Source organism: Patiria miniata, unplaced genomic scaffold (genome assembly GCF_015706575.1).
Source record: "Patiria miniata isolate m_02_andy unplaced genomic scaffold, ASM1570657v1 HiC_scaffold_7, whole genome shotgun sequence".
Taxonomy (NCBI): domain Eukaryota; kingdom Metazoa; phylum Echinodermata; class Asteroidea; order Valvatida; family Asterinidae; genus Patiria; species Patiria miniata.
Genome location: NW_024037074.1, coordinates 17,255,626 through 17,377,521, shown reverse-complemented (window position 1 = coordinate 17,377,521; position 121,896 = coordinate 17,255,626). Strand labels below are relative to the sequence as shown.

The 121,896-nt window shown below is 40.2% G+C and overlaps 7 protein-coding genes and 1 long non-coding RNA gene across 13 annotated transcripts; 5 read left to right on the top strand and 3 right to left on the bottom strand.

Annotated features, from left to right (window-relative positions):
* Nucleotides 1–722: 722 nt before the first annotated feature.
* Nucleotides 723–2,930, top strand: LOC119744692. The gene is made up of 2 exons (XR_005273586.1): nucleotides 723–833; nucleotides 1,361–2,930. It is a non-coding gene; the product is annotated as an uncharacterized LOC119744692 (long non-coding RNA).
* Nucleotides 2,931–6,443: 3,513 nt separating this feature from the next.
* On the top strand, nucleotides 6,444–9,452 carry LOC119746498 (F-box/WD repeat-containing protein 7-like). 3 transcript variants are annotated; one of them, XM_038223469.1, is made up of 2 exons: nucleotides 6,444–6,524; nucleotides 7,886–9,452. In XM_038223469.1, exon 2 carries the CDS (start codon nucleotides 7,958–7,960, stop codon nucleotides 9,344–9,346), a length of 1,389 nt encoding a protein of 462 aa, XP_038079397.1. In that variant the 5' UTR covers nucleotides 6,444–6,524; nucleotides 7,886–7,957; the 3' UTR covers nucleotides 9,347–9,452. The 3 variants fall into 3 exon arrangements, with proteins under 3 accessions (XP_038079397.1, XP_038079398.1, XP_038079396.1); XM_038223470.1 differs by having other exon boundaries at nucleotides 6,484–6,576; XM_038223468.1 differs by having other exon boundaries at nucleotides 6,487–6,617.
* A 529-nt stretch (nucleotides 9,453–9,981) lies between these two features.
* On the top strand, nucleotides 9,982–11,165 carry LOC119745001 (extensin-like). The gene is made up of 2 exons (XM_038221226.1): nucleotides 9,982–9,987; nucleotides 10,404–11,165. Exons 1-2 carry the CDS (start codon nucleotides 9,982–9,984, stop codon nucleotides 11,163–11,165), a joined length of 768 nt encoding a protein of 255 aa, XP_038077154.1.
* A 3,567-nt stretch (nucleotides 11,166–14,732) lies between these two features.
* LOC119744569 (mothers against decapentaplegic homolog 2-like) lies at nucleotides 14,733–32,570 on the bottom strand. The gene is made up of 5 exons (XM_038220554.1): nucleotides 32,206–32,570; nucleotides 27,095–27,169; nucleotides 25,165–25,383; nucleotides 21,429–21,566; nucleotides 14,733–15,849 (listed from the first exon to the last, which is right to left on the bottom strand). The coding sequence occupies exons 1-5, from the start codon at nucleotides 32,252–32,254 to the stop codon at nucleotides 15,581–15,583; spliced, it is 750 nt and encodes a 249-aa protein (XP_038076482.1). The 5' UTR covers nucleotides 32,255–32,570; the 3' UTR covers nucleotides 14,733–15,580.
* Nucleotides 32,571–40,520: 7,950 nt separating this feature from the next.
* Nucleotides 40,521–65,496, bottom strand: LOC119744568 (mothers against decapentaplegic homolog 3-like). Of its 2 annotated transcripts, XM_038220551.1 has the most exons (9): nucleotides 65,076–65,496; nucleotides 59,003–59,065; nucleotides 53,210–53,403; nucleotides 51,010–51,144; nucleotides 46,633–46,707; nucleotides 45,819–45,848; nucleotides 43,320–43,532; nucleotides 42,953–43,090; nucleotides 40,521–41,325 (listed from the first exon to the last, which is right to left on the bottom strand). In XM_038220551.1, the coding sequence occupies exons 1-9, from the start codon at nucleotides 65,270–65,272 to the stop codon at nucleotides 41,057–41,059; spliced, it is 1,314 nt and encodes a 437-aa protein (XP_038076479.1). In that variant the 5' UTR covers nucleotides 65,273–65,496; the 3' UTR covers nucleotides 40,521–41,056. The 2 variants fall into 2 exon arrangements, with proteins under 2 accessions (XP_038076479.1, XP_038076481.1); XM_038220553.1 differs by lacking the exon at nucleotides 59,003–59,065 and having other exon boundaries at nucleotides 65,076–65,495.
* Nucleotides 65,497–67,026: 1,530 nt separating this feature from the next.
* LOC119745617 lies at nucleotides 67,027–71,278 on the top strand. 3 transcript variants are annotated; one of them, XM_038222105.1, is made up of 3 exons: nucleotides 67,030–67,231; nucleotides 68,494–68,577; nucleotides 69,010–71,278. In XM_038222105.1, the coding sequence occupies exons 1-3, from the start codon at nucleotides 67,142–67,144 to the stop codon at nucleotides 69,259–69,261; spliced, it is 426 nt and encodes a 141-aa protein (XP_038078033.1). In that variant the 5' UTR covers nucleotides 67,030–67,141; the 3' UTR covers nucleotides 69,262–71,278. The 3 variants fall into 3 exon arrangements, with proteins under 3 accessions (XP_038078035.1, XP_038078033.1, XP_038078034.1); XM_038222106.1 differs by lacking the exon at nucleotides 67,030–67,231 and adding an exon at nucleotides 67,502–67,740; XM_038222107.1 differs by lacking the exon at nucleotides 68,494–68,577 and having other exon boundaries at nucleotides 67,027–67,231.
* Nucleotides 70,135–74,804, bottom strand: LOC119745618 (transcription initiation factor IIA subunit 2-like). The gene is made up of 3 exons (XM_038222108.1): nucleotides 74,672–74,804; nucleotides 73,620–73,724; nucleotides 70,135–72,629 (listed from the first exon to the last, which is right to left on the bottom strand). The coding sequence occupies exons 1-3, from the start codon at nucleotides 74,798–74,800 to the stop codon at nucleotides 72,486–72,488; spliced, it is 378 nt and encodes a 125-aa protein (XP_038078036.1). The 5' UTR covers nucleotides 74,801–74,804; the 3' UTR covers nucleotides 70,135–72,485.
* Nucleotides 74,805–80,597: 5,793 nt separating this feature from the next.
* LOC119745554 (mothers against decapentaplegic homolog 6-like) lies at nucleotides 80,598–110,885 on the top strand. Its single transcript, XM_038221947.1, has 4 exons — nucleotides 80,598–81,628; nucleotides 82,526–82,579; nucleotides 83,213–83,341; nucleotides 110,007–110,885. The coding sequence occupies exons 1-4, from the start codon at nucleotides 81,184–81,186 to the stop codon at nucleotides 110,543–110,545; spliced, it is 1,167 nt and encodes a 388-aa protein (XP_038077875.1). The 5' UTR covers nucleotides 80,598–81,183; the 3' UTR covers nucleotides 110,546–110,885.
* Nucleotides 110,886–121,896: the final 11,011 nt, after the last annotated feature.

The following is a 121,896-nucleotide window of genomic DNA, read 5'->3' as shown; positions in this document are numbered from 1 at the left end:
CACACACGCACACCCAGACGCAAGTGTGTATTTGCCTGCAATCGGGGACCCCGTATTGTCCCTCTTTTGTTTGTACTTTTTAGGAAGACATCCCTTATGTTTTATACACGATCGCCAACTGGGGACCTTCGGGAATTGGGGACCCTAATTGTCCTCTATTGTTCAACGTCCCCTATTTGAATGCAGAAACAAAATGATTCACGAAGTCATATTGCTGTTAATTTAATGGGTTGGGGGGGGGGGGCAATGTCCCTGCCCACCCTCGAAAAATGATAAATCGAGAATGTGCTGGAAAAGTACCTGGATTTCGGGAGAAATGAGCTTTGCCCCCCCCCCCCCAAAAAAAAAACGAGGAAAAAAGATCTGCACCCACCTGACTGGTTCATCTATACTTTATGGAATCATTATAGATTCAATTGCTTTTCAAAATTGCATTTTGGTCTTTTTCAATAACGACACTACTAAGTGGATGATAACACTTTTCGAGAAAAAAAGTGAGAAAAAAAAACCCGCGCAACATTTTGATCACAAAACACTATTTCGTCCAAAACACTTTTTCAATTCCAAAACCAATCAGAATAGGCTGAGCGTGGGAGGAATATGACAAAATTATCATAACCATTCCGGGACTAATGGGGGTTGGAGCCAGCTAATAAAAATAGATCGGTCTGCCTATAAAAACCAGACACGATTTGAGAGAGAGGCCAGAATGAGAAGAGGATTTCACTGTGGTGTTTTTAGCTTCCAGAATACCGACGTTTTGTACTTTGTGCGCTCTTCATCTCCGAAGAGGTTTTTGTGCGTATTGACTGTTGCTACACTGCATCATCAGGGTGAGTATACTGCTATATAACTAGAGATAGTTCAGCTGCGCTGTGAAATATGGATTCCACACTCCTTGACCGTATTGCATATTGCATGAAACTACATGTATGTCAAAAATACAGGTTGAGTCAAAAAAAATGGAAACCCAATATGTCATGCAGGACCATTGTTAATGAAGTTTTGCATGTAGCACTTTCAAAATCCAGGATATGAAAGCCCAATTAATACGCTTTCTTTTAGTACAAGAATGATTCAAATCACCTAAGTATTTTTTCAAGTTACGGAATTTTAAACACTAACTTCTGTCCAAGGATCACAAAAAGGAATGAAATTAGTATAGGGATGTACATGAGTGATTTTAGTGATTCGTGTACTGAAAGAAAGTTTATTAATTGGGCTTTCATATCCTGGATTTTGAAAGTGCTACATGCAGAACTTCATTAAATAATTGGTCCTGCCATTTGGGTTTCCTTTTTTTTTTACTCACCTCGTATATACCATTACATATATCGTATATATGTTTTTTTCTCGGTAGTGTCCCCCGAACCAGTTCGACGACTATGGCCGGCAGAGCAACATCTCATCGACGGTTGAGTGGGCGTGGTTCCCTGTGGCCGATTCACCCACTCTTGGTGTGTCTAGTTGCCTGTGTTCTCGCCTACCAGATAGCACCATCTATGGGCGTGTGCACCAGTAACCACCAGCCCACTATTACACACATATGGCGTAAGCATCTTGACAGGTTGACCGACATCGCCCGCGATATCCTGGATAACGACACTGTGGTCATTCCGAACTCTTACAGCGACGAAGAGCTGAGGCAGACTATGGCCGATATGCGCCAGTTGGCCCCGGGTACGATGGCAAACTTCGACATGATGTGCGAGGGTGAGCTCGCATTTGCTACGGACGAATGGACATGGATGTGCCGCAACCAGCAGACGTTAGGAAGACGCTAAAAAGGGACATGTTATGAACACCGACGAGTCGGCGTGACGTAATGATGACGTCGGCTGTACTTTCAATCAGGTTTGCTTATAAAATGAATACGTATGGATTTGGTTTTGCTGGCGTTTATTGTAAGTTTGTTTCTGACACACTAATCGTAAATTCTAGCTAGGGTTGTATTCAAGTTATTCTCTATTTCATCAACACTGGTAGAACTACACGTTAATGTCGAGTCGTCAGCATACATGAACAAATTACACCCTTCTTATATAAATATTAAAGAACAGTGGACCTACAATAATCCCTGTGGTACGCCGGTGTTAAGTGGTAGGGCATTAGAAATTGTGCCCTCAGTATTCACAGACTGACTACGTTTACTGACCGAATTGTTTACATACATCACTTCATCCGAAGCTAATTCGCCGGGGATATTATAGCCGTATTATATTCAATTCGCTTGCTTTCTAGAATCAAGTGGCTGCGTCGTGTTCAAATCAGTAGTCAGTAATAGTGTTGTACACTGAAAACACATTGAACATAACTATATAGTATATACTTTTTATGTTGTACGGTTGATCCCTTAGATATTATGTAGGCACATTCGTTCTGATTATGACGGTTAAAAAGGGTTAGGCTATACATTTTTAATATCTTTGTGTGGTTCGAGACTAGCAAGATGGAACGAGTCTTATTAAGTTAAATGATGATTGGCATTGACATGCTTGTATAAAACTGCATGTCGGTGGCATCTGTCATCTTTTGGCGTCAGTTTGGTTTTTGTTATTATTGCGGGTTATCGTCAGGGCATGTGATCTGTTACAGTGAAATGGTACTATATATTTATTCATAATAATATTGTGCAATTGTAAATGTGCGTGTACTGAACCACTCATTGTAATAGATTGAGACATAGAAACAGCAAACTCACGGTGGTTTAATTATAAACATTGTAGATAGATAAAGAGTATAGTACTATTTTCAAATGCATTGTTAACTTGATGTTTTGAGTATAAAGATAAAGTGCAATTTCGTGTTTTTGGTGTTTTTTTAAATTATTCATAAAGAGTATTGAACTGAACAACCTAGGAGATTACTTATCATTAAAGGCATTTCAAAATGGAATTGGGATGAAATGGAGTAAGAATAAGAAAAAGCTACGCTTAAGACAATTCGGTCGTACATTATTTACTGTCGTTTGTTTTTCTGTCAAGATTGACATGTCAATAGGAGAGGTCGGTGATGTTAGCCATACACAATCACACAGAGCTCAGACGCATGCATGAATTCGAACGGCAATTTGGGAACTTTCAAGTACTTTACCAAATATTTGGACAGCTCATCTCACTGCTTAGAAGAAGCCCGATGTGGCAAAAGATAGATTTTACCTTCGTATCCATGAATGTAGGATTGTAACTATCAATGAAAATCTGATAACTCGCCTATCGTGTAGTCTTTTAGCCCGCTATTTTGGATTGCCTTTTGATGCAACCTGTCTTGAACATTGAATTGTTTCAAAACAATTAATCGTTATCACCGTTTCCTTTTCTCGATTCTCACTTTATGAACATTCCGTGGACAGAGTGTTTTGTTCGGAAAATAATCGCCCCTCTCCGGAAAAATTAGATAACCCGTGACTGCGTTTCTCTTCGCTCCATGCACGGATCAAACCAACGACGATGTTGCTGACGGAAATCCTGGAGCCAATGTGATTTATAGTGCGGGAAAACCATCGGCTAGTGGGAGATAATTAAATAACTCTTGATGTTAGTGTAGGAGGCGGTGTCCATGGCCGTTTTGGTGTTGTCTTTCGACACCAAATACTCGGAGGATACGGTCGGAGAAGTAATCGAAATCTGCATTCGGATCCCAAAAAGCTGACAAGGCTGGCGCTTGGTACAATCGTGTATTCTTGGGTTCTGTAAAATGAAGGTTGATTTTTTTCTCTTTCCCATAAGTGCCGGTGTAAATTGAAATTTCCTTAAATCAAATACGTTGAGGAGCATGCTCGAGTGGAGCAGCTTTAAAGTAATGCGTCTTTTGTTTAGTTTATACAACATGCAGATATTGCAGTCTTTTGTTCCTCTGTCAGCACTATAGAGAGTATAAAACTGTCGAAAAACACCTCTCCTGATCCGGGGTCTTTCACAAACACTCGCTCCACGGATCCGAGAGAAGGCGGCCATGTTGATTCATGCAATGCAGCTAACGACCAGTCAACAATTACGGAACACTTATTTGCCCGAGATTTCGTCATAGTTTCTAAGACAGAATGGGTTTTGTTCTAGTAGCTTACACGCGTTATTAACCCTCTCATTTTCATCAGAATAGGACTGAATACCTGTAAAAAATGTTGAGGGCACATTCCGTGACGTGTACATCTACACAATATATTTTCCGCTAAATTGCGGGACTTATATTGTGCATCTACAATCCAAAATTTTCCGGAGCAGCCACGTGGCCGTAAGGGCTTCGCGCTCCGCGCTCGCAATAACACAATTTGCCTCCCTTGTTTTAAATTCCCGGCTGCGCCTGAATTAATTCAAGAGTTCATTTGCCTCTGAAGAAGGCCTTTGCTTTAAGGCTAAAATATCAGGCCATTTTATTTTTGATTTAAATATATGTTTTCTTTAATTAAGGGAATGTATGACTTAAGGCAATGTGCTCCGTCTTAACAGCACTCATTTCGTTGGACTCCATAATTAGTGCCCCCATCATTTATGTTATATATTAAGTCCTACGATGAATTCCTGTGCGCGTACATACTCTCTGTATACGTAAACTCCTGTACGAGTAACTTGTCTTTCAACATACCGTTACGATAATTGTCATGACATCATGGCAGCTGTGTCGTCACGCGTTACGATTTTAATTACGTCATCAGAGCGGAAGCTGACGTTATGCCTCTGACTAAAAATGATGCAACACACGGCCTACGGACGCGAAATTTCCACGAATGTTATTTTGACTTTTCCGTAGAAAAAACATACAGTGACGGATCATTTTCTGAATTATAGTTCAATTATACTTTGTGGAATAATTAGTAGAATCAATTGCTTTTCATGCATTTTTTTTTCAATAACAACACCACTCAGTTGATGTGACACTTTTCGAGAAAACAGTGCGAGAGCCCGCGCAACCTTTCACGAAACACAATTTCGTCCATGGCACTATTTCGATTCCAAAAACAAACAGAATAGTGACTAGACTGAGTATGGGAGGAATGCTACGAAATTATAATAATTACTCCAGGACTCGTAAAAGTTTGAGCCAGCTAAAAGTAGACATTATAGGTATGCCTATAAAAACCAGACACGATTTGAGAGAGTTGGTAGAATGAGAGGAGGATTACACGCTGGTTTCCATGGAACCCACATTTCCTATCCCCTGATTGTGTGTGCTCTTGGAGGTTTTCGTACGTATTGCAGGGGCGGATCCAGGAATTTTCGCAGGTTCATCAGCAAAAAAATCTGAAAATGTACACAGGTTTTTTTCTCCAGACACTTGGCCTCCGTAAAATCCAAAACCATATTTCAATAGGGGGCGCTGTTCAAATTCGACAATTATTAACACTAGATTACAGAATGGTGTACCGTATTTTGAACAGACGGACATTATACCAGTATACTTTGGGGGGGGGCTGTCACGGAGGGGGGTTCGACTTATTTTTTAGGAATTTGTATGATAATTTTTTTTTTTTGACAGAGCTGGGGGTGACCCCCCCCCCCCCCTTCCCCTCTGGATCCGCGCCTGTATTGACTGTTGCTATACTTCATCATTAGGGTGAGTGCACGCGGCTGCTATAACTAGAGACGGTTCAGGTGTGCTATGAATCTGGACCCGACACTCCTTGACCGTACTGCGTATAGGCCCTATTGCAATAATGTCACAGTAGACACAAAATAGGTCTTACTCGAGAGGTACATTTTAATTCATAACCTAATGTGCAAAAAACCTTGGGTGATGATTCAATTCTTTTTCAGACGGAGGGAAGATATTGGGTTTAGTGCTGGTAATCAAACGGTTAACAATCCTAGTTACTTTACGGCTCAGATATTATTGTCTATAAACATCATCCGCGATAAAACCTTAGTCAAGTTAAAAACAATTAAACAAAGTCCTTTTAAAAGGACCGTCTCTAAAAAAAAAAGTGGATTTTATAAATCATATTGTTTGCCTAACCAGTGTTGTTAATAAAGATATTGTGTACCACAGTTGTTGACACTGGAGTTGTTGAAACATGTATTCTGTGTCGTTTTCTTTTTGTTCCAAACAGTCAGAATACACACTAAACTTCGAGCTCCTACTTCATTGAAATTTTGATGAAAGTAGAAACTAAAATGGCTCTATTGCAATTGAGCGTAGGCGTCAATTTTCGAAATGGCGACGGGCTTCAGAAGGCCTGCTTTTAGGGGATATCATCATTTGGATGGAATTTTCTCCAAAAAGGAATTGGTTAACAATAACACCCCCCCCCCCCCCTTCAAAAAAAATGAACGGGAAATGCAAGATGATGAAATATGCTGTAATTTGATGTGTGTCTCAAACGCCTTGTAGAGTTGTGAGTAATTTGTTAATTTTGGGAAGTGCGCGAAGTAATCACTGCGGTATGGCAGTCTATTTATACTGGTACCCAAAGTTTCTTAGCTGAAGTGCTAGCGCCCTCTGTCTTGGTCTCGAGTTGGAATATTTTCAAAGGAAACTCGAGAGGGCGTCTTGATTATGAAACGATCTTGATCGATCGTGCGAAGAAGGTACAGTTGCGATTTAGTGCATAATATTAAATCTGCTAAAAACTTTAAGAAAGTACATAGCTCTCGGAACTTTTATAACTTAAGCCTTATGAGGTAATGACTGACTTTGAACAATAATTTTGCTGCTTTGTTGTAAATTAGCTTTTGAAATTGGCAGTAACAACGTCGACAGTGCACTAAAATCTCACACTGACTGCAGCATTAGAACTTAGGCAAGCATGTCCAACCATAGCCCCACTAGTGTGGCCGTCGGTATGCTGCGCTGAACCTAAGGCTGTTTCCTGTGCCGTAGATCCTGAATAGAGATCAGTGCACGTGGCCCCCAGACGATAAATGCATGGTACAGGAAACAGCCGTCGCATTTGCAACTCGCGCCCTCGCTCGACAAGCAATTTGCATAAACGCGACGTCACAGCTTGAGGTCATCTCTTGTCACATTCAAAATGGCTGCCATCACCGGACGTTTCACGAGTGCATATGGGCTCCAGAAAGATTCAAGAATATCTCGGAAAATTGAACATCATTACACCTAAGCATCGCAGAAGTGATAGATGGGACATCGTAGAATACAACCATATGTAGTCCGAGTAACTTGGACCCAACTTATCGCCTTTTTAACATTTGGACATGGTCTGGCGATATCGCCAGACCATGTCCAAATGTTAAAAAAGGCGATAAGTTGGGTCCAAGTTACTCGGACTAAACCATATGTAAGAAATTCCCTGCAAATTTTATGAAAACGTCCTCAGTAGTGCGCGGACCACGGTGTGTGGCCTTAGGTTCAGCGCAGCATACCGACGGCCACACTAGTGGGGCTAGTCCAACCATGGAGCAAGGAATGTTCAAGCATGGAGGTAGAATGGGCCGATAGTATCGCCGGACCATGTCCAAATGTTAAAAAGGCGATTCGTAGAGTCCTACTCGGACATTGCATGCAGTAGTACAGTCAGTGGATGATGAAGCCGTTTAGCGGATACCGCCATCATGGCCATCTTGCTTGAAATTCAAATTGTGATTGCACAAATTGAAATCGTGAATGCACACAATTTGACAAATGCACATTAAGAGTGGCAAATTAAGAGACAAATTTAACCAAAAGGAACCCTTGGACAGTGCTAATTTTGGTGAAAAAAGAACTCCCATGAACTACTAGGCTGAAATATATTCATGAAAAAAATGCCATAATTTTACAAACTTTTAGTGCTCTCATTTGCAAGGCCTGCAGAGTTTAAATTTCCAGTGTGTGACTTTAGAATAGGGCTAACATAACAGTGGATAAAGTAAAACTGACATACTCTTGTTTGTTTTGAAGAATTTGTTAATTTTTGTTACTAATGAAAAGAATATTTCCTTACTTTCAGAGTGACGGACAATGCAATAAAGGGCTACAAAGTACAGGCAACATCCCTGTTGAATTACGGACAGTGAATACGATGAATGAAACGGAAGATAAAATTGTCTTGTCAGCATCGTTGATTGACGATGTGAAAGCTTTCCTGACCCTGGACATCCCAGGATTGCTTCCAGAAGAGCTAACGGAAAGGATATTTAGATTTCTGTCTGCTGAGGACCTGTGTCGTGCTGCAGCGTGCTCTCGAGCGTGGAGAGAGAGGACAAACAATGATGTACTGTGGCATTGGTTATGTAAACGGAGAAGATGGGAACGTTACAGCAAAGTTGTCGACCTGAGTCGAGAAACTCCATTCAGTCCATCCTTCACAGACATCTCGCACACCACCCCGACATTTCACTTCGAGAACATTTTAACCGAGCCCGCATTCTTGTCCGCCACCTGCAACTGGAAGCAGGTTTACATGAGGGCGTGGCACCTGGAACGCAACTGGTGCAGAGGACGATACCGCGTGGCACCAGTGATGCGCGGGCACCGGGAGAAAGTGACGTGTTTGGACTGCAACGGAACCGTTCTGGTCAGCGGGAGTGTGGACAAGACAGTCAGAATGTGGAATCTCATAAGCGGCAAGTGTACTCGCGTGTTAGATGGACACACTGATGCGGTGACATGCTTGAGACTGAAGGATGACGTCGTCGTGACAGGATGCTCGGATGGCTTTGTCCGAGTCTACGACACACGGACTGGTCGGTGTCAGATGGTGTTTACCGGCCATGAGAGAGGTGTTGAATGCCTCTGTATTGAGGGAGACAATGTCATCAGTGCCTCCAGCGACAGATCTATCAGGGTGTGGTCCCTGTCTCGAGGAATCTGTACTCAGATACTTCGAGGACACAGTGATGACATTGAGGCATTGAGTTGCATGGGCAGCCTTGTCGTCAGTACATCTTGGGACATGACATTGAAGTTATGGGACATTGGTCATGTCGGGGAGTGCCTGCATACCTTACAGGGGCACACTGAAGTCGTGTTCTGTTGTCAGTTCGACGAGAGAATTGTGGTGAGCGGTAGTGGCGATGGTCTGGTCAAAGTTTGGAGCACAAAGTCCGGCGAATGTTTGAGGACGTTAGAGGGTCACGACGGAGACGTGTACTGCCTTTGCTTTAATGATGACGTCATTGCATCGGGATCAGCAGATAGTTCAATACGATTGTGGTCCCACGCGGGGGAACTACTTAGAGTAATGCGGGAGCACATCGGAGTGGTACGCTGCATGTGTCTCCTTGGTGACAGACTGGTATCCGGCGGCGATCGGAAGAAAATCGTTGTCTGGAATGCCAAAAATGGTGACCTATTGAATGTCGTTCACCGGAATCCGAGTCTGCTGCACATCATGTGGATGAATGATACACGTCTGGTTACGGCCTCTCCTGAATCACCGGGCACTTTAACTGTGATGAGCTACTGGTGATAGACATTTCGGAACTTCGATGTCAAAGTATATTCTTGCCAACGAGTAGTTTTCTGTGGTCTTGACTGTGTGGACTTTTTATTAATAAAGGCCATTCCTGAACTTCCTTGCTTTTTTACCAAATGCGGTTTTTTTCTCTGCAAAACCAATCAAAGTTGTTCAAACTTGGGTGTGTTGGGGTGGGGGTATGTGTCTGTGGGTGTGTTTATGGTGTAAATCGAGGACACACATGTGAAGCACCATCGAGTAATTGAGGACAGGAGTCAAATCAAGGAAGACCTCGATTAGAAAACGTGTACAAAAGCAATGGGATCATGTTGCCAAAAAAAAAGCCGAAGAGGAACAACAGAAAATCCTCGATTCACACCATAAACAAACCTGCTGGTTTGTGTGTGTTGTGCTGTGCTGGAAAATGGTGAAAATTCAATTATTTTATGCATACTGGGTGCACTGTACTTTTTTAATTTTCGAGACAACATAAAATTATATAAGTTTTGATGAAATGTTTGACTGTGAATGTCAATTTCAATGAACAATTTGCCTTTGACAATGATTGTGTCTTTGTAAAAAGTTTTCATATTTCAAAACAAATTTTACTTTTTTTTTTTTAATAATTCATGTATAGTGAATTATACATGAATGTATAGTGCTTGCATATATGCAGTTATAAAATAAGTCGTCATTGAAGTTTCAATTCCATAATGTGGATAAGCTAAAGTTCATTTCCCAATTTATCTCCACATTCCCTGATGGCGTTTGCTTCATAATTTTATGACTCGCAAACAAACAATTGCCAATTCTCCAAAAATATCCAGTGTGTGTATTAATTAAGCAAACTGAAAGCCACTCTCACTAATTATTGTCAGTTGTGGGACTGCAGATCGTTGCAATAAAGGCGAGTGTTCTTTTTCGTTAAGATGAAATGGGTTACTTACATGTAGTAATAACAATTCACACTTAATACTTTCATATAACCTGTGGTAGTTTGACGAATATATAATTTAAATTTCAAAGTCGTCCAGTCACAAGAGTCCCAACTGAAAACCTGCTTTCCCAGTCCCACCAACCCCCCACCCCACCCCCCTCTCTACCCCACACCCCTATCTACCCAACACCCCTACCCCCTCCCTACCCAACACCTCTACCCAACACCCCTACCCCCTCTCTACCCAAAACCCCTACTCCCTCCCTACCCAACACCCCTACCCCCTCCCTACCCAAAACCCCTACTCCCTCCCTACCCAACACCCCTACCCTCTCTACCCAACACCCCTACCTACCCTACACCCCTACCCTCTCTACCCAACACCCCTACCCCTCTCTACCAACACCCCTACCCCCTCCCTACCCAACATCCCTACCCTCTCTACCCAAAACCCCTACTCCCTCCCTACCCAACACCCCTACCCCCTCCCTACCCAAAACCCCTACTCCCTCCCTACCCAACACCCCTACCCTCTCTACCCAACATCCCTCCCTACCCAACACCCCTACCCTCTCTACCCAACACCCCTACCTACCCTACACCCCTACCAACTGTACCCACACCCCTACCCCCTCTCTACCCAACACACCTACCCCTTTTCTACCCAAAACCCTACTCCCTCCCTACCCAACACCCCTACCCTCTCTACCCGACACCCCTACCTACCCTTCACCCCTACCCTCTGTACCCAACACCCCTACCCCCTCTCTACCCAACACCCCTACCCCCTCTGCCCAACACCCCTATTCCCCTCTGTACCATTCGCCACACCCCTACCCCCTATACCCCACCCCCCTACCCACCCTCTGTGACTCCCCAGCCTCATCCTCATGATCACATTTTAAAGAAAAGTCTCATTGGGAGTCATCGACCAACTTGGCCTAATTACAAATGTAAAACTCGAATCTCCAACAAAGACAACCAAGCGACAGGCAACGAGCGCGACTTTTACAAAAAGCATGCATATTACCATGATAGGCATAATGCATGCACTTTTATTGACCATCAGTATAAGCAGTACAGGTATAAACAGGTTAACAAAATAAATGTCTGCTTTTTTTTTGGCTGCCTGCTTCTCGTAAAACACTGCTTTACAATAAATTGGAAAAGTATGGTGTGATAAGAATTATAGCAAAAGGGTGCGAAACGTCTCGTTTTAGTTCAGTGTCATTCGTTTTGACGACAGCTTGTTCCACTTATTTTTGACATAATTTATGAAATAAGTGTGTAGGTAATGAAGACCCTTCACTGGAAGGACCTCGTTCATTTTTATACTATAATCAAGCTTCACATCTAGGCATCACAACGTGCAGAAAAGCATTACATAGACGTATAATAATAAAACCACATCTTTGGAACTTTTTTTCGCAAGCAAACATAAAATTCAAATATTGTCATTGTGCACCAACAAAATTAGTTCTTTATTATGCTCTCTTGAAAACTCCAGAAGAACAAAGCATTTTTTTAACTCTGATTTTCAAAGGTGATTTTAATTCAACTAAATTGAAATATGTATCTTTTAAATACAGAAGCAGCAAACCATTTTGAAAGTTAAATTCTATCTCAGTTACTCTTCTGAGAATCACTTTATATAGGCAGTGAACCGAGCAAGTGTCTGACCAAGTTCCTTTCTGAGCCCCAATTCAATTTACTTTCATCTTAAACACGGTCCTCGTTACTTCTGACTGAAAAGTTTTAAAATATTCATAAAACTAAGTGTTACCCCTTAACAGGCTTAGTCTTAGACGATCATGACACCTTGCATTCACAATCGAAGACTTTCTAATTGTATTCCAGATAAAGTGTCTTCTCAGGACACACAGTAAAAATAAACAAACGTAAAATGTGCACATGTAAAGCTGCTACTGAAAAAAAAATCTGAAAGAATGTTGCATACTGACGCCACTGTTTCAATCATATATTATCTCAATGAAGGTCAGTCATTGCAGTCATGTTCCAATTCCAAAACACTTCCAATTTTCAAGCATGAAAGTTCGTTTCCTGTCCAATTTTGTTAGAAAATACGTTGAAAATGCACTTGACTCCCCATAGACTTTGTATACTGCGATCAAAGGAAGTGGCGTCTGGATACTACATTCTTTCCAAAAATTCAAGCGTTTGAGTATTCAGAGAAAGTCTGTCAACTTCCAAACTTTTTTCCTGCGCCGTTAATGGAACAACACTGAACAATTGTTCGTTTGGATCAATTTATTTGCCTTTTTGAAGTATGGCAGGCACCACAGGAGGCCGCTATTTGAAGCGGGTAAATTTGAATAAATACAAGAGTTTACAAAGTCCAAACAGCGCCCTCTTATTGGGTCGGCCATACTTCAAAAAAGCTTAATTTGAATGTTCTCATATCAACAACCCCATGGAGAAACCCAATTCACAACTTGCACGACGCTGTATAGGTAAACAACTCCTAGAAAAACATGAATACAGATTTAAAGAATACATTGGCAGTTTGTGATTCTGATACGTACCACCCTTAAGCAAACAATGTAAGACACTCCCCCCAATTTGAAATGATTCATTGATGTTAACGGGTATAAAAATAAAGTACCCACAGACTTTGTGGACTGTTTGCCTAAATTACTCAAAATATAAGGGTCACATGATAAAAGCCTGGTTCCAACTGTTTGTCGCCTATTTAACAGACAGGGAACTATCGCTATTAACTCTCCTTACGGCTGCACATCAGCGCCCTCTGTTGTTCACACTGGGAGCTGATAATAAAAGCAAAGCTGTATTTAATCAACACAATCAACCTTGCAAACGAACAATACATAAAAGAATAATTTATACATAAAACTAAAATGAGATGTAGAGGTTTTTTTTATTAGGATTGATAAAAATACATATATTTACGCTATCAAATCAACAAATTATAAACACTTTCTGTGGAGAACTAGTTCTTTTTGTTGGTTTCACTTTTCTTATAAAAAGCTGCAGCTTGGAAAAAAAAGACAAGAAAGAAGAAATACCATGTGACACCTTATCTACAAGTGTAGAAATAGTATAAATGGCTCCATATAATTAAACAAAATTGTTACAGATGGCAAGATTTACAATTAAAGAAAAGCACAGCATTGTCCATGTTTAAGAATTGTCAAAAGTTTTCAAAAATCGAAAGGTTCAAAAAACAAAGCAAGTAAATACAGGCAACGCTATGAAATGTGCTGTGTAATTAATTTCCAACTTGACTAAAAAAAACTTGAACTTTTGCCCTTGTAAACGAAAACAAGATGTCTCCTGTTATTACAATAATCAATTGATTTATAAGTGCGTTGTACAAAATTTTGTTTACAAAACAAGCAGAGAATGGATTCATTTGTTTACATGGCAAACATACCCGACTGTAATGTATTTGCTGCGGCACAACAGCAACCGTGAACAATGCATCCATATGTATTCGCTCGTACCCCCGCCCTGCACACAGGGAGCTGGGAAAGGCTGATGCCACTTCACAGAATCTTGTGAAGGAAGTACGGATGGCATTATGGGTAACTTATAATGACCTTCGCATGCAGCTAGCGCGCGCTACGTGTAATAACAGCAGCAGTGCTGCATGGACGTCACAGGTCACGCAAAATCTATCCAATGAGAGCTCGAAGAGATCAGCCCTTCCCAGCGTCCTGTTTGCGGGGCGGGGGGTACGAGCGAATCAAATGTACACTTGTTTCTCTTTCAACAATCTGCCTGTTAGGTGGGCACATTAAAAAAATATTTCCCTTTTGAATTATATATGCAGATTATATTTCAAAGCATTTTTAATTTGTCAAGCTTTTTTTTTTTCAAGAGTGTACATGCACACGATTTTGTGTGGTCTTCTGCAAACACTCCTAGTGCTGTCATATTATTCCGTCAGTAAACAAAAAAATTAATTTAAATTGTCAAATAAATGACATCATCAACTCTTGCATAAAAAAGCAAGGTTATCCAAAACTTACATTTAGCAAAATACTTCTATTTTTTTCAATCTATCTTTATTTACATTTGTTGATCGCAATTAAATGTAAACAAACGAACAAAAGGCCAGGCAGTATTTGTGACTTTTATTTTTTGGCTGGCCATATATTAGATTTCATCGATTCGGCATGCACTTTGTACAATATAAACACTTTTTTTTTTAGCTAAGATAAACTTTTACATCAAAATGGTGTTGGCTTTTAGTGTGGCCCGCACTGTTTATTGATCAGTGAGTGGTCTATTTACACTTTCATAAATCTGTACACAGGTGCAACAAACAAAACGATCATTTGAACCATCGGTAAGGTGCAGTCACGGTGTTTGAATACTTCACAGGATTTAACATCAGTTTTCAATTACATGTAACACCTGTTTTAAAACTGGCATTCCAGAGTCTAACTGGCTCAGTTTCACCAAAAACTGAGTTTTTGGTACTTTGTTTCAGACAGAAGATTTTAATGCATTAATTTCAATTTTACTACAACTTTCCATCTTTCGACATCATGTGCGGAAAGTCCCTCCTAACTGTTTCAAAGTGAATTCAAAATCTATGAAATAATTGAATCCTAACCCCCTTGGGTGGGTGATAAATCGTATGAAAATTGGAGGATTTTTGGAGTCGTGGTAGAGTTAATGTCAAGAAGAAAAAAAACTCAGTAGACACAATCATTTCTTCTGGTTTTTTTTATAATGAAAATAAAAATGAGTGGGTTTTCTTTGGATAACCCGCTGACTTAAAAAATTCCTCATCGAGAGTGCGAGACTCTGGTCCAGTGAGACATGTCATCATGACTCCCCTTTCAAACCATTTACATGAGACACGGAAAAAGTTTCAACAGACTGGCATTCCACAGTCGCGCCGAGCCAAAAGTAAACGGCCGACCAAATAGATTGTGATTGCAGCCAGATGAACTTTGCAACAGGGAATTTTGAAGAAAAAAACCCAGGAAATTCCAAACCACACAAAACTGGCATTCATGAGAAGTAAAAAACGAGGAAATCAGTGGATCCAAGGAAAAGTTGCATGCCTGGTTAAGTAGATTTTGGAGTCGCTCCAAGTGAGTGCAGCGGTCAAACTTGTCATGTCTGTGATTCCAATCTTTGGAACAATTAGACTCTGGAATGCTAATCTGAAACGGGTACTGAGTGCCAATGACAATGGATTTATTCCACTTGTCAGCACTAAGTCATGCCATCTGACTCGACCGAGACTTTTAGCACTATACCTGCAAAGTACTCAAACACGTGATAGTCTCTTACCAACGGCAGTACCGTTGTTTTCAGGAGCTACTGGAACACTTTTCATTGGGCGAGGACATTTGCCGCAAGACCCTGTCTAGCCACTGCAGGGGACCGTTGAGATGCACCTCGATCCAACACGGGGTGCTGGTAACCGTCTGCCGCCGGTAGTCCACCCCCCAGCCTTTAACGAAGCTCATGCGGATGGTGCAGACGTGGGTTAGCTGGTAGACCGCCTCAAAGCCCTGGCTGACGGACTGAGAGAGCTGGGCCGCAAATTCTCTGTTGTCGAAAATCTTCAGGTTGCAGCCTAAAGACAAGAAAAGGAAACAAAAAAAACCAGAAACCTGATGTCAAGCCCATGACCTTCAGACTTCACCAATCACTATGTACATGTACATGTACAGATGCCCCTTTTCTTGGAGTTGTCTGCCACATTGCTTTTGCTTTTGATGGAAAGGGACTATATTTTTCCTCGTGGGTAATTCCAGCGCTATGTGATGTCTGTAACAGAGTTTTTAAGAGCTCAATGAATAAACCTGAAAATGCATTTTTCTAATCTTTTTCATCCATCATCTAGTTAGGCAAAAAAAAATAAGTCTCCGGTTTCTGGTATGGAGCTTGCCCAAAAAGTGGTGCGGCGACGCGGCTTTTCTTTTTTTACCTGATTTTTTTGCCTCAAAATGTAGGCTGATGACTGCAAACGGTGCCCAACTAGACTTAGTGCAAATATATGGGAGTCCAGAGAGGCCACATAAAGCTTATTCTCGATCATAACCAAATCTAAAAACACGTTAAAATTGTGCAGCAGCAGGATTCCAGTCAAACCAGTGAGTTTGGCGGTTTTGAGACATCATCTTTCATTGAAAATTTTTTTTTTTTCATTTTGCCGACGCGCATGGCTACGGCGACGCGCGCGCATACCAGAAACCGGAGACTTTTTTGGGGGGCCTTATGGTCAAGAAGATTACAGACTAGGAGTTTTGGATCATTTCTCTAAATCATTAATTAGATATCATGGTTAACTGGCTCTGTTACGGACATTACACTTCATTTCACAACCTGGAATTGCCCCCCCCCCCCTTTATTTACTGATTTTGTCTAGTTAGGTCTAGCATGTGGACAATTGGAGTACGCTGTTTATGTTGTGTTATTTTCAGACATGTGTACGTGTACCACTACCACACGGCGGGATATGTCAAATGAAATTAGCCAGGAATACCTCCTCGCAAGCAATAGGCAAAACATTTCCTTTATCTGACATCCCACAAGTTCGGTTAGATTTGTTAACGCGTATGCACCTGTTACTGAGCATCATCCATTTGGTGGTTTTCCACTTACAGGAAAAAAAGGTTGTTCAAACCAAATCCGGAGAGAGAAAAATAAATAAACTAAAAGTTAAAAAATAAAAAATAGTCAGCCTAGCCAGCACCACCTGTTCATGAGCTTATTGGATAACCTTGCAACAAAAGCCATGGATAAATGTTCCAGTGTGTAACGAGAATCGTGATCAAGTGATATGAATAGAAACCAGACTTGTAATGACTCGACTCGAGTCCGACTCCAGTCACAATTTTTGGTGACTCAACTCGACTCAATTTACCAAACTTATTCATTCCACATATTGTTTGCAATTGGTTACACATCCGTGAACGGGTGCAATCCAGCTAGACTGGTTCCCTGACCTAAAAATTTCCCGACGTCTATAAATTGCTCCGTTTCATCTAATAAGTGGGGTCAGGGAACCAGACTACAGGTATGTAATTTTTCCTGGTTTTTCGAGCATCTACGAACACAAAACTTCAAACAAGACGGTGTAACAATATTTGCTATAAATACTAACCCCAATACAAAGCTATCCGTTTCTGAAAATTACAGCAAAAGCAAATGTTGTATATTCCTTGTTAAAAAAGTATAGCAAGGGAAGTCGATGGACATTTTGACTGTCTGTGACTGTTTAAATAGCAGGAGGGTTAATACATGCAGGTTCATATGCATGTCAGTGTCTTCCGTGGAGACCATTTACACTGCTACACTGTCATTGAGGAAACGGCACACGAGGGGGTGATAATTGATCTCAGCGCAGCGTGGCCCGTGTCACGTACTTTCACTCCAATGTATCCAATTACTGCATCCGAGGGAAGAGACATGACCAATCACCCGGAGTCTGCTACTAACATCCTGAGCCACACAAAAGTGCCTGGGCAGAACTTTGTTGCTTGCTAAATAGGAAACAATTCAAGCAGGGACAAAACGGCCAAATATTCCACTCAAAATGCACACACAGAAGATGTTGGGTTTTAACCCCTGAAACCCCCCCCCCCAAAAAAAAATTGGGAGCCTGTTGCGAACATGCACATTTGAACTTTTGATGAAACAATATAAATATTGTCTGTTCAGGACAACTTTTCTTGCGTCAAACCTATAACACAGTCCTCTACTGAAAAAATTGTGAACATTCAAAGACAACCTCGATTTGACAATCAAAGGCTGAAATCAATTCACATTCATTTGTCATTGTTTTCACAAGTTTGCTTCAATCATTTTCAAGGCTTTTTTTTTTGGCAGGTGTTTTGTATTTTCCTGGCACGGTCAACAGAACTGAAAAAAAATATTAAAACCACAGCTTGTACTTTTTTCCATTAATTCCACTCTTTGGCCATTCTGTTGAAGAAAGGTTTTAGTGGTGTAGCCTTCAATGAATCCACTTTTTTCCATTAATTCCACTCTACAAAATAACCAGGCACGGTTAACAAGACCAGGATATCCAAATTAAAGCAACGGAAAGGTGTATACCACTTAGCATTAAAGTGCCATGACTGCTGGCAGGGGTGGCTAGGCTTTCATAGCCGGTCTAAATTGCGTTTTATTTTGTTTTCGCTTTTCAAAAGAAACAACTTGGATTTATAGGATATGTTTTCCTGAGCAGTTTGTGAAGTGATGGTCTCGTAAAAATAAAATGGTCCTCAGAAATTAATTCAAAGGTGTTAACTCAACATTTTGGACAGAATGCTGTGCCTGTTATCAGGAGAATTTTGTATGGACTGTAGTGTTAGTACTGCCATTTGCCGCGGCTTGTAGTCTAGAGAGTTTTTAGCCTTTCCAAACCGAAAAAAAGCATGGTCCTCCATTTGCTGTGCATAAAAATACATCGCACCGTTTCCTTTAAAAGTCAGTCACTTTTGGAACTACGTGCATGTGTACTTCAGTTTAATACAGCGTGTCAAATAATTCGGCCGATTCACAATGCAGTGCGCCACCAAGAGTTTGCCACGGAGAGTTCATTTTTCCCAGTGCATTGTGGGAGATGGTCGACAAATTTGCAGCGCGGGACATTTGATATTATTAGTTTTTCCGGTCAGAAGTTTCGCAAGCGTATGATTCGAGTATGTGTTTGCCCTTTTCTTTTCTTTTTATGAACATGGTGTTTTTTGTAAGGCGGCAGAACGCTATTTCCCCAATCTATAACAAATTAGCTCAAGTTGTATACTGACACTCATTCAAATAGGGCATGTTTTGTCGACCGTAAACTTGAAAAATGGACTCTCCTCGGCAAACCCTTGGTGGCGCACTGCATCGTGAATCACCCGATTTGCAGTGTATTGGTTCATTTCATCTCAAAATGCAGCAATTACAGTGTACATGTACATGTACATGTAGTATTCACAAAAGTAAGATCAGAAAGATGGAGACGAGGTGTTTTATTTAAAAAATGAAAAAATAAAAAAACAAATTAGGAACTCCGTCCCCCCCCCCACAAAAATATTGTCTAATTGTCATGGTAACAAGACAGGAAAGCACGAAGGTCTCCCCAATTCCCAGAGGGTATCCTGAAGACAAGGAACTCCCCATCAAGAATCGAATCTCTCCCTCTCTGTCTGTCTCTCTCGCTGTGTTTCTCCGGATGTCCCCACTCCTACGACAGGGATCCTGCCTCGGATGTATGCATGCGAAAGGCGTCAGCCTAGGCAGAGAGGATGCGGCAAATCACCATCAAAAGACCCGACTTAATCAGTGAAGGAGGAAGTGAGGGGGAAGGGGGGGGGGGGGATTCTAACCAAATCTCAAAGTCTTTGTTCAGATCTAGGAAAGTACTTTCAAATAGTTTTCCCCTTTTTGGCATAACCAGGAGAAAAGTTGGATATGTGTGTGCTGACCCAAGGGCCATCTAATGTCCTCTGACTGACTATAACTTTATAAGTCACAAACTGATAAACTGATTGAGTACAAACGTCCCAAACGGAAAATTCACAAATCTAGTCATGTTTTTTTTTCACGCAATCAAGGATTACTTAGCCCCTGCACACATGTTTTGTTCTCAGCTTGTATCTGGACAACACTGTTGCTTTCATTAGTTGTCTACACTAGGATTGTGCCCCCATTTTCCCCTTGGAATGTGTGATTATCCCCTTGTACATTCTTTGTACTTCAACAAAGGTAGCTCCGTTGTCCAGTCGATTTCACAAAGTTTGCGTGGCTTACGCCATGTGTAGGACTTGTGCAACAAATTTGTTGTGCAGCTGCGCAATAAACGTACGATCGCTTTTTAATAATTAATCATTTTCAATAATTCAAACATCTGGGACGAGGATAATAACAGCATTTACGACGGCTCTGTTTGTGTGCCATTTTGTTTGATCACGAAACAGTCTTTGCGAGTAATTGCTTTACGAGTATTGGAGTAAAAAAAATCCACTACTCGCCCAGGCCTAGCTAGCAGCACTGTGGAATTAGCCCCTGGTGCTTGATTTCAAAAGGATTTGGATGCAGTCAGAGTTAAGGATGTCTGCACTCGGCCGAGACTCCAAAATGTTAATGAATTCAACATTTCTGCTTTGAACTGCCTCTACATTACATGAGGTCGGGTTGGCAAAGCAAAGGAAAAGGATTTCCACATGCCAACGGGTACACCTACGTAGATGGGTCAAAGTGTGTCTGTGTGTTCTTTTTTCTTTATTTTTTTTTCATCTTAGGGTCAACGGAACGAGGTTACTTCCAGTTCAATTACATAGTCTAGAAAGACAATGTGTCGTCATTGAGAGAGTCGGGGAAACAATTTTGTGACCTTTTTTTCCAGACTTCAAGACGTTCTCATACAAACACCTCATGCATATTTAAGGAGACTACATGCTGGAATGCAGCAGTTAAATAAGGGAAATCCTTGTCAAGTTGGCAACAGTCCCGGCCGGCATTCTTGCAAACAAACTCACACTTGTTACACAACAAGTCTTCCAGCCGAGACACTAAACTCACGCAACGATTTTCCAAATTAGGGAAATTTCTCATATTCCCACCTTATGGTGACACCGTGACGCTACTCGTTTGTCAACTCTCCTCGATTCAATCGTTTCCATTTAGCTTGGAAACGATTTAAAATGTACAAAATGTTCTTTTTATTAAAGGCATGTCTATTGTCTGTTTGTAATCCCAATGGGAACACAAGTCAGATGAAGTTTTTAGAGCCAAAAGTTTTTACAGACAAACATATGATCATCCCACCATTATTCAAACCCACCTTTTTTTAATATGTGTGTTCACGACGACTTTATTTTTGTACCAATACCAAAGGTGTCTGCTGTTTACAAAATGATAGTTTTTAACAAAAATGACATTTTGAATGTTTAATATCACCGGATATACAGGGAAAAGCTCTTTCAAATTGCACAAAACCTTGAAAACAGAATTAGGACTTAGGGTCAATCATAGAAGATAACTGAGAACAAAACCTGACTTCACTCTCGGTTCTTAGAAGTCACCAACTGTCAAAATAAATGTCACAAAAAGGTTTCGATGATTTACACAAATTGAAACTCGATCATTGCCAGGAAGTTGTCCGAGTGTTGTATGACAGCCTGAACATTAGTTTATTTTGTCCGATGATGGACTTACCAGGTGGGATTTTACAAACGGTAGCAGGATGCCAGCCGTAGCGGACGTTGCAGATCGGACTCTGTACAAAGATACTGCTGTCGCTCAGGCACTCTGCGAAAACCTCGCCTCCTATGTAGTACAGCCGCACTCCTTTGCCTGTTTGAAATGCAGACAACAGAGAAAGATAGAAAATATTGTTTAAACAAAGTTATGACAGACAGCTTTGAAACAATTTTTTTCAGACTGAGCAATGGATCTGTGTTAACTTCCATTTATACTGCAGAAAAACTTCTGTATTAAGAGGGAAAGTGTTATTCTTGAGCCAGAATATGAAACAATGTCCGAGAATCCAAAAAAAAAACAAATGAAAATGAAATGCACAAGATCTGTACGATATGACATACATGTACGGGTGGGGACAATTGTAAGTTTTATTGTAGTGTCAAGTGGATGTGAAGAAAAATGTAAATACTTATATTTTCAATTCTACAGTTAGGAAGATTTATGTGAACCAAATTTACCAAATATCCTTGCTAAGTGCATAGGATCAGTAATGAGCCAAGAGTCAAGAAAGAAATTTATGAAGAGCTGTTTTGGTTGGGTTTTTTAACGTTTCCTTTTTTTCTTTCTATTTTGGAAGTCCCCAAACCACACATTAAACTTTGTAATGACAAATTTCTGTCACATGACAGCTACATTTGTACCCTTGGAAAAACATGAGTGCGATCAAGTCGGTGTTAAGCTGTTGATTTGTGATGAACTTGAACGGACAGCTGAACTAATCCATTTTGATTTGTGCCCTCTTCTGGAAAAAAAAGTTCTTCCAATTTTTCCAAGGTCACACAATATTGCTGTCTGGGGCAACGGTGGGACAAGAGCAGACCACAGCTTCTCTTCAAAATCAAATTAAATGTGATGGAATTTCCTGTTTTCAAGACGTTTCCTCCTGCCCCCTCCCCCCCCCCCCCCCCCAAATAAAAACCTCAACTGACCCTGACTAGACGGAACAGATGTAGAAAGTAGTCGATATTGCACCGATCGGATTTCACCAATTTCTTATTCTTATTTGGTATAGGAAGAGGAATTAATGGGGAGACATGGATCTTGGTCTTAAGCACAAGCAGACCAAAGGAGGGATCAACTCTTAAGGCCCGAGACTTGTTCCGAGTAGATGATAAGGGTTTACTCGGGGTTCACACGGGGGGCAGGAGTGAGGAGGGGGTAAGGAAAGAGAGGGGGGACTTTGAAAACCTCCGGAAAACAGGATAAAGCTTGATACTGGATGAAGGACTGATTAGATGGAGCTGACTTTTGGTACACACATGTACAGGGAATTACGGACTGGTACTTTTAATGCTTGTAACATGCCCTACTTTTTTGTTTTTGGAAGGAATGGTATGGCAGTCTTGTTCCCTCTTTCTTGACAAATGTTTTTGACATATGTGAAGTGCTCAGCAAAGTGAGACGGCAGTGGGCACAGGCCATTGCAGAGAAAATTGAAAAAAAACGAATGGGGATGATCTATTTTCAATTTTCAGATTTTTTTGATATTTGTAATCTTTGATATATCCACTACACATATTTTATGTAAGGTACATTGTAATAATATAAAAACATGGAATAAAAAGTGTTTTCAGAACAAAACAGTTGGCATCTTTCATTTTCATGACCACAAAACTCAAAACTTTAAAGGTCTTTTTCTCCGTATTTTACTTTTTTGACCTGTCGATAAATGCAAAATTTAAACAGCCATAACTTGTCAACGGAACGTCCAATTGAAGTGCAACTAACAGTACTGTAAGGAGAATTTATTCTCTTTCTTAATACCTGCAAACCCTCATCTTGACCTCGGCCCAGTTCTGTCTCATTTTGCCAGAACGCATCACATATCATCGTTTCAGAGATGTGAGATTGATGTTACAGGTTTTTTTAATACCCTCAGATGATCCTCGTTCAAATCCCGTCCTTATGATCCTGGTTCAGTATGATCCTGGTTCAGTACCTACAGGTCCACACTACTGCATTTTTTTTCCCTTTCTCAATTTTAAAAAGTCAACCAGATACATGCCTAATGTACCGTACCCTACCAGATTGAAAGCTGTTCCGTCCTTGCCGTAATGAGCCAATTAGCGGACTTGACTGATCAAATTTAATTGCTTCCCCACCATGTTTTCAGGAAGCGTGCCAGGCTCGGCCTACTTGGACATGCATAATCACGTGAAGTAACATTTCTCCCAACTGCAAGATGTTGCACAATTAGTATCTCTCTGTCTGTGTCATAATATTTTTGAAAAATTTCTCAAGGTCTTAGGCGAGGAATTGAAATCTAGGACAGGGGATAACGAGCGCGCCGCACAATCACCTCCCAAACGGTAAGAAAGAAAGAGTTTGGTGGACCACTGCCTGGAGAGACATTCGAACGCATTGCCAATGGCCACAGACACAATGTCTTTGTGCACATTCGTAATAAAAATTACTCATGAGTACTTCGCGCTATACATGCGTGAACCAGTACGCGAGCGCAGCGTGTCCCGTCCAGTGAGCTCTCCAAAGTGGTAAAAAAGCACCCTCGGTTGTTTGCGCACGGAGCACAAACGCAGGAAATACCGCTAAGCTAAGTTCCGCCAACAAATGGCATTTCAGCTGGTAACATGCTCTTCAACTGCACGTAATTGGTCCCAGTATCTTCCTCCACACAATGTACTAACTTGTAAATCAGTTTACGACAAGTTATCCAAAGGTGCAGTGTCACATTTTCACTGGCTCACTGAAGATTTCATGATTTAGAAAGTGCCAGCAAAATGACAACCTTTGAATACTGGTAAGCCATAACTTTAATGATCACACTCAAATAGGCACGGTTGTCCCAAACAGGCTAGAGCTAGAGACTACAGGAAACACATCAAAACAGGCAAACAATATATACGTAGACAAAGCTGGTGGAGTGTTATGTACTGCTTTGATGAACCACCAACTCAAAAACACAGACAGAAACACAGGCAGCATTTCATCAGAGGAAATGTGTAAACCTTTTGTTCACTCCATGCGCAAACAAGAGAGGGCGCTTTTTTTACCACTTTCGAGAGCCCAATTGACTGGACACACCGCATGCGCACACTGGCGAGCATGTATAGCGCGAAGTACGTGCAACTTATTTGATTCTGAATGCGCACAAAGCAATGGCGTCTTCGCTTGAGCGTCAGGCGCTGTGTTCGAATGTCTCTCCCAGTGGTGTCCCCCAACTCTCCCTTTCTTACCGTTGAGGGGGTACTTGTGCACGGAGCTTACACATACAAACATGTGTTCACCGTCGATCGTGGACGTCCTATTGTCCCTCTTTTGTTTGTACTTCAACTTTTTAGGAAGACTCCCATAGGTTTTGTACACGACCCCAATCGCGGACGTATGCTGGGAATCGTGGACGATATTGTTCTCTTTTGTTCTCTGGTATTTTTCCTCCACGGTTTGAAAAGATGAACACGTACAAAATGTACACATGTAATCAATGGCATGCAGTGGTCCTAATGTTAGAAGCCAAAGGGCAGGTTCGTTTGCCCATCTCCACCTGACCTCAGCAAGCTCAGTGGTCGAGTGGGTTAGGCATCTGCACTAATAAGCAGCAGGTAGTGGGTTCAAATCCTTGCTGGGAAAACTTGTGAATTTTTATAGCAAGCTCTCAGACAACGCTGACTATACAATGCTTATGAAAGTGCACAAGTTGCAGGGCAAATTCGATTTTGTTACAATTTCATACCTATGTGTCTCCGCGTCATTTCAATGGAGTGGTCCCGTTTGATGTTTGACAGGAGACCGAGACAGAACCTCTCCGAGCTAGAAGGGTCCGTGAACCCGTCAATGGTCAGCGAGGGTTGGGAGGCGTGGAACATCTCCCCAACGCGGAGGTTCTTCTCGTAGTAGGCTATGGAGCACCAGAACGCTGGCTGTGTGTAGGAAAGCTTCTGACCAGCTTCAGCTGGGAATAACGGAGAAAAAAAATCACTGCGGTGAAGACAAAGTAAATGAAGGAATTGACATGTCAAACTAAAGCAGTGTCGTGATTAGTCATAGTTATCAGTCACAATTCATCCTTTCCAAATCCAACTCACAAGCTATTCAAAGCAGCTGTGACTAAGGCATTCTTATGTACATGTAGGCTTCATTAGTGCTCACCGTCCTTGTGATGTATTCCTGATCCAACACAAGTTCCTCGACTACACTACTGCGATAAAGTCCGTAAAGTATCTTCATTTATCAAATGGAAATCTGCATTCTCTTACTTTTCTTTATATACTGTCAATTTAAAAAAAAACAGGACTTTTATAGATTAGTCCGGCGACAACAACTGGCGGACATTTATGAACAAGCACCTTACTCACGCCCATTTTGAACAACTCTGAAATTCATGATTTTTAAATTTGGCATGCGCATTTCAGCAAACCTATCCGAGGATGCACTGAATGCATCTGTACAAACGAACAAGTAAAAGTATTAAAAGTCTGTCACGAGCCAATGTGGCCCATCAGGCCTGCGTTTATATCCAGTTTCAGTAGCATGCAACCACCAAGAATATTTCTATCCCCCCTGGATGGGATGCTAGTCCATGGCAGGTTACTCCCCAGCTAATGCCGGTACCCGTTTATACTCCTGGGTGGAGAGAGGCAAGTGGGGATGAAGTGGCTTGCCCAAGGACACAACATATGAACAGCAGCTAGATTCGAACCCCTGACCCTCTGAGCATGAGTCACAAACCCTAACCACTAGGCCACACTCCCCCACTCCACCATGAACAAGTACCGTCCCAAAAATTGCTTCTACATGTAATTATGGTTGCCTAGTAAGTCTAATCACTGGATTAGTTTAAGTTTAACATTTAAAAAAAAGTACTTTTTTATTTCTTTGTATTCTTGTATTTCTTAGTAATTTAGTTTTTTATTATCCATACTGGGGGTGGGTGGGAGGGGGTGTGAGCGGAAACCCCTCAGTCACTAGCCCATAAAATATGGCGCAGCAGACATCAAGCAGGGCCATAGGTATAAATAAAACCCCAGTGGTTTCCCCTCTGTGATACAGTACACAGCCCTCTGAGAGGAAGGGCGACCGACACATTTGGCCCACAGGTCTTTTCCCTTTTCCATCCCTTGACGTCTTTCACAAATAAACCCTCATCTTGTTTATTGAGTCTGAACCAAATATGATTGATTGTGGACTCAAATTTTGTTGGGGAAGGGGCTGGGAAGGGGTCACCGAGGGCAAAATTGAGAACTAAAACTTATCATGGAATCAACAGACAATGTACAAATTGGATAGTTAAAAAAAGAAATACAGGTATTAGTGAGAAAAAAAAATTGACAGTGAGAATTGGAAACTATGGGGGAGCATTTAAAGAGAACATGTATGACCTAATTATATAAAAGTTTGTCACTATTTTTGTTTTCTTTAATGAGTGGAAAATTTGGGGAAAATGCAGCAAAAATATGTCTAGCTACATGTACATGTACCAAATTTTGTGAGAATTTAAATGTTCTCGACAAAAAAGGTTGATGTTTTGCAAAAGTGTGCAATTCTTTGCAAAAGATGACCACCTTTTTTGGATTTTTTTTTACTCAACCGTTTTTGATATGTAGTTGCATTCTTTATTTATGGATCGTATGTATACATCTTTTAAAGATGGCAATTTTGCTCACTTGGTGATGTTGATGTGTCGATGCTGGCTTCACTGGTATCCATCTCGTCATTCTGGTGACTCGGAGAATGGTTTTCTGCAAGGGAACCAGGAAACAAAAAGATACCCCCAAAAATCATTACATACATATGTAAAGAACAGTGTAAATAAATATCACTGAAGGTAATTAGTCACAATCAACAGGAATATGTACATTTACTATTTTTACTATATGCATACATGTACATGCACATGTGTACTCAACTGAACTAAATTATGTTGGATTGGGCGTCTTCACATGAACTCTGGAGTCACCTCAAGACGTGAGTTCATAATGGGGTCATATCATGAAGCTTATCTCACAACACACACACTGACGTGACACAACAAAGATAAATGCAGCCTCCAGAAAGCATGCTGACCCAAATTCTGTGAAACTTACATTAGTAGATACATGATACATGTATCTTCTGAAAGAACATTTTTCACTTATTTCTTTTCTATACATTGCATCGAGCATACTCAGCCGTTAATTTGGATATGTCACATTGTTTTACATTCTGGTGATCAAAGACATTATATTATGAGGGTGAAAATATTGACAGTTCCTAGGTATTGTTTCCGTTGTGCAAGATTTGGTTAAGGGCCTGTAATTTAGAAGCTCAGGCGACGTCCGGCTCATGTTGTATGGTTGAGTCACAAATGTCACTTCTTAGAATCAACACATCCTAAGATGAGCCCTAATAATGCACTTTCAGTACACACCAGGGTGTTGGAATATAACCTTAATCCTTCCCAATCCCTGAAGACTCCGGAGGACATGGTTTTGGGATAATTATTATTTAGGATTGAGGCAGTGAGACATGGGGAGCCAGGTTGGCGTAGCGGCCCTATAGATCCTCGCCATCCACCGCTGTGACATGGGTTCGATTCCTACCCTGGCCACATGTGGATTGGGTTTTCAGTCCCTACCTGATTCTGTGTGTTTTCCCCAGAATATTCTTCTTGGGTTTTCCTCCCACCTCTACTAAACTGTAATTTCTTCTCAATGTCTTCCTGCTTTAGGTTTCTTCAGGCTTGCGAGCTACAGTGCCTGGGGCGCTTTTGAGGAATCCTTGGTTTCATTATCAGAAAAAAATGAATTTAAAAAAATTATATATATCTTAACGAAAACAAGAGCTGTTTCGAAGCAATGTACTCCGAAACAGCTAATAAGACCCCAGCTTTCAATTGCTTTGCATTTACATGGGGTTGGTGGCCCTAAAAGTACAAAGCATGTCATTGGTTTCATATGAAACGGCACATGATTGGGAGGAATAGTCCTTGCAGAGCTGTCCTGGACTCCTGGGAAGTGCGGCCGGGCGTTATCAAATTACACACAGCTGGTTCCAACATTCAGACAAGGATCATGTTTTGCAACATGAGTCAGTGTCATGTGACCTGGGTAAGAATGGTTCTTGTCAACATCGTTTCACTTCGTTTTCTTTACTAGCGTACGCCCAGTGAGCCTGACAATTATTAGTCTAGTGGTAAATTGCAGTGAAATTGACCAGCCTTCACCTTCAGAGTGAAGGAGTTGTTAAGCACACTTAACACGACAACAAATGTATTGCTAATTTGAAGGGAAAAATCTACAAAAATAAAATACTTTTGTGAATGATTTTTCTTGGAATTACATGTATCCTTGGTACAGGTCAGGGCTGTAAATGCTACAAATTTGCACTCGAGTGCATTTTTCTGCGCTTGTCATAGCTATAATTGTGTACAGTTGTATCCAAACACTCATATCTGATACACCGTGCCCTCTGGAGACATGCACACAATAGGGAACAAAACAGGGCAATTTCTATAGATGAATACGTCTCCACAAGGATGTGGATTTTACTAAAAAACTAGGAATTTCCAAGGTATGTTGATCCGTCGCAAATGATAGAGTTTTAGAAAAGGGATATTAATTCCGAATTTCGGCCAAGGAAATTAATTGTGCTTAAAATAAGAGCATTTTGAAACTGTACTTTCAAACTCGAAAACTTTAGTACACGAGAACAAAGAAATGTCTCCACAAGGATACACATAAAAAAACAGTATGGTTGTACATGTATAGTATACATTTGTACATGTACATGCTTTTGCCCACATGTAAATGTACAATGTAAGTAAATAGCAGCTGCAATTTCAAATAACATTGGTTCAATACGGGCGATTCACAAGTACAGTGCACCACCGAGAAGAGTCCATTTTTCGCAGTGCGTTGTTGGAGACGGTCGACACATTCGCCATGGTACGACTATAAGACACTTAAATTTGTTAGTTTGTCCGGTCAGTAGTTTCGTAAGCACATGATTCAAGTATCTACGGGGGTTTTTTCTTTTCTATTTCTCAAGATGATTTTTTTTGTGAGGCAGCAGAATGGTATGCCCCGACCTATAAAAAAAAGTCCTTAAGTTGTCTACTGACATTTTGTTCAAACTGCGGCAAGTCAGCCATGTTTTTGTCGACAGTAAACTTGAAAAATGGACTCTCCGTGGCAACGTCTTGGTGCCGGACTGTATTGTGAATCGCCCATATTCCAAACATGGTGTCATTTTTTGCTACTATTTCACCCCAAACGTGAATTCTGCATTAAAAAAAATTACTCGTGCAATCAGCATTGTTCCAAAATGTACAAGCAGAGAAACTGAAATATATGAGCGTCCTGGTATGAGTATGCTATTTTCAGGAGAAAAATAAAAACCACTTGATTTTCTGACACAGTATTACAAAGAGGTCAAGGCAAGATTGGCCCGTCTTTAATCATGCCTATTGTCTAGACAGTCAAGTGCACTTAGTCATAATATCACTCCAGCATCCTTGTCTGGTGACCCTCATGTAGATTCCCATCAAGGAATTACAAAAAAAAGAAGTGTTTTCTTGGGGTGCCAAAACAGGAAGAAAAAAAAAAGAAACAAAGTTTGTGCCAGCTTTGAAAACAGTGCAGTTTTGTTAGGGGAGTTTTTTTTTTTTTAAACACACACTGCTTTAGGGCACAAATTTAAAAACAAAATTTTCAACAATTTCATTAGATTTCTTCAGCTGTTTTGTCTGTTTGTCTAGCAAAATTTGGTTTTACCTATCTCCAACTGATTTCTCTTTTTTTTTTCTTGTGGAATGCCAAGATAAAATTCCAATGCTTCTTCTTGGGGTGATTACAGTTAGAAATTATTCTGTCACAAATTTTATTAAGAGAAAGGGCAACCCCGTGTAAAATGCCCATAGAAGGGTTCGTGGAGGGGTCCGGAAACTCAAAGACAAAATGGCGTACTAAATTCAGGCTCTATTGTCCACCGTATCTCAGATAGGCTGACAGACCCTTCGCCTGATTCATTTGATTCTGATTATTCATCAGGTTTAGCACGTGTACTCAGTCTGCGATAAGACCCGTACCAAGGTGTTCATCACACCAATCACGGGGCGGGGTGGGGGGGGGGAGAGAGACAACCTTCCTGACCACTAAAATCTTCCCACCTGGTCAGGATGTGCACGTGCGAAGGTTTTGTGAGCACCATTTTACTGAGACATCACGGCAGACACTAACCCACAAGTGAATTTCAAGTTAAACAAAAAACAAGTAAATTTTAATGCCCTGCGGCCATCACACGTTGGATACAAAGTCACGTACATATTTGACCTGCAATTGTACTTCATTTTTCCCCATGACTACATCGATGAGCAATTTCCCTCAAATCCCATCAGAAAAATGTGACAATTTTTTTTTTGCTTTTTGTACAGAGTTTCTGAGATTTATACAACAATGTGCTTTTGATGTGCACAATTTTTTAAAGGCCTAACGGTTTGCCATACACCTTTATTTTTTAAGAAATAAATCACCAAAACGTACATTATCATATGTCCGTTTTTTGATTGAAAACTCACTATATCATTTTTTTCCTTTGATTATTCACAAAGCATATTTTCTTTTCATTTTTTACAAAGCACTTTTCCAGAACGTTTCCTCCCAAATATTGAATTCACAAAGAAATCTTTGACATTCAAAATGACAAAGCAGCCGTGAAAAAAAATGACCTTTGTTAAAAAAAGAATTCCATAAAATATCTTTGCTCAAGCTTTACAAATATTTTTCTAATAAAATGTTAAGTAGGGCATAACTGGGTACTGTGCATTGGAACCGGGTAATGCAGGGGCGCATAGCACCCTCAGCTTCGTCTTGGGCGCTATGCATCCCTCAGGTGTAAAAAAACACCATATCCCACATCATGTCACAGCAGTCAACAATTGATAAATAGTTGGCAATATTCTGTAACGTGTAAAAAAAAAAATAACATGGTAACTGATTTGTAGCTATTTGCTCCACACACAAAAAAACGAACAGAAGGATGGAAAGGAGCTGAATAAAAAATGGCACCAGCACATGCATTGTACTTAGTTATATTCAATTCTGTGTACATATGCTAGTAAGACTAACAATGCAAGAGACACCCTGCATTTCCTTTTGTTCAGTCACTATCTGTTCCGCCATGCATAGCACTAGGGCTGTGCATCGAAACCGGGTACCCGAGTACCCGACCGTTAATGTCAGGAACCGGTTCTAGATTATGGGTTCGAGTACCCGTAACCAACCCGTAGCCATTGACTTGTTGTAGGGTATTCTGCAATTACTCCACACAAAATAAATGTAGCAAATTTTAAAAACCGCATTGGGTCAAAATTACTTGACTCAAAAATAAAGAGTCCACATGGATTCATGACCATTTCTGACAATATTAACTTAATTTGGGAAGTATCCAGACGCCACTTCAGCGGTTGTGTACAAAGTCTATGGAGAGTCAAGAACATTTTTGAAGTATTTCTTAACAAAATTGGAAATGGTTCGCAGTCCCAGAGTGCGAGTCATGTCTTTTCAACATTTTTGCAATGATTGATTTTACTAATACATTGTAATACTAGTCATGCTAGTGAGATGATATGAAGAAAAAAGTGGCGTCAGGTTGCAACATTCTTTCCAAAAGGCATGTAAGGACAGCAGTGTTAATTCGTTCCCATTTATGTCTGGTTATTATGTAAAATAATGTAGATCATTGTCATGATTGTAAGCCGAGTGAATCCATGTTAATGTTGATTTTACCATGATTTTACCTTGCGTCATGTCACTGGTCGGTTTCCGCTTCTTGAACCCAAATGGCATCCTGCACCGACAACACTCCCCCCAAATCCCCAGTGTTGTTCCTTCGTCCGCGTCCGGAAAACGCTGGAAGAAGACGGCAAATATCACCCCAACAATCTCGATCACCTCTGGTGTCCGGGACGCACGTGGAAAGCCATCAAAACTACGTGGAAGTCGTGGCAAATGAGGGAATTCTCGGGCAAAAACGGCAACTCGTCTGCGACATCACATGTTGGCTAGCACCACCATATCCACAACGTGCACGATACGGCCGGCTGTCTAGTCTGGTTTTCTGTGGTGTGTGCTATTATTATTTTGCGATGAGGTATAAACTGTCTAGACTGTTGAGGTCACATGATCAATTATACATACCAGACTTCTATTTTGATCAGAACGCGTAGATGGTGTAAATTTCTAAAACAATTATTTTATTCATTCAGCAACTTTCTCTTGGCAAAAAGTGAAATACATTACACAAAATATTCTTTTGGTCCAGCCTATTCCAGAAAAACGATGGGGACACGAAGGTATTACTGGTGGGATCATCTTACATTTTCTACATGATGGAACAAAATCCGGCTGCCATGTTGGAATTATGCAAATAATGTAAATAAAGACTGATGACCTCAAAATGTGACCTTAAAATCAGTCACGTGTTTCTTATAAACGCACACATTTTATCAAAACAATTAAATCTCTTATTTTCGGTGGAAAAGATGTGGTTTTTTTTATCTATTTTCTCCGTGAGAAAGTCAAAATTAAAATTTGATAAGATTAAGAAATTTTAGAAAATTCTAGGACCATGAACCTGTGTAGGGAAAAAAGGAATTTAACTTTAAAACGAAACATAGCAGTGAATAGGTATACAAATATAACTGTAATTTGCACCAAAAATGAAATCAGCTGTACTGCGAAAATTCAAAGTTTTGGCGTGGGCCCCTGCTTTGTGCGGAGAGAGCGCCCCCATGTGGCCACGATAGAACAGCCTAGGTAGATTTATTGGTTCTAAAACCTGGAATTTTCTATAATGTTCTCCTATCCCATTTCAAGCAAGGGCGGATCCGGGGGGCAAAAGGGGGCCATGCCCCCGCCCCCCTCCCCCCCCCCCCCCAAAAAAAAAACGTCACAATAAAGGCAGGCAATGAGTACACCACCATCTTTTCCTCAAACAAATTGGTTAAAGTGGTGAGAAATTGCCTCAGATCGCACCACAGAGCATCTAGAATTCAACCTCACGCCGTAATTTTTTTGGACACACTTTTTGGGGACCAAATTTTTTTTGCCCCCCCCCCCTAAAAAAAAAATTGTGTTCTGGATCCGCCCTTGATTTCAAGCGGTTTACTCGGAGAAAAGATTTAGTGGAAAACAATCTGGTTATTATTTCCATTTCTTCAAGTTTAGTTTGTTTCACGGAATGCATTCTTTTTGTCCATTACATGCCGAGTCTTCAAACTGACTACGCCCGCCCCACTCAAACATTCAACGGCCATTAATTTTGTCAACATATATAAACGCCCCAAAACAGCGCAGGCTGCGGCCACACCCATCGCACAGGTTGCTTTTAACCCGATAAACTTTCCGCCCCTCCAAAGTCAAACCCGATGTCCGCGAATGATTTATCATTCGTTGATTTCAATTAATCATAATGGGTGGTGTTTCAAATTAACGTCACTGTGACCGTGCATGCTGATATGGTTACAGATGAAAGTTAGCCCGTGCTGTTATTTTCGAGTTTCACATCAAAAAAATAGATTTTTTCAATTCCGTTTTTCCTAGTATTAGTTATTCACTTTTGAATGAGACTTTTGAACCCCCCCCCCAAAAAAAAAACCAACGACGTTAAGTTATTGAATTATTTCTTCACAAAATTCGAATCATTGGCTGCCAGACAATCATTCGGCTCTCGCATAAGAGCGCCGGGGTTATTGGGCACCGAAAATGAAAGCCCTTCTTCAGAGGGTTGCATGACGCCCAAAATCGGAATAAAGTAGTTATTGGTGAAAACAAAAGATACAAACGGGAGAGTTCGTTAGGAGAAGAAAATTCTATTGTTTTAAGAGCTATGAGGTGTACATCTTTAAGACGGTTCCAGCGCATAAGGCTAGTACCATTTAGATCAGTAAGTTTATTGGAGCATTTTTGTGCGTTCTGTGATCGGACCTGCAGCTAGCTGAATTCAGGGTAACAGGTCATCTCGTACCTTGGGCAACTCGTACCTTGGACAACTCGTACCTTCAACTCGACGTCATTATACCGAGTCGTACCTTGGACAACTCGTACCTTCGGCAAGTCGTACCTTCAGTTAAGACGACTCGTACCATCATGCGCAAGTCAAGTCGTACCGTCAATCAGGATAATGATCCGAGGCTGAATAAAGTGGACCGTAACTCATTGAAAGTGGACTGCTTATTTAAAAAAAGGTGAATCTCTTTTTGGTATGGGCTCTCTTTCCCCCCCAAAAAGAGGAATTTATTTAGCGCGAAGCCGGCCGCGGCAGCTTACTGTGTGCGCGGCATGCACAGGCCCACGCGGCATCCGTGCAAAGTGACACGGTTCTTGCGCCGCGCTGACCGGTCAATATGGACGTCTGTGCACGGTGACATTGATGCAGTCTGCCGTTACGTTTTTTTCTTCAGATGATCTTGCGGGTTTCTGATGAACCATTGCGCTGCTCAAGAGACGATTGCTTGTCTGCTGTTCATCATTTCATTTCAACAAGTCGGACTATGACGAAACATCTGGCCAAACCCCCGCCCCCACAATTTGTAAATGTTTCGAATAAACCAGTTGATGAATAAACCAACTGTGATTTTTTTTTTACATTTTAGACTTTCAGACTTATAGCTAGGAAAGGACTGAATCATTTAAAAGTACTGACTGCTCTTGTATACTTTGGTTATTAGACTTCACAAGAAAACGCAGAAATTACTTTATTTAGACAAATTAAATGTTTAAATTTGCTTTCTAATATTTTGTCGTTTAATAGAGTTTAATAAAGCTCGCTCTGGAAACAGGATGTTACGGTGGTTAGGCTGTATTGCATAATTAAACCACACCAAATCCGCATCTGAAGTTTCTCCACTGTAAAATTCAATCTATCTTAACTTATCCATTAAAAACAGAATGGCACTGCCGCGCGCGCCGCGCAGCTCGCAGGCCGGCCGCTTCCGAGTCACCGGCATCGGTACCGCGCACGACCGACCGCTGCTCGCGCCCTCGGAGGCCGGCCCGCCAGGCCCAATGCGGAAAATCATGCTGCCTGGCAAAGCCATTAGATCTTGAATGTGGTTCTGTGAGATAGAAATTAACTTTGACTTGAAAAGAATCATATCGTTTCGGAGTCAAGGAACCACACACTAAGTCACGCACGTACAGTGTACTCTACTTTTTATTCTGATGGTACGAGTCGTCTTAATTGAAGGTACGAGTTGTCCAAGGTACGAGTTATCCAAGGTACGAGATGTCCAAGGTACGAGTTGTCCAAGGTACGAGTCGCCCAAGGTACGAGTTGACTCGAAAGCGAATTCAGCACCCCGTTTTCTTCTGTCGCTGGACCCCTTTGGATTATGATGGTGACCTCTCAGTAAAAATGTTATCAGACGGGCTATTTTCCCCTCCCTGGCGATTAGAAAGACGGTGAAAGACCTGTTGAGTATTGTTCTGCTTACACAGTAATAGACCATGGCGAAAGCCATGAGACTTGGCTCCGTGGATAACGGGTGATACTCAGACTAACCCCCCCCCCCCCCCCCCCATCAGATCACAGATCACAGACACCAGTGATACAAATACAACTCTCCACAAGGTGTTTGACACATACATCAAATTAAAGCTTATTACATCATCTTTCATGTACAATTTTTTTCTTAATTATCTGAGGGGTAATCCGATGACTTTGGTAAGAAATTTCCACCCAAAAAAATCACCCCTAAAAGTAGTCCTGAAACCATCACCTTTTTTACAAATGATCATGCCTGGTCTCTGTTGCAAAAATAGACCAATTTTAGGGCCCAATTTCATCCAAATTTCCAATTTCATCCAAATTTCCAATTTCATCCAATAAGTAAGTACGCAGTTCTGTTTACGGCTCCCACCCTACTTTTTTGAAGTTCATTGCCCACAAAATGCTCTAATACCAGAGGATTGCTGGACTAGTGTCAGTCACTGATCTCTATCAGTCAGCAACCATAAATAGTCGACAAAACACGCCCTCTATCGGTGATTAACGACCAACATACCAAAGATAATATCCGTGACACGTCCGTCATTAATCCAAAACTGGCATATCTTAATTTTATTTGACAGACAACATAATAATGAAGCTGAGAGCTCGCGTGTGGACTTCTGGTTCGATTGGATGTTTATCGCACGCGCAGGAAGGATTAGGACAGTACTTTTATGATGGGCTTGATTTTATTTGGGCAGGAAAGTGCACGGGCCTAAGGTATCACATAAACGAATATCCACCCACAAAAAATTACGAGGAATAGGAGCCTTAGAAGGAGCCTTTATGGATAGTGAACTTTTTGGATTTAGAAATCTCTGTAAAATCTTTGTGTTAACGATAAGTGGGCGCGAAAATCCGGGAATTTTTTACATTGGCTCATCTAGCTCCCAGACCTATGTTGTTGAAACTCAATGGTCTCGAGTCTGGAGTGCTGAATGGAAAGCAAGCGATAAAAACTGGTGTGCAAATGAAAATGAACTCATGTTTTCATCAGGTGACGTCAGCCCTCCCCACCTGTACCTATAATCATAAAATATTAATATTCTGCACACAAGACAAAGCAAGTAACAAATGTCATTTTCAAATCATGTATTCATTTTTTACAATTTGTAGATATTTATTGAGATAATTCTGTCTATTGTTAACAATGCAAGCACCAACACAGAGATAGCATTCAGGTCTGCTTTCTAGCCAGAAGACATTTTGACTACACTATCAATACCACACTGAAACAGCCGTCTGTCTCCAAGACAAAACATTAGAGCATACGGCTGTGTTATGTCAAGTCCTGAAGAAAGAAAAAAAAAACATTGGGTTTATTTTCTACACGAGCGAGACATCCGATTATGCAAAACGTTGTACAAAAGGTATGACCCGTAGCATGAAGCATGCTAGAACAAAGATGGAAAAACAAGCATTCACAAAGTAAAAAAAAAAACATCCATGGGAAATGAAAGTCTGATAAATAAGTATTTAGTAAAGTTAAGTGGCCTGTTTGTGATGAATTTCTTTCGTGACTCCCTTTGATATAAGTTCCTCCAGTTGATCGAAACAGACGACTTATGCGTTTTACAATGGATTGAACATGGACTACTATTGTAAAACAGACCAAAGGATAATGGGTTGGGGTACAATGCAACCTTCTTTTTTTTCGAAGGGAAGACTAAAAAAACGGTACAGGTGTTTTAGATAATGAATTGTGCTTAGGCTGTGTGTGATTCAATGAGCAAAATAACATGCCTACACCTGACGTAGCCCAACTGAACGGTGTTTTGCATTTCACATCAGCACTTGCTGACATTTGTTTTTCTGGTGCCCACTATTTCAAGGATTCTATCACCATCTGTCATAAACTTCATTTAAAACTTATAAATGTTGGGGAAAATCTCATTTTGTAAAATTAAAAATGATAGGGTGCACATCCTGTGAGTTCCTCGACTAATTATTTAACTTTAAAAGGATGAGATAAGACATACTGAGAAGACAAAATTATAAAAGGAAAAAAGGAAGAGATGAAGCGAAAAAGAGAAAATGGCTGTCTTTAAAAGGAAGGAAATTCTACAGAAAAGTGCTATGAGCAATAGTTACATATTTACAACAATGTACAGCATACGTTTTTCATCTTATATTACATGGCATGTAGTTTACATTTATATCACAGTTTTTCTGTTTTTCAATTGTCGTCAATCTGTTGTTTCCTTAAGAGTGACCATTTAACTTAATGATGTTTAGAGATCTTGGCATTCCTCTCCAACAAAACACCAGAGCTTGGCACATACATGTACCTACACAAGTTCTAAGATCAGAACAACTGAAGAAAAAATAAATGTTTGGAAATTAAATTCATTTCCATTTCATTATTACCATTCCATTATTTTACCATCTCTTTCACTCTGGAAAATAAAAAAAAATATTAAAATTCTCAACAAAACGTGTCGTTATAATCACTCTTGCTCTGAACCGAGTCAAGTAATAAAAAAAAATTGATAAAAATATTGAGTTGAAAAAATACATCTTTATTTTACAAAAAAAAATCTTGAGTGAAATTCAAAGATTGTTTCTCAAACATGGTTCTCAAGATAAAAAAAAATAATAAAATGAAACGATAAAAATGAATGTTGGTGAGCAACATTTTATAGTTTTATCAAAAGTACAAATGCATGCTTTGTCAAATTTGTCAGGGAAAAATTATTTCGACTTGAAATGATGAAAAGAAAATGATCTGGTGATTCCGATGCCAAATCCATAAATTTCAACAATGCTTTTCAAGAAAACAACATTTTAATTAACGCTGGAGACTCCAGACGTCTTCGGGGTTTTTTTTCTCCACAACCTTGAAAGCCCATTTATAGAGCCCCTCTTTGGCTTTGTAGTTAAATCAGCTGAATCAAAACACAAGAGTCGCTTTAAATCTCAAGATTTAGGTCATGAGGTGGATATGTGTTTCAAAACAATGAAGATCAAGCTACCAGGAATCTTGGACAACTCTAGTGTAACTTTGTTGTTTTGTCGGGCAGGCATACAAAACGAAAATAGAGCAAAACCAATTTAGAATTAACAACAGATTTAGCTCAGCACAGACATTTCATTTTTTTTCCAATTCAATGACATAAAGGTTTTTTTTATAATAGAAGCAAGATAATCAATCACTACTCATTAATAATCTTCATAAAAATATTCTTAATCTTTTAAAAGTTTTTACAAGCTGCTTTCGTTTTAATTTGTTTGTTTTTCTCCTACGGTGATTAAAAATAAAATATTTAAGGTTTTCACGGAAAGGGGTCATCCTTTTCATTTCAATTCAAAACAAGACGGTTCTCTGTACAGATACATTGGGTAATAATGAATAATCGGGCCCCAATTTCTTGGCTCTACTTACCGTCAGTGAAAAAATCCCCGCTTACTGTAGCAGAAAATTCCATACTTACGCGGTAAGCATATTTCACGGGTTAGCAAGAAATTTTGGCTTCTGCACATGCGCACATCCCATAACTAACGATTCTGTGCTTACAAGCTTAGCGCAGAAATTTTCTGCTAGCCCAAAATGGTGATCGTAAGCGCGGAATGCTGTGGTAAGCAGAGCCATAAATTTGGACCCAGCACATGGACAACGCACACGACTTAATACCTCAATGGGTAGAGGCTGGGACCGATTCTCATGGAGAACACAAGTTTGCTCAGCACGAATATTATCTGCTTAGCAAAAATGGGTTACCAGGCAAAGTGTCATGCGTTGTACACTGCCTGTGACTGGTTCCCAGCTGATTCTTGCCAAGTGCATAAACTTGCTAAGCAGTACTTTCTACTTCTGAAATGGACCCTGGACCTAATTTTATAGAGCTCAAATAAGCAGAAAATGCTGCTCAGAAAATTCATGTGCTTTAGAATCCGCGGAGAACCAGTCAAAAGCAATGTACACTGCATGACACTTGGCCGGTGACCTGTTTTTGCTAAGTAAGTTATTCTGCGCTTAGCAGATATCACCGTGAAATCGGATCACTGGTCATACAGTTCCCTCTAGTTTTTGTCCGCATTAAGGCTGATTGGTTCCAAATCACCATAACCTCCGAAATCCACATTCTTTGTACTTTCAAGGAACATCAAAGTAAAGCCAGGTCGGCTTTTATCTCCGGATTCAGTAGCATGAAACAACTGAGAATATTTCTATTCCCCCTGGACGGGATGCTAGTCCATGGCATGTTACTCCCCAGCTAATGCCAGTACCCATTTATACTCCGTGGTGGAGAGAGACAAGTGGGGGTGAAGTGGCTTGCCCAAGGACACAACATATGGCCAGAAGCTGGATTCGAACCCCTGACCCTCTGATCATGAGTCACAAACCCTAAACACTAGGCCACACTCCCCCAAGGAACATCAAGCCCCATGTAAAAATAATACTGGCTGGCATCTACCTTCCTCAATGCTCGCAAAATCCTTCAAAATCTTCTGGTGGATTTTAAAACATTTGAGAGGGTGAGAGTTTAAAGGAAACAAATTTAACGGTAAAAGAAAATCATTTACAATCAATTCATCCAGACAAAATACATGTTTGCATTTTTCTTCTCCGAAGTTAGTATTTTTTCCTGCAGGGCAACAGACATTGCAGTCAATAATGCAAAGGCAGCACACATTTAAGGTACCCGTGCCATCAGTTTGTTGGGTTTTTTCGGTTTTTTTTTCAGTTCATGGATTCCTTGTTCAGTGATACGGGACCAAAAAGCCTAAAATCTGTTTTTGGGTTTTTTTTAATTTCATTTTTTTACAGATGGCGTGTAGAATCTTCTGCACTTCACATATTTATGTGAAAGTTGTGAAATAATTCTGTCAATGTGATTTTCTTTTTTCCATCATAAAAATAAAAAGAATATTCAAAGTGAAATTAAGGTATGTATTCTCGTAAGATTTTAAAACAAATTTCCAGGGACACCCTTCCCCAGACAAAAAAAAAACCTTCCACATACTCAAAGTCACCCGACTACTGCATCTTCAATTCACACTTCACAAGTGGATTTTTTATACAGGGCAGTCCTGTAGGAATTTTTCGAGAAACCGACGGACATCGTAGCAGCCTGACGCGAGGCGTACCACCAAGGGAATCATGACATGCTGGAGCACTTGTCTACTGGCGACCCCATCTGTGTCAAGACCCTATCTAGCCACTGCAACGGCCCGTTCAGGTGGAGTTCAATCCAGCAAGGGGTGCTGGTGACCGTCTGGCGCCGGTAGTCGGCGCCCCAGCCCTTGACGAAGCTCATGCGGATGGTGCACATGCGCGTTAGCTGGTAGACGGCCTCGAAGCCTCGGTTGACGGACTGGGAGAGCTGAGCGGCGAACTCTTGGTTGTTGAAAATCTTCAGGTTGCAGCCTGGGCATGGAGAATTACAATAATTTTTTAAAAAAGTGAAAAATCTGAAGCCAAAGACCTTCCTTTTAGTTTCAAACACTGAGGATCTCTCTGTATGGTGAACCATTAACCCTAACCCCTAGGCCCTAATGGCTTAGAACCATCCTCAATCCTGCAAAATTCTCCAACTGCCACCATGTAAAAATTGGATTCAGCCTCAATCCTCCAAAATTATGTTATTTCTTGAATTTGTTCAGTGGAGGGGTGACCATTGCCTCAATCCTTCAAAATCCTCCGTGCCGATGATGTAGCAAAAAGAAATGTCTTGACAATAAGCTTTAATACTGCCCTCTTGTGAGCAATACTGTCCCATGCAATGCTCCACCACAAGAGGGCGGTATTTATGATTTTCATGATGGTACCAGCACAGAATTCTACCTGTCATCATAAAAATTTATTTTCCACTCAAAAGGTTACAAAGAGAAAGTTGGTGGGGAATTCTTGCATGTATTGCCGACAACACCTGACACTCACGCAAAGATGCTGCAGGTTTGCATAAATTCAGAATAATATTAGTCATCAGCGCCGAGCGCCATACGCGTACGACTCGTGTATGTATGAACACAGACTCAAAATGGTGGGCCTTAGCGGGCCATGTAAGTCCGATACCGGCCTGTGCGCCGATTTGTCATGTTGACCTATGACGTAGGGGTCAACCTAATTTAAATATCTACGCGTCTGCCAATAGGGTGCTGCGTTAAGCGTGGCATTGAATATGCAGGAGAAGTAGGCCAATCAATACTATAGGGGAGGTGGCACAGCCAAGATGCATAGCAACCTATGAGGCATCAGAAGCAGGAGGCCGTTGCCTGTCCTCGTATACAAATGTGTTATGAGGTTATGGCTCCGGTCTAATCCCGCTGGAGCTCTCATGAATGGTGAAGAAGCACCATGTACTGTTTACGGAGTCCTAACAGTGGGACCAACCTTCTTCGATCCCCCCCCCAAAAAAAATTCCTTCCAGACCTTCAGATGGATACTGATGGATTCAGGGCTAGGAATAACGTTAAAGGTATAGTCCATCATTTGTTATTTGTGCATTTTGTTCGTTTGAAGCAACAAACGTTCTCAAAATCTAAAGAAGGGTGATAAACAACTAAGCTGATGAAGTTTCAGCGCAGCTTCAGCTGTATTTTTCAAGAAAAACAACATTCTAGGATATCGATTTCAAATCAAAAGTTGCTGAATCATGTTTTGAATTGGGCCTGAATTCAGCGTCCGAGACACGTTCGCACTGAGCCGATTGCAGCTACACCCTATCGCGCACTGACTAATTATAGAGGGCGCGCGCGCGTGTGCGTCGTGTCAATACTTGTGCGCGTTTCGCCGGATTAAAAAAACAGAACTACTAACGGAAATTTCCAACGGTGCATCTTAAGACGCACCGTTGGAAAGGCCTTCTTTCATTGATTTCTTCAAAACGACAGCTTGTCAGAAAGAATAGTTTCACGGGAGTTTAGTCCCATTGCTATCGTTCAACCAAGTATGTTTTTCAACAATGATTACGTCAGTCACTTTTTGGAGAGCTGCAAATGATGGACTATAGCTTTAAAGATGGGGGAGGAAATCTTCACGAATGAACACCCACCTGGTGGAATCTTGCAGACTGTGGCAGGATGCCATCCGTATCTTTGGTTGCAATTGGGGCTTTGTACAAACACGCTGCTGTCACTTAAGCACTCCGCAAAGACTTCCCCGCCAATGTAGTATAACCGGACTCCTTTACCTGTGGGCAGCGAAAGGAAATGAAGAATCGTAATCAGGGCTCCATTTTGTGGGGCTGCGTAGCAGAAAATACTGCTGAGCAAATTGATCTGCAAAGCGAAAACCTGCTGGGAACCAGGCAAGAGCAGTACACGTTGCACGACGTTTGGGCAGGTAACCTGCTTTTCCCAAGCAAATATAACAAGCACTGAAAAACATTAGACTCAAAATAGTTCCAGGGTTGAATTTACCAATATGTCTTCTTGTGACTTCCACCGTGGGGTCTCTGTTGACGTTGGACAGGAGTCCCAAGCAGAAACGTTCCGAGCTGGAGGGATCGACGAAGCCGTCGATGGTGAGAGAGGGTTGGGAGGCGTGGAAAGTCTCACCGACCCTCTGGTTCATCTCGTAGTAGGCTATGGCGCACCAGAAGGGAGGCTCACAGTAGGAGACGGGCTGCAGATCTGGGGAGGAACAATGATTGAAACACTGGTGATTGGAATGTTGTATGGGCTCCGTGCACAAGTACCCCCCTCAACGGTAAGAAAGGGAGAGTCCGGGGAGACCACTGGGAGAGACATTCAAACACATTGCCGACGGCGCCTGAATGCTCACGCAAAGACACCGTGGCTTAGTGCTCATTCACAAAAATGTGCGTACTTTGTGCTTCACGCGGGCGAACCAGTACGCACACGCAGTGAGATCTTGAAAGGGGTCCAAAACGCCCTCTCTAGTTTGCGCGCAGAGCCTGCAACACCTCATCGACTGATTCTATCTGTTGATTGGCCCAGAGAATGTCAAACAGTTTTTACTATTTTACTGCGCATGGCCCAAAATACTTAACCACAGCAGCCTCCCTCTGAAACAAAATATTATACTCGTAGCGCCCAATGTAAATGGTGAACAGTAAATGTAGTAAATGGCGTTCTGGTGTACATGTAGTTTTTTCACAGTTCATCAAGTTTATCATGAAATGATGAATGGATGTCAAGAACTGGGCCTATAAGACCGTAGAAAATAGAAAATGTCATGGTGCATATATGAAGAAGGTACGTCCACCAATTTTGTGAGCAATTTGCAACAGCTCAGAATTTTGAACTCAGTTTTCTTTTTGGGGGTGGTGTTTGTTTCGAGTTTTTGTTTTATTTGTTGCAGCAGGGTTTTTTTTCACAACCTACATGTCAGTGTTGGAGCAAAGGCTTTGACCCTCAAGGCCAAGGCCAAGGCCAAGGCTTTGACCCTCAAGGCCAAGGCCAAGGCCAAGGCTTTGACCCTCAAGCCTCGAGGCCAAGGCCAAGGCTTAACCCTCAAGGCTAAGGCCAAGGCCAAGGCCCTGTTTTATGAAATGACCACTGATATAGATACTAATTATAGTCACATGAGTAATACGTCATCACGCAAGGGCGGATCCAGAACACAATTCGGGGGGGGGGGGGGGCAAAGAAATTTTGGTCCCCCCCCCCCAAAAAAAAAGTGGGTCAAAAAATTACGGCTTGGGCTTCGGGGCCCACTGAAGGGCCCCAAAAAAATTTTGTCCTCGAGATATGCTCTGTGGTGCGATTTGAGGCAATTTCTGACCATTTTTACCAATGCTTTTTTGAGGAAAAGATGGTGGTGTACTCATTGCCTGCCTTTATTACGACGTCACATAAAAAAAAAACGGTTTCAAATTTTGTTTGGGGGGGGGGGGGGGCATGGCCCCTTTTGGCCCCCCTGGATCCGCCCATTTCATCACGAATTGCTCGTTACGAAGAACAACATTTCGTTTGCAATCAACAAGAGTGACACATCATCACGCAAGGGCGGATCCAGAACACAATTTGGGGGGGGGGGGGACAAAGAAATTTTGGTCCCCCCAAAAAAGTGGGTCAAAAAATTACGGCTTGGGCTTCGGGGCCCGCTTAAGGCCTGCTTAAGGGCCCCGAAAAATTTTTGGATTTGAGATGCTCTGTGGTGCGATTTGAGGCAATTTCTGACCATTTTAACCGATGTTTTTTTGAGGAAAAGATGGTGGTGTACTCATTGCCTGCCTTAATTTCGACGTCACATAAACAAAAATTGGTTTCGTTTTTTTTTGGGGGGGGGGGCATCATCACGAATTGCTCGTTACGAAGAACAACATTTCTTTAATTGCAATCAACATGCTCGCATAGGCCTACACCGTTTTATGACTGCACTGTATCTATTAAAGTATAAGTTCAGGTCTTTTTTAGACGGATTTTGGCGCTATAAAAATGTTCTCTATTATTATTATTATATTCAATTAAAGTGATCATCTCAATAGCCCCACAAGTGTACGGAATATTTTTGCAGCAAATCTACTACAATGGTAACAAAATGTGATGCTACAAAAGTGGAAGTGTGCCCAACACACAAATCTATAGGGTGCTTCCATCCTCCATGGTAATACGATTAAAATGGTAACAGCAAAATTTCGAACAGATTTATCTGGAAAATGCAAAAATCTATGGGCCTTGAAGAGCCTTGACTCAAAATTGCAAGGCCCTGAACCCTCAAGGCCAAGGCCAAGGCCAAGGCTTTTGCCCTCAAGCCTCGAGGCCAAGGCCAAGGCCCTAAAATCCAGCCTTAAGGCAGCCTTAAGGCCAAGGCCCAGCATCAAGGCACTACATCACTGCTACATGTATTGATCAAAAAACTATTCACAATTTTACAGTAAACAATTAACACAGTCATTTGAACTCCATGGTTCACAAGCCACAGAAAATAAAAAGGTAGCCCAAAAAATTTACCTAGTGAATCTGTGGAGCCGGGTGACATTGCTGTAAGGGAGATATGAGAAAAGAAGGAAAACTTTACATTAACAAAATTGTGAAACATACAAATTATACTACTATATGCAATTTCAATGGTGACATTCTTTTGCAGACACTGACTTCAAACACAGTCATTAAGCCTATGTTTGTACGAATGGTGATGGGTTTTTGTCTTCGTGGCACCCCAAAACACATGCATTTGCATGGTGGACATGTGAACAACGAAGGATGGAATGTTGCTCTGCAGCAAAACATATGTAGAAAGTCAACCATGATTCTGAAAGATGCTCTGCAAATCCTTTGTATTGTATACACAGGTAAAGACAAACAGTTGTGAATTTTTATACGCCCGAGGACAATGCTTTGTGTTTCCCTTTGTCCCTGTAATAAAACACTCTCCCATATACTAAGGCCAAAAAAAATAATAGTTCTGCTTCCGGTTACCCTACCTACCCTATTTTGACAGCCCCTACCCTAATTTTTTGGGGGCAAAAATGAGGGGGGAAAAAACAAAAATCATCAATTAATTTACCCTTGACTACACGCAGACACCTCTATATCGTACACACAAAAAATTGCCAAAAACAAATTGCCCTACTTACGGTACCTACCCTTTTTTCAAATGCCATGTAATCGGAAGCAAAACTACTTCTTTTTTTTTGGCCTAAGCACATAACCGTACGATAAGGACCGTTAAAAGACCCAACGCTCGAGGACTGAAAGGATCTTTTGTTCTCCCTTTGTGTGTCCTCTATCGTAAAGCCGTACACTTACATATACACAGACTTACTTCCATTCTGTGATGTGTCCATACTCTGTTCTGTGTTATCGCCATCTTCACTCATGTAACCTGGTGGTGGGGTTTCTGTCAAAAAAAGTAACAATTGTTTCATTATTTCTGGTGTTATATTAAAGTGCTTTCTAGTTAAAGATGTGTTCTCTGTGCTCTTAATAAAAAAAAATGCCTTTCAAACGATTTTGAGATTTGTATGTTTTTCTGACCAAAAAGACAAAAATTATATTTCGGTTAGCTGCAACCCTCTGATAAAGGGTTTTCATTTTGCGCAGTGCCAAATTATTTTTAGGCCGCAAAAAAATTAGAATTTTGTAAGGAAACAATTTAAAAACTCAATGTCAGTGATAATTTTTCGTTCAATGTCTCATTCAACAGTGAATATATTATATTTTGCTTGGAAAATATCAATGGAAAAAAAGTCAATTTTTCGGGGTGAAACTCAAAATAGCACAGAGAATGCATCGTTCACTTTGAACTTGGGTGTCCTTTTTTTTTCTTTTCTTTTTTACATTTACATCAGAGAAAGGAAAATACATAAACAAAATTGCCATCAACCCAATGCAATATTAAACACAAAGTCACGCTCTTCAGTTGCTGATAGTTTGGCCTTTGTTGTGGGGAGGGTTTGCTACAATTTGAGACGATTTCTGGACAATAAGTTTGTTTCTCTTCCCTGCGAACAGTCCAGGCAAGGAAAATTAACATTTTCACCTCTGATATTTCAAAATGTATCAATAAACTCCCAGTTGAAATCTGCATTATTATATATGCAACACACAAAAAGTGCAAAGCACTTAGTCAACAACCCATTAACAAATAATCCTTTGACAATCTAAATGGATTTTTCCTCTGCATCAACTTTGTAAAATGCGTACGTACACTTTTATGTAGTACCCGTACACAAGCTAGTTCACCATGTTCACAGGAAGTGATACCCCACAAACAAACAAGAAAACAGCTCTTTCTCAAGAGGTCCTTCCAAAACAGATGACCGCACAAGACAAGCCACATGTACACCAAAACCTCCGCTAGTCGAGTTTTTCAATCCAGTTGCACTGACCGTGAAATCTCATGATCTACTAACCCCACCCCCCCCCCTTTCAACTGCTACCCCCACCCTTAATTAATGCCCAGGGCTTCCTCTGCTTCCTGACAGGCATATGACCTTGTGACCTGAATACCAGGAGGCTAAATGTAGGGCAGGAGAGCTACGAGAGCCCTTGAAGGGACCCCGAGTTCGAGTTCGGGTTTCTAGGTCTTGAGGGAGATGATCGTGACCGCCGGGTCCTTGGAATCAGTCAAAAACAAGCGGTTTGGTCATTTTTTTTTTTTAATTCTTGACCAGCATGCACAGAGACAAGATGAGACTTGGTTTACATTGAAATATGACGAGACAAGATTGATTTACATGATCTGCCAGGATGCGCACTGAAAAATCACGAATTAAATCGAAAACTTGGTCTTACAGGAATTCAGGCAGTGTTTACGTGTGATGAAAAATTTCACAGCATCGCTGAAAGCAGCATTTCTACTTAAGAGAAAAAAATCCTTATATCTATTAAAAAAAGAAATTCTGTGCATCTGTTTGAATTGGAATGTAGAAAGGTGTCTTCTACAAAAAAAGCATAAATGGGACACTTTCCTGCTGCATAAGATGTTTTCAATTCGAGAAAAAAAATTATACAGTAGACTGGCAAAAAGAGCCTTCTGGGGTCCCCAACTCAAATGCGCCCATCGTCAGAATTTCCAATACCATCAGTGATGCTTGACAGTTGTAGCATTTCTGTACCTTCTCTTTCCATTTCACACTAATTGAAACCACTTAAGAAACTGTTCCTCTGCACTTTATAAGCATTAATGTAACAGTTCTTTTGTCACGAAACATTACTTCTTTTCTGATAACAATCCCAGATTTTTCTCTTTCGAGACGGTGGGTGAGTGCACCCAAGGCACATGCATCTGGTTTCAAGCTTTCTTGTGATCTCCATTCCACATCGAGGACAGGAAGGAAGCCAGTCCATGCACATCCTTCGCTCGTAACTGTAAACTCCACAAAATCCTTACTGAACAATCCCAAGACAACCCTGAATGGTGTTTTGTTAAACACATCGATACTTGTCCACAGGAACCGTAGCCCATTTCCAAACCGCGGATTCTTTTCTTTCTTTTTTTCGTTCCGATGACACAAATGGAAACCATGTGACCCCGCTGACTGCCAACTTCCTGAGCTGGGTTTGGCCCTGGTTCATTACCGAACGCAGGAAGAACCAGATTATTTGCTGGTACCTCAGGTTCTGCTGGCTAATTAGTCAATGTGCCGTGATCAGACATGCTGGCTACACATGGTCTTGGCAACTAACAAAAAAAAAGAGCGAGAGAGTCCATTCAACTGGGTGTGGTCTGAACAAATGAACCCCTCCAGATTTGGTCATAAACCCCGCCCACCGTTGGTTTGTGTTAACATTTCTCACAGTGCCTGTGACCCCTAATTGTCCCTAATCCTCATTCCTTTGTTTGTACTATAACTTTTAGGAAGGCCTCCCATATGTTTTGCACACGGATTTCAATCGTGGACGTTCGGTCAATCGTGGAACCCTTTGTTTATGCCCTAACCTTTTTGTCCCTAGTCCACAATTGTCGGTGTTTACAGACCCACACACGCGTCTGTGCGAGGTATTTGTGGGGACCAAAAACGCTGTGGAGACAGCAGAAAGTCCCCATAACTCAGTCCTAATTTGCCTAATAATAAAAAACTTCACCATAACGAGGTGTACGCCTACCTGCCCACGTTTGTTCATGGTGTAATTCGAGGATTTTCTATTGTTCCTCTTCCCTGTTCCTTTGTTTACAATACACTTACTTTTGTGCAACAGCTCTCATTTCATCATAATGTTGCACGTGTGCCTCCTCGATTTACACCATAAACAAACACCAACAAAGTTGCACCACTCCCGTAAGTTTTAACTTCCCTCACATTTCACTTTGTCTAAATTTCCCCGTCCTTGGATGCAAGTCATTTTGCGATCACGGTGACAGCAATCCCTTCAGTGGTTTTATTTGGCAACAATCAAGTTAGAATCTATAGATTACACCGGGCGGCAGAGGGATTATATTTCACAATCCACCCCTGACAGCCTCTTGAGTGGTTTATATATAGGTCATTAACCCAACACAGGAAGGCCGCTAACGAGGCTTCAGTTTAGAGAAGAAATCTGGGCAGGGATTGGAAGAAACTTACTCTGGCGTCAAACAAACTGGCTCCAGGAAGGAGGGAGGGGGATCTAGGGGCGCCAAATATACCAGGTGGGGGTGCAGGGGGGGGGGTGGGAGGGGGGAACACAGCACCATTAATTTGCTGATTCACCAAGAGCTTATTAGTGATTCAACTTTGCATGGCACCTTGATTTTTAGTTTTTTTTTAAAAGCCAAGGAAAAAAAACAGTGCTACTAGCTTTTAATGGGGTGTGAAAAACTTTGTTTTCAGTTCTGTCAGTTTCCAACTAAACATGCTATTTCCAAAAAAATTATCACAAAATATATGTAATATTCCCTTTCGGTCGTGATTAAACTCATTCAGCAGAATTTAAGACTCCCTTTTTTTCTTTTCCTTTCCAAACAAATAAACGAGTCAACACTATCATAAGCCCCTCGTTTTCTATGTAAATCTCTGTGCGTGTCTACCAGTACACAGGCACGCACACCCAATGGCACACCATGACTTGTATAAGCTTCGTGTGTTGAACCACATTCAGGGCATGCATTACTTAACATTCATTTGACGCGAAGTACACATGACTTATTTTATTCTCCATGTATACAAACCGGTACTGATTTTGCCTGAGCATCAAGTGTACGGCCACAGTGCATTCAAGAGTCCCTTCTAACTCGCTCTGTTTGTACCCTAACCCCCATCGGGTATTCTTGGGATGCCCTGCTAAACGCAACAATATCCAACACAACTGAAGTGAGAACCCTACTAAATGCAACAAACTGCAAGAGTAGATTCTGTTGCATTGTGCAGTGAACCCAGTGCATACCAGCCTTGGCACCACGTAGTTACCCTGCTAAATGCAATCAAATGCAAGATGGATTCCGTTGTATCGACTTGGCACCATAGAGCAGTTACCCTGCTAAATGCAACAAGATGCAACAAAGCACGGGGACTTACTTGATTTGGCTGCTAAATGCAACAGTATGCAACCATATTTTACCATAGTTGCTTTCTGTTGCATTTAGCATGGTTAGGGTTACAGAGATTTTTGTACACAGAGTCCACAAACTTGTATCTACATCTAGCTCAACAACTAAATTCCCAATTTTGCAACATCACTCTTCTGTAGTCTTTTCGATTTCTTGTTTAAATTTCTTTACCTGGTGGGAGAAGATTCTGGGGCTCCATACCAACTGGATAATTAGCATTGTCCGGAACCGTACTACTCAAGTCGTCCAGTGCCGGCAGCTCTGTAGGGACATCTGTTTGCCTGGGTACCAGTACAGGTGGCAACACTATGAAATCAGAAAGCAAATTAGTGGACACGTGAGAAGAATTGGGTTTGTTTTTTTACACTTAAACGTCAATCTTGTATACAATTTGATTGCTGTACCCGCTGCTACCTGTACATCGGATTCAAACCAGACCTGTACGGTAGCTGACCCCTGCAAGCTCGGTTGTCAAGTGGTTAGACTTCTGGACTTGCAAACAGGAGGTTGTGGGTTCGAGTCCCACCTGAATAAGATTGTGATATATTCTTTGCAAAAGCCATTGGACGACACTGAGTACACAGTGCTTATGAACTAATGTATGTCGGTGATGGGCAGGACCAAATATTTAATGTCAATCTTCTTTTTTTTTCATGTTATTTTTCCATCAAAAATAAAAAAAGGAAAATGTACTTTAAGCAGAACAAGAACAAATTTGAAAAACCGAACCAACAGAAAACAATTCTTTGCAGCAACAAGCTAAATTGCTTTGCTACCGTATGTTAATCATGACTGCTGACAATCATCCTTGGAACATCTTGTCAGCTCTTGCTGCAACAGTCCGATGTTATCATACAAAACAGCCAAATCAAGCCACCAGTGGGGATCGTTATAACGGTCGGGACACTGGCACCAAGCGCATGTATGTCAGCGATCTCGGGCTCTGGCTTTCAACAACTACGCAGCGGTTTCCAATGTCTCTAATTAAAGACCCCAAAAGCAGAACAGTACATTCACAGTCCCCCGGCATGGAGACCTTTCCAGAGGAGATGTCTGCGGCTAAAGGTCCGAGATGGCAGGCATTGTTGACCTTTGACCTTCTGCTTGTCATTCCACAGGCACCCTGGCCTGAATGTTCGGTCTTCTTCGACATCTCTCTTTTCCTCCCTCTTGGGAAATGAAGACTAATCTCAGCGCCGACTACTTCGTGGATTAATGCTCTCTTCTTTCCTTTGATGACTCTTTTTTTTTCTTTCACTGGCATACCTTTGGAAATTGTTTTTCAGATTTGATAGTCGGTGACAGTTAGGGAGGTTGAGTTGCTTGTTCAACTGCATCAGGGGCTGTAGTACCGTACATGTACATGATCATTTCTGCTGTTGTCAATTACGGTGAAATCTCGATAAGTCAAAATCTGTTAACCCAAAAACCCTTGTAACTCTAAAGTAAAACTGTATTCCTGTTGATTGTTGTCGTATAGAAAATTCATCGGATAACTCAAAACTCTGTTTGGCTCAAAATTTGAGCCAATTCCACTGAGGTTTGACTAATCCAGATTCCACTGTACGTGCCTTGGTTTTATTGTCATTGTCCTTAAAGTAACCCAACTTGTTAAAAAAAAACATTTCAGGTCTGTCAATGGAAATCCAACGTTAACAAAGGTAATCAAACACAACGAAAGCTTGGGTAAAGATATTAATACGAAAAAAAGGTTACTGCTTTCCAAATAGAAGTGAAATCAGTGCAAAAACGACATCCAAATATTTCACTTGCCAATTTTAATTAGTTTCACAGGAGAACGGTAATTTCATAAATCAGTTTTCTGCAAGACAAGTCACTCACTCACATCACTTCTTTAAATTTTGGGGGGTTTTTGGTGTGGTGTTTTTTTTTTCAAATCAAAATTATGAAAAAAAAATTGATTATGCTGTCTATACGCATCATAATTCAATTTCTGAAATTTAACAAAAATTGAATGAGTCGCTTCACATCATATCCAATAATATATTCCATCCATCCTGTTACGCTAAGATACTCAAATATCTCGTGAATATGATTTGCTCCAAAACAACTTGTTACTTGGCAGAAAAACTGATACTTAATTTTTTTTAAATGATTTGAAAATTACCCTGGTCCAATGTGAACACAGAAGTTAGTTTATACTCTAATGGGACTGGACATCGATGTCACCAAAAAGTTTGCAGCAAAATTTGCCAGAGTTAAAACAGTGTCCAACTTTTGCAGATTGCAGCAAGATTGCTTGTTGTGCCATCACAATGTTCACACTCCCATTCATTTTTGGCACTGAGTATGAACCGACCTTACAAGTAATATCTTTCAGATTTACTACTGGTTGCATTTTTTCAGTTACCTGGTGTCTCGACCCTTGTGTAGTGATAGGGATTGACGCAGACCTCATCTCGCTTGAGTCGGAAGGCAAACTCACAATGCTCGATGGGCTTGAGCTCATGGTGGCTCTGTAGATCCGGCCATCTCCACAGCCGACAGTACATGACGTGGGGCAGGCCCTTCTTGTGTGAGACTTGTAGGCGTCCATCTAGGGACCTGATTGGACGAGACAAGGGAAGATGAACAGGAGGATGCGTTAATACGAGGATGTTCAATCAAATGTCTTGGGGCAGGAGGAGCAAAGAAACAGTTCTAAAAAAGGACATTCTGAGAAAAATCTTCTATTTTTTCAGTTCAACTAGATATTTGGATCAGAAATGCTGATGTTGGTAACACAGATACACATTTATGTACATGTTTACCAGTATACATCAATGATTTTTACATGTCTGCCAACACAACATTGTGTACCATGTACAAGTACACTTATGCACACGAAAGCAATTATGAGTGCAGAGTTGACAGAACAAGTCAAACTATAACTTCTATGAATCGTTTTGTTCCAATTGTGTCCACGATCTGTCCAAATTGTAGTCTATGGAATATCCCCTTGCACAGCAAGGGTCTATGACATGTGAGCAGATTCGGCGATGAATTATGCAAAACAAGACTGCATCTTGACCATGAGATTCAACCATTCAGCGGACGCCTTCTATCTAGGGTCTTCGGTAACCCGTTGTCACAGACATCTAATTAAACCTAGACCTGACATATATTATGCTTTTACGTTGTGAATTTGAATTGTGTTAGTAAAAACAGGCTGCGTCACCATCTCGTGGCCTATAACGATAATAATGTTACGAGATGCACGAATGTCCTGTGGCTTCCAATGATCACCACATATTTTAAATAATGCGCATAAAATGCGAAAGCCTTCTTACGCATTCACGTCACGCCCAAGATGAGCGTTCGCGTATTCTATATCCAATACAGGCAGCGTTTTACAAACAGTTTTGAGAGCCAATGTCGTGTTGCCTCTATACCCGTTGTTGTATTACAAAAACATGGCATCCAAATTGACCAATCAACTGCTTAGTCCACATTTCGGAATGAAATGACGTCACCATTTTGTAAAGTCGACTCCAATTCGCTGGCGCGCAGGGTCGCATACATTTGCATGCTTAGATATATCAGACGTTGGACCGGAGACAGAGAGATCTCTGTTGGACAACAGGTGACACCATGCTCAGACTTTCCAAATTGGTGAAGAGTTAAATTTTAGAAAGATAATTTATTGGGGGGGGATATATGCTTGAATTCAGTAAAGGAACCAAACTTGGAGGAATAAATACTCAAATTACAGATATTTCATGAACTTACAAAGAACTGACAAAATTAAATTGATAACCAACAATACAGGGGAAACAGACAAATACACAACGCTTAAACTGTATCTACAGTGTGTAGTTTGGAATACAATTGTGATTTATGGAATTTCAAAATTGTCCCTCAACACATACCTCTGTATTTCATGAGTTTTTCATGAGGAAACCTTACTTGTACGAAAACCAAAAACCCAATTTCATGGGCTGTGAGAATACAATACACTATCAGACTATGGGCCTACTTCTAGCGTCAAAAACAAAAAGAAAGTGAATCATTTGAAACGGATCTCTCTTACAGAAAATAAAGCCCGATGTCTTTTTTTTTGTACACGTATACATTGCTATACTTTCAGCAGCACTGAAGCAATGTTGCAGACTACAAATGTTCATGGAAAAAAATGTCACATAAGTCTTGCCAATGTTCGTCTACATATGTACATGTACTCTGAATTTTGCATTTCACGGAAGCGAAAACGTAAACTCCCTAGGAGTCCACAGGAACTGAAACTTCATGTTGGCAGATTCTCTCATATAAAAAAAATACAAGTTCAAAACAAAGCATTCCAATGCAACCTTGGAAACTGGATATTTCGATTTCGCAGCAGGTGCCAAACGCCAACCCGCAGAGACACGGCTATGTTCATGGAAATGTTTGGGTGTTTATAGTCATGATAGTTTTGGTTGTTTGGTTGTGTTTTTGGCATTGTTCCCAGTGTCGTATTTTCTTTTGTTGTGCTGCCAACTGCTTCCAAAGTTGGTCACAGCATTCCCGAATTACAAGGTGTCACAAACTCTGCATTCTTTCATGATTCACAAAACACTCATTATAACATTCTCATTAATTGCAAACGAGGCTTGGGGGGGGGGGGTGGGTAGGGGGAGGCAACTTCACCGTCTGTCGCCTGCTTCGTGGTCGAGTATTAACTCGTGAACACGTCGTGAACACACACACACGCACAAGTGTGTATTTGCCTGCAATCAGGGACCCTCTATTGTCCTTCTTTTGTTTGTTCTCTAACTTTTTAGGAAGACTCCCATATGTTTTGTACACGATCGGAGATTGGGGACCTCTTGGGAATTGGGGACCCTATTGTCCTCTATTGTTCAACGTCCCCTATTTGAATGCAGAAACAAACTCACACTCACTTGTGTACACCCACACCTATATGACCGAGGACTTGGGACAATGGGGCGTGTGCGATAACAATGGGCCCGGCGTTGCCTGAGGACCTGGGCACTAGTCCTCGGGAGAATTTCGTGTACAAACCTTATCGGAGCTGTCTAGAAAAAGTACAAACAAAAGGGAACCTAAAGAAGGAACAGGGTAGGTCCTCATGAGTATAGTACAACACGACTGGGTGTGTGTGTTTGCCTGCAATCGGGGACCCGCAATTGTCCCTCTTTTGTTTGTACTAACTTTTTAGGACGACCTCCCATATGTTTTGTACACGATCGCCAAATTGGGGACCTTCAGGAATTGGGGACCCTATTGTCCTCTACTGTTCAAAGTGCCCTATTGAATGCAGAAACAGACTCATACACACCCACCCGTACTTATGGGGAAGACCTTTGCTTCCCTTCTTTTGTTTTCCTTTGTTCCTATTGAAATCTCAAAGTCCATAGCGTTTCCCTTATGGGGTAGATTGATTTCTAATATAGGGTCTATTGTTCTATTGTGTTTTCTACCCCATAAGAAACCCTGTACATGTACTTTTGTTTATGTTGTAAATCAAGGATTTCCTTTTGTTCCTCATCATTGATCTTTTGTTCATACTACCGGTTTATCTTTTTTGTATAGCTGCAAATGATGGACTCTTGCCTTTAAGCTCCTGCGCAACAGGAATACTGGCTAGCGTTTTAGTGGGTAGCATTTTGGCCAGAAAGCAGCTCACTAAAAATAGCCAGTCCTACGTAAGCACACCCACACCATGTCTGGCTAAAGCACTTCAAGGCAAATTCATCTGTAACCATGGCAACTGGGCAAGTGTCAACACAATGAGTATTACAAGAAGCCAAATCAAAAATATATATTACGAGTAATGACCAATTGCGCCGGAGGCATATAAAATTAACAGGCATAATGCATTTATCGGATACAAATGGCTGTGTAATAAACATCCGATGTACGTGTATTGTGTGCCAATATACATGGTTGGTCGAATTCACTTCAATGAGCTTCCTGATATAACTGACAAAGATTTACTTGTATGACATGTTTCTCCAAAGGCATTGTATCAGTATATTACATACAGTATGTACACGATAAATGTAAAAAGAAACCTCATGGTTTTCAAATGGAGAAGTGTACATCCTAACCAAAATCTTATAAATTAATGTATTTATTTTTTTACAATTCTCAAACTTTCTTTGTAAACAAGCGTTCTCCATTCGTCACCTTTTTTTTTAATTATGAATTTGCATAGGCTTGACACAAAGTAAACTGTAAACTCTTTTAAAGCTTAGTTTTAATATTGTGTATAACTTAGCCTACAAAGAAATTGGCAAATAAAACAAACAAAACAAAACCAAAATAACAATCACACAATAAGCTCTAATTTTGTCAGAAGATCGGGAAATATTTAGGCAATTTGTTTTTCAAGGAAAGCATTTTTCTCAATGGAAAAAAAACAGCTACTCTGAAGTTGAGCTACATTTTTTTTTTAAAGAGTAAACTCACCAAGAAATTACATATGTACATGAGGAGATGGTGACACAGAATACGGCCTGTAGTACCGGTAGGCATGCACAGTATATATTTTGAAAACACTCTAACAGCCAGGAAAATAATTTGAGGAAAATAATTTGATGAAAACAAAATCTTTACGAGGCCATGATTATACATGTAGGTGATGATGACTTATAAGGTCGAGGTAATAACAAGAAGAGCATAGTCATTTTTTCCAGGGTAGGGAGGGGGGGGGGGTAGGGAACTTGGCACTGGCTTCCACATTAACTGGAAAAAAGGAGGATAAGAAGCATGTTGCAAACAGGGTTGTTAGAAAGTTTTTTTTAAATCATTGAAGATAGGTGCCTACGTGCAGTTCTTTGTAGTCTGGGGTAGTGACTCGAACCATTTTTGCAATTTTGGAAATGTACATTTTTGTACTTTTAAAATACTTGATGCAGACTTTTTAATGTGCTCCAATTAAAACATACATGTAGATAACTACATGTACGTTCTTTTTTGTTTAAATTGTTCTCCCTTTCAGTGTCCACCTAAACATGCAGAATCTAAGCACTGTGGAAATCGGAAGTTTCAATAATCGATATATCGGAAATCCAATATCGGGAGTATTCGATATATTGATTATAATAAAACATAAAGATGACACTTTGATTAAAAAAAACAACATGAAGTCCCAATTCTCCACAGCTTTCTCTGGAGCATAAGACTCAAACTTTTTAAAACAAATATCGGCACTGAGAGTTTGTCCAGAACGGGTAGTTTCTTTTGAAGTTTTACATGATTCCAGCAAACGCGGAGCACAAAGTGACGCCGCTTGGCATTTCACGATGTTATCATTTTGAGTAACAAGCACTTAAGTTGTCGCCGAGTTTTATAACATTATACAGCAAACGTTAAACACAAAGCAAAAACACAAACGGGAGATTTGTTTTGACGATAATCTGATGCATTTTCGATATTTTTGATATCATTTCTCAATATTGAAAATTTTAATATTTCAATATAATTTTAAAAATTGCTTTTGGCGATATCGATAACAAAATAATATAAAATAATCGAGTAATTTCAATATATCGACGGTGCTTAGCAGAATCCAGTTGTTTGTTTTTTTATTTGTTTTACTGTTTTGTGGAGGGAGGCTGTTCTTTTTTAACCTTTTAACAGAAAATCAACACTGCCGATATTCCTTGCAGCACAGTACATAAGACATTATTAAATACTATTATTGATCATTATTTTTAAATCAATGTAAACAAATTCGGAACTTTCAACACCTTTGAGCCACATTCAACAAACTACAAAACTGAATCAACAAACTGACTTTCACCAACATTAAAATAAAAATTACATGCAATGCAGGCAAGACTTCTACAGAGAAACTTTATTTAACAAAAAAACACAATCATACGTTAGTACTAGTTTAGCTGAATGAAACACTTCAAAATAGTATTTTAAAAAATTTATGAGCAGAAAAACCTTTCATATAAACGTATTAGACACTGTACATGAACAAACTTATGGCATTAGGGTAAAACTTTTTTCCATTTGTGGGCAAAAAGATGATTGAATGTGAACTAAACAAAACTATTTGGAACTTCTAAAGTTCACTACTCTTTGGCAGAAGAAAGGACAATTTTTTTTCACAGCATGAAAAAAAGCAAACACATCACTACGTTTTCTGTTCTACTTTTTTTTTTGGTAAAAAGCAAGAAAAAAGAGCAAGCAAGGGTCAATTGTGACTTACGATTGGGCTTTGGTATTGGTAGGGTGCGCCAAAACGTTAGTCCCACTGACCACATGCTCTGATCTGGAGAAATACAACAAGAGACCATATACACGTATATAAACAATTTAGAGGGTCCATGAGACGAATGTTTCTTAGGAACACATTTTGTGCAACTTTCTACTCCTCTTAAATGTATGAAAACTATTTGACATCCCTTTTTGGTTAATTTTATTGAAAAGTGCACTTCTTTAAACATTTTTTTAAAAATCCATGCTATTCTGGACAACTGAGGGCGCTGTTGCTGTGATGTCATTTCAGGAAGGCACTGGTCAGTTAAGGGGTGTTGTGTTCAAATTGTGAACCCAAAAATGTGCTTATTGAAAGCATTTGTGAGAAAGGTTTGCTCATTGGCTTACTTCCAACGAATCACAAAAGAATTTAGAAAATTTACGTCAGCAAAAATATCCGAAATCCTGGCAACTTCTGGTGCTGAAATAGCTGTTACCAAATGGTTTCTGCCTGGAATGACATCACACTTTTGCTCATGAATATGGAAATTTTTATTGGCACAAAAACCAGAAACGCACTAAAGTACCCTTGAAAATGGCAAAACGAAAATTGAAAATAAGGTTAAATGGGACACAAAGGTGGCTTCTCAAGGATTGCATAAAAAAAATACATTGCATGGGCCCTTTAACCCTAACTCCCTAGGCCTTTTTGCTAGGATGTAGCCTCAATCCTGCAAAATCCTCCAATTGGCCTCATGGAAAAATAGCATATAGCCTCAATCCTGCAAATTCCTCCGCCGTTTCTTGAATATGGTCCATGGAGGGGTGACCACTGCCTGAATCCTGCAAAATCCTCCGGCTATGACTGTCAATAGGCTGAGGCATAGGCAGTGACATCCTGGAGCAGTGCGGAGGATGTCAAGTATAATCAAGGACTAAATTTATGCACGGCTGAGCATAAACAACACAAGGTCCGGCCCAAGACCTTGACACAGTGCGTACTCCGAAATCAGCAACCCACTTTTGCCATGTAACCTCAATCATGCAAATTCCTCCAATTTGCAAAAAGGATTTTGGAGGATTCAGGGCGGTTAGGGTTAATGTCGATTTGGTATGTACAATTTGGTATTGTGTACAAATTCAAGAAATTTGTGTAAAAGGTGTTTTTCCCCTGGATCTAAATACAAATAAGTAGGAGTTGCATGAAAAAAACGAATATTTACTTGTGCACCATTACCTAACAGTAACAGTCTAACTTTTTTTATAAAAAAAATTAACATTGTGAGCAATAATTTTACACATCTTTGCTATGTATGGCAAATATGTTCAGCACTTCTTGTAAATTTACATAAAAGAATGGTACGAGTACGGAAAATGTACATCACAGCTAATGATGGCTGTTGATACAGCACACACGTTCACTGGTAAATTACATGATATTCAACACTGAATCAACATTTATCAAAAACCTGAAGATTTACCGACTATGACATTTCCATTGTTAGGGACATCTTAATATTAATTTACACTGTAACCCTAACCGCCTGGACCATTTTGGCTAGAATCCATCCTCAATCCTTCAAAATCCTCCAATTGCCACCATGTAAAAATTGGATACAGCCTCAATCCTCCAAAATCATCCGTTGTTTCTTGCATTTGTTCAGTGGAGGGGTGACCACTACCTCAATCCCTTTAAGATCCTCCAACAATCATTATTACACAATAAGGAAATTGCCGATGATATCCAGAAGCAGTGCGGTTGACATCTAGTACAATCTAGGCATAATTTGTTCATGGCTAAGCAACAACACAAGGTGCAGCTTGAGACCTTGACACAATGCACGATCCTCCAAAATCAACTGGCACAAACATGGAATACAGCCTCGACCCTCCAAAAACCATCAAAAACCGCCTGGTGGATTTTGGAGGATTGTGGAGGATTAGGGTTAACCACTGTTTGACTGCTGTGTTTTGTGGTCAATGGTGTTGACACATGACTGTTCTAAACCAATCAAATTACAGTATCGCAAGACACAATGTAGCAATTCATGCACGTCCTGAACGTAAATGTCCCTGTCAAAAAAATTTAACATTGGTTTAACCATGACCAATTGTGAACTTGAAGTTCTAAATTAATGAGTTTAAAAATACTGTGCTTGTTTACATTAACGGCCCTGGTTGCCATGGTTGTTGTTTGGGATTGAGCACATGATATTTGTTTCCTTTTACGTGCTTACACTTTGTCTAATGACCCAGCTATTGTTGTAAACATGTTCCACTTTGAGAGTGCTTGTGGCACACAAACACACAGAGTTCAATGTCACAGGAACTTCTCCAAGACTGGTACAACCAAAACACATTTGACCTCTGACCCACAAGGCAACAACTCAACAATTGCTACTGTACCTTAGGGGGAATCTGAAGGCTACAGGTACCAGTATGTATTTGGGCACTGAGGATCACAGGCTGTAAGCACCTACATTTTTTTGTACACTGTGGTTACACATCCTTCTACTACCGCGAGTGTGTGTGTTAACAATTCATCTAAAGCATACCATTGTTTCTAAACTTAACCCTAACTCTCTAGGCCTTTTTGCTAGGATGTAGCCTCAATCCTGCAAAATCCTCCAATTGGCCTTATGGAAAAATAGCATATAGCCTCAATCCTGCAAATTCCTCCGTTATTTGTTGAATATGGTCCATGGAGGGGTGACCACTGCCTGAATCCTGCAAAATCCTCCGGCTATGACTCACGCTGAGGCAGAGGCAGTGACATCTTGGAGCAGTGCGGAGGATGTCAAGTATAATCAAGGACTAAATTTATGCACCTCTGAGCATAAACAACACAAGGTCCGGCCCAAGACCTTGACACAGTGCGTACTTCGAAATCAGCAACGCACTTTTGCCATGTAACCTCAATCCTGCAAATTCCTCCAGTTTGCAAAAAGGATTTTGGAGGATTCAGGGCGGTTAGGGTTAATGACCGCCCATGACACTGTTCAAAGAGTGAATACAATGGAGATTTTCCTTGACAAGTTTCCTGAATTACAAAATCTGGCGTGAACACAGCATACATGTAAGCATTCCCTTGGACTTCGATCAAGCATCGTCTTTTTCTCTTAATGATTCCTTGAAGCGCTGTAACATGTTTAAATCGAGACTCGAGTAAATCACCGCAGAAATAGCGCAAAAGGGACCCAACACCTGCGCACTGGGAAAACCTAAAATAAAAACAACGCTTGAGTCATGACAATCGGTTTTGAAGTACCTGCTTGATTTATTTTTGTCCGTGGTTACCGGGGGAATGGGGCATGGTCCTTATTATAGCGAGTTGCCTAACAACCTCATTGAATGCTTCCTTCCTGCTAGGTTGTGACTTCGGTTGTGACTTCCTTAGTTGTCAGGGGCATTGCGGACCCAACCCAGTGAAAACAAGTCCCATCGTGGAGGAAGTTGGTCAACCATTACATGTAGCCATCAGGCCAGGTTTCCCTCTAGTAGCTGACAGTACTTGACCCCTATCTACTGAATCTTTTTTTTTCAGTTTGCAACCACAAAATTCACAAAATCCTGTCTTTTTTAGTCTTAGTCTGCAGGAATGCTCTTTCCTTAAAGGGAAAATACAACATTTGCAAACATCAAAAAATAAAACTACCAAATCATTTTGAAATACCTTGCTGGACTGTTAGTGAATAACAGTGTAAAGCATCCTGTAAAATCATGCCACCTGGTATACTGTCATTTTCAAGAAGTGGTATTTTTGTATCAATTTCCAACGCTGGTCGGCCGACCAGCGTTGGAAAAACTCTGGCTATTTTTTCAAATACTGGCCCCAATTGACCATCGCACTTGTTTGCAATCGATTACACCCCTATGAACGGGTACAAGCCAGCTAGACTGGTTCCCTGACCTTACAATTCCCCAATGTATGTAAACTGCTCTGTTTCTTCTTATATGCAGTCAGGGAACCAGACTACAGGAAAATGATTGTTTTTCTTGGTTTTTATAGCATTTTCGAACCCAAAACCTCAAAAAAGTCAGTGTAACCATATTTGCTATATATTTCCAACCCCCAATTCCATCCATTTCTGAAAATTACAGCAAAAGCAAATGATGTATATTCCCTTTAACATAACACCATGGAGAAATCCAGGGTGATTCACTAGTCTCTTGAAAGCTCATGAACATTACATGATGCAGGAATTGCCCACAGTTAAATCATAATGCAAAAATGGAAGATGCATGCTACGGTACAACACTGTCACATGACATACATGTGACATACAGTTTAAGGGCACAGCAAAACATGTCCATGTTCTTCTTTTTGACCAAGTGTCAAAAGATGCATCCTGATCATGACACTAATTCAGCCCAAAGCAGGGGTCATTGTTTTTACTTTTACAAAACAGGTGCTACTATTCTTTTAATATATGCTTGTCCATATTCTCACAGAAAAAGGGTATCAAATACGAATAGACTGTACACCATGTGCTTGATATGCAACTCAACATAAATTGCAGATCTCTCGGTAATCGTTATCTTTAGGGCCCCATTCATAACGTGACAAAGAGTCACCAAAACAGCTGACTAAATGACACTCAAAAGAGACACTCTGATACGGTATTTCTTGACACATCTGAACAGCTGGTAATGACACCTTCTTGAATATCAGCAGGTTTAATTTTGTGGAAATAGGGCAGGGCTTTGAATTATGAAGGAAATTATGAGGTAAAAGACGTCGACCACAACCAGAAAACACGCTCGAAAACCAAGATGACGACTGTGCCAAACACTGCCAAAACTGGTACGAATTTTACATTTTCTCCCCATGTCCGTTACAAAATGATATTTACATCCAGTGCCAAAGTAACATAGTAAGATTCTCAAGGCTGCAAACCCTAACTTTGGAATAATACACATTCCGTAAGAAGTCTCATAATAGAGCGGGGAAAAAAGTATCTATAGGTGTCCATAAAGTAACGATTACAGATTTCTCAACCAAATTTTGAACTCAACTCAGCAGAACAGTTTTTCTACCTTTTGACAAACAAACCTGCCACATTTCTCAAGAAGAACAACGGCTAAACATTCAACACGTCAATTTTATTTTTAAGATATCTGGATCTCATAACAAATAAATACAAAATTCCATGCACGCATTGCTGTATTAATTACAACGCAATTGAATGCATGTACATGTTGTTTCATCCATACTGTACAATTCCCTAGTTGGTCACTATTTTCAAACCACACCTTGAAATACAGTTGTAGAATTAAGTTATTATGATCTCAACAGATGTTCACCATGTTCACACAGCCAACATTTAGGTGTGTATGTTTGTAGTGGCTCACACTCATATCATATCATTTTGCATAATGACATTTGATTGAGTGCCAACAATATCATAACTCTGCACTAAGCCATATGCTGCATATTGTTGGGCGTGTTTGGTTGATCTGCGCGATCAGTCGATCGCACTGCCCTATTTTTTGGTCGATCATTATGGATATCTCAGACTTTACTTAGGCCTACCTTTTTTTTTAAAAATCGTCCAGAGCCGTGAATTAGAAAGAAAAGGTGTTCAACTGGTGGCAGCGCGATCAACAGATCTGTATAGCATCACGATCGACCGATAGCGCAGCGCAATCGACCGCTCACGCAGATCAACCAATCCCGCCCAATATGCATTTAAACAACTGCATTCTTAAGTTCAACTACTATTGTGTATCCCATATTAAAAATGAACATGGACCGTAATCAACACAATTGAAACCATCAAATTATATGACCATTATCATTTAAATTCTACATCATGTATGATAATGTAATGTGTATACATGGTAAATGTTACAAGAATAGAATTATGCATTTATGTTTATCACTTTTTCACATTTCTCCATGATTAGATTATTGTTTTACAATAGTACAAGTGAATGATACATCATGGAGGTAGGACTCAGTTTGAGCCCCTGCAGCTGCAGCATGTAGCCCCTACACCGTGTACACGGTTTTTAAACATAAACAAAATTTTCTCGATCTAGGCTAGAAAAAATAACAATTGTCATACTTCCAAAACACCTACCTCGGTATTGTAACACATTTTGTGTGAATATCTTGAGACGAGATGGCTTTTTCAAGCTCGTCCAGTCCCCCTGTTTTCTTGAGCTTCTTCACCAAGCTTTTGACAGCCTTCTCCGACCAGCGATCTTCCGTATCGTCCTTCTTCCATCCCAGCAACCGCTTGACGATAGGCGGCGTGAACGGGAGGAATTGGCTCATTTTTCTCAACTGAAAATCGGACGATCCGGGAGGGAATTTGCTCTTGCGACTCTAGCCTCTTTAGCCCCGAGGAGATTCTGAGGCTTTGTGATCCAGAGGAAATTGGAAAGGAAATATCTTGACACCTGATTTCACCAGCCGAGAACACTGCAATAACCAAAATACACAATCATCTACCTGTACACTTGCTGTACTTGTATGTATTGAGGTCGACCTATTCACACATTATTATTTAGTGGAACCCATCCGCATCAAAACTATGGCGGCATAAAGTAGTTCGTGTGAGCGGGGGAAAAAACAAAGAAATGACACTTGAAACATTCCATACGCTTACATTTTAGAGAAAGATTCCCATATTTTGATTTTTACCATGAGAGTCTGTTTGAGACGAGCGCCAATTTTGGAGAAATTACAACTTGTTGTGTATCACTCCGCCATTTCAGCTCGGTACTTCGGCACCCTGCCGAAAACCGGAAATATGACCTCAGCGCGGCGCTAGCTACACGATCTTTGGTGTGTACTTTGCTGGGTTTGGGTCCGGGTATTGTAAAACCTTTCAGTTTGGCATCGAATGCCTATCTTTTATCATTATCGTTTAAGAACAGAATTAGATAATCAATTCGTGCGACTAAAGCAACTCTCCACTGTTTATTACCGAATTTTCCATGAGGAAAATGGTACAAAACTACCATGACCATGGAGGAATTAAAAAAACTCCTCCATGCCATGACCACGTAAAACAAAAAGTGCTTATTTTCTTTCCCCTTTTTTGAAGGAGGGGGTGAACAGGGGCGGATCCAGGAATTTTCGCAGGGGGGGGGGTTTCATCAGCAAAAACAATTGAAATGTAGACAGCTTTTTGCTCCGGACACTTGGCCTCCGAAAATCAAAAGGTGAAGGGGGGGTGGCTCGTACCATACTTTCAATGGGGGCGCTGTTCAAATCCGACGATTATTAACACTATTACGGAATAGTGTACAACCAAGCACTCTGTCGTATTTTGTGCACAGGCGGTCATTGTTACCAGTATAATGTTTTGGGTGTCATAGCACGGGGGGGGGGGTCGGACTATTTTTAAGATACTTCTGTGAAAACAAAAAAAAATTGACAGAGCTTTTTTTTTTCTTTGACCCGCCCCCCCCCCCCCCCCCGATCATATCCGGGCCTGGAGGAAGCATTATCATCATCATCCCCATCATAATCATCATCAACAACAACAACAGCAACAATTTCCTTATATTTATCACTAGATTACACTGCCTGGAGGAAAGTACCCACAACTTTCACAGTATATAGGCCAAAACAAAATTTACAAACAACTTTGGAAAGTATTTCTTTCAACAATGATTGTTTTTACATTGCACACTATATTAATTGTGAAGAGCATGTGAATGATTTAAATGATATGTACATTTATGTTTTAACTGCCTCTGGATGTATTCCAAAATCTAACCCTTCTGGTAAAGACACTTCACAGTTGGATAAGGTTGAGCATTTAGGGAAGCAAGTTGATGTGGCATTGGAAGGCAACAACATCATGGTTTTGTTGCAGAAATGCATCGTATCTGTACTCGGAGCTAGTAAAAAGAAGAGTCAGATGGGGTTTTAATATAATGAGAGACTTTCCTTTATCTGCGTGATATGCATGAGCATATTAGGGGACCGTGGACTTAATGTTGCCGGTTGGTGGCGCTAGGCAGAGCGTGCAGTCATGAAATTAATTGGTTCCCGTATCCCCCATAATTATATCCACGCTTATTGCAATTGTAGTAGTACCAGCTGCTCAAGATGGCGACTTCCAGTGTGCAGTAAAAAAGACTGAACAACGTGCGAGTTACAACGTTTCTCAATCATCAATGTTCATCGATCATGTTAGCGAAACTGAAATACTTGAAAGAAGAAGAGAAGGCTTTGAAAGACATAGAAAATATGGTCAAAGAGCAGGTTAATCGGCTACAGGTATTTATTGCGATTAAATAGAAGAAAGTTTGCTAGGTTTTTTTTGTTTGTTTACAAAGTAAGGAAGTCGTACGCGTTGTCTAATGCAGCGTTTGCATACAGCGCCCTCAATGCGGACAGGTTATTGTTCGTACATAGAAAATAATGTTGCAACCTGGCGCCACTTCAGCGGTTGTGTACAAAGTCTATGGAGAGTCAAGAACATTTTCTAAGTAATTCCTAACAATTGGAAATGTTTCTCAATCTCAGTCCCACAGATTCATGTCATCATGGTCATCATCAGTTTTGCAATGACTGACCTTCATAGTTCATTGAAAATGAGATCATATTGAGATGATGAAGACAAAAGTAGCGTCATGTTGCAACATTTTTTCCTGAACATCATCTAATTTTAGTAACTCTACCTCCATGGCTCCACTTAGGGAGCGCTATGCTATTCAAGCCCTCAATCTTTATGTTGCGTATTAGAAATTGTGTGACTAGTTTAAATTATCATGTCATGGGAAGTGGTGACAACGCCCTTAAAAAAAAAAAAAAAATTCCATCAAACAATGTAAAAACAATATAAAAAAGTAAAAACCGTATTTGAAAAGGTTTTAAAATCTGTTAGCCTATCCAGAGGTGTATTTCTAACAAGTAACATGTAGGCCTATCAATTGTCTAAACATGTCGTGTTTATTAAAGGGAATATACATCATTTGCTTTTGCTGTAATTTTCAGAAATGGATGGAATTGGGGGGTTGGAAATATATAGCAAATATAGTTACACTGACTTTTTTGATGTTTTGGGTTCAAAAATGCAATAAAAACCAAGAAAAACAATCATTTTCCTGTAGTCTGGTTCCCTGACTCCATATAAGAAGAAACGGAGCAGTTTACATACATTGGGGAATTGTAAGGTCAGGGAACCAGTCTAGCTGGCTTGTACCCGTTCATAGGTGTGTAATCGATTGCAAACAAGTCCGATGGTCAATTGGGGCCAGTATTTCAAAAAAGCCAGTTTGGAAATTGATACAAAAATACCACTTTTCTTGAAAATGACAGTATACCAGGTGCCATGTTTTTACAGGATGCTTTACACTGTCATTCACTAACAGTCCAGCAAGGTATTTCAAAATGATTTGGTAGTTTTATTTTTTGATGTTTGCAAATGTTGTATTTTCCCTTTAAACTTTATTTTTATCAACACATGTATTTACTATATATATTAACATGAAATAATAATATATTTCTTCATCTGTTCTGTTCTTTTTGGCGGGCAGCAAGAGGAGCTGTATCTGAAAAGCCTCTTGAGAAATACCACTGGGAAGGAGGACCCAGTTCCAGTATCATTAAGCTATGCAAAGGTAATCTGAAGTAATACATGAAGCACCATTTGGAAAGAATGTTGCGTCCTGACGCAACTTTTTTCTATCATATATCAATGAAGATCAGAAATGTTGAAAATGACATGAATCTGGGACTGAGAAACCTTTCCCATGTTGTTTGGAAATACTTTAAAAATGTTCTTGATTCCCATAGACTTTGTACACAACTGCAGAAGTGGCGTCTGGATACATTCTTTCCCACCATTTTAAACACATTTGTTATGATTCATTGTAAACCCAGAGTCTGCTTTTCTGAAAATGTCCTGAAAACCCTGTTGATGAAAACCCCTTGTGACTAAATTTAGAAAATATATAATGCGCTGAGCTGGTTTCTTTTAATTATTTGTTATTTTAAAGTATGTTTCTGGATTTTAAATGCATGAGCAATTTCTGTGTTACTTTGCACAACAGACAGAACTTTTTGATATTGACAAGACTGTGAACGCGGTACCTCTGGATGATCTACAGTCGACTTCACATCAGCAACTTCATCCCAATAATGTTGAAGATGCTGAAGAAGATGATGAAGATGAAGAAGAAATGGACTCTGAAGATTGCCAGGGGAACCAGGAGGAGGATGGAATCAACAAAGATCTCATGGCATTGATGAGACAGATGCAAGGGGAAGACTCGTACGAAGAGGATTTTGGAGATGAAATTTGAAGCCAGGAGGTTGATAGAAATAAGTATCAAACAGTTGCAAGGAGCAGACTGGATGTCAAAGATGACTTTCTCGTGTTGCCGTGGAACTTTGGCAAATGGGGGAGGATAGGCGAGCTATACGAGGTGTTGCCAGAAGAGGACGAGGGATAGGGGAGGAAATAATGAAAACGATACATGTAAAATGTCATCGCATGCAGTAGACGCAAGGATCAGATGTACAGTGTCTACTAGAGTGAGTTTTGGATTCAGAATAAGGCCAGAGAGAGGAAAATGGCAGAGGAGGATAAGATTGCATTGCGAGAACCATCTGATAGAAATCTAAGATGAGATTAGAATGAAGAACAAGTTGAGAAGTCCCAAGTATTTCGAAAGGACTTCCTGTGAAGATATCGAAAAGTAGTGTGATCGCAGACTTGTGCACGGAGATGTTGCCATAGAAACCACATGTTGCCAAGACACTAATGGAGGGGGGGGGTAAGATGAAATAACTTTGTCACTCCGGTGTTGGGATCAGACGCATGCCAAGTTTCAGAAATGCTGCTATAGAGCTTTGAGAAGATGCAGAAATCAAGCCATCGGAATTTACAGGGCTTCAATAAGATTTTAACAAAGATGAGTTTTGATGTTACGGGGATGATGCGAGGACATGTATTTTTGATTGATGTCGGATCGTTTTTGTTTACGCCACCAAAGAACTAGAAGTTGGAATTGTGTTAATGGTGTAACAAAAAATAAACGTTGACAAATAAACGTTATGGCATAATCTGAGAAAAGTTGGCATTCCCGTGTTTGCTATTGTGCTTTGCTTTACTGTTATGATCCAAAGAAATTTAGTCACAACATTAAGGAAGTACAGAAACTACAAATGGAATTTTAGTGCTCTCAATTTTGGTTTATTAGATTTATATCGCTCTATTCACGTGTACAAAGCTGTAATGATGGCCACTTTGTACAAAAATGCTCCATGTGCCAAACTTTTGTTACAATAATCTCTTGACTCAGTAAAATTATCTTTCCAACTTGCAGTAAACTTCTAACCACATTTATATAATATGATGGTAATGATCTGTACCTCTCTAAAAATCGTTCTCTCACAGCTGATGACATTACGCTAGGAACCTTTTCAGAAATCTTAAATTCAAACACTGGCCAGCCAGTCCAGCCAGTCCCCAACAGTACATTTGTAACACGTACCTTCATAAACCAATGGTGTCGATATCAAGCCAACACACAGGGTTGGACTTTGGGGAAATCTGGGGTTGTTTTCCCCAACGGTTTAATGACTCATGACTGGTGGTCTTTTCGCCTAACAACGTTTAAAGGGCCCATGCAATGTAATTTTGTTTAATGCAATCCTTGCAAATGCACCTTTGTGTCCCATTTAACCCGACTTTCAATTTTCTTTTTGCCATTTTCAAAGGTATTTTGGTGCCTTTTTGGTTTTTATGCTAATGCAAATTTCCATATTCATGAGCAAAAGTGTGATGTCATACCAGGCAGAAACCTCAATGTTGCAGTTGTTTCAGCACCGCAAGTTGCATGTTGGAGATTTGCTGTTGTAAATGTTCTTTTCTTTGGTGATTCGTCGTTCTGTCGGTACATGGCAGTAAGCCAAAGAGCAAACTTTTCTCTTTTGTCTTCAACGAGCAAGTTTTTGGGTCCACAATTTGAACACAAAATCCCTAAGCTGAACAGTGTCTTCCTGAAATGACATCACAGCAACACTGCCCTCAGTTGTCCAGAAAAAGCATGGAAAATGTTGAATGTTTAAAGAAGTACACTTTTCAATAAAAGTAACCAAAAAATGGATGTCAAATAGTTTTCATGCATTTAACAGGGGGAGAAAGTAGCACAGAATATGTTCCTAAGAAAAATTCACTGCATGGCCCTTTAAACAGGTCTGATTAATTTCAAAGAACTACTTTAGAGCATTAACACAAGTGACTTAATACTGGTATACATGACTAATACAAATGTGTCTTAATAAGAAGCATGTGGTCAACATAACCGTTTAAAATAAAAATAAAAAGTATTCTGTAATTACAAACAAAACTCTTGTGAGCAACTCATTCTAATAGCCTAATCACTGATCATGACAAAACTGTTTAAGAGAGGACAACCAAAAGAACATTGTAGATAGTTGGAACAAAAGGTACAGGCAAATTAACCGAATGATAAAGGTTATGATATGAATAACATGAAAATAGTTTTCAATACCATATAAGATCCGCCAAACCCCTGACAACACAAGATGTCTCAATTTACTTGTCAAGCTTGGGGAGTGAGTATTTACATACTTTGCACTGCTTGTAAACGTCAGTAAATTCCTATAAAATGAAATCAATTTTCCACTTGGAATAATCTTGAACATCATTTCATTTCATCACTATTGTGGTTTGCATGCTGTCGAGGTCAAGTTGTCAACTGATAATTTGGCAGTGCATGTAATTGACAATCGGTGTGAAAAAAAGGTTTGATAGCTGATATTTTGCAACTCTGCAGAGGTGGAAGGGTTCTTTTTAAAAGCTGAATTTCACTACTGAAAAAAAGAAAACTTCTGTTGGTTCTAAAGCAAGAAATCATATGGCCCAACAGCCTAGTTGATGAATCCCAGGTCACCAAAAGGTTTGAAGTCATTTTTGGCAATGAATTCAAGATCAAGTTTTCTTGTCTTACTGAAGCAGAAATATTGAGAACCTATAGCACGTCAAATTAAACAGGACACACAAAAACATTAACCCAAATATCTGTACAGTTACTCTACACTTTTTTTTAGTCCACGCCCCCTCATAAAAAAAACCCAAAGAAACACAAGCAGGCTCTTTCCTGTTCCGTTTCCTTGAGCCAAAGAAAGTTTTGATGATGAGATTGCCCCTTTAAGCAATATTTAAACCCAACTCCCAAGGTGTTATTGTTAGAAACCGTCCCGAATCCTCCACTGTGCAGTAAACCCATGGCACATTATTTGTACTTGAAACTTCGAAGGTGCATCGATCCACATGTAAATTAATAGTGGCTAGGCTCTACCTTCCTAAATCCTTCAAAATCCTCCAAAACCTCTGGAGAATTGTGAAGGATCTGGTAGGGCTTGGGTTAATGTTAATTATGCATGCATAAAACTATGGAAGTGTGAAATAATTCCGATCTCTAGCCAGTTACGGTTTCCTGAATGTCATCCATGTTGAACCAACCACACGAATTGGACCATGGTAGAGAGGGTCAGTTTAGTCCGCTGCGGCAGTGTTCTTGCCGTCAGCAGCCACAATTTTGATTTTCTTCACGGTGATCGAGTCGCCATTGCGGAACTCGACGTCATTCAGCACAAAGGTCCAGACGTTGTCGCAGAAACGATATGTGTTCAGGTGACCCTGTAAACAATACAAACAAAATCAGATACATGTCGTCCTAGTGGTGTCGGGTTGTAACAGGCATGAGTTACGTTATCCATATCGCCTCATTACCTCTCACAGAACTTTTTTTAAGATTCAAGTTCCTGGGCTTGCAGAGAAAAGAATCTTTAAGAAACTTGTCAGAAAGGTGTATCAAGTTTTGCAACTTGCTTTAACATTTTGGTCAAAATTCAACCAAAACATAAACCCGGGTGCAAATTTTCCAATTTCACATCATTTTTTTCTGTTTAAAAAGGTTTATCATATAAAATTTGATGGATGAACTAATTACATGTAATCCAATTATGGAATAGTTTAAGCTGCATTGGTTGAACCTGATTATCTTTTCTTAAAAAAAAAAAAAGTCAAGTCACTAGGTTTAAAGGGAATATACATCATTTGCTTTCGCTGTAATTTTCAGAAATGGATGGAATTGGGGGGTTGGAAATATATAGCAAATATAGTTACACTGACTTTTTTGAGGTTTTGGGTTCGAAAATGCTATAAAAACCAAGAAAAGCAATCATTTTCCTGTAGTCTGGTTCCCTGACTCCATATAAGAAGAAACAGAGCAGTTTACATACATTGGGGAATCGTAAGATCAGGGAACCAGTCTAGCTGGCTTGTACCCGTTCATAGGTGTGTAATCGATAGCAAACAAGTGCGATGGTCAATTGGGGCCAGTATTTGAAAAAAAGCCAGTTTTTTCCAACACTGATCGGCCGATCAGCGTTGGAAATTGATACAAAAATACCACTTTTCTTGAAAATGACAGTATACCAGGTGCCATGATTTTACAGGATGCTTTACACTGTCATTCACTAACAGTCCAGCAAGGTATTTCAAAATGATTTGGTAGTTTTATTTTTTGATGTTTGCAAATGTTGTATGTTCCCTTTAAACACAAAGTACTTCCTTTCAGGAAAAAATCTACCTAAACAAAACAAATGTTATGCCAAGAGAGCCCACCTTGAATGAGAATTTGTTCCGTAATCTGTTGGACAATGCTTCATTAATGGCACGATCAAACTTGAGAAGCACATTCAGGGCAAGTTGAGGTGAAATCTGTTGTGACTGTTGCAAGAAAAAAACAATGCAATGCAATTTTAATAGACTTACATGTAGTTTCATAATTTGCATTAGGCCAAAAGAATATATAGCTCTGCTTCATTACATGGCATTTGAAAATAGGGTAGGTAGCTAGGGAATAATTTTTTGGCAATTTTTTTTTTTGTACAATCATATGGAGGTGTCTGCGTATAGTATGGGTAAAAGGTAGTAATTAATGGTTTTTAGGGTTTTTCCCTCATTCCCCCCCCCCCCCCCCCCCCCGAAAAAAATTAGGGTAGGGGCTGTAAAAATAGGGTAGTTAGGGTAATCGGAAGCAGAACTATTAGCTTTTTTGGCCTTACTAATGTTTCAACTGTTTCCCTGGGTGAAAATATTGGAAACATGAATTTATGACAAGGCTACCACTTGCCATCTGGTGCCGCACTTACATAATCATGGTAACTTTGTATTCAGGAGATGGGAAACAGACCAACTTTAAGCTTCATAAAAAGGGCCTAAAATCTGAAACTAAGCAAATTCACTGGGAAATGAACTAACAGTTGTAAGGCCAAAACGTGTAGATCACATTAACGGCCCTTGCAATGCTATCCTTGAAAATGCACCGTCCGTGGCTTTGTGTCCCATTTTATTTTTAACCTAATTTTCACTTTTTAATTTTGCCAAATTCAAGGGTATTTTGGTGTCTTTTTGGTTTTATGCTAATACAAATTTCAATATTAATGAGCAAAAACTCCATATTCATCAGCAAACGGCACGACAATCGGTCGGGCGCTAGCTGGCCACCGGCAGCGCCAGCTAGCTAACCATGGCATGCTAACCAAAGGCAATGACAATGTCGTTATGAGAATATGACATGGTTATTTTCAGCCACAAAATTAACTTTAAATTCCCTATGCGTGAAACTGATTTCAAAATGAGATGGTACTTGAAAGTAAAGACATTGTTCCTACCTGAATAAGTTCTTCTACACTTTCCTGCAGACTGTGTCCCAGGGAGGTTTTACGGTAGAATTGGTAACTCATTGTGAAGAAATTTCCGCCGCGGTCGCGGACTTTTATAGAAAAATCATCGCAATGCATGGAGAGCGCCCTCATAAGCGCTTACGTTTCAAGTAAAAAGAGGGCGCTATAACATAAACTTGGATTTTGGATTAAAACGTTTCCGAGTCCAGCACATTACGCGTGGCCTAGTTTTTTTTTACTAGTTTAGCTGTTCGTTTTTGTCAAAACGTTCAATTTAATATGGGGATTTTACGAGTAAGATCTCGAGGAATCAAAAATCTTGATTTACTACCCCTTAACATCAGTGCATGTAGGCCCACTCAGATCAGTGGCGTAGCCAGGATATTGTCACCGGGGGTGGGGGAGGCAGGGGGATTAGAATCGAATAAAATAATCAACTTTATTCCTCTTCTGTTTACGTTTCATAAGTCTTTTATTCCTCTTCTGTTTACGTTTCATAAGTCAATAAAAGATCATTTAAAAAGATACTTCCTTGGTAAGCGGCAAATTTCAGGGTTTTTTTGTGGGGGGACCTTGGGGACGCTGGGAGTCTCCCCCCCCCCCCCCCCCAGGCCCCCCCTTGGCTACACCACTGGGCCCACTATTTGTTCCCGTCAAGTAAAAAACCCCACCAGAGATGCTAGATATCACTGCCAAAAATTTTGACTTCGTTGACTGTGCATTATTCGAATTTCCCCTGCAGTTTTTTCCCAGTTTTCCTCCTGGGGCTCCTACCCAATGCTATCCTATTGCTAAAATTCTCAACCTGTGGGTTACTTTGTGGTTACAGGGAAGACTTTCAGAAAGGTTTTTGAAAAGGTTTTAAGCCCCTGCTGCTTCTTAATCATTCAACATCAAACAAAAAGTTTTCGTACTCAGTAACCCACACGAACCCCTGCTCCCGTTGACTCAATGCACAATGCAATGAACGCATGCAAAACATATAGTGCGCCCTCTATTGATGAATGAAAGAACTATTGATAATAATTTAATTTACTCACTGGAAAAAAACTCTCTTTCCCTGAAGTAATTTAATATAAAAGAAAAGAGTCTTTTCCACTAAGGGTTTTCAGATTTTCAACTTAAGTTTAATTTTTAACTTTTTTCTTCGCCTGCTTAATGACTCTCTGTAAACATCAGGGCTAATAATGTGTTCTCTCTTTGAATCTTTTTTTTTTTTGGATACAATAAACGTAGAATTGCAAAATATAACCCAGGGCTTATGCACATTGTTTTCAAAATGGCATGTCCAGGGGAAAAAAGGAAATCATGTAGGCCTATTTGCAACAGAAACAAAAATCCCCTTAATATGGAGACCGACTTGAATGACGTACAGTATGGCTTTTAAACCGAAAGCTTCGATACGGTCGTTGAGTTCCAAGAAACATGTATTACATACACGTTCGATAAAAAAAATTAAAAACAAAAAAAATGCTCCTCAGATTTAACTAAATAGACGGGTTCATTAGGAGTGCATCATTACCATTCTCGTTCCGCAGCGAAAATTACCGACGACGCCTGGATGGCGCCATCAGTGAGTTATTACAACTATTTAATCGGAAACGACCGCTAGAGGGCGGGCTTTCCCTTCCCGTGAAAATAAAACGGTTTGGGGATCGTCTAAACAAAGCCGGTTTCGGTATCACGGGGCCAAAAGAACCCAAATTTGGAAGTGTTCGTGCATTTGGTCCATGCTTTCAGACTTTTAAAAGAAGGGGTGAAGTGTGCAGATTATCTTGTAGGACTTGTTTCTATAGTCACATGCCACATTTGCTCAAAACGTGTTGGCAGATGATTACATGCGATCATGGAGCTAGCTATAATTTGCGTTAACTTACTTTTTATGCTTCGATCCATGATTTAAACAAAAACAGCGATTTCCTTTAGTTTCAGAACCCCAAAATGCCTTCAATTCGACTGATGTGGATCAGTCCAAATTTATTATAGCAACACCGGAATAGAACGCGTAGTAGCTACCGATATCCGACTAGCCACAAAACTTCCTTACACCGTAGGTCTGTTCTTATCTTCATACTTGAAAGTTCTGCAATAAAACTCCTTTTTGCCAAGATTTCGCCTGTCTCGTAAGGGTTAAACTCCCTTCCGATCGGTACGCAGGCGAGGCGCCAGTTCTTCGCGCGTTCTACGCAGCGATTCAATCTGCTATGGTCTCGAAGGTGACAATTAGTGAGATTGTCCTCGTCATTAAGTGGGAAAATCCTTTTAGCCGATAATCCCAGCCAGCCGCCCCCCCCCCTTCATTTCATAGCCGATCGTTGTAGCCTTCACGCTCCGTTAGAAAATCGAACCAGAGAAAGCGGCTTCGATTTTTGATAACATACCTGTGGCTTCATTACTTGTTATTAGGCAAAACTTTCAACAAACTTGTTTTGCCTCAGAAGCTGGTCTTGTTAAGACCACAACATCGGGCCAACTAACTTTGTTGAAAACTTTAGACTGATTGATAAAAAAAGAGTGATTAAACCATGGAGGAATAAATCCTCCATAATTGAACCGAGTATGATACGTTTTTTCTTAATCAAACTTGTTCTAAGGATAAGATTTTGATTGAACAGAGTAGGATCGATTTGAACACTTGTCAAAATATTTTTGTTCATAACTTATGATTAGCTGCGTTGTACAGGTAAACTAGTTTTCACACACTAACTCATAATTAAGGTGAACAAAATCGCAATGTCGGAAAGTGCCTAGCACAAAGAAGACTTGAACTTTTATCTGGAGATTTTATTTAGTAGAAAAACGGCTGCTAAAAAGTGTCAAAATGGGTTTCGCAGTTACAAACTTATGAGCAACTCTACCGAGGAGGTATTAACGCCTAATCCTGTGTACCTACTTTTGTCTATACCGCCATTCAGAAAATCTTTTGACACCGTCAGGCGCCGAGAAGATCCACGGGACAATGGACCCACGGATTTGGGTCAGTGTTCCGCTAGTGACTCGGGAAAAAAGGTGACATGGGCTTTAACAAAAGGGGCTGGGATGAATGGTGCAGGCTGCGCCACGCTGGCGCATCCTGCCTGTCTGATGGGCCGGGTTCTGGGCCGTCAGTACCTCCGGGCGACACCCCTTTGAAAAATCACCACTTCTCTGTCGCCCGTGTGCATGAGCGACCGCCGCCAAGAATGTATACAACCTACTGTCACAAAAAACCCTGCCATTGTCCTGATATGGTGGAGTTTCCGAGTACTTCCACGTCAAAAAAAGGCTGATTCACGTGCCATTGGTTTTGCAATATGAATGACAACCGGCGATTCGCTATACAACACCGCACTGGAGTTTATTCATAGTCAGTCTAAACTGTAAAAAAAAAAAAAATCGAAATTTATAAATAAGTTAATAAAATGAGATAACTTTGTTCCCCGAAAAAATGGCACGTGCGTAGACGGTATCAACGAAGTGAAACGCTGTAAATTTCGTCGGAGCGGAACTGGAGCTGAGTCGCTGGTGGATGGTGAGTTTTGAAAGTTGTCATCATTCTCAACAGCTATACTTCCTCCCTCTGTTGTAGTCGCGACAAAATGCATCCGCGTCACGCGCCCGTTGTACATGCACCTGTAAGTATGGAGTAGTAAAACTTGCAAGTTGTAACATATCTCGTAACTTGATCTTGAAATATATTTTTCTGAATCATTTCCTATGCTGAAATGTTGTCAAACCATTAATACAGCAAAATTGTACACGACCCTAAACTCATTAAGCCGATTATTGTAAATTTTAATCATAAAAAGTGCGTCATTCTGTGGGAAGGAAATAATGCAGTAATACACACAATTATCAAGCAGAACATTATTAAAAAACATTTTCAAATGCGCTGCTTAACTTTTGATCAGACTTTTGCATATTAGCGTCTGTGTTTTTATCAGTCTTTACTGGGCCGTGCAGACGATTTCGAGGTAATTTCAAGTAGGCCTGCCGCGCCCCAGGAGATGAAAAAAAAGTTTCTCTTGTGAATATTTTTCCCCTTCTGTTAACCCGGTCCTTCGGCCTCAAGACGAACAACAGGAGACCGAGATCTCTTCTCGCAAGGGGGACAGCGACGAATTGGTCATATTAATATCATAGTAATACGTAAATTAGCCCCCTAAAAATGCACGGGCGAGTCGGAGTCCCGGAAACACCTCTGTTTTGCCCGTGGGGCCCAAGTGCGTCTGTTAGCCTTAACTAGCGGTGCCTTCGTGAGGCGCCTGCATGTATGCGGGTTTTTTTAAAGGGGCGATGCCGTTGACCAATTTTACGACACCTTTAATGACACCATGTGTCTTTTGATAGTTATCATGAAGCAGGATGGAATATTCGTTAAGGCCATTATTTAAAGGAATAGTTAAGTTTCGTCATTTCGGATTTTTGAAGGACATTTTTTTTAATTTTTTTTGTTCAGGAAAACAAATTGACAAAAATTTAAAAAAAAAAACAATAAAAATTGAATAAAAGTTGAATAAAATCAACCATAACATTATAGGCAGCAATCGTTGGGCCGCGCTTGGCATTTATATTTCATGTTTTATAGCTGTGGTTCTATGCAAATAGACAATTTGTATTTCTTTTAGCAAATGTATTTAAACTACTAATTATGAAATAAACCCAAATTCAATTATGAAATATAAAAACAGCCTGAACAGTTGACATGTTTCCCCACCCCCAACCCACATGATTCTAGCTCCGCCCATGCAGCTCAGATAATGTGTTCAATATTAAAGATTTGCAGGGCCCCGATGGAAACCAGTTTTAAACTGTTTGGGTATACCTGGGTATAAAGAAATGTAATAAAATAAATAAAAGTTAAGTGACATTAAACAGCCGTCAAGTTGGAAATATTATCCTAAAAAAAAAAATTAAAAAAAGATTGGTAGGTAAAATAACTTTTATTCACATGCAACAAGTCGTATGTGGATGATTTACATTATCCCAAAAGTAACCTCCGGAATTATTATCAAAAAGCTTACTCGGGATTAAAAATCATCGGCCCACTGGTACTAAAAACTCCGTGAAATTATTCCGTCTGGTTTGCTGCCATTTAAAAGAAATCAAGAAATGTAGGTGTAGGTGATCTCCAATCATTTGACTGATTATTGGATATAATAAAGAGTGCTTTTGACGAAATCGTGTTTCGTCATCAAAACGTTGTGCATGGTTTTTCACCTGTTTTTTTTTTATATCAAAGAGTGTCGTATGAGCTGAAACTTCTCTTCAACGGGTTAGCTTTGGAACATACATCTTTAGATTTTGAGTGGTGTAAGTATTGGAAACATGAAAAGCAAATGATCCTATATGCCTTTAAGATGACTTCTTAATTGCATAATGCATACTCGGGAAAGAGTTGGATCCAAGGGGCCTGCTGGTCCTTTGGAGGGGAGGAATTTCTGAATGTAAGTGCAAGTTAAAGGACTGTAACAGATTTTTGAAAAATAATGTCATCATGAACATTGTGCATTTTAGTCAAAATCTCTGTGACTAAACTTCGGATCTCCTGAATCCTAGAAAATCGAATCGTTTCAATTAGTGATTAGTGATTACCAGTCACTTTACTGCGAACAAAGGGTCATTGCCCCCTTTTGTCGGTATTTGCAGTTAATGCCCATTTTTGCAAAATCGACCTTGTCAGTTTTATTAATTTCGCCGCAGTGGTGCGGGCATGCAGTGTCACTCTTATTCTGCATGATATGAGACGATCCCTGTACGTACCCGGAGGGAGTAGCCGCGATCACTGGCACAGCGCCATGTTATTTGCTCAACAATCATTTCAGACTCGAGCCGCGCCAAAATGTCTAGACGTCCCGTGACTCAAACTGACCAATCAGCGCGCGCGTAGCTGTGAGCTCATAATATAATATTCAGTGTAGTAAGAAAAAAATTCTCGTGTGTTGATTTTTTTTCAGATGTACGGAGTACGTGGTTAGGCTCACATGTGCTTGTGTTGTTATCGTGCTGAGTGTTATGATTCTTGATCTTTTTTACCTCTGCGTGGATGTTGTAAGTTGGAGATCGTGACCGTGGACGATCGAGGAAAGCTATATGCATGTACCAGCGGGATTTTTCCTCAGGTTGGCGGTGCGGAAGTGTACGTAATCGGTTTGTGGATGCGAGCCGGTGTGCTGGCGTCACAGTGCCGCGGAGTTCGGGCCAACGCACTGATTGTAGTCCGTACCGTGTACCGTGTGACAACGAGATCTGACCGCGAGGTTGAACCATCACATAAGGCCTGGCTGTACGTGCTGGGTGAGCATTCATTACTGAGATAACGAATGGTCTGTGGAAAGAGATACTGTGCAAAGCCTATCACACAACCGAGAAGGGTTGGTGATTTGATACCAGCCCATTGCTGCGTGCATCAAATGCCGAGACGGGAGTGGATTTAACTGGTCTTTTCGGAGGTTCCAGCGCATGGAATGTTCAACGAGAGTCACCGTGGGCTATGACCGTGTGCCGCAATCCTATGTCGCATGTTCAAGTCCAAGCGCACGGTACTTATCCGGCGACTCTGGAGGAGCCGTTGTGGTGGGTGCTCCACCGTCGGCGAACAAGGTCCCGATAGCAGTCAGGCCATCGCGGACTCGGACTCGGACTCCGAGTTCAAATCGGCCGCCCACAGCCTCCTGAAACGAATCAAGGACCGTCAACTTGAGCTGTTGCTCGATGCCGTGGAAAGCCGTGGAACCACCGCCACTGCCTGTGTCCCCCTACCCAAGGGGGAACTCCGCCTGGGTAGGGGACGGACTACGCTGCCCCACGTGTTGTGCTGTCAGCTCTACCGCTGGCCTGATCTCAAACATGCTGCCGAACTCAAGAGACTCAATTTCTGCTGCCAGTCCGGACGCGATCTGGAGGAACTTAGCTCAGGAAATGTATGCTGCAACCCGTATCATTTCAGCCGTTTGTGTCAGCCAGGTAAGGCAAAAAAGGAACTTGAGAAAATTCCTGTCAATTTAAGAGAAAAAAGTAAATGATTTACATTTTACTTACGGCAAAAGCCGGCCAAAGAGAAGTTGCCACGCGCACTTGCAAATCGTCCAACAACTGAAACCGATCCGCAAATGAAAACCTGATCAATTTTCTGTTCGCTTCTGTTTGCTAATTTAATTAGTCTGATGCTTTAACATGTTTAATTACATTCACAATCATGACAAAACTCTCTACTTTATGGAAACGTCTTATGCTTCAAAATATTCATGCTTCATCTTATAATTATATTTTTGTGCTTACAGTTTCTCTTCAAGGTTAAGCCAATTTTTTTGGACGTTTCACGAACGATCTCACGGCGATGCCGAACGGCGTCAGTCAAGTTTCAAAACAGTTTATTACTTGCTGCGAATCGATTGGAATATGTGATCATTATGTATTCTATTCCTAGAATTTCCCCCTCCCTTGTATGATATCAGCAAACATAAATATGCGAGTGATTTTAATAGTGTGTTTATCTACAGTGCTCTGCTTCCAGAGGGTCTTTGCAGCGCGCCATAGTGGCCCCGCCTGGGTGGCTATGCCCGCATGGCCCCGCTATTCTCTATTGAGTCACGCATTCGATTTACTAACATGGCGCCGCGGTTATTTATGTGGCCGATCAAGCCGGAGTCTTTTCGCCTCGATTAACAAACGCTGGCAGGCCTGGCTTGCCCATTCGTGCACAGCGGGGATGCTGCAGCATTCTTTCCCCTTCAGCTTTTCCATAATGCTGACCTCCACATGCACACATAATACACACACAGGCACACTGATAATATAAAATTCTCTTTTTGTGGCCCTTTCTTTTGAATCTAACTCTCTCCTGTTTTTGTTGTACTGTAGATTCGCCGCCGCCTCCATACAGTAGATTTCCGATCGAGAGGGCCAAAACGGAAGGTTGGTTGTTGCTTTGAAATTGACCCATGAGGCATTCACCAAAATGGTCACATAAAATTAATAATTTTTTAATTTATTGAAAAAAAAGTTGGCAGCAAGATAATTAAATGCCCACTGAGTACATTATGTAGTGCCTTTTATGAGGTACATGCAAATCAATATAAATTAGAATTATTTTTTAAATTGAATTAATTGTTTAAGTCCATGTCTCTTTTTTGCTCCTAGAATCCATATTAATTGGGATTTAAAAATATTATGATTGAGCGCTCAATCAGGCCATCCGATCTTCTTTTATTTCATTAAAAAGTCATGCCAATTTTTTTTTTTTTTTTTTTTTTTTGCAGTTAAGTTTATTGGTAGAATTATTTTAACCCCACCCACCGGAATAAAAGAGTAGCTACCCCTCGTTGGGCCTCCTACCATTTCTGCCACTTCTCATTACTCATTCTCAAAAGTTATGCAAAGCCTTCTCCCCATGCATTCCAGTGCTCTGGCCTGGCGACAAACAGCGAGCCCCATAATTGAACAGTGGTGTGCGGTAATTACCGCCTCCATTTACACAAGACAATAACAGATGGTTTCTATTTTCTCCATTTTTCTTCCGCTGCCTCTGCACCTTCTACACACAACCAGCCTCCAGCATTAGCGAGGGGCGTTTCACGCAGGCCTCCGTATCCACCACTGGCTCCACCGTGGATTTTGGCGAAAGCACCGAAACGGGAAATACGCCAAGTCAAAGGCATCAACCCTACGCAGATGCAGGTTCGTTAAACATACCCAATTTTAAATTAAAAAAATCCTCTACGTTCCCTTCCTCTTTCCTCACTTTTTCCCTCTGTCCGGTTTTCCTTGCATCTGTCAACCATGGGTTTAGAAGGACTGGTCCCACTTTCTGAAATCTCTGGAAAAGACAAATAATTGGTTTTCATCATAAAAAAAAGATGATGAAAAACTTCATTACATTATATGCACACTGCCACAGATACAGAATTGAGGAATTTAATAATTGATACTTTGGACATGCCAATGAAAAACCGTTGTCCTAGCCAATACAAATCAGAAGTACCATGGTCGTTTGACATAACAGTCCCAATCCCATATTCTCAAAATCGTTTTAAATAGTAGTTTCCTCCAGTGGAAATGTTGTAATGAGCTTATGGTTGATTGTCTATAAAATGTATTACTTTGTAATCTTTTTAGGAAGTGATGTAATACATTTTAATACATTTTAATACATTTTAATACAATGTAATCTTTTACATTGTACTTTGTAATAATAACGTGGGAAATAACTGCATCTGGCTGGGTACATTTAAAGTCTTGCACTTTATTTACTGTTTGTTATATTTATGAAGGCTAATGTGTAGACTGCTTGAGTCATGTCTAATGTGCATGTTAATTAATGTTAAAATCAATTGTTGTACATGACTGCAACGCTTACATAGGTATTACTAAGTTTACATAATAAACAAACTCGCATTGTCTTTTCCTGTTTGTAAAGGACATTGAGAATCTTTAAAAAAAAATCTGCATTGGTTTGCAGGAATTACATTTTGAAGTCCTATTGGACAGATTTAACTGAATATTTTCATGAGTAGAGTGGTTAAATCAATGCATTACTTTGGTCTTTAAGAAAAGAGATCAACACATTTTTGTAAGGGATTTTTCCGAAAAATTTTGCCAACTTAAAAGAAAAATATTAACTTCTGTAACAAGTAAGACTGTCAGACAGACATACCCAAAAGTTTGGATGGAAATGATCAAAATGGCCGTTTGGTGATTTTGTCCTTGGACTGACTGAACTCATAAAATGTTGTTCAGGAGAACTCCTGCACACAACGCTTACTGTAAATACTGCGTTTAAACTATTTCACAAGTGCCAGTAAATCCCATTGATTTGACTTAGTTTTTTATTATTTGGTTCATTGTTATTATAAACTCCCTTATCTTTATGTTCCATTAGGGGCAAGTGAGTAAATAAGGAACTTACCAGAGGCTGTTTATTGTCAGAAAAGGATATATTCAAATGTGTGTGTGATGGGGTGGGTCAGGGGTTGACATGTGGACATATCAAAGTGTACCTAAATCATTAATGAGCTAAATCTGTAATCCTGTGCCCTTAATCCCCTGGGCCTTAATCTGTATTAGAATAAGGCACATGTCTCCATTCTCTTGTGTCAGGTCTGGATTAAAGTGTGGAGCCGGTACTGCCCGGTAGTATTTGTATGTTATCTTCATGGCGTTTGTCGGTATTTAGCTGGCGCCACTGCTAAATATGAAATAGATCCATATTGCTGTGTCATACTTCAGTCAGCGTTCGTCCAGATCTTTGGGTTAAGATTTACTTTTTAAATTTTATTGTCAAAAATGCCTTTCACCAGTTACATTTAAAAGACATCACTCCGGTACAAAACTACAGAGGCCCGAATGAAAAAAAAAAAAACTGTCGCATTTTACTGAATTTAATTATTAGCACTGGAGTTTATATTGATTTCTTCGTCTTTTTACTTCTCATGAATGCCATTACAAATTATGAAACACTGTACAAAGTCTTGTGTGGTTTGGAGTTTCCTCGTTTTTTTTCCTTCTAAATTCCCAGTTGCATGCCTGATATTCCCATGCCACTTAATGTCTGTGAAATATCGTCACATATAAACTATAAAGGCGTTTAAACTATAACGGCGTTTATACATTCCCATAGCATTCCCGCCCCCTCACACCATTATGCCGCCAGCTCATTAACAGCCTACGTTCCCCAGAGGCAGTTACCTCCTGGCAATGTATCCCTCATCATCCCCCCCTCGGGAGTATCCAACCTCACCCCACGAAGCTGCTTAGGGGATGATTAGAATTGTAGATTTGCCCCAACACAGGATACTTGTGCTCGTTGCTGTCTGCCCTGAATTCAATTTGTTTTGTTTTTTAGGTTTTTTTTTTTCATAGTTAATCAGAATCTAGATGTGTTGTACATGACATGAATTGTTTCTTTTTGCTGTGGAACAAGGCCGTGAATGTGTGTTTTTTGCTTTGTTTCTTATTTTAAAAGTCTTTCATGGTCTTAAAAATTACTTAAGTTAAGTTAGGGATTCTTTTGTGCGTGATGTAGCCTCACGCATTCACTGTTTGGTGAACTATGTAGGTTTTGCTGTCAGAAAGTAACAAGGCATGTATTAAATACATTCTAGTTATCTGAGTTACGTCAAAATTGTTGACCAAGTTTGAATAGTTTGGATTTTACAAACTGGCTAAAATTCTGTGAAATAGAGTGTTTCTCTGGAAACCATGTGAGAAATCTCCTGGACTGGAATGTTGACTGGCAGAAATTTGGTATTCAAGATAGACATCCCTCTGTGAGATATGACAAATTATTTCCTGGGCATCTGTTCTGTCCTTTCATTGCCAATGTACATGCATGATTCTTGGAAAACTTGGTGAGAAGGGCACTAAATCCCATCCCCCCCCCCCCCCCCTTCTCTCTCAACTGACCCACAGCCACTGACCAAAAGAGCCCGGGGAATTAGCATAGGGCAGCAATCGTCCATAAAACCTTTGCGCAAACCACTGAGCATGTATAACCCCGGCCTCACATGGCTCCAGAGTTCTCTGGCCAGCCAGCTCACTCTCCAGCCACACTGGCACCAGCTAGGCTGGCTAGGCCAGGCCAGTTGTAAGCTTTTGGCTGGGGGAGAATGTGGCCGTTGCAGCGAGGGGTCTCACTCCCCCTGGTAATTACTGAATTACCAAAAGGCTTTTTTGGAATCCTGTTGGGCGGCATGCCAATTAAAATATCTCTGAATCTGGTGGATTGCTTGGTGGTCCCTGTTTGCATGTCGAGTTCATCTGGGCTGTTCATGTGCTGTGTCCCGGCTCAAAAAAAAGATGTGGGGTTGAGTCTCATTGTAATGGAGAAGACATTAACTGCTTCACTTTGTGGCATTTCATGGTTTTAAAATTCATCTCGGCAGACTTGCTTAAATGCTCAGCTACACAGTTCAGTGGTCTTTGTAATAATCCAGCCTCTCAAGAACCATTTAGTTGCCAAATTGCCTCTGTGGCTCATAAAATGTTGAGCAACCATAGAGCAAATCCCCGTATCATTTTAGCAGACATTTAAGTAGTGGATTTGTTCATTCCGGGTTCTATTTTTTTGTGGCGTGCAAATCCTCTATGACTTTTCGCTGTGTTATGCCTCATTAATTCCTGCCTGTCCTGCATGCTTTGGGTCATTAACTGGCTCTACACATCTTTTTCCAATCATAGTTAATAGCTCTGGCTCGCTCTGTTCCTTTTCTTCCCCGCCCATCAAGTCACAGTGGTTCCGTCCATCTTCACAAGCCTGGTATATTATCAATAAGGTAGCACCAGTTTTTTTTTTCTTCCCCTAACAATCCTGAAAAGCGCCAGGAATTTGCCCATGCGTAACAAGGCCTGTACAATTTTGACACAAGTTTGTGGTGAAAAAAAAAAAAAACTGTAAAAGAGACCCCAGCTCCCAGAGAACAGAACCTGTTACAAAAAGTGCAACTATTGTTGAGGATTGATTGGGAGGCATTGGTGCGGAACAAGCAGAGGGCAGATTAGCTGTAATGGCATTCTGGTCCTTTGGAAACACCCATCCAATAGAGAGAAAAAAAGCGGAAAGTAAAGCAGCCTATCTTTTGTTGTCGTAAGGTATTTTGGAATGTTTTGTGGGCCTACATGTTAGCGAGCTAGCTTTGGAAGTGAAGCATATGACCCCAGTGCCACCCCCCCCCCCCCCCCCCAAAGATAAAAACTATTGGATAACCAAGGTTTTCCCCACCAATAGTTATTTAACAAACTGTTTGAGTTTCGGATTCTGTACATGACTTTTTCCCCTAAAAAGCTGACAGTTCTCATTCTCTGAATAATGTTTACGTTGTACATTGAACGCACATGATTTTAACACGTTTGTCCGAGGTGATTCATTTCCAAATGAAAAACATATTTGCACCAGATACTGTTTAACACACAAAAAATGGATGTAGGCACAACTGCTAAGCCTACATGTGTCCCGTTAAGTTTCAAGGGGAAAACGTGCGTTTGTCACTCAACAAGAAATCCTTCATTGATGTCCCCAGAGGAAAACACAGCTGGCAAAATTTAGAAAAGTCAAAACAGGTGTGCCAAACTGGAAAATAGTAGATGTCTAGAGGAATGGGGCTCGAACAGAAGTTGTTCAAATCAGGAATTATGGTCCAAGAATTATTTCCAATTTCCAATTGCTGATGTAGTTAGTGACTTGGCTATACAGGCATAGGGTACTATCCGCATACTTTGTGTAATCAGTGTAATATGAGCATAAGTAAATTTACCATTTATGTACTCTTTTGTTTCCAAAAAGAGTGAAAATACACCTATTCCTATTCCTATTTCTGAATCATGGAGACAAGACAAGTGAAATTCATTCAATCAAACAGATCGATTTTTCACTTGAGTTTTGACCAGTGTTTTGTAATGTAGAGTATATCAATCTAAAATTTGAGTGATTTTCACTCTGAATCATCTTGTCCTTAGTGTCACTCTAATAATAACAATTTGTGAAAGAAATCTCTGGAGTATAAACTCACGACAAATTCCGGACGATCAGAGTTGTGTCAGCCAGTTTGGGTTTTGGATATCCCATGCATGGCGTCCTCCTGGGTTTGGCCAAAGGTTTGGCCTTTACTGATTTGGTCTAGGCGGTTCCTGCCCATTGCATCACAAAACCTCAAAGCAAACAGATCGACAGATCCGATTACCAAGGTCTTGCTCTGGATTCCATCCCCTGTAAACTTTCTTGGCTTTTTTTTTTTTGTATTGAAAAGAAGGGAACCTCCAGGGACGTTGGGCTGAACTGGATAGGGCAAGTTCCTAGTAAAAAGGCTACCTCTGACTCTTGAGCCCAGGCATTCACTGGGGTGTTATTTTCATTACTTATATGCACAGTTTATTCTGACATTCATTATATGTACTCACAGGCCGGGCATGATGGAATATCAGGCATTGTGCTCCCTTGTCCATTGCCTGGAGGGGGTAGGAACCACGAAGGGAAGAGCCAAAGGGAGAGTTTGATAAATGAGGCAAGAAAGGCTTGCTTGTCTTGCTTTGGCCGTGGGGGCCGGCACAGGGTTGGGGCAAAACTGTGGTTAGCAGCAATGCTTGTACAAAGTCAATGCGATTCAGCATAAGCTGAACCTAATCCTCAAAATATGTGCGCTTGCTTCTATCAATGTATCATAGCATTTTTTTTATCTGTGAGAAGTGGCAGGTCAATACTCAAGTGTTCAAGTCCTGTGTCAAAAGTGGGCAGATTTATTTTTTGGGTCATGGAAACGGGCTGTATTCTGGTTTCAGCATCTAAAGGTATTTTTAACACTTTCACACAGGATTCCTAAGTTTCTTACTTTGATACCTGCGTGTACAGAATGTCCACAATTCCTGTGTTTGTGACATTGAACAAAATGAACACCTCCTGAGAAAGGACCTGAACTTAGTTCTTTACAAGATGGACTCGCACACCGTAATATTTAGCGTGAGACTCCAACGGTACACTCTGTACGTGATTAAAGCGATATTGTGCCGTCCAACTCGGGAGCCAAGAGTTCAGGACAAATATTCCAAAAATACACGCACAGAGGAGACCCCATCGTGTGATTGCCGGCAAATTATTTCCCTGCTCGGACCGGGGAAGAAGCAAAACATGCCCAGTCCAGCAGAGAACACCAACTGGGGCCCATATTGAGCCGGTATATCAATATGTTACAGCAGTGTCAAGTGTACTTTTAGTATTTTGGGGGGTTACAATAATGGATGTTGGTAGGGCTGCTTGTGGGTTTCCTGGAAGATATGTAAAAACTCAGGCTCGCAATTGGTGCAATGGTACGCAGGCCAGTTACATACATGTACTTCAAAAATCTCCATTCCACTTTTGAAAACACGTCAGTGTATCCAAACTCCAATATCAAATTTAGAGTGGGAAAAATTGAGATTCGTGCAGTGTGGAGTTGATAAGTAGCTTGTACAGTCTAGGACAGTTGGCAAAAGTTTTTAACTTGACACAAATGCTACCTTTTCAATCAAAAAGTCAAGCTGTAAAGTATCCACAATCGAAAACGTGGGTCACCGTAACTCAAACATGACCACATCTAGAATATCTGTTTCCCTTTCCGCAGCCCGCATGCTGGGCCAATGATACCCACTGGCCGCAGATGTTTTCTTACTCAAGCCCCAAAGAAGCCTGTTCCCTTGAGAATTGAGCAGTTTACCCAGCATGCTCTATCCAACTTTGCAAGTTATTTTTTTTTCCATTGGAGAAGCATACCGTGACTTCTCCGATTTCTCCCCATCTGTTTGAGTTCCAACTTGTAAGACAGTAGCCCTGGTCTGGGTAACCAAAGTACTGTAAACCCAGCGCGCCCCTCAGTGTTGAGTTTTTACCCAACTTCCGGTTGGTGCTTGTAGGTATAACCATAGAGTAGTTGACACAAGTGCGAAATATTTAAAATGAATGATAACAAATTTAATACTTATCAATTTGAAATTGTTCAAGATGATACATTGTACATGTAATGTCATTTAGTATTAAAAAAGATTAAAGTTTTTACTGGGTTTAGTTTTACTGTCTAGCAGATCCAACTTTTGCATTAAAACTGACATTTAAGAAAGGGATATTACATTTGAGTCAGTGATGAGTTTAAATTAATCAGAAGTCTTTTTTAATATTTTTTTCATGAATGTAAATATTTTATTCATTGTTTCTGTATCTTTTTAACATTTTATTATTGTGACTGCGTGATGACTTGGAAGACTTTTGCACAAGTGAACTTTTTTTGTAATATGTTACTCAATCTGTGCGTCACGTCCAGGAATCATCCCAACATAAGCGTCATGTGATCTGGGACAGACGGTCTAATTAGAGGCAGGAGAAACATGATGGAGAAACATGAAAACGGTTCAACTGTTTGGATTGGAAAAGTGTTTCCAGATTGTCCTTGGTCGTATGCCCTGAGGGGGAAATGTAAAAAGCCCAGGTATTTTTTCCCCCACATCACCTCAAGCCACAAAGGAAGTTGTTCATTGCCAGTGACCGAACTAGGTACAGAAAGATAGCTACCTTCCTTTTTTTTCCAGGCGAGGTTTTTACAATAATTTCCCTTTTCTTCTTCTTGTAGCTAAAGGCTTGACTTGATTAATAAAAAATCTGGTCTGAATTAGTTACAGGGATTGCACATTTTGTTCTTATAGTCTTCAAATTACGGAGTTGTATTTGTAAATTGGCCGTTTCCTTCCGAGTGGTGACCAATATAGGGTATTGTAAATTGTGGGTTCCTTTCTAGTGCCATTCATTTATAGAACATTTTTTGGCGGTATGCTTATTACATTTTAAAAAAAATTCCCGAGAGATGCAATATTTCCCAAACTGAACTGATGAACTTTGTGTTGTTTCAGCCAGTGTGCGCTGTGTACCGTACGTATATGTAGATATTATTTTGAGTCTGCTGGGCCGGGCGATAGCTGCAGAAATATTTTGTTGATTTTTACAAATGTTCATATAAAAGATTCCATTGGCACTCCCTTAAGTTTTAAGGAAAGTTGGGTGCTATCTCCAGTAAGTCTAGATGACCTGTGGAAATGGCATCACTTTATTTTGTGATTTTAAGTATTTGTTACACAAAGCTGTTCTAAATCCTTGGACAGTAATATGTCACATCGCTCAAAACAGAATTACTTTTTGCCGCATTTTACATCAGCAAAGCTGCATCTGGCTCGCCCTTTTAAATGTCATAAGTTCCGGTGGTTTACCAGTACCCCAGCTTTCGTTTTATTCCCCTCATAATAGAGCCAGCCATCCTTAGCACTCGACGTCCCACTGTGTTAAGCTGAACTTCCGCTAACCTCATAAATTATTTTTTTTACATGTAATAAACGTTAAAAAATGGCATTATGATTAATCAAGACCATGCATTGTACGCAGCGATGCATCACATACAAAGCCTTCTTTGTCATTAAGAACAGATTCAGCAAAGGCCTACGTGACAGGAATAGTAAAAAGTATCGTGAGCTTGGACTCAAACGAAACAGGTTTCTCAATTAAAAACTATCCAAAATTTCTCTTGAGTGCCCCTTTAAGACACAGCATCCTAATTTGAAAAGTCTGGTCTTATTCAGAAGGACCTTGGAATAGAGTAGTGTTTTTTCCCCCTCCTAAAGTAAATGAACCCCCTGCATGTATGGTGTTCCAACATTAAAACCTTGTTGTGAAAACGTCAGTAATTGACTCAGTATGAAACCACAGGCAGCATCAAGCCAGAAGCTAGCTTTCTTGTAATTATTCTTCCAGCGGACAAGAGCGTTTACATGTAGAAGAGGCTTCAAATGTTGAGGAGCCATAACCAGTATTATTTATAGGTTTGGTTGTTGACTGTTAACTTTTAACCTTAGCCATCCTAGAAGACAACAGACTCTTTTGTTGGGGATATCTGTATATTATGAAGGTTTGTTTTTTGCCTAACCCATAATATATCATAACTTCTTGTTGGAAGTTGAAAGTAAAGACCACAGCTAGAAGATGTATACTTGTTCCTGCCGTTGGTTTTCTTGAAATGGATACATTTCAACATTTTAGGCGTTCAGATTGATGTAAAAAAAATAATAAAAATAGTACGGTGTAAATTTAGGCAAAATTTATGTTGAAATGATGACTTCTCTTGAACTTCCATCAATCTGGATATAATTGGTCTTGATTGCATTCCAGTACGGCCTTTGTATCTCTCGGTTGTTTTTCCAGCCAGATTATTTCCAGATTGACCTTGCTCTTGACCAACTCTTTATTCTGCCATCGACCTTTGACCTTTGGTTGGCTACTCGGAGCCTGTTTTGCTGCCAGTGTTATTACCATCGCTGTGCTGGGTTCTGCGTGCGGGGATCTGATGGTGTGCCATCTGTGTGCCCTTTGTCCTTATGTACACTCTTGTGTTCGATAACACGGCTTCTCTAAAATAGTTTAATAAAGTTGAGCGATTGTGTATGATTATCTGTTTGGACACGGAAATATTTCAAGGAGCCTCATCAAGATAAGACTGGAAGCGTTGGCCAGGGCACCGTTACAGAAGTTACGGAGCCTGTTTTCTGAAAGGGGGGGGGGTGTCAAAATGCCACAGTTATCTCAATAGGCCATCAGAGGAACACAGGGAATATTAACTTTGGACGCGTTTCTCAAAAACCTGGAAACCCACTAGCCAACTTTTTGCCAGGCGGAGTACAGGTACAGCCTAGTCAGATTTAGGTCAATGCCAAGGGTTTTCTGTCGAGAAACAGCTTAACAAGTGCTGCAAAGAATTGTTTAGGTTATGGCAATAACTATCAGAAGGGAAGTATTTGCAGAAAACAAAACTACCACCAGCTTTGATTTATTGTTTTAGACCTTATCCTCACCCTTCAAACTCTCTATCATCAGTCTATGAGTATGTATTCAACCAAAGCATATACTGATAGGCGAGGCATTTTAGCTGAGCCGGGTAGACATTCTTCTACACGGCGGTTTGACTTCTGAGAGCTTTCTGGAGAGAGAAAATTCAAGCAAGTGGCTCTTTAGAATTTGCATGTGAATGGGCCGGGAGGGATCCCGCAAAAGCAGTAGCCCATGGCAAAGGGGTGCACACAAGAGGGTTTGCGTGGAGAGTAGAAAGAACAAAATGGTTGAAGGATGAGCGAGCGTTGTTGTGGTTGGCAGTGTGTACATAGAGTTCTTTCTGCGACAAATGCTGTCAGATTCTTCTCTTTTCAGGGAAAGGGGTGCTCCATTCATATGCACATCGACATTGGGGTGGCTCTGTGTACATACAGCTTGCATAAAAACGAAATGCTGGGCTGCCTTTTTGTTATAGTACTAGTAGTACTGAACTAGATGAATACAAGAAATATGTCCTAGCATGGTTTTGTCAATTTCCTTCAGAAGACTAAAACTTCAAAGCTACTCTTAATTGATCTGTTTATAAAATAGGATGCAACCAAAAAAATGCACAAAATGTACATGAATACACAAAAACTAACACATCTTTGCTTGAGATAAACACCAAAGTAACAATATTAACAGACTATGTATTCCACAAATCGAATATATTGTAGAGAATATAAGTGTACACATCACCAAAAAAGACGTCTATCACAGCGAATTCAGAGCAAGCTATTCCTACTTTTCTAAAAGACAGTCACTTCTAAAACTCTCCAAGATTTCATGGTCGCTATCCAGGGGCCCCTTCCCATTTGTCTTTTTTTTTCTGAAACATAAAGTAAACAGTTGCTGTGGCATTATTTATTGGAACCATAAACAGTCTTCTTAAGTGGTGTAGAGTTTATAGTGGGCAGTGAGTGAAGAGTAAGGACTGTTTGCAGGATTTTAAAAAAATCGGACTCTGAATTTCGGACATTTAATGAGCTAGGACTCTTGAGGACTTAGATAATGGGCCTTGGCCACGTACCAAATGCCCCAGTTTCATTCTTTTCCTTGTCTTTTATGTTATTTTAAAGAAACTATTTATATTCTTCATCTTAACCCTACCTGTAACTCCCTAGTGTCTTTTACTAAGTACTGGACCAAGTCCGCCAAAATCCATCACTGACCCTGCTTCACATAATGCTTTAGGACCAAATCCGCTGAAATCTACCACCACTACTATCTACATGTACTGGTAGGTGCATTTTGATTTTGATGGGCTTGGTACTCATGGCTTGCCTACCAAAAGCCCCCAAACGGGGGAATGGATTTTGATGGATTTGGGAAGGTTAAGGGGAATTGCTTTATTTTAGGGTCACATCGGTTAACATGAAAATAGGTAACTTACAAGTTACTCACGGGTTACCATGCTTGTTAAGTATTTAGTCCCATATTTTCAGTTGATTCACACTCTGCTTTTAAAGAAAACTGGCACTCCATCTTGATTTTTTTTGGGGGGGGGGGGGTGCTTGGAAATTTTATCTATCCAAGGGGGGGGGGGTAAATAGTTAAGAGGGATTACTGAAAATCGTTTGATGGTTAAGGCCTTATCTTAGGAGACTGGCGTCACAGGACTTCCAACAACGAAAAGCTTGTTGGTCGTAGTGACTTATGAAATGATATGCCAAGCGAACGGAGATACGCGTATGAACTCCAGCCGACCTTCCAAAAGGGGTGGTCTCAAATTTCAAACTCAATAAATATTATCAACGTCTGTGTGCATCAGAAGGCTTTATCTTGTGTGACTTAATTTAACGGGGAAGACACTGGTAACAATCCTTGGATTTGGGTACACAGAGGGCTCAAAGTGGCTTCTGAAAATCTAAGCTTCTCTTGAAATTGGTCAGGATTTTTCCCCCTGGGGATCATCGCTGAGGTCATATATAGGCTGAGAAGAATGTCTGTTTGCAGAAGCCTGTGAATAATGCCAAGTGTCTTGCATTTTTGGGCGCCTTTTGTGCCTGGGCAAACACTGGGCCAAAAGAAAGGAAAAAAGGTCTTTCGTCAAGGACGATCAACTTGAGAAAGGGAGTATTCCTTATCAGTGCGTAGTGGACACTCTCTCTCATTTGTGTCCGGGGTTTCACAACGCTGTGGAGGAAAGTGTGCTTCCCTCCAGTTTGTTTGCCCTGTGGCTTAGCGTAAATAAAAGCATCCTGATTCTTGGAGCTTGTGGGTTGAGCTCTTTCGAGGAGCAAGAGCAGTGATTTTTTTTTTTTCGGTTTATGCCAAGTCAGGTTTGTTGTCTCTTGGGTTGTCTTTATTTAAGTTGTCGCATAGCTGGCCGCTTGATAGTGTATTCAGTTCAGAAAAATGATTGCTTTGGATCATGGACTGAAAGTCGGATTTGACCAAAGAAAATTGTAAGATTTATGCATCCTTTTGGTACTTCAGTTGTAGTAAATAAAACAGTAGAATATCATGTCAACACAAATCACATGTACTCGCAGTTATTTCGTGAATACATATTTCCACCATCTACATGTAATCATAGAGCTCCTTCGTTCTTCTGCACATTTCAGAGATCTAGCAAAGCACCCACTCACACATGTTCTCGTTGCTTATAAATTGCATTTCTTTTTTTTCCCCTTTTTTTTATGGGACATGTACGGACGGCATTTTCACCCATCCATCATCTGATCTCCCAGCTCGGTCTCTCCGGTACAGCTCTCTCCAAACCGTCCCGTCCCCTGGATTATTATAAGCAAACATTTTGAATATAAATTCCACGGCGAGAGAGCGCTCGCGAAATGCCGTCTGAGAGCACTTAACAGTTTCTGCCACGGTAGCCAATTTTTCGTTGCTAAGAACACCCGTCTTGTCGGTTCACTTGGCTGTTAATGGGGTCCACCTCGTATGCACCCTCTTTTGGGTTTTTCAGATGAGCAATTCGTTATCACTTGAGAGAAACATTTAGAGTTTGTGCTGTCATTGGTTTTTTTTTGGTCACAGATGGTAAACGCTGATTAATAGATCACACTCTGACAACTAAAAATGTTCTGTAGAGATAAAATGTAATTCAGCGTTGATGATTGATCAAAAGGTTATTTTATTTCTGTACATGTAGCATGAAGGTGTTGGCCTTAATGAAAAAAACAAGAAACGATTCATATCTGTGAAAAACGTTGGACTTGAGTCTTGAGAGAAACTCCACCAAACTTATTTCTAGAATATGCAGTTGATGTGGTTAAAGCTCATGTATGGTAGGTAGTATGAAATAAATTGCTTCAAGTTTTTGCCGTCATTAGCTGCATTTGAGAATTTTTTGTGCATTTGAAGAAAAAAAATCATTTCAATATGAACTTGACATCTGTCAACTTGTGAAGAGGTTCAAAGTGACTTTGAGACAGAGATTTGTTTCTTAAGATTTTAAACAGTTAAAAGGTCTGTCATGTTTGAGAGCATAGTCTGTATACACCCATCTACATTGAAGTTGTAGCGCTGTGTAGGATGTTTCAAAGGTACAAGTGAAATGTATTTGTTGGGTAGGGTCAGATTTAGCCATCTCCAAGAGGCAGTGCATTCAGTTCCATGCAATCTTAGCTCGGAGCTCAATACACCACGCTCTCGTCCCAGTCCTGCAGACCAGGTTGATTAATGTGGCAGTGCAGAGTTTACATAGCACTTGCCATCAGATAGTGTTGATGTTAGGACTCTGCCCTCGCTGCTTGCCTGGGTGGCCTTTCTCCAAACAGAAAGGTCAAAGGTTATCCACAGACGCCATCACACGGGTCCGGGGCGCCGCGGGAACGCTGCCTGCAGCTTTCTCTCCATTGCTTCAACAGACCTCTCAACTTCAAAGCTAGTGTTTATCGCCGACTGTCATTGGAATGTCAATTTTTTTGGCTACAATTTTTTTTTTTTTTCACTGGCTCTGGCTCCACAGTGGATAATGATTTGTTTTTTATCTCTTGTCATTTTTTCAAGATAATGTAATAGAGAAAAACAAGTTTTTGTTTTTTTCATGACAAGCCTGAAGCACTTGATTTATGCATGTTTTATGTTAACCATGTTTGTTCCTTTGCAAACTTTGGCGTATTCGAGCACAATCAAAATGGGTACATTTTGGTATGCCGACACTTCAGGGAAAAATAAAATATAGCTCATCAGAAGTTCGCGGGTCAATGACAAAACACCATTTGTCTGGAAATCAAGTTCGTCAGTGAGATCCAATTTTGAAAGTTTTCATGTCGCGCTTATCGGATTAATAGTTGCATCAAAGGTGCCGAAAGATTTACAGCCGTGATTCATGATGGCAGTTTTTATTTACATCAGGTCGACGTTTTGAAGACAGGGTTTTCTACAAGCGCCGAGCAAATGTCGGCCTAAGTGCGCGGGACCAATGTACACGGATAATTACATTTCTGTCCTCAAGGTTATATGTATGTATGTCTCCGTGCGCGACTCGGTTTACAATGTCTTCCCCGTTTTCAAAAAGGCTTTTTGCAATTACGCCAGAATATAAGAAACCTCTCTCAGCCAACAACTCTTCAATCAAAAACAGAATGAAACAGGGAAGAAAAAAATGTGCCTTTAAATTTTTTGTGATTGTCCGTCGTTTTTTTACGGCGAGGGTTGCATACAACTCCGGCGTGTTTCCTTTTCTGGAGGCTTTCTTTTTATTAGATTAGTGTGCTTTGACTCAAGGTCTGTTAGTGCATTGCAGCAGCGGAGGGCTCAGCGAAGGTGTCAGTGACCTCAAGAAAACCTGCGGTTGACGGGTCACACCTGGGCGCTCTATCTAGTTAAGGTGGCGGTTAACTACATTACGCTGCCGGGATGCATTTCTGGTGGGAGCCCGATACTTAGATTCATATTTAATATCCCACTAACATTAAGGACCGTCCATTAATGGGTTGGCGTCGTGGGTAGGCACCCTGCATGAAGTCGGTACATTCACGAGTATCGTCATTTGCAAGATTTTTTTTTTTTTCCCCGTTCTTTTTTTTTTTTTTTTTGGTCCATTTATATATCGGGACTGAGAGTGAGAATGAGATTTTTTATGACAGAAAGGCAGTTTGGATTTTGGGGTTTTTTTTCACTATATGTTCAGAAATTTGTAAAATATAAATGAAACTTTTTCTTAACTGCAAAAATGTGTCAAAGCCAACATGTACGTGTGTATGTATGTGAATTGTATTTTATGCTGCCATAGTGAAGGAGTCGGTTTGCAGATTAGTTTTACAGAATCATAGATGACCATTGGCCTTATCGCCATACACTTGACAGGTCTACATGTACATAGATGCAGTGTTTATATCACATAAATTATGTGCTTTCCACATACTGCACAGAGCCACTGTTCATGAATGTGTTAATTGTGTGTGCATGCAGGCCATGCACAGTATATGTACATGTACATGTACATGTATGTGTACATTCATAATTATTTTGTTGCATAGAATACTACAAAGCCCACAGTGAACATGTTTTCTTTATAAGAAAAACGCTCATAATATACATCTTGAATTTAAAGGGAATTCTTCTTCACCTATTTATGGAGCAGTGCCCATTTGCTGAGAAAAAAAGCATTGGCTAAACCAGAAATATTAATTCATTCTGGCACATGTTTAAGCAGTGTCAATTTTTGTGAAGGCAAGTTGGCAGACCAGAAAATGATCATATTTTGAGAAAGGAATTGATTCAGAGCACATAGTACAAATCTGTGTTGATGGCAGCCATGTTGAAAACCTGTGCTGTTATCGGCCTTTCGTGTTACCGGACCCTTTTTCTGAGTAATGAAGAAACGTACGTAGGCTTACGTGTACGTTGTACATGTAGTGCATTGACTTATTTGGGAGGATGTACATGTTATGCTGATGCAGAGAGCGCTAGAGCATGTCTTGGCGGTGATATGGAAGGGGCTACGCTCCCCCCCCCCCCCCCCCAACTCCCTGAGGCGTCCTCTGACTGTCGCCAAGGAGAATCAGCCAAGGGTTCAGGGAGATAGGAACTAGGGGTCAAACCGTAGGGGTGGAGGAAGATGAGTTAAAGGAGAATTGCCGGGAAAATCTGACATGAAATGACTCTTGCGTCGTCTGGAATGGTGTGGTATTAATTAATTAGTCTGGTGTCTGTACCGTTGTTACTGGATTAATTTACTCATTTGTTGTGTTACGGTCCAGATTATTTTGACTGTGACGTCCTGTGATAACATCATGTCAGTAAGAGATGGCCTAAAGCCGTAAACAAAAATAGCCAATTCCAAAATGAGCATTGTAATTTTTAGATACTGTCCGCAGTTGGGGAATGTCAGCAGTTAAGGGATGTTCATGTATGCAACAAAAACCTGAACAAGCAGTTGGATTATTATAATATTGGGATTAATCAAGTGAGAAGGTGGATCATGTTGGTCACCAAATATTGTCTTTGAATTTGTCCGGCATCCACTCATTTTTAATCTTAAGTTGAAGCCTCGTATGGTTGTAAACAAGTAGGATATGTACGCCCTTTACTTGTGCTCCTTTCCGTTATCAAAATCTACCCAAAATTTCACAATTTTACTACCCAAAATATGTTAATGCAGTACAAGGTGGACCTCCATTGTTGGACTGTCTCCCACTTCCATCATGAGACAAAACCACACACACAACACAAATTTCTAGGGAGACTCCACCAGGGCTCCTGACGATAAATGAGATCTTAGAACCCCGGCCACATATTTAAAAGTACTCAAGTCCTGGCGAGGACGACGCCACTCCTCCGTAACCAATTTAGGCTGCGGCGGTGCACTGACCTGGGTAGTGGGCCTGTGAACTGCATTGAACTTGAGGCACGGAAACACACCAGTGACAGATAGAATCAGCGTCACTCTCCCCAGAAACTCTTTTCCAAACTGGTGGTATGTGTGTCTGTTGTGTGTTTGTGCATACATGTTTGCTTTTGGGAGGGGGGGGGGTGTCAGAATCACACCATGTGAAAAACAGTTTATTTATGTGGCTCCTTCAGAACGGTTTGAAGGCTAGTTGGAATGGATCGCTGGTGGAAATGACATGACAGGAAAGGTAATTAGATTGTTTTTCCGAAGGAAAATATGGGATTTGCTTGTTTTCGTGTTTGTCTGCAAGCAGTTGATTTGCCCTCTCTAAAAATGTATGTGTCTGCTTTAAATGTAGAAGTGATGGTATGTGCTTGTCTAAGTTGTCTTGGTAAAGTTATCGTGAATCAGTTGCAAATGAAGTATCCACTGATAAATGACCGAGACATTTAGCATTCACTTAGTTTTTTTATAAGTAGAAACAATGATCATTATCAATTTATATATTTGTTTGACTCGCGGAAATTCATAACTTGAAAACTGATCACGATCAACTGTCTGACATGATTATTTGTGGGATTTCCCGCAAGATGTCATGTACAACTATATCATTACAATTAAAAGATTTTTGTAGAAATAATTAAGAGTAGGAAAAAGTACATTACATGAGCTTCCTTTTGTAGTTTATCTACAAAAGATTAAAAGTTTTTGACCATATGAAGCAACATCTTGGGGGGGGAGAGCCATCTAGCCTATAGGCCAAGATAATTGAATAGCTCGATCGATAGTTCTTCGCAATGATGGAGAAATGTTTGATCGCGTTTCTCATAATTATTTCAAACAAAAATTGTTCCTTTTTGAAAGGGGTTGGGGTTCCCCCTGGATTTAAACGCAATCAAGCTTAATAGGGCTCAATGAATTCCCCCCCCCCCCCCCCCCCCGGATAATTTGTAGACAAACTGCACACAAGAGTACTTGACTAAAATTGTATTCTTTTGAATTAATAGACAGGGAAGACATCACGGGCATTTGAGCTCTCTCGATGAAGACTTGGCTTGAGTTAAAAGCGTTATCAGTCATCCGCGTAATTTACCTCATGAATTAATGACTTTGTTTGATTGAAAGTTGATTGACTGTTAGTGCCATTAGCGGGGAAATTTAATTACAGTTCCACTACGTCGAATATTTATCATGGCCATTATGTCATGACGATAACATAAAGAAATATCACTTGAAACAAGGGAATTCAATATATAAATACATTGTTTGGAATTTATTATAGAAATGTTGCATAATTGTAAAAATTAAAAATCTATGCATTTTCACATATTTTGTCATGACAAATGACAGACAAAGGTTCTTTTCCCCTTCTTTGTAAATTTGAGTTAGACCATAATTTTTTTTTGGTGTATACATGTAGTTACTAGGGATCAGGCAAATAGGACTGTACGACTCCCTTGTAACGGCAAGGGCAATATAATTCTTACAGAGTTGAACTAGACATGGGCTTTTAAAAAGCTCAGGGTATTGTAAGTGTGTCAACAAGTTCACAGCTTCATGGAGATGACGATACTCCAGTGACTTGTAAAAGACCGAAGCCGGCAGTTGCTTTTATCGACAAGAAGAAATATTTCCAGACGCGACAACTCTCCAACGGTGGCGGCCTAGATGCTTCAACAAATCTCTGGTGAATGCTTCGCCACAGAGACGCTTTCGATATTATATACAAGTGGACCCTTTGCACAGTTATTCACTTTGTGAGAACATTTTTTTTTTATATGATCGGCGGTCTAGTTTGATCACGGCAAAAAGGTGATGGAAAGGATAGCGGGAAAAAAAAGGTGGGAAAAAGCCGGTGCAGATCAAAAGCGGGCAAGGTGGTGTGGTATACACCACGCATAGCGGGCAACAGGATGCCCCCATTCAGGAAAACTCAAGAATTTGTACAGAGCACTTTTTTTTTTTGGAGTGTTGAGTATACCCAACTGCTTGCAGTTGCATAACTGAACAAGTAACCACTGTGCGTGGGGCTGTTATGTTATGCCAGGACAGTCTACCCTTATTGCTTGATTGGATCCAGTTGGAGCCAACCCTTGTTATGAACACACAGGGGGGTCCCCTAAGTAAACAGCCGCTATTTTCTCTCTTTCTGATGACCCCACGCATCATTGCACATGCCCTGTTTGTCCAGCGGTGTTGTTGTACACCCTAAAAGGACCCCTTTTGAAGAAGTAGAAAGAACATAATTCCTCCTTTTCCTACCCTCTTCTTCTCTCATTGGTGGCGGTCGGAAGAAGAGGGACCATAGTCCCCTAAAGAAAAGAGTAAAAGAGGAGAAGAGAAAACACCAGGCCGGCACCGCTCAGACTTTTTTTCTGGAGCAGTGTGGGGCCCTTTTATACACTGGAACAGCCAACAGCTCATTACACATTTTAGGAAGGAGGTTTTGTTTGGCCCTGAAGAGAGCCTGGGGAGATTTTGCTGCTCTGCCCTGCTCTCACATAGGCACACAAACACACACACGGACCCCATCCTGGTCCAGGCTTTAATCAGATGTCTTTTCTTCTGGGCATGAGCATCCCCCAACAAATTGTTGGCACCCTGTTGGCTGCTTAAGCTGAGAATGTCAGAGGAAGTTAGCAGACTGTCCCATAGACTGATGGTCCATGGTCTAGCTGTCGCCAGAGCTATACCCCAGCGTTGTGCTCAATTGCAGGTCCCCCTTAATCAGGCGCAAACATTCCACAGCAAGCTGTCTTATCCTCCAACTTGTCTACCCAGTCTTTTTCTTGTTGGCTCTGTCTCTTGAACAGAAAAAAAAGAGGAATTTGACAGGATTGTGATCAGCTAGAACTAAGGGTATTGTGTTTCTGGCATTAATGAGGCCAAACCTTCTTACAACCGCAGATTACCGGGGAGTCTTTTGGATGTAGTAGAGTTGACGCTCCTGCAAATGATCAAATGGAATTTTGTGATTTATTATCCTTGGCATGATGAAGCTCTGAGGGTGTGTAGCTAGACCGTTAGCTGCAGTTGTTAAATCCTTCTTTGTGGCTAGATCATGAAGCCTGATAAGATGCTGTTAAGTTGCCAAAAATCAGGTTCCGGTGACTATACTGAGAGACTAGCTTCATGAATCTGCTTAGTATGTTAATGTGTTAAGCACAGAAATTTTGCTTAGCAGAAACAGGTTACCAGCCAAAATGCCCTTTGATTTATATAGCTTGTGACTGGTTCTCCGCTCTGCTCATTTTTGGCTTAATGGCTCGAGGACTTCTGATTCACTACATGATCCCAATTCCAGTCTGGAATTTAAAAACTGACCTTCCTGAGAAAAATCTTATTCCTCAACTCTGGCGGACCTGTTTGTTATTTCTAAAGCCGTGTGCTTAGTCAATACCCATAAATCCTCAACGGAAGGTCAGTTGTCCAATTCCAATTCACTGCCTTCGTGACTGAAGGAAAAAAATTATGAAATCTCCTTTTAGCAACAGACATGTAAATGCTTATATTCCTGGCATTCAAAGATTTATTTTAGTGGTAGGAAATGTGTTTCTTGTATTCACTCTTTGATCATGAAATGAAGAAGATGGCAAAAAATACTAACCTTTATTATGGTAAGGATTAATGCAGCAACTTTTTCATAGTAATAAAGAAAAATAAAGAAAAATCAACTAGTCAGGCAATCCATATACACATGTAGAGTTCCTTGCTCTATGGTCAATCTGACTGCTGGAGATGCCCAGTGGACATGTAGAAACAAAAAAGAGTGTCGTCATGAATTGTTTTTGCATAGAGCTAACATATTTAAAGGTAATATATACAACATTTACATTTGCTGTAATTTTCAGAATTGAATGGATTTGGGGGTTAGTATTTTGTAGCAAATATTGTTACACTGACAAGTTTTTAAACTTATGTGTTTATAATTGCTGAAAAAACCAAGGAAAAATGCTGTTCTTGTATTCTGTTTCTCCCTGACCCCACTTCAGATGAAACGGAGCAATTTATAGGCAATTTGGCAATTGTAAGGTCAGGGAACCAGTCTAGCTGGTTTGCACCTGTTCATGGATATGTAACTGATTGCAAACGAAATGTGGAGTAATTACATTTGGTAAATTGGGGGCAGTATTTGAAGAAAAAAAACAAGTTTTTTTCCAACGATGGTCAGCCGATTTCCACTTTTCTTGAAAATGACAACACGCCAGGTGCCATGATACAGGATGCTTGAGACTGTTACTAAAAGTCAAGTAAGATATTTTATAATTATTTGGTAGTTTCGTTTTTTGATGTTCGCAAATGTTGTATATTACCTTACCTTTAACATTGAATTCACTGTGTAAAAGTCAAATAAGCTAGTCAGGAAATCATATTGTACATATTAAATCGTTTGAGGAAATAAAGATTGTAATCTTCTGTTCTATCAACCAACACCCAAGTGTACATGTTACTCGCAGGTGAAGTATTTATGAGGCCGTGGTTTGTTTAACCTGATATTGCTTTAGGAAATAATTGTTCATTGATACGTTAACGCACAGAAGATTCTGTGAATTACAGAAATATTCAAACAGCCGGACTTTAATCCGGAGACCTTCAGTCCACTAATAAACCGTGACCGGTTGAACTCTGCGGCCGGCCGTAGCGAGAGACAAATGGAATCCCACTAACGTTGGGACCAAGTGAATATGCGTACGGGAAAATAAACTGGGCGGAGTGTGTGTATATGACATGCTTTTGTTGCTAGATAGCTTTGAATCAAACAGAAGAGGTTAGCATGTGCATGTTAAACACTGCTTGTTTAAATTTTGTTTTGAAGTCTCCGTCAATCTTTACTGTTTTGGTTAAATGGTCAAGTTAAATATGCCGTGTAGTCATGAACAATTTTTTAGCCAGTCGGTTCTCGAATTTTTTCGATTACAATTTTTGGTAATATTTGGCAGTATTGTGATTGAAGTAATTCTTTTGTAAATTGCCGAAACTTTCCCAAGTAAAACAGCCATAACCTGAAGTGTCACACATTCACAAACTGTGTAAACAGCACTTTGTCACAAATCAAATTCATAGTAATAAAACATTGCTGGTCAAACCTTGATTGAGCATAATTGGATTGTGACCCAAAAAAATCAAGAAAGAAAACTTTGTTTATTAAAATGTCACAGGTCATCGTCGTGCTAACTCATGAACAAAATTCACATTTTTTTTGTTTCATGTTTTCTCATACAATCCGCCACTCTGAGGAATGAGGCACAACTTTTAAATAGCCCTTCGGTACGCGTCTCCATTTCCTCCTCCCCCCCCCCCCCCTTTCATTTTGATGGCCTTTCTAAATGGTCCCACCACCTCATGATTATTAAATATATCCAGTCTATTAATTTCCCATTAAATGCAAACCCGCCTGAATCGAAGTCCACACACCGCCGACCCCGACTGCATATACTCTGATCTATTATCGCAGATTTAATATCTAGGGTTGTCGCTAGGTACCAATGAAGAGCGTGCAACTCCGCTAGTGTTGTATCAATATTAACTGACGATGCCGTTACCATTTCTCTCTGCACCCCCCCCCCCCCTTCATCCTGTAGTTTTGTTTTATTTTGCAGATCCAATCTTTCAATCGCGCTCGGAACAAGAGACGCAGAGATCAGGCCACTCTGAAGTTTATTAATATTTTGGGCTTTGATATTACGTTTCAATAAAAATGAAGAATTTTTGTCATATTATCAGGGTGTTTTGCAGGGCCCTGTTCATACATCAAAAAATGGCAAGATCGTAACTTTTTGATAAATTACATGTAACTGCTTTTCTATTTTATTATTGGACTTGGAAAGGGGGGGGTTATTCGTTAGGTGTTCTCTTTTTACAGACTTCCATGTTGTTATCCCAAAGGTTTCATTTCTCAGCCATTTTTTGTTGTCAACCTGTTAAGGTTTCCTGAATATAATTCAGTCCACTCGGTGTTATTTTTAGACCCTGCACAGAAATGAATATAAATACCAATTACCAAGAGAATGCACGGTCCAGAGACTGGGGTACCATAAAAGTCCTCAGGTTCCTTTTTTTTTTTTTTTATTTAGCTTATTTCAAACTGATCAGTGACAAAAACCACCATTTCCCTTTTTCCTTTCAAATTCAACCTCAAATAAAGAAAGAGAGAAAGAAAGAAAGAAAAACGCCAGAGTTTGAGCCCTTTCACTTCAGAGCCCAAGTTTATCTTTTGACGAGGCGTAATTGTGCACAGAGGTTGTGACTCGGAGAATAAACCCTGGAGTTATATCCCCACCATTGAACGGAGCATAAAAACCTGCCCCAACGCCGACAATGGCTTGTTTTCGTAGTAGCGCGAGCATATCAAAACACGTACGTTTTGGGCCCCTATTGTGTGGGCTTGGGGGCCCACAGGTCTCTGCCTTTGAAAGACTCTATGGAAGGACCAAGGGTAAATCGGATACTTTTTCTTCACCGACCGAGGGAAACTCTTTTTTTTCTTTCTTCAGCTCCCTCAGAGCGCTGAAAAGCCGTTCACCGCTAACCACAAAATCCTCCTGTGAACATGCATAACATACATGCCGATGCCAAGCCATAAAGTCAACACTGGGAACAGGGGAATAAAACCCAGGGAACGTGATGTTTTCCTAGATAGGCAAATCCGTCCTGGTAGTATTAAACTCTTTACTTACATATTTATGAATGAGATTTTTTTTCCCCTCTACTGAGGGGTTTGTGAATTTGACCAAAAAATGCATACATGTGTTTATCTACATGGATATCTATCTGCCCCGTTTGAGTGTAGTTATAGATACAAATGTGTTACATTTTTATTCTCATGTGAACTGTTTTCAAGATTGAACCCTTCACAGACGTCTAGTTGTGTTTCACAGAATGAGAATCTGAAAAGTATTTCACCAGAGAGTGCTTTACCATGTCACGATTACCGACCCACAAGTTACAAATTCCGGCGGCAATAAATGAATACAATGCAATGAAAGCACCCCCCCACACACACACACACACACACAGAAAAATGGCCGCCTCTGGCCTTAGTTTGCATTTCTCATTCAGTCCTGGCTCCATCCACAGCACCCAACCAAAAAAAAAAAAAACAGCCCAGCTAGGAGTATCTCATTAATTCCTTTACCATTGAACCATGTGCTGTTAGCGTACACACACAGCCAGCCTGCAGTCCGGTGTCAGCGTGTGTGCGCTCTCCCCGGTATCCTGCCAATAGCCGGCCATGCTAACCTTGGCCGGTAGACAAGCAGGCTCCACTGGACCATATTAAGCTCATAGGAGGTCAGAAAGCCGCTGCCGTTAACTCTGGCTCCAGAGATCTCCCGAGACCCCGCCGCAAAACAGCTGCCGAGAACTTCCTCTTTATGCTTCAGCCCTGGGGAGAAGGCAGCAATAGAGAGACTAGAGGCGCAAGGCGGCCATTTTTTTTTTATTCTGTGTCTCGGGTTCTCTCCACGGAACATTATTGACTTCTCCCCCCTGTGTTTAGACACACATGCAAATCTGATTGCATAAACATCCACCCTTGTTGGCTGGCGGTGTCGGTGTAGGTAAAAACCACATTGGATGTTGGATACATGTGCTTCAAGCATGTTCAAAATCAAGTCAGTTGGCATAACCTCCCTCCCCCTGTTTTTTTTTTGGTATGAAAGTAGTCAGTTCTGGAACATTGTCAAAATAATTAGGTCATGATTTCTGGTGGTGTTACCATGTGCAGGGCCCAAAATCAGGAGGCAACTTGGCAGATAATATTACAGAGCAAATTTACGAACCGATAAAAATTCACTGAGTACCAGTCACACAAGTGATAAACATTGAATGCTATTTTTTAGCCGGTAACCTTATTTGCTAATCAGACTTTTTTTTTAGCACTAAGCGGATTTCTGCGCTTAGTAGCGCGGCGAAATTGGCTCCAGATGTGCCCCTACTGATGGCAATGAGGCACAAAGTCTTTAGTGACTGCATGCGGAGCGAAAACTCCTGCAGACGTAGGGCATCTAATCAAATGGACGAGGCTTGCCGTAACGAAATGTATCAGCATCTTGTTTTGCATAGAACACAAGTCGAAAGCTCGGTGATGACAAATGTGCCACGATACTAAAGGACGACCCTCTGATCTTCCGAAAATCCCATCCAAAAAAACAACATTATTTTGATGTTTTTCTGAAACGGAAATGGCAAACAAGCTGAGAAATAATCACTAAGGGTATCGTTTTCAGTCGATAAGAAAAATTCTCAGTGACTTGAAAATGAATATTAGGCTTGAAAAAACCACCTTCATCGCTTTTTATTTCCACAAAGAGGAAATTTAAGACCCCTCTAAAGATTGCGCATGTACATGTACACAAGCTTCGATGATTGAGTAGAAACGAGAAGACTGTACAGCAAAAAAAAAAATTCTAGTAATTTATGTTCTCGATCAGTAGGTATCTGTAGATAGGACGGGGCCCTACAGAGGGTGATTTTACTTGTTTTACGTCCTCATGCCAGGCAATTTTTTTGTATATAACTTGCCAGTTGTATTTGTTATGGTATACTTGACAAGGCATGCCTGTGGAAACTGGGTCGTCTAAATATGTACTTTGGGTACCATGTCAAGATCTTGATATGGAGACACAGAGAACATTTTCTGCATGGAAATATATTTTGTCATTTTATATCAAATTTGTAGTGAGTACATGTGAAAGCCGTTAATGTTGTAGGTGTTTATTTTGTCTATCTCTGTACAAACCTCTCTGAATCTGGAATCAAATGAAACTAGCTTTTTATTTATTTATTTACTATTATTTTTTTTAAATAATTGTTAGGATATAGCCTACACTGATGACAAGGGGGGTAGGACAATATGTCCATTGCAAACATGTAATATGATTCTCAAATGTCCACAACATGACTGATTGGCATTACTTGGTGTAATATGCACCTGAGCTCCAGGAACATAATACGCCTTTAAGTCAAGAAATCAAACTTAGCCAAAAAAATAGGTGTCCTTGCATCCCAAACCCTTTTTGCTTCAGAGCCGATTTTTTTTTCCTTTTTCAGGGAACAGTCCCCGATTCCTGCCTTGTTCACTTTGCAGTCAAACACTGCGCAGTGATTAATAGCCCTTTCAGCCTTAGCAAACTCTGGCCTGGAATTGAAATGCCGACTATTTTTCATTTTGGTTCATAACTGTCTCCTTGCTCGCTCAGTCCATCCCACGCTTTTTTTAAGGTTGAAGGCTGCTGGCTGTCTGGCCTGTTTTGTTCCCGCAGTATTTTTTACAGAAGGCCAAAGAGAGGTTTTTTTTTTTCTTCTTAACATTCAAGAGCTTTGCAGTCTGTCTCTACCCTTCATTTGAGAAAAATTGGGGACAGGTGGACAGATCCTGTTTTTCTGTTTTGGTCAGTGGCATTCCTGCGTCTCTCATGTGGTCAAAGAAAACTGGAAAAGAGATTTGGATTTATAAAAATTGAAGGTCACCCATGTCAAGTTTTGGGAGACCTCTTGGGAGATTTATAGTTAGAAAAGAGAACTGAATGGTCAAGAATCTTTGAGGTTCTGTCACAGTTAGGAAAAGACATAGTGATGTCATTAGTGAGCCATTTGAGTATATTGTATCCCTGTGCAAATGGCAGTTCTGCTAGGTTCAGCTAGGTTCTGACAAAACCTGTTGTATCGCAAGATTTCCTAGATTTTGGGGGTCCAAATTCCAGATATATTTCAGTCCATCTTTAAATACTCTCCTTTCTCTGACACCCTGGCTCTCCTTTTTCCCTTTCTTCTCATTAATAATGAATTGAAATTTATTGGTTTATTTTTAAAAATCCCATGTGGGTGGCCTAAGGCAAAATTTCACCCACATGTTTACGTTTAAAACACTTCACGTTATTTGCAAATAGTGATTTTAAGCAACGTAACATTGTCTACAAGTAAAGTACCAGAACGCAAGAAAGACATGTCACAGTGCTTTACCACTGAAATTGATCAGATCAATGAAAAATGTAATTGGATATTTTTTGAAAAGGCAAGTTTTGGCGGATACTGTGACTTCTTTTCGAGTTAGAAGATTTCAACCATGATTAGCCATGAAAAGATGTTCTTGTTTTGCTGTTTTGGGTATGGTTGACTTTGTTCCATGCATTAATTTGTTTGTTTGTTTTTTTTTTCATTTCTCCTCTGTGCAGATGCTCAGGACAGTAGAGGGCAGCCTCACTGGTGTCATATAGCCTATTGGGAGCATCGGTCGCGGGTGGGCCGCATGTACACAGTATTCCTAGATTCTGTAAATATCTTCTATGAACTACCTCATGGAGACGGGTTCTGCCTGCGATCGCTTCACAGAGAAGATCGGTCGGAATCTGTTGTTAGAACTCGAAAGAAGGTCGGCTGCGGGCTGACCATGAGTCGTGAGCCGGACGGCGTGTGGATGTACAACCGGAGCAACTTTGCCTTATTCGTGAACTCCCCGACACTGGACGCCCTGCCCCCTTCTCGGACGCTGACGGTTCACAAGCTCATGCCGGGTTACTCCATCAAGATCTTTGACTTTGCCAAGTCGCAGATGTTGGAGCACGCCCGACGCGAACCGGAGCCCCCGGATGGCCCCGTAGACCCCCACTCTATACGCATTAGCTTCATCAAAGGATGGGGGCCACGCTACTCTCGTCAGTTCATCACCTCGTGCCCATGCTGGCTGGAAGTCATCCTGACCAGACCGCGTTGACACTGTCGGAATCCTGGAGACCTTTTATGTACACTTCTAGATCTAATATAATATTTTATATATTATATATATTATATATTATAATACTGTAAATATGGACTCATTTTTACGATGTAATTTATGGTGCGGTTGTACTCTGCTCTTTGCTATTAACAAACCGAGACGGAAGAAGAAAAATCTCTCTCCAAGAAAAAATCCCTTGTTAGTTAACACGTACCCCTGTTTCTGTACATGTACAGACAGATTAATCTTTTTTATACAAGAAATGATTCACATTACATAACGGACAAGGAACCAAATGGTTATTATCAATAAAACAATTTAATATGCTCACTTGAAATGTTTGTTCCCTCTGCAACTTTATTTTGGAGTAATAATGAAGAAAAATTGGAAACCAGTGTGACAAAACAGTCTGGTGCCTTTTCATACATTCATCAGGTTCATATTTTTGTCAGTGAAAAATATGCGCTGAATTCGGGGTACAAGGCTTATCGAATCAATACCATGGCTGTGTCTGAATCATAGGTGTTTTGGGCTTTTCCTTCTGAATAAGAACTGCTGTAATAATCCATAGTCGGAGATAAAAATTACCTAATTTTATCGGGCCTGTATATTTAAGCTGTGACAGGGCACCAGACCAAGGTCCACACATGTGATTGCTTGAGGACGTTAGGCTATGTTGGAATCACATGACTATAGCAGGCAATATCACATGAGTCTATGGGTATTGGCTGCAGCCGCTAGCCAGTGGCTTCCATAGATGCGTGTGTTATTGTCCGCCATATCCATGTGGTTCGGATACCACTTTGAGGCACTACCCTATTTTGAAGCGTAAGCCTAAAGGTACGGCATTTGAGAGGGTTTGGCTACAATTTGGGTCTTTGCCTACGCTACATCACTGCATCTTGCCATAGCCATAGACTTAATGATGTGAACTTACGCACATAAAAAAGATGGCTGCCCCTTGGTGAGGTCAGTGACCTCAACCAATCAGCATTCAACCAATCAGCATTCAACCATCGGCATTGGTCTACTCTAGGGTCCCGAAGACTCGTCTGGTCTCATCTAGGACCTGGAAAGAAATAAGTTGGCTCACAGATAGGGAAGTAACAGAACTATTCTACATGTCTTATTGGGCATCTTGTCATGTGTGGATAAGGGTGTAGTTAGTGGATTGATTCAATGTGGATGCGTGGATGTGGATAGAAATGGATGACCTGCATGTGGTGTGTGGATTGATGTGTTGAAGTGTGCGCTTAGTGGATCTTTGTATACTTTGTGGATGTGAAAGTGGATGATTAAATATAGTGAGTAGTGGTTGATAAGTGGATTGATGTGGATAGTCCGCTGTGACTAGTGGAGGATGTATACTTGGTGGATATGAAGATAGATAATTGATTCAATGTGCATTTATTAGTTGACAGGTGTGTTCTATGTGGATAAGGCCACACTGTGACTAATTGGTGGATTATACTTGGTGGATATGAAGATGGATAGTTAAAACAAGTAAGCAGAGAGTGCTTGATTGATAGGTGTGTGGATATGGTTGATGTGCAGTTTCTGGATGGATGTAAATGTATACTCGATGGGTATGATCAGAGATGTACAAGTGAAGAAATGAGCATTGAGTAGTATGTGGATTGATGTGTTTTGTGTGGATAATACAGCCAAGCGCCATTTTGTGATTAGTGGATGGATGCAGTCTCATGCAGATAAGGATTGGAGAGAAATTTCTTGACAAAATCTTTAAAAGTCACAATTAATGGCAAGATCCTGCGTTCTTAAACGAGAGCCTCACTTGCCACATCACAAGGAGAACTTCAAAGAGGTTTGCTCTGTGTGACTTGACTGTCATCCATTTGGACGTCTCCTCTCGTCCTTCAGAAAAAAAATAATATCCGGGAGATGAAACTACAATTCTCAATTACTCGACGGAAAAAAGTAATGACACACCGATTTGTGTACTCATCATCATTCTAAGGCTAATTTGTGCACAAAATTAAAAAAGATCAGTCAAGCTTTGGCGTTCTGGCGCAGTAACACTTGTATTAACCAAAAAAATAAAAGCAAGGAGATTCATCATCAGCAGAGATTGACGAGCGATTGCCTGCCGACTCAACCCTCCTCTCGGCCGACGAGCCACGGCGGAGATGGAGCTTCTACCTCGGTCCCAGTGATAAATGAAAACAATAGAAGGCGTAAAAGAAACGCCAAGAAATCAAATCATAAACCATCCGCGGCATTTTTTCCCCTTCTTCTTCAACCGACAATTCTTTCTTTTTTGCCTCTTTCATTGTAAACGGTCCGAAGAATAATGGGCACTGGCTCCAGTGATTCATGCATTTTGCTCGACGCGGCAGCGCTAGAGCGACGTGTAGTCGACCCAGGACTCTAGACATACTGGAGCCGACCAGCCCATGCGTGCACTGATTCCGTTGGTTTGGCACACACCATACAACACACTGACAACGCTGGAGTCAGTGTACAAAAGGTTTCCTAATCCGCTGTTGACTCAATGTCCAGAGGGAGGGAGTTGACATGACGTAACGTCACCGTGGAAGATTGAGCGTAGCCAGCGGGTAGCGGGCCGGCGGCTTTCTGGCCCCGTGTATATACGACGGGATCTGACTTGGGCCGTGGCGGACTCGCCTGATAATACACCAAGATAATTCCATGCATCGGACAGGATTAATCAAATTAATTAGCGATATCTGCCAATTATTGGTTAACTCGTCGGTAGCTTTTGAAGGTAGCCGTTGCTCTTATTTTTAAATAGATCTTTCGCAGGAAACTGCAGAATTCGCCAAACTTTGTTTCATTTTCAAACCGCGGTTTCCTTTTTAGTATTTACTCACGCCACGAGAAAAATGAATTGAAATAGCTGTAATTGGGAAACGAGTTTCTTCCTTTTTCCCAACCATCCTTACAAAAATATGTCACTTTGTCAACCAGTTGGAAAAACATTTAAAAAGTGGCTCCCTTGATGGGCCTTCTCATGAAATCATGCCATTTCTAACGTATTCGATCTTTCCACACAACTCGGACAGCAGGTTGTCAGTCTTTAAAAATAGCGCCCTCTTTTGTCCAGTCATGTCGTGTTCATTTGCCCGGCAAGCGTATGTTCCTTCATCACAGAACAAAAAAGAGAGGGAGTAGGACACGCCCCTTTTCTACCGTCGCCTCGTCAGCAGATTTATGCCATCAGTCAAGATTATGTCAAATTGAGGTAATGTCTCTCCGCACGTGTGCAGTCACTCAAAAAATTCAATGCATACACCATAACTCTGAATTATGTGGTGCAACATCTTGCCTTTTTTAAGTGGATTAAGTCAGGGATTGAATTTTCGTTTGGCTGCGTTTACAAAAAATATATGAATTATTCATGATTTCTTCTCCTCACTGAAGAGTGCAAAACTTCTTTTAATACAATTTCAAAATATTATTGTCTGAACGACGTCTGCAGTCCACACAGTAGCGTCAAATCCAGGACGGCGGCAGATCCAATATTGGACCCCCAAAAAATGTCAATATTATTTTTACCGCATTTCTTAAAATATTAGGTGTGATGCGGCGCTTTTGACTGTGGTACCGCGGGGCCGGCTCTGCATCGACCCGTTGTGGGTTGGACCTGAGAAAGACCGGGCCCCGTGCCCGTCCCACATCGCGGTAAAATGCCTTTGATCTCAATTGGGCGGAAAATCGGCCACAGCTGTGTGGGGGATATGGATGAAAGGCTGGGTTGTCTTCTATTGTTGTTGATTTTGTTGTTATGATTATTAATCGAAAAACAACATTGTCAAATTGTGCTTTTTATTCGCGTGAGCGAATAGTGATGCTAGCTTTTGGAGACGGAAAAACCACTGCAAATTGAAGGCTTAAGTTAACTTTGTGACCATTTCTTCAATATTATTGAAATTCAGTATTTAAAGACGAATTAATTGTTCTTGAGATCTTTTTTTCACGCGATAGCGTCCGGGACTTGTTCTGGCAAGAGAATTAATCCAGATTAATATAACTGGTAAATATATATAAACTAAATAGCGACCCAACGGCCAACAAAACACAGCAATTCACACGTTTGTTTTCACATCTCGAAACTTGGTTTATGTCTTGGATCAAAATCGTCATCGCAAAATATTGAGTTTGTTTTTAACTTTGACTTGCAGAATCTCTCTTAAATCCAGCTGCTTGCTCACTTAATACCAAATGTTCCCGGTGTGACATGGTTTTAGGTTTATGTCATCAATGTCCGGCTTGCAGTCTGGGGTATATGTTGCAACTTGTCTGTTTTAAAAATTATCTCTCATATTTGACGGCCTTGGATGCTAATTGAGAGTGACAGGCTGACGGGGGAAGGTCGCCCGTTTCGCCCCCGATGCTCGTCTCGGAGTTACGGTCAGACGCCATGGGCTGGTCCCCCGGTACATCGAAACCAGGGCAGGCTAAAAATATCATTCAAAACACCAACACTTCGAGTAAACAAAATCAACATCGGCCAAAAAATGTTGCCTGTAAATTGCTATGATTGAGAGTCGTCTGTTTTTGTTTTTGTCAGTATTATTTTTAGCGAAATGCAAGTAGTTCAGGAGTTAATTCTGTTCATTTAATCGCGGACACGCGCCGAATACATTACCATTTTGACCTTGTTGAAGTGTGCACTCGTTGCTGCTTTTATGGGTGTTTTTTTTTCGTTTCATCGTTACGATCGCTGGAATGAGCGAGTTAGGTATTCCAACTGCAGCGACTGCGCATGTGCACATTAAAATTTGCCGATTTTTCTATCGGGATAAAAATATCATCGTATGCGTGCAAAAGCATAGCGTGTTACGAGCAAAATTGAAGAGATCATCGTGTTCTGAAGCACATGTATAACATTTTCTAAAAAAAAAAATCCTTAGAACAGCGAAGTGTTTTAGGTGGCTTGTGTGTCAAAACTTAAGTGCGAACGAAAGTTCATCTCTTTTCGACTGCGCGAACCATTTGCACAGAATGCAGATTTGGTTACCACGTCCCCCGCACCCTTGTGTGCATTTATCCTGAAAACAGTTTTCTTTTCAGAAGCTGACTCTGTTTTCCGAAAACATGTCGGTTTTCTTGGCTAATTTAGTAAACAGTTTACCTTGATCATTACAAAGAATACGTGTGTGCTATTTTCATTTGTAAGAAAATGTTACAATAAGCGCCCTCTTCCGTTATGAGTGTACGAAACAAAGTGTAATACATATTCTTTCTTGTTTCCTCAGTAAACGTAAATGTAAAAACTGGCTTTTCGATTCCCAAATATCAGCCAGCAAAATGTATGTATCGTGTGATTCATAAAGTGGGGGGGGGGGGCTCCGTCAATACGAATTGACAATTAATATTGCATATGAGCCGTAGCCTAGCCCCAACCTTGGCTGACGCCGCGCCTCCATGACAGGCAAGCCACAGCGTTTCCGCCACCCCGCACATCTAATGACTACAGGCGCCAAATGTCTACTCCAGAATTTCTGCAAAATACATCTATATGGCTATCATTACCGCTCATTTTCCAGCGATTTTTTTTTGTCGGTACTGTAATATTTGTGGCCGGTGGTTGCATAAAACTGTTATGAATTATGAAACGGGCGGGGAGAGTGCGGGATGGGTTTTGTATTGAAGCTGAGAAGTCCAAGTCAGTGTGCAGCAGACTAGTTGATGAACAGATTGATGTTTGGCTAGCATTGACCTGTCACGGTTCAAGACAAATTGTGAGTATTCTGCACAAAATGTACGGAACAACATAATGTTCAAACATTTCAGTTCTCAAGAGTATTTGAACACGATTTCAATATAAGCATGATTTCCTCCTCAGCCCCCCTCCCCCCATGGTGCTTTTTTACCTATCGAATACCGATTTTGAAAGAAACAATTAGGAAGATTTCTAGCAAGTTTCAAGGAATTTCATATTTTGGTCAAAATTGAAAAAAAAATGCAAGGGGTTTTTTATCAAAATTTGGCAAAAAATTGATTTTTCTCAAAGCAATGCAGAAATTCCTTTGGAAGTCAGAGGAGCACCAATCAATACTCAAACACCCAATATTTTGAACATTTGGACAAAACCATCGATTTTGTGAGAAATAAATGAACATTTTTGACTGATTTTAACCCATATTTTCGTCAAAATTTTCTTTGTCTTTCTACAAATGGAGTTGGAATGTGTTCTAGGGTCCCTAATGCATATTTTTAGCAAGTTTCCAGGAATTTAATTTTTGGTCAAAATTGAAAAAAATGCAAGGGGTAAGCCTTACATTTTTATCAAAATTTGGCCAAAAATTGATTTTTCTCAAAACAATGCAGAAATTCCTTTGGAAGTCAGAGGAGCACCAATCATTACTCAACACCCAATATTCTGAAGATTGGGGCAAAAACCATTGATTTTGTGAGAAATAAATTAACATTTTGGACTGATTTTACCCCATATTTTCGACAAAATTTTCTTTTGAAAACCATATCTTTCTACAAATGGAGTTGGAATGTGTTCAAGGGTCCCTTAGGCATATTTCTAGCAAGTTTTCAGGAATTTCATTTTTTGGTCAAAATTGAAAAAAATACAAGGGGTAAGCCTTACATTTTTATTAAAATTTGGCCAAAAATAAATTTTTCTCAAAACAATGCAGAAATTCCTTTGGAAGTCAGAGGAGCACCAATCAATACTCAACACCCAATATTCTGAAGATTGGGGCAAAAAACCATTGATTTTGTGAGAAATAAATTAACATTTTGGACTGATTTTATCCCATATTTTCGTCAAAATGTTCTTTTGAAAACCATATCTTTCTACAAACGGAGTTGGAATGTGTTCTAGGGTCCCTAAGGCATATTTCTAGCAAGTTTCCAGGAATTTCATTTTTTGGTCAAAATTGATAAAAATACAAGGGGTAAGCCTTACATTTTTATCAAAATTTGGCCAAAAATTGATTTTTCTCAAAACAATGCAGAAATTCCTTTGGAAGTCAGAGGAGCACCAATCAATACTCAAACACCCAATATTTTGAACATTTGGACAAAACCATCGATTTTGTGAGAAATAAATGAACATTTTGGACTGATTTTACCCCATATTTTCGTCAAAATTTTCTTTATCTTTCTACAAATGGAGTTGGAATGTGTTCTAGGGACCCTAAGGCATATTTCTAGCAAGTTTCAAGGAATTTCATTTTTTGGTCAAAATTGAAAAAAATGCAAGGGGTAAGCCTTACATTTTTATCAAAATTTGGCCAAAAATTGATTTTTCTCAAAACAATGCAGAAATTCCTTTGGTAGTCAGAGGAGCACCAATCAATACTCAACACCCAATATTCTGAAGATGGGGGCAAAAAACCATTGATTTTGTGAGAAATAAATTAACATTTTGGACTGATTTTATCCCATAATTTCGTCAAAATGTTCTTTTGAAAACCATATCTTTCTACAAACGGAGTTGGAATGTGTTCTAGGGTCCCTAAGGCATATTTCTAGCAAGTTTCCAGGAATTTCATTTTTTGGTCAAATTGAAAAAAATACAAGGGGTAAGCCTTACATTTTTATCAAAATTTGGCCAAAAATTTATTTTTCTCAAAACAATGCAGAAATTCCTTTGGAAGTCAGAGAGGCACCAATCAATACTCAAACACCCAATATTCTGAAGATGGGGCAAAAAAACATTGACTCTGTGAGAAATAAATTGACATTTTTGACTGATTTTATCCCATATTTTCGTCAAAATGTTCTTTTGAAAACCATATCTTTCTACAAACGGAGTTGGAATGTGTTCTAGGGTCCCTAAGGCATATTTCTAGCAAGTTTCCAGGAATTTCATTTTTTGGTCAAAATTGAAAAAAATACAAGGGGTAAGCCTTACATTTTATCAAAATTTGGCCAAAAATTGATTTTTCTCAAAACAATGCAGAAATTCCTTTGGAAGTCAGAGGAGCACCAATCAATACTCAAACACCCAATATTTTGAACATTTGGACAAAACCATCGATTTTGTGAGAAATAAATGAACATTTTCGACTGATTTTACCCCATATTTTCGTCAAAATTTTCTTTATCTTTCTACAAATGGAGTTGGAATGTGTTCTAGGGTCCCTTAGGCATATTTCTAGCAAGTTTCACGGAATTTCATTTTTTGGTCAAAATTGAAAAAAATGCAAGGGGTAAGCCTTACATTTTTATCAAAATTTGGCCAAAAATTGATTTCTCTCAAAACAATGCAGAAATTCCTTTGGAAGTCAGAGGAGCACCGATCAATACTCAAACACCCAATATTTTGAACATTTGGACAAAACCATCGATTTTGTGAGAAATAAATGAACATTTTGGACTGATTTTACCCCATATTTTCGTCAAAATTTTCTTTATCTTTCTACAAATGGAGTTGGAATGTGTTCTAGGGACCCTAAGGCATATTTCTAGCAAGTTTCAAGGAATTTCATTTTTTGGTCAAAATTGAAAAAAAATGCAAGGGGTAAGCCTTACATTTTTATCAAAATTTGGCCAAAAATTGATTTTTCTCAAAACAATGCAGAAATTCCTTTGGTAGTCAGAGGAGCACCAATCAATACTCAACACCCAATATTCTGAAGATGGGGGCAAAAAACAATTGATTTTGTGAGAAATAAATTAACATTTTGGACTGATTTTATCCCATATTTTCGTCAAAATGTTCTTTTGAAAACCATATCTTTCTACAAACGGAGTTGGAATGTGTTCTAGGGTCCCTAAGGCATATTTCTAGCAAGTTTCCAGGAATTTCATTTTTTGGTCAAAATTGAAAAAAATACAAGGGGTAAGCCTTACATTTTTATCAAAATTTGGCCAAAAATTGATTTTTCTCAAAACAATGCAGAAATTCCTTTGGAAGTCAGAGAGCACCAATCAATACTCAAACACCCAATATTCTGAAGATTGGGGCAAAAACCATTGATTTTGTGAGAAATAAATTAACATTTTTGACTGATTTTATCCCATATTTTCGTCAAAATGTTCTTTTGAAAACCATATCTTTCTACAAACGGAGTTGAAATGTGTTCTAGGGTCCCTAAGGCATATTTCTAGCAAGTTTCCAGGAATTTCTTTTTTTGGTCAAAATTGAAAAAAATACAAGGGGTAAGCCTTACATTTTATCAAAATTTGGCCAAAAATTGATTTTTCTCAAAACAATGCAGAAATTCCTTTGGAAGTCAGAGGAGCACCAATCAATACTCAAACACCCAATATTTGAACATTTGGACAAAACCATCGATTTTGTGAGAAATAAATGAACATTTTGGACTGACTTTAACCCATATTTTCGTCAATATTGTCTTTATCTTCCTACAAATGGAGTTGGAATGTGTTCTAGGGACCCTAAGGCATATTTCTAGCAAGTTTCAAGGAATTTCATTTTTTGGTCAAAATTGAAAAAAATGCAAGGGGTAAGCCTTACATTTTTATCAAAATTTGGCCAAAAATTGATTTTTCTCAAAACAATGCAGAAATTCCTTTGGTAGTCAGAGGAGCACCAATCAATACTCAACACCCAATATTCTGAAGATGGGGGCAAAAAAACATTGACTCTGTGAGAAATAAATTAACATTTTTGGACTGATTTTATCCCATATTTTCGTCAAAATGTTCTTTTGAAAACCATATCTTTCTACAAATGGAGTTGGAATGTGTTCTAGGGTCCCGAAGGCATATTTCTCGCAAGTTTTCCAGGAATTTCATTTTTTGGTCAAAATTGATAAAAATACAAGGGGTAAGCCTTACATTTTTATCAAAATTTGGCCAAAAATTGATTTTCCTCAAATGCAGAAATTCCTTTGGAAGTCAGAGGAGCACCAATCAATACTCAAACACCCAATATTTTGAACATTTGGACAAAACCATTGATTTTGTGAGAAATAAATGAACATTTTGGACTGATTTTACCCCATATTTTCGTCAAAATTTTCTTTATCTTTCTACAAATGGAGTTGGAATGTGTTCTAAGGTCCCTAAGGCATATTTCTAGCAAGTTTCCAGGAATTTTATTTTTTGGTCAAAATTGAAAAAAATGCAAGGGGTAAGCCTTACATTTTTATCAAAATTTGGCAAAAAATAATTTTTTCTCAAAACAATGCAGAAATTCCTTTGGAAGTCAGAGGAGCACCGATCAATACTCAACACCCAATATTCTGAAGATTGGGGCAAAAACCATTGATTTTGTGAGAAATAAATTAACATTTTGGACTGATTTTATCCCATATTTTCGTCAAAATGTTCTTTTGAAAACCATATCTTTCTACAAATGGAGTTGGAATGTGTTCTAGGGTCCCTAAGGCATATTTCTAGCAAGTTTCCAGGAATTTCATTTTTTGGTCAAAATTGAATAAAATACAAGAGGTAAGCCTTACATTTTTATCAAAATTTGGCCGAAAATAATTTTTTCTCAAAACAATGCAGAAATTCCTTTGGAAGTCAGAGGAGCACCAATCAATACTCAACACCCAATATTCTGAAGATTGGGGCAAAAACCATTGATTTTGTGAGAAATAAATTAACATTTTGGACTGATTTTATCCCATATTTTCGTCAAAATGTTCTTTTGAAAACCATATCTTTCTACAAACGGAGTTGGAATGTGTTCTAGGGTCCCTAAGGCATATTTCTAGCAAGTTTCCAGGAATTTCATTTTTTGGTCAAAATTGAAAAAAATACAAGGGGTTAGCCTTACATTTTTATCAAAATTTGGCCAAAAATTGATTTTTCTCAAAACAATGCAGAAATTCCTTTGGAAGTCAGAGGAGCACCAATCAATACTCAAACACCCAATATTTTGAACATTTGGACAAAACCATCGATTTTGTGAGAAATAAATGAACATTTTGGACTGATTTTACCCCATATTTTCGTCAAAATTGTCTTTATCTTCCTACAAATGGAGTTGGAATGTGTTCTAGGGACCCTAAGGCATATTTCTAGCAAGTTTCAAGGAATTTCATTTTTGGTCAAAATTGAAAAAAAATACAAGGGGTAAGCCTTACATTTTTATCAAAATTTGGCCAAAAATTGATTTTTCTCAAAACAATGCAGAAATTCCTTTGGAAGTCAGAGGAGCACCAATCAATACTCAAACACCCAATATTTTGAACATTTGGACAAAACCATCGATTTTGTGAGAAATAAATGAACATTTTGGACTGATTTTACCCCATATTTTCGTCAAAATTTTCTTTATCTTCCTACAAATGGAGTTGGAATGTGTTCTAGGGACCCTTAGGCATATTTCTAGCAAGTTTCCAGGAATTTCATTTTTTGGTCAAAATTGAAAAAAATGCAAGGGGTAAGCCTTACATTTTTATCAAAATTTGGCCAAAAATTGATTT

Excerpts from the sequence above, each read along its gene's own strand:
- LOC119746498 (XM_038223469.1), top strand. The coding sequence starts at position 7,958 with ATGAATGAAACGGAAGATAAAATTGTCTTGTCAGCATCGTTGATTGAC.
- LOC119744569 (XM_038220554.1), bottom strand. The coding sequence starts at position 32,254 with ATGCCATTTGGGTTCAAGAAGCGGAAACCGACCAGTGACATGACGCAA. Across the intron at positions 27,170-32,205 it reads GACCAGTGACATGACGCAAG|AAAACCATTCTCCGAGTCAC; the intron begins GTAAAATCATGG and ends GTTCCCTTGCAG. Across the intron at positions 15,850-21,428 it reads CGTTTGTAAAATCCCACCTG|GCTGCAACCTGAAGATTTTC; the intron begins GTAAGTCCATCA and ends TCTTGTCTTTAG.
- LOC119744568 (XM_038220551.1), bottom strand. The coding sequence starts at position 65,272 with ATGAGCCAATTCCTCCCGTTCACGCCGCCTATCGTCAAGCGGTTGCTG. Across the intron at positions 43,533-45,818 it reads CGGCTCCACAGATTCACTAG|ATCTGCAGCCCGTCTCCTAC; the intron begins GTAAATTTTTTG and ends GTTCCTCCCCAG. Across the intron at positions 43,091-43,319 it reads AGTCACAAGAAGACATATTG|GTAAAGGAGTCCGGTTATAC; the intron begins GTAAATTCAACC and ends CGCTGCCCACAG.
- LOC119745617 (XM_038222105.1), top strand. The coding sequence starts at position 67,142 with ATGTTAGCGAAACTGAAATACTTGAAAGAAGAAGAGAAGGCTTTGAAA. Across the intron at positions 67,232-68,493 it reads AGCAGGTTAATCGGCTACAG|CAAGAGGAGCTGTATCTGAA; the intron begins GTATTTATTGCG and ends TTTGGCGGGCAG. Across the intron at positions 68,578-69,009 it reads TATCATTAAGCTATGCAAAG|ACAGAACTTTTTGATATTGA; the intron begins GTAATCTGAAGT and ends TTTGCACAACAG.
- LOC119745618 (XM_038222108.1), bottom strand. The coding sequence starts at position 74,800 with ATGCATTGCGATGATTTTTCTATAAAAGTCCGCGACCGCGGCGGAAAT. Across the intron at positions 73,725-74,671 it reads GTGTAGAAGAACTTATTCAG|TCACAACAGATTTCACCTCA; the intron begins GTAGGAACAATG and ends TTCTTGCAACAG. Across the intron at positions 72,630-73,619 it reads GGAACAAATTCTCATTCAAG|GGTCACCTGAACACATATCG; the intron begins GTGGGCTCTCTT and ends TATTGTTTACAG.
- LOC119745554 (XM_038221947.1), top strand. The coding sequence starts at position 81,184 with ATGTTCAAGTCCAAGCGCACGGTACTTATCCGGCGACTCTGGAGGAGC. Across the intron at positions 81,629-82,525 it reads CAGCCGTTTGTGTCAGCCAG|ATTCGCCGCCGCCTCCATAC; the intron begins GTAAGGCAAAAA and ends GTTGTACTGTAG. Across the intron at positions 83,342-110,006 it reads TCAACCCTACGCAGATGCAG|ATGCTCAGGACAGTAGAGGG; the intron begins GTTCGTTAAACA and ends TCCTCTGTGCAG.